Source organism: Rana temporaria, chromosome 8 (genome assembly GCF_905171775.1).
Source record: "Rana temporaria chromosome 8, aRanTem1.1, whole genome shotgun sequence".
Classification (NCBI taxonomy): domain Eukaryota; kingdom Metazoa; phylum Chordata; class Amphibia; order Anura; family Ranidae; genus Rana; species Rana temporaria.
In genome coordinates, this window is record NC_053496.1 from 162,968,158 (window position 1) to 163,112,336 (window position 144,179).

General features: G+C 44.0%; 1 protein-coding gene across 1 annotated transcript; it reads right to left on the reverse strand.

The window, feature by feature from the left end:
- Positions 1-389: 389 nt before the first annotated feature.
- On the reverse strand, positions 390-43,120 carry LOC120909306 (membrane-spanning 4-domains subfamily A member 8-like). Its single transcript, XM_040321054.1, has 7 exons — positions 43,022-43,120; positions 27,305-27,585; positions 22,938-23,048; positions 16,047-16,103; positions 14,048-14,248; positions 8,894-9,013; positions 390-796 (listed from the first exon to the last, which is right to left on the reverse strand). Exons 2-7 carry the CDS (start codon positions 27,578-27,580, stop codon positions 674-676), a joined length of 888 nt encoding a protein of 295 aa, XP_040176988.1. The 5' UTR covers positions 27,581-27,585; positions 43,022-43,120; the 3' UTR covers positions 390-673.
- Between the last annotated feature and the right edge of the window lie 101,059 nt (positions 43,121-144,179).

Here is a 144,179-nt window from a genome sequence, read left to right on the forward strand (position 1 = left end):
CATCAGGGTTGCCAGGCTCAGTAAAACTAGGGACAGTATGTATAAATCTGTGTTTTTTTTTTACATCTGTCCCTGATATGTCCGAAACTGACATGCTTTTGATGTGAAAATCCAGAGATTTTAGCTGCCCCGCCTCTGCACTGCTTCCTGGCGTGGTGGCCATCTGTAAGCCCGGGGGCCCCATAATCTTCTATTGCCCGGGGGCCCATAATCTTCTATTGCCCGGGGGCCCCATGAGTTGTCAGTCCGCCCCTGCACTTGGTTCTGTATTCTCTAAAAGGGGCAGTACTGGGAGGGGGGTAAGGGTGTAAGGGTGGAATTAAGGGATGTTGCTCAGAGGTTGGTAGGGGGCGAAGTGACTCAAAAGGAGGGAGCTCCTGCACTTATTCTCTGAGAAAAAAAGTCCTGTGAAGGACTAACCATAGAGAGCTGATAAATGGTACTGACAGAGGTGAAAAAGATAATCCCCTTTCTCAAGTCAAGTGCTACCTCCCGGTCAGTCCAACACATTAAGAAACCTTCTTTTCCAATAGAAATCACTTTCAGAAACACAATCTAAGAATTTTCTAATATTGCTAAGTTACTGATTCATAATAATTAGGAAGCAATCCAATAGAAAGCTGATCCATCCATAAAATATGTAGGTGACTGGTTCTCTTTATTATTGGATTGGTCAAGGTTTAACTACATTAACTGAATATGCCGGTATTGGTGGTTGTTGAGCATAATTGGTAGTTTGAGGAATGGGAACACCAGGATTCATAGCAAGGACGACATCATTCTGCATCACGAACACCTGCAGAAGAGAAAATTATAATAAAATAAAGGATATTATTTTTGAGGAAGAAGTGAAAATGTTCTGACCAAGGTTTAATGCTAGAGGGTATAAGGACAGACAGGGCCGCCATCAGGGGGGTACAGGCAGTAGACCTGTAAGGGGCCCGGAGGTCACCAGGGGCCCAGATGGCAACCCCTCTTTTTTTTAATCTTTTTTTTATATTTTTTTATTTCTTTATTTTCTTTTATATATATATATATATATATATATATATATATATATATATATATATATATATATATATATATATATATATATATATATATATATATATATATATATATATATATATATATATATATTATATTATATTATTATTATTATTAATAATAAAGGGCCCAGAGGTCCCCACCAGGGCCCCGGATGGCTACCCCCCTTTTTTTATATATATTTTTCTTTATTTCTTCTTTTTTTTTTGTAAAGGCCCCCCTTAAGGCCTGAAGCTGTGTAAGGGGCCTCATAATTCCTGATGGCCTGAGGACAGATTTCTGAGAAATACAAATTATATAAGGAAAGCTCTTAAACATGAACATAACCTACAATACAGAATAACAAACAAGATGAAGCTTCTGTTTGTTTTATTACTAGGTTTTTAGAACAATCCTCTAAGGCAGGGGTCTCCAAACTGCAGCCCGAGGGCCAAGGGTCCTTTGCTAGACTTTATCTGGCCCTATTCCTTCCTATTATCAGATTGGGAACAGCGGCTATTCCTGTACAGTTGTTGCATCCCAATAGACATAAATGGGACTGCCTGTGTGGGGATGCATGGAACACCTGTGCAGGTAAATATGGCCCTCCAAGGGCATACGCTACAGTATGCTACATGCGAACGATGATTTAGTAGCAATTTAGCAGGGATTTTGTAAGTTATGTTGTATTTGTGTGCACTAATAATGATTTTAGTGTATATTTTGTGATAATAGTGATTTGATAAACATTTGCGCAATTATTGCAGGGCCTAAAAAATCAGCATTTTTTTTTATTCTATAGGTCATGTGCTTTCAGAAAATCGATGGTTTGAAGGGTATTTTACAAATTCTGAAAGCCGTAAGGGAAAAATGGTAACCTCCAGTTTTTTAAAGTAAAAAGGGGCAGATCCACAAAGAACTCCCCCCCGGCGCATCGTATCTGAGATACGCTACGCCGCCGTACCTTACCTGGCTTTGGTTCGAATCCATAAAGATTTCGCGCCACAAGTTACGGCGGCGTAGTGTATCTCAAGCGGCGTAACGGCGCGGAATTCCAATTGGGCGGGTAGGGTGCGTGTTTCATTTAGGGGGCGCATGCGCCGTCCCTTAATTTCCCGCTGTGCATTGCGCTAAATAACGTCGCAAGGACGTCATTGGTTTTGACCTGGACGTAAATTACGTCCATCCCGATTCACGAACGACTTACAGTACACAAAAAAAAAAAAAAAAACGAAATTATACGTGGGAACGACGGCCATACTTAACATTGAGTACGCCGCCAAACAGCAGCTTTAACTATACGCCGAAAAAAGCCGACTAGAGACGACGTAAAGGAATGCGCCTGCTGCTCGTACGTTCATGGATCGTCGGAAATAGCTAATTTGCATACTAGACGCGGAAAACGAAGGGAACGCCACCCAGCGGACGCCGAAGAATTGCATCTTAGATCCGAAAGCGTACGAAGACGTACGCCTGTCGGATCTAACCCAGATGCCGTCGTATCTTGTTTTGAGGATTCAAACCAAAGATACGACGCAGGAAATTTGAAAGTACGCCGGCGTATCAGTAGATACGCCGGCGTACTCTCTCTGTGGATCTGCCCCATAGTTTTTATTTACTGTTTTGCGCACCTTCAGTTTTCACCATTTCACAAAAGTGTGCAATTGAAAATGTACAAATATTTGTTATTGATTAACTCAATACAGTTTAAAAATTTATATTTAGCAGGAGTTTTGTCAATTCTGCCATGTATGAATCCACTAATAATGATTTTAGCATATTTTTTGCGTCAATATTGTTTTGATAAACATTTGCGCAAATATGGAGGGGGACCTTGCAGATCAGTAGCACCTTCTTTTTTTTATTCTACCCGCCATGTGCTTTTAAAAAAATATATGGTTTGGGGGGAGGGGGTCTTTTACAGACTCTAAAGCTGTAAGTGAAAGTTAAAACCTAGAGATTTTTAGATACATTTTTGCGTAGGTCTGATTTTCACCATTCTGCAAAAATGCGTAATTTAAAATTTACAAATAATATTTATTAACTCAATACAGGTTTAGCTTTTATATTTAGAAGTAATTTAGCAGGGATTTTGTAAAATTTGATGTGTCTGTATCTGCTAATAATAATTTTAGATGTATATGAAAACATATTGGTTTGGTAAACCTTTGCGCAAATATCTTCGGGACTAAAATCAGTAGCATCTTCTTTTTATTCTACTGATCCTATGCTTTCAGAAAATATGGGTTCCTTTCCCTGTCTCAAAAGGTAGATGTCAAGGGTCTGTTATCGCACCAAAGCCCCCAACAGGGCTGTAAAAAAAAAAAAAAATTAATAAATATTTAAAAGGTTAAATTGTAAAAATATTAGAAAACATGAAAGAAAATGTAAACAATAATATTTTTTTTATAAAAATAAAAAACACAGTCCACGCTAGGGGTGTTGAAAATGATCGCCGCATCGATGTATCACGATTATGCCCTTTCCGATTCGGCATCGATGCGGTAGCCAGTGTTAATCGATTATGCATGACGTCATCCCGGCTCCTCCCCCCTCCCCCACACAGCTGTGTCTTTGACCGATCGGCTGGCTGAGCCCGGTGCCATTTCCCCGTCAATGATGTAGCCTCAGCATGCTGCCCCCACCCAGTCTCACCCCCTCTTTAGGACATGTACCCAAGGACAGTGACCCCTCTCATCTCCCCGATTGATGGGCGCAGAGCCGCACGGAACTGCGAGACAGATCCCCTGCTGTCATCACATCCTTGGGAGTGACTGAACAATCAGTATTGCCGAAGTCTCTGGATATCCTGCACTGTGGGGGGTAATGTAGTGTTTCCAGCCTCTCATTATCGCTGTGACAATTTGAGAAAACAGACTGATTTCTCCCGTCCGTAGGACAGGAGAATCAGTCTGTACATTCAGAGGCCGGAGGCAGCAGCTGAGTTGAGTGTCTCTGACACTAATTTCACACACAGCCCGGCAAAGTTCACTCCCCCTCCTAAATGGACGGAACGATGCATTGCATACACCTGCCCCTCCTCCTCCTCTCTCCCACTGTGTCTGCCTGGCCTGCCCACTCCTATCCCGACATCCAGCTGTAAAGGAGAGAGAGGAGAGAGGCAGTGTTGCCGACCGTCCATATTTTTACGGACAGTTCGTAAAAACGTGCACTTTTTCCCCCCGTTCGTAAATGTCCGTGGTTGCTGGAATGTGCCAATAAAAATAGACGAGATCGGTTCCGCTTGGAACTGCGCATGGAGATTAGAGGCAGGGGGCAATTGGAGGCAGGGGGTGATGATGGCTGTGGTGGCACCGCAGAGGGGGATGGAAGCAGGGGACGATGGAGGCAGGGGGTGATTAAAGGCAGGGGGCCTGGGGGAGATTGGAGGCAGAGGGAGATTGTGGCTAAATAATTTGCCCTTTTTATTATATCGAAAATAACAAAAATATGTTTTTTTACCTTAAATCACATTGCTATTTGCCTAGCGTACTTGTTTGTAGCCTAAATACTGAAATTTGCACCTAAAAATGTAATTTAGTAACTTTTGTGAAATGCCAATAAAAACGCGCCAGTAAATTTCGGGTGTCGTGCCAGTAAATTTCAATCTAATAGGTTGGCAACACTGGAGAGAGTAGAGAGAGGAGAGATGAGAGAGGGGAGAGGGGGGGAATGTGCCCGGGAGATATGAAGAACAGCCAGCAGCTACAGATTCCAAGCTGTGTGAACTTCCAGCCTCGTCCCTGAATGAGTGAGCACTGCATTTTTCATTACACATTCATCACTGAACTGTCCCTTTCTCTCCCCTATCTGTCTCCCTCCCCCACTCTGTTCTTCCAAGATCAAGTTAGCACCAAGCCACTTATGCAGCCCACATATTGATCGCTTTTTTTTTTTTTTTCGTTTGGTCGTTACACTGGAAAAAAAAGAAGATCCAATTCCCCCATCTACACATTCCAGGTGGATGGGGGAATCCTCCAACAGTGGACCAGTGGGTGAACAACCAGGGTTGCTGTCCTTGCACCGCTCTTGACAGCGCTGGTCTCTGTCTCCATGGCAGCAGCAGCGCATTAGAGCCCAGTGCTGGCTACTTGACGCATCATGTCTGCAGTCTCTGATCATCTCTTGTATCATGTCCTTGCCGAATCCGGGTCTACTTGTTTCCACCCTTGTAGAGCTACTATTTCCTTTAGCAGCCCTCAAGAACAAAATCCAATAAACTCAAAATGAAGTGATTGTACGCAGAAGGAACATCCGTGCCTTCAGAGATGAAGCTCTCCACAACTTTCACCCCTAGGGAATGGGGGATAGAATTGTAGAGAGCCTCTACGTCCAAAGAGACCAACCATGACCCTTCGGGGACATTTAGGCCATCAAGAGTTTTCAAAAGATCACTGGTGTCCTGAAGGTATGACACCAGGTTTTGTACGTGCGGCCTAAAGTAGTCGTCCACTAATTGGCTGGCACGTTCCGTTAGCGAGCCATTGCCTGACACAATTGGCCTACCCGGAGGGTTAAAGGCATTCTTGTGTACCTTAGGTAAGGCATATAAAGTTGGTGTGCGTGGGCACACGGTGTTTAAAAATTCCCAAGTGGATTTTGAGATTGTGCCATCATGATAGGCACCCGCTATCAAATGTTGGTACCGTGTGACAGTCAAAACCAAACGTCCCTTTTTCCACAGAATAAGGGACCATGTAAATCTGATTGCCAAAAAAAGGATGGAAAGTCCCATTAGTCTTCATATGGGCATTCATCATAACTTTGACAGTTACAAAATGAAATTCTTTGCCTTGGAGCATATTCCTCCGGGGGAAAGAGGCGGTGATTTTGACAGAATAATATACAGCGTGAGGCAAAGTGGATTCATTTATTATCTGCTTTACAGTATCCAGGTTTAAATGAGGCTTTCAGCTTCAAACCTTTTTTATGATTGATTTTCTTATTATTGTTATTTTAATGTTGCTTTTTTAAAAAAAAAAATTCACTTTATTTTCTTTTCTCTTCTTTCTCACTTCAAAATTTAAAGGTAATGCTGCTGTGTATTTATTTATTTTTACCTAAATATTGTGTATTTTCCCCTTCAATATTGACATTATGCACAATTTACAAACCAATAATATCATTAGTATATGGAGTTAACAATTTCCTTTATTTGGCAGCAGGGGGTGCAATTTCTACTTTCAACATGTCTTGTTACAACAACCATAAGAAGTATTGAGTTCATTAATTCAATATAATCCCTTTTTCTGTTTTTTACAGTATAATTCTATTGTTTTATATATTTTTTTTTTCTGATTCGGTAAAGAGCCTATTTTTTCACAAACAGATGTGTTTAGATAAGTTTTGCTCTGTCCCCTAATTAAACCATAAGGACAAAAAGGACCGCGTGCCTGGGATGGATATGGCTGGGTCCTTTCCATGTGAGTGGTCCTATCATATACTCCATAACGTTTGTCCTTGCCGAATCCGGGTCTACTTGTTTCTGCCCTTGTAGAGCTACTATTTCTTTTAGCAGCCCTCAAGTACTTGCCACAAGTGTGGGATTACTTCCCACATCCAACATGGCGGCTCACGCCATCTGACGCACAGCATGGAATCAGCTGGCGATGCAATAGCATTGCGCATGCGCCGCCGGTCTTAAACCTGATTGGCGGTCATTTGTGACAGGAGGAGGAGTGCGAGGATCACGTGGGAGGTCACGTGTCCCCGCTGCGGCGGACGTATTGGCTGACGTCCGCCCCAGTGCGATATATAAAGCGTGGCTGTGCAAGCCGCTGTGTTGGGCACTATCGGTCCAAACTGGAGCAAGCAGCATTTCGCTGCCAGTGTTGAACCCATCCACCTTGCAGTATTCCTAAAGGTATGTTTTGTTTCCCTATTCCCAGGAGTTAACCGCTCCCATTGAATGGATTATTTTCAGTTTTAAAGACAGAGAAAAGGAAATAATATTTTCTGTCTCTTTGTTTTTCTTTTTCATCAGATTGCATTTTTGCCAATTTGCTAGGATTCCTGGACCTCTCTCTCTTGAGGGATATATTTCTTTTCAGAAAGGGATTCCAGTGGCTGCCTTTTTCATTGAAGTATTTTTGCAACAAATCAGGACTTCATTTCTTTTGCTACATGACCTGGCCATTTCGGTTAACCCCATAAGGTACCATTACCATCAATTCCCAGGTTTTTCGAGATTTGTTTTACTAAATAAAATCTCTGAACCTTTAACTGCTTTATAACATATACTATTATTGGCTTTTTATTGATTATGGTTTAGGGACAGAGTGTCGCATCGATTGTGAAATTATCCATCAGGCTCGTTTCAAATTAGGATTTTCCTATTTCTTGATTAATCCATGGGAGATAAAATCGATTTTAAAATTGTACATGTTGGGGTAAGTTGTTTGCGCTATTCCCTCTGCCATAATACTTCTAAGTTTGGAATTGTTATATTGTTGTTTATTATATTAATTTTTAATCATGATAACATTTTGAAGCAAGGTAATATGCTGTGTCATATCTATCTGTATCTGATCAACATATCTGTAATTATTACATTGTTCTGTTGACAATCTGTTTTACACTGACTTTTCTTGATACTTTAGAACTAACTGCAAACTCTCGAGGAGGCTCAAATGCGAGCGAAACATGTCGAGTGAACTATAACTGCAACGAGTCGTTTTCACTTTGTTGAAGTTCGTTTATCTTTGAAACTTCAGTTTGTTCTTTTCTAAATATCCTATTCACATTTGTATGTATAAATAAATTTAAAAAAAATTCTATTTTTCAAAAAATTGTGTCTTGTTGCACTTTATCAGCACCGTCTTATAGTCCCAGGGTTCCCAGGTACCCATTTCCCTCCTTCTTCTTTTTTTGCATCATGTTTGCAGTCTCTGAACATCTCATGTATCATGTCCGCAGTCTCTGATCATCTCTTGTATCATGTCCGCAGTCTCTGATCATCTCTTGTATCATGTCTGCAGTCTCTGATCATCTCTTGTATCATGTCTGCAGTCTCTGAACATCTCTTTTATCATGTCTACAGTCTCTCACTGTCTCCTGTATCATGTCTGCAGTCTCTCACTGCCTCCTGTATCATGTCTGCAGTCTCTCACTGTCTCCTGTATCATGTCTGCAGTCTCTCACTGTCTCCTGTATCATGTCTGCAGTCTCTCACCATCTCCTCTAGTATTTATTTATTTAATTTTTTTTGGGGGGGGGAGCCTGGAACTCCTCTAAGTTGTTGTCTGCTGTGTTTAGACTTTGCTGCATGCAGGGAGTGTTGTTTTTTTTTTTTTTTTTAAGAACAGATAAAATAAAATACAAAATCGTTCTCCTGACTGCTGGAATTTTTTTTTATGAAAACCGTGCGCAGTAATCTTGATGCATCGCGGAATCGAATTGAATTGAATCGTTGACATGATAATCGTAATCAAATCGTGAGGCCAGTGAAGATGCGCACCTCTAGTCCACGCATCATGAGTGCTGCATATTAGTGCCACTGTCACATGACATAAAAAAAAAGTATCGGTAATTGGTATCTGTACTTTTACTCGGTCTTAAAAAAGTGGTATCGGTGCAACCCTAGTATTAAGTATCCTCATTGGAAGATTTACAACCTAACCTCTCCGATATGACTATATCTATATTTGTTACAAAAAAAGTAATCTATTTAAAGAGGTGGAGATTGTGGTGTTACCATACATACGTTCCTAGAGCAGGATGACGTCTATACACAATCCTAGTTAAGGCCACAGAGGAGAGCTGGGACAAGGATCTCAAAGCAAAGGGGTTTTCTAAACCTGGTGAATGATAGACTTTGCTGGTCCCCTGACTTGACATTCTTTTAATAGTAATCTCATACGTCTCCTACCTGGTTGACATTTTGTACTTTTGAGAGAGACCGGCATCCAAAAACAGAGGTGGAAACGGTGACGCAGAAGAGCAGCAAATGTATCACAAGTAGTAGAGAAACAACAGCATAACTACCATTCTGTAAAGAAAAAAAATGTTAGTAAGTCAGCAGTTATTTCTTATGGAGATATACTGTGTGTGTGTGTGTGTGTGTGTATATATATATATATTTATATATATATATATATATATATATATATATATATATATATATATATATATATATACAGTCCTGATCAAGTTTAAGACCACTTGAAAAATGGCAACAAATCATATTTTACATTGTTGGATCTTAACAAGGTTCCAAGTAGAGCTTCAACATGCAACAAGAAGAAATGAGAGTGACACAAAACATTTTTTGAGCATTCAATCAATTGAAAATAACGAATAAACTGAAACAGGCTGTTTTTCAGCTGATCAAAAGTTTAGGACCACATGCCTTTAAAAGACTAAATCTGTGCAAAGATGTGGATTCATTGTCATCTTCTGTCAGGTAGTCACACGTTGTGATGGCAAAGGCAAAAAAACTCCCTTTTTGAACGTGGTCGGGTTGCTGAACTGCATAAGCAGGGTCTCTCACAGCGCGCCATCGCTGCTGAGGTGGGACGCAGTAAGACAGTGATTTGGAATTTCTTAAATGATCCTGAGGGTTATGGAACAAAAAAGTCAAGTGGAAGACCCAAAAAAATTTCACCAGCACTGAGCCGCAGGATCCAATTGGCTGTCCATCAAGACACTGGACGATCCTCGACCCAAATTAAGGCCCTTACTGGTGCTGACTGCAGCCCCATAACCATCAGGCGGCATCTGAGACTGAAGGGCTTCAAAAACAAAAAACGTATTCAAAAACCTTGTCTTCTTGAACGCCACAGAACTGCTCGTTTGGACTTTGCAAGAGAGCACCAAACATGGGACATTCAAAGGTGGAAGAAAGTTTTATTCTCTGATGAGAAAAAATGTAACCTTGATGGTCCTGATGGTTTCCAACGTTACTGGCATGACAAGCAGATCCCACCTGAGATGTTTTATACGCGCCACAGTGGAGCATAATGGTCTGGGGTGCTTTTTCCTACAATGGAGCTTCAGGAAGTGCAGGGGCGTCAAACGGCCGCTGGCTATGTCCGGATGTTGCAGAGAGCATTCCTCATGACTGAGGGCCCTCGTCTGTGTGGTAACGACTGGGTTTTTCAACAGGACAACGCTACAGTACACAATGCCCGCAGGACAAGGGACTTCTTCCAGGAGAATAACATCACTCTTTTGGCCCATCCTGCGTGTTCCCCTGATCTAAATCCAATTGAGAACCTTTGGGGATGGATGGCAAGGAAGTTTACAAAAATGGACAACAGTTCCAGACAGTAGATGGCCTTCGTGCGGCTGTCTTCACCACTTGTTCCCACTCACCTCATGGAAACGCGAGGCATCAAGCATGCCGAAACACATTTTTGAAGTGATCAACAATAACGGCGGAGCTACTCATTACTGAGTTCATGTTTGGAAGTTGGATTTCTGTTTTGGGGGGGTTTAGGGTTTTTTTTGGAGGTGTGGTCCTAAACTTTTGATCAGCTGAAAAACAGCCTGTTTCAGTTTATTCGTTGTTTTCATTAAATTGAATGCTCAAAAAATGTGTTGTGTCACTCTCATTTCTTCTTGTTGCATGTTGAAGCTCTACTTGGAACCTTGTTAAGATCCAACAATGGAAAATATGATTTTTTTGCCATTTTTCAAGTGGTCTTAAACTTTTGATCAGGACTGTAATATATATATATATATATATAGTATAGATTCTTGAAGCACTAAAAGCAGACACTCTAGAGAATAAAATAGTGGTAATATTAGTGCAGCGGTTTAGGATATGCAAATTTACAATACAAATACACTGAAGTAATTTGTAGAGCACACAAACTCAAATTACTCACATTTTTGTAAAATATTAAAGACGAGGTTGCACAGAGTAAATAGATACCCAACATGTTAAACCTTAAAATTGCATGCACCTCGTAAAATGGTGACAAAAAATCGTTCTCATGAGTGATACCTTTTAACTATGAGAGCCCCCTGATGCTTTGGAAGCTCTCTGCAGACCATGGCTTTTGCTGTAGGATGTGACTAAGAAAAAGTCAGGAAAGACCTACTAGAACAGCTGAACTTTATTTGGGGTTAATCAGAGGCACTCTAAATGATGGCAGGTGTGTACTGACTCCTGTTTAACATTAGTTTGAATGTGATTGCTTAATTCTGAACACAGCTACATCCCCAGTTATAAGAGGGTGCACTTATGCAACCACATTATTTTATTTTTTAATTTTAAAATCACATTAAAGATGAAAGTTCCGAAATGATTTATCTTTGTCTCATTTTTTTACATCACAGAAACCTGCCATTTTAACAGGGGTGTGTATCCACTGTTATATCCTTTTTTATAAGTGATCACATCCACTGTGTTCTCAGTGGCATAAGAGCTGGGGGAGGAGATACAGCAGTACACTGAGCTTCCTAGTAAATGGCTGTGCAGCAGGGGTGGGTCAGGACAAGTCCGATCATTGGAGGAGAGCAGGCTGAGTTCCCAGCACAGCTAGAGAACTGACCACAGTGTGTTCTTCTGCTTAGTGTTGTCAGTTTTTAATAGGAAAACAGAGAGACTAACAGGAACACCAGGGATCTCACATAAAGAAAGCAATACAAAGAGAACAGGATACAATCAGAAACAGACTTCACGAGGGTGGCCTAAGGGCTGACGTCCCCTAGTGGGCCCTGTGCTCACTGCCTGTGACCGTGGAGCTTTTTTGGGATTTGCCATTGCACACCAGAATTGGCAGGTCCGGCACTGGCACCAGACGTGAAAGGGTCTGGAGAAGCCGTGGAGAACGTTATGCTGCCTGGAACATCGTTCAGCATGACTGGTGGGTCAGTGATGGTCTGGGGAGGCATAGCCATGAAGGCATGGGCGGACTGACAACTCATGGGGCCCCCAGGCAAAAGGAGATTATGGGCCCCCCGGGCAATAGGAGATTATGGGGCCACACAGTATACACACACACATACAGTATACATACACAGTATACACACAGTGGCATGGGGCCCCATGAGTTGTCAGTCTCATGCCTAGTGGCATGGGGCCCCTGCATGAAGGGACGCACAGACCTCTACAGACTAGACAATGGCACCCTGACTGCCATTAGGTATCTGGATGAATTTCTTGGACCCATTGTCAGACCCTACGCTGGTGCAGTAGGGTTCTTCCTGGTGCATGACAATGCCTGACCTCATGTGGCAAGAGTATACAGCCAGTTCCTGGACTAGGAGAATAAAGGTATTGATACTATTGAATGGCCCCCACTCTTGCCTGACCTAAATCCAACAGAGCACACTTGGACATAATATTTCCGTCCATCCCACGCCACCAGGTTGCACCTCAGTCTGTTCAGGAGCTCAATGATGCTCTGGTCCAGATCTGGGAGAAAATACCCCAGGACATCATCCATCATCTCATTAGGAGCATGCCCCAATGTTGTTAGACATGCATACAAGCACTTGCTGGCCATACAATCTACTGAGGACTATTTTGAGTTGCTGCAATGAAATTTTTTAGCAAAATGGACAAGCCTGCTGCATAATTTTTTCACTTTGATTTTCGGGTGTCTTTGAATTCAGCCCTCTGTAGGTTGATAGTTTTAATTTGTCATCAAACAATGTGGCATCCTTTCCTTCCTAGCAGAGTACCAAGTCCATATCAGTATAGCTATACAGCATAATATTTTTTTCCCATTGAGATCTGATGTGTTTTCAAAGTGTTCCTTTAATTTTTTTTGAGCAGTGTGTGTGTATGTATATGTGTATTTATATATATATATATATATATATATATATATATATATATATATATATATATATATATAAAACAAAATCTAGTCTCGCCACCCTTCTTTTCCCTTCCTCCAGAGTCTGGTCTGCCGGTCTCTTCTATGCCCCTGACACTCCTGCAAGATCCAGTCTCACTGCCTATTCTCACCCCATCACCCCCTCTCCATCTACCACACCCCCACTCACTGCGACCACCTCCTTCGCCATCCACTACATCCATACTCATAGCCACCATTCCACCACCTCCCTGCCCATCCTTCACACCCCACTCACAGCCACCTTTTCACTATCCCCCTCTCCATCCACCACTCCCCCACTTACAGACACCAAAAAAATGGTTTTATATTATTTTTAATATACCCAACCCTGCCCATTCTTGAACAGGCACATTTTTGCAACAATATATAATGGCCCGGATTCAGAAAGGACTTACGACGACGTATCTCCAGATACGCCGTCGTAAGTCCAAATGTGCGCCGTCGTATCTATTCGCTTATTCAGGAAAGCAGATACGCCTGAATTTTGGCAAGATACAACCGACGTTAGTCTCCTATGCCGACGTATCTTGGGTGCATATTTACGCTGGCCGCTAGGGGCGCGTCCGTTGATTTACGCATCTAATATGTAAATGAGCTAGATACGCCGATTCACAAACGTACTTGCGCCCGTCGCAGTAAGCTACGCCGTTTACGTAAGGCGTACGTCCGGCATAAGTTTACCCCTCATAAACCAGGGGTAAGTCATGTTAAGGTATGGATGTCGGAAACGTTGAAACAGCCGTTGTATTTTACGTCGTTTGCGGAAGTCGTACGTGAATGGGGCTGGGCGTAGGTTACGTTCACGTCGAAAGCATTGAGCCGACGTATCTTAGGGAGTATTTGCGACGTGATTCTGAGAATGCGAGCGCATGCGCCGTTCGTTCGGCCATGCATTTACATGGGGTCACGCTTCATTATAATACAACGCACCCACTGCCTTGCTACTTTGAATTACGCGGGCTTACGCTGGCCCATTTACGTTACGCCGGCCTACATATGGGAGCAAGTGCTTTGTGAATACTGTACTTGCCTCTCAATGTTACGACGGCGTAGCGCATATGAGATGCGCTACGCCTATCTAAAGATCTCTCTGAATCTGGCCCAATATGTTTACTGATTTAGATGTAATCTTTAGTGATTTATATATTTTAAATATTTAATACATTAAACACTTTATATTCCATTTATATAATCACCAAAATAATACTTACACGTTTCTGTTGGCATAGATAGTAAGCATTATAATTATAATTTCCATAGTCATAATAACTATAGTATCCATCATAGTAACTGTTATAGTATGAGTAATTGGAAAAGTAGCACTGAATGATTAGAAAATCGACAATGTTTAGGATCACAGCTATCATATTGAAAATGGAGCTAACGATGTTCAGTCCCAGAGAGCCTCTGATCTGTAAAGAGAAAACAGGAAGAATATACCAATGATACAACAATACCAAACACAGCCTTATTCAAGTAATGTTTGCAAACTGTTATGTAGCCCGGAACTCAGCTGACTTTTGGAGGAGCGGGTTGTGTGCATCTGTGCCCTCTCCCCTCTTTTTGGTGGACGTGGACAATCACATTTGTAGTGATCTACACCTCCACAATTGTAGCAAGTCACCGAATCTGCCAACCATCCCCTCAAGTTCTCAACTCAATCATGATAGGGTCTAAGGGCTGAGCTCCCCTTAAAACCTGTCTCATCTGGACTTCATCCACTGTGCTGGCATTTATACCTTTCTTAAGCATCAGCTGATGCATTATCTTGGCAAGGCACTAGGGTGACCACATTTCCAAACTACCATTCAGGGATACCCCCCCTTCCCAAAAATCAGCTTGTGCTGTAACGAATCACAGCACAGTGATTGGACGCAAGAGGCGGGATTTATGATTTGTCCAATCACAAGCAGGGGGCGGAATTGTGCTCCTACAGGCATTCCCGGCCAGGACAAGTACTGTCAGTGAGTAAAGCGGTGAAGTGGCAGCCTTTTTTGGGGCCATTAGATTGGCCCGGGGGGGGGGGGGGGGGTGGCTGTGTCAGTTTCATTCCAGGACACTGTATTGTCTTGGAATGAATGTGCCCGGGACAGACCTGCAAAATGCGGGACTGACCCGAGCAATCCGGGACATGTGGTCACCCTACAAGGCACCTCCATGTATGTGGGCAGCTTCTCCCCCTCATTCTGGTAGGTATGTTCAAACTGGTACATGTGTTTGGGAGAACAGAAAAAACCTTGAAGGATACTTAAGTAGTCATAGGTGGTACAGTCTGGTTTGCTGGGCTTTAGGTTTCTGAATAGCTATTGAGGCAGGTCTCCTTAAAGGAGTTGTAAAGGAAAAAACATTTTTGCCTAAAATTAATGTCTGCAAGGTAGACAGACAGAATAGTGTAATGATTCTGTTAAAAAACAAGTAAATACCTATTAAATTCCTTCATCTATATCATCTCCGGCATTCTAGTTTCTTTTCTCTCATTCACTTCCTGGTTTGCATCGCTCGTTCATGTAAGAACTACATTTCCCAGTACGAATTGCAGCACGCCCAGTAATTCACACCTCCTTGAAGTCTCTAAGGCCGCGTACACACGGTGATGTACCGAGAAACTCCCCATCGAGTTCCTTGTTCGGCTGTCCAAAAACTCATCGAGCCAAATTTTCCCATTGCCCGTCGAGGAAATAGAGAACATGCTCTCTTTTTGGCTTGACAAGTTTCCCGACGGGTTTCTCAGCGAAAAGTGTACACACAACAGGTTTTCTCAGCAGAATACGTCTCCCGTCGAGTTTCTTGCTGGATTCTGCCGAGAAAACCGGTCGTGTGTACGGGGCCTAACACTTGGAGAGCGTCCTGCCGAATAGATGTAGTTCCCAGGAGGGGGTGAGCACATCACTGACCGCCGCAGTAAAGCCTCCATTCACGGTGGTCAGTAAAATCAGACAAGCAGGAAGTGAACAGAACAGAGAACAAATAGAGAAACTTCTGAGCAAAAACGAACAATGAGGAAGTGAAAAGAGGAATATCTGCAGGTAAAGAATGCTTATTATGAAAAAAAAAATTTCCTTTACAACCCCTTTAATAGCAAGCGGGATGGTGAGTACTCATGGTCGGGCAGACACAAAACAAGGTGGGACATCTTATCTACACTGGTCATGTATAATAGCAATGTCACCTTCCAGTTATGTATTAAATGAAAAAAAAATAAAAACTTACCAAACAGGTATTGGGTTTTGTCTGAGCTGCAATTGTCAGAGATCCAGCAATGATGTACTGTGATAAAACAACAAAGACAAAATAAGAACACAACTGCACAATTTTCTAAAACAATAGCGGCAAGAAAGTCAGAAGTATTTGTGCAAACTGAACAAAATGTGTCCATATCGTTTTCCTGAGAGGTTAAAGTAAAAACAAGCATGAATCCAATATACTGCTATAATCGCATCAGCTATTGTAATGAAAAGGTAATGGTTACTGTTTCGTCATTGTATTAGACGGGATACTTCCAGAGCAATAGAAAAACATGAATGAAAAAAGAGAGAGGGTTGGGCCTAGTAATGCCCCCTGAAAAGCCCTTTTGGAGAATCAACCATGGTCTGCCATAATAAATTGTAAACTTTATTGTTATTGGAAAAGATATGTTAAAATTCCACACAATGTTATATGATACATATGAGGAATATTACCCTATCAAACCCATCAAAAAAAAACATAATGACAAAATAGTGAAAATGACAATGTTGTCGCACTTAAGGCGCGTGACCTAAGGGCCCCACACATACACTTTTACATATACGTCTAGCTAAAGAAGACTAAGGCCTTTTACACACAACCGTTTTCCTCAACAGAACCCATCAAGAAACTTGGTGGCAGAGCTTTTTTGCCGAGGAAAACGGTTGTGTGTATGTTTTTCATCGAGAAAACTGTCGAGGAACTCGATGAGAAAAAAAAGAGAACAAGTTTTTTTCTTTTTCCTCGTCGGGAGTCTCAATTTCCTCATTGTGTTCCTCATCGGGCTGGTTTTCGACGAGAAACACGTTCGTGTGTATGCTTAGAAACCTGCATATGCTCAGAAGGGTGGCGCCAGTGGAATCAAACTTCCCCTTTTATAGTGCCGTTGTACGTGTTTTACGTCACCGCGTTTGAGAACGACAAGATTTTGTCTTTACAGTGTGTACGCAAAGAAAGCTTGTCAAGATTCTTGACAAGCCTATAAGGAACTCGTAGAGGAAAACAATTTTTCATTTACGACGAGTTCCTCAGTCGTGTGTACGAGGCCTGAGTGGTGCTCCTATGTATCAATTGTGTTGCTATTTGCCTGGAAATTGAATACTAGAAATTGGGCTTGGTCTCATAAGAGATATTGGTAAAATGTCTATTGTCTAAGGACTATAAATGTAATGGTAGTAGGTCCATAAGTATACTCCATGATGATGTATTGATTCATAGTTATAAACCTTTTCCGAAGTGCAGTTGATACAGGTGTTCAAACAGAGTTGCTATAAAAGTCTATAGAAATTCTCATGGAGGGTGCATGCTAGGTTGACCTTGTTTCAGCGCAAGACCTATTTAACGACTTCCATACAGGGCTTTTATACCCACCTCAATACCGGGTCTATTCTGGCACTTCTTTCCTACATGTACAAATCATCATTCTTTTGCTAGAAAATTACTCAGAATCCCCAAATATTATATATGTTTTTTTAGCAGACACCCTAGGGAATAAAATGACGGTCTTGCACGGTATTTGCATGTAGCGCTACCCCCTCAGGAGCCGTTGGTTAGATTGGGACAGCATGATTATGTTACCTCTGTGATGTGTCTAGGGATGATGATGATGATGAGATGCAATAACGGAATGTCCAAACAGCAGGGTGTCGTTTTCTGTGCTTTATTTCTTGCCCAACATGGCAAACGGTTAACTCGAGGTAGATAGAAAATAGGTTGGTGAAAGGAGAATTTGCAGATTCAGGCCTATAGATAAATGGAAGCAGTCCTGCCTCCAATGGGACTTTAACTCACGTCGGCACTCCAGCCGGTGTGGGTAAAGTGTACCTGGACAGGCCTCTCACACAGACCTGGCAGCCAGAGTATCACTTAGAACTTCTGGGAAGGAACAATTTTTTGCCACCGACTTGGCTCTAGTAGAATTAGAATTTGTAGTGGGACCTCTGCCACAGGCCCTTTACTCAGGAACATGAATAGTAGAGCGATTCCTCCCAGTAAATATAATTTGCCTGAATCTCCCTCAGGTAGACTTTTTAGTTTAGGGGTCACCAACTGACAAGTTGCAGCATACAACTTCCCAGTGTCCGGCCACCCAGATCCCCGATGGATTGTCTAAGCCCTGTTGGATCACCTGCCTCCAGGCTCACCTCAGACCGACTCCCCACCGAACAGCATAACTCGCTTGGGATCTTCCTCATGAAGTGTGGGGACCCAGTAAGTCACTGGGGCCCCTTTGCAGCTTTAGTTGCTCCGGGTCATGAGAGCCCAGAGTCAGGAACTCCCCGTAGCACGTTTCCCCCCCGGCCTGGTAGGCCATCTCGCCGGGGCCCGTTATTGTGCACACCCCCTAAAGGTGGGTGCCGCACCTGGAACCAGGAACGGGCGAAGACCCCACAAAATGGCATCTGCCACAGAAATACCCTCCCTCAGCATGCCCACAAGGGAAACACTCCTCTGGCTGCTGGAGAAAGGCGCCTCCGCCTGGACCCCTCTGGCGCCACCTGCTATCCAAAGATGGAACGGTATCTTTGGAACAACAGGATGAAACAACAGGAAGCCCAGTACGGCAGAAGCCCAATTTAAACAAAACAACATGAATGAGAGCAAAACAACTCTCTCATCCCCCTACAAATTTAACATAGCACCTGTACTAAAAGTACACAGGCGCTACATGCACAATAATTTTTCATAAATGAAAAAATAACAAAGCAGGAAAGTTAGCCCAATTTATTTGTAAAATATGAAAGATTATGTTACGCCGAGTAAATAGATACCTAACATGTCACGCTTTAAAATTGCGCACACTCATGGAATGGCGCCAAACTTTGGTACTTAAAAATCTCCATAGGCGACACTTTGACATTTTTTACAGGTTACCAGTTTAGAGTTACAGAGGAGGTCTAGTGCTAGAATTGTTGCTGGCACTCTAACGCATGTGGCGATACCTCACATATGTGGTTTGAATGGCGTTTACATATGTGGGTGGGACTTACGTGTGCGTTCGCTTCTAAGCACGAGCTACTGGGGACAGGGGTGTTTTAAAAAACTTTTTTTATTTTTTTACTTATTTCTTTTTTATTTTTACACTTTTTTTTTACTTTTTTTTAATCACTTTTATTGCTATTACAAGGAATGTAAACATCCCTTGAAATAGGAATAGTGTGTGACAGGTCCTCTTTATGGAGAGATGCGGGGTCACTAAGACTGGAAAGCATGAGATTGTGAAAACAAATTCACCGATCTCATGCTTACTAGCCGCAATCGCTGCTTTGTTTACTTCCGGGTACCCGGGCGTGACGTCATCACATCGCGCCCGGGCCTCCTACGGTCATAGAGATGACTGGTGACCATCTGGTTACCAGTCATCTCTATGCTTCCCATCCATCGCCGGACGATTCTTTCTCCGGGCCCCCGATGGCACGGGAGAGCCCGGGGGAAGCACTGGATGGCGGCGGGAGGGGGATCTCCCCTCCCGCCGCCTATAAGAACAATCAAGCGCAAAAGAAATTCAACTTGCCTCGCCAGGTGTTCTATGGGTATCTGCAGATAAGACACTATGCGCAATCATTTGCCCCAAAGCTCCAATTTTCAGCGCCAACGCCTTTCGAAAAACTGGTACTGGAGGGATCTGCTCGCCGCGGATTGATATCAGATATATATAGGCTGTTAAACTCTCGCTCCTTCCCCTCCATTGGTAAGCATGCATACATGCTTCGTTGGGAAAAGGCGCTGGGGGAGGAGATCCCGGAGGCGACATGGCAGACGATCTGGTCTCAGGCAGCTAAAAGCTCTCTCTGTACGCTGTACAAGGAGAACGCCTATAAAGTACTGTATTTTTGGTATATGACACCAGATGTTCTCCATGCTATATATCCATCCAGCTCAGATAGGTGCTGGCGTTGCCAGGGAGCCAAGGGTACTTTGTACCACATATACTGGACCTGCCCCAAGATAGTACCGTTTTGGACGGAAACTCAGCAGTTGCTGTCTCGCTTCCTGGGAGTACCGGTCCCCAAAACTATTTTTACTAGGGGTGTCACCCCTGCTGATCCCCAGGGAGGCTGTTGAGCCCTGACCACCGTGGTCAGCATCGTTTAAAAAACATATAATTTAAAATGATCGTGTGTGGGCTTCACATAATTTTTCGGGTTCTGAAAAACGACAAAAAAAAATTCGAACATGCTGCATTTTTTAACAACGTTTTAAACTATGTCGTTTTACAGGTTGTAAAAAATTATCGTGTGTGGGCTAAAACGACGTTAAAAACCCACGCATGCTCAGAAGCAAGTTCTGAGACAGGAGCGCACGTTCTGGTAAAACTACCATTCGTAATGGAGTAAGCACATTCATCACGCTGCAACAGACAGAAAAGCGCAAATCGTCTTTTACTAACACAGAATCAGCTAAAGCAGCTCCAAGGGTGGCGCCATCCGCATGGAACTTCCCCATGGCACCCCCGCTCAATATCCGGTGTGATGGGAGACATGCACAGGTAAGAGACAACGTCCGATCCACCTCCCCAAACCCCCCCTCAACAACTCAAATCCGATCCGACCCACGGCAACCTCCCCCACCCCACCGCCCCCCGTCAACAACTCGAATCCGATCCGACCCGCGGCAACCTCCCCTCCCCCACCCCACCCCCCGTCAACAACATCACTGACAAATGTAAAGAATGTCCCGCAGTGAATTTTTTAAATGTTGGGAGGTATGCATGTGTGTGGACTTGGCGCCATATTGTGACAACGTTGTTTTTATTGCAGAGTTTCTTGGGGGGTCTATATCTGCAAATAAATAAAGCTATTTTCTAATTAGATAATCCGTGATTGATCCTCCATTTGTTGCTCCTTTGGGACATCTGGGGTCCCCCTTGTAGACCCCGACAACCACCGGGCAAGGGTTGTGTGGAACAGCCCCTTGTCCCCATCAACGTGGGGACAAGGGGCCCACTAATTTTTTCCATAATTTTTATGTATATTGCCAGGATCCGGCAATGCATTACAGCCGCGAGCAGTTTCAAAATGACATTTTGTCCTTTAGGCTGGATTCACACCTATGCATTTTTAGTGCTTTTTGTATTTTCCAGATGCGCACTACAATCCATTTAACATGGTTTTCTATGGAACATGTTCTGTAGTGCAAATCTGCAAAATGCAAAAAGCACTAAAACTGCCTAGGTGTGAATCCAGCCTAATGCCGCGTACAGACGGTCATTTTATGCGATGTTAAAAAACAACGTTTTTAAAAACGTCAATTTCATTGACCGTGTGTGGGGGAAAACGTCGCTTTATGTCTTGTAAAAAACGACAAAAAAAAATTGAAGCATGCTTCAATTTTATGTGTCGTTTTTCAAAACGTCGTTTTTTGTGTCACAGAATTTGACCGTGTGTAGCAAAAAATGACGTTTAAAACAACGTTTTTGAACCCGCGCATGCCCAGAAGCTAGTTATGAAGCGAGCTTCAATGGAAAAAATGTGGTGAACGTAACCTCGCTTTGCTAGAGCATTGTGAAAAAACGGTGGTGTGTAGGCAACGTCGTTTTTGAAAATTGAAGTTTCAAAAACGTAGTTTTTTACTTCACAGAAAACGTTGTTTTTTTACATCGCATAAAACGACCGTCTGTACTCGGCATTAGAAATGTCATTTTGCTGTTATCCTTAATTACTCTATGTACGCCTGCCAGGGCCGGTGCTACCACTAGACAAACTAGGCAGCCGCCTAGGGTGCCCGGCCACTGGTGTTCCTACTCTCTTCTCTCTGCAGCAGGGTTGGAGGACTGTGTCTGTGTCCCAACTCCCAAATGAATGGAAGCAAACAAACATTCATTGATGGGTACTGGTGAGGTTGTATTGATGGGCACTGGTGGGCTGAATTTGATGGGCGCTTCATTAAAAAGGTGGGGTATACATGGGCAGGGCAAAGGGGGTGGGGACATGAGTGGAGCCAAGGGAGGGTGGCAAAATTTGGTTTTGCCTAAGGTGTCAAAAATCCTTGCACCAGCCCTGACGCCTGCCGTGTAAGCAGCCTTACATAGCGTGGGGCATGGACTTAGCCCCCTGAGCCATGATTGGCCAAGGACACCCTGTAGCACTCAAATTTCCCACGAACGCACATAATGTTCTAAATACGGCGAACGGGCAAACACACAATTTTCGAGTCAAACTTACATTTGATTCAAACATCAGGCTCATCCCTACATGTGGAGAGAGACACTGGGAGAGTGTCCACAATTAAGGATGAGCTCCAGCGTGTTCGCGTAGCACACGTGCAGAGCCCGCCAGGAAGTCTGCACGGTGCTGCGCTAATCACAGCCAGGGAGACAATGTCCCGATGCTCGGCTGCAGAGATCGGGAAATGTCTCCCTGGCTGTGATTAGCGCAGCGACGTGCACACTTCCTGGCAGGCTCTGCACGTGTACCATGCGAACACGCTGGAGCTCATCATTATCCACAATGACCTCGAGGAGAGGGGATTGGATCTGACCAGGCTGGGGCCTTATAGCTAAACTAAGACACTGGGGGTTATTTACTAAAATTGCATGGTGTAAAATCTGGTGCAGCTCTGCATAGAAGCCAATCAGCCTCCAGGTTTTATTTTCAAAGCCTTTGAGTTTTTTTTTTTTTTAGCTTTGTTTCACAGGTCCACTGTCAAAGAACGCCTAAAATATTGTTTTTGAGGCATGCCTGTGACTGCTCTTGGTGTAACCAGAGTAGCACCTTCTCTGTTCATATCTTATAGAGTTCATTAAATCATAGAAAAGTATTCCCGCTTTGTGCACACTTGACTGCTAAGCACATTTTCATAGGACCCGACTAGGACCTCCGAACAGATCTGTGATTGGCCCATAGGTGTTACTGCAGACTTTTTAATGGTACTTACAAACACAGGGCCCCAAAAAGGAATGCCACTTGGGAGCGTGATAGTAAAGAGGGTGAAGCCCAATGCAATGCCGAGGCCAATCTCCAAGATGGCTGCCACAATGACCAGAATCTGAAGAGGGAAAGAATGAGGTTTAATTAGTTTCATGCAGCTTTGCACAATGCTCTACAATGTACCATCGATATCTAATTGATCCACTAGAGATGAGTGAATCAGGTTGCCTGTTGATAATTCAGCCTAGACTAAGGTGACCAGATTTTTAAAATGAAATCCGGGGACAAATTTTTTGGTTACTAGTAATGGCAACAATCAGCGACTCTCTGCCCGTCGCCTCCCGCCTCACAGCCTTTCAAGTCTTACTCTCCGGGCACCGGCTACTACTGGATGGGGAGCGGAGGAAGATCACTCCGCCAGGGAAGGCAAGGAGACAGGCAGGTGGCTGGCCAGGATTTGAGCCAAGGCAGAAGAACATGCGAGCGAAGCTGAATGGGCATGCGCCCGAAACTGAAGAAATATTCCCTCCGCTCCGACTAGCACATGATCATCAGAAAGGGGCACAGATAATGGGAAAAATACAACCCCCCTATGCTAGTAGGCATGGTGGAGCTGGGGTGTGTAATTCAATTTTTTTTATTTTAATTCTGCACTGACTGTCTTTGAAATTGCCCCTGCCACCTATTAAATCCAATCTGGGGACAAAACCAGGAACAGACTTGGTCCGGGGACAGTCCACTGAAACTGGGGGTGTCTGGTCACCCTAGCCTATTGTTTATTGTTTATTGCTTATTGCTTGTATAGCGTAGAATCACCCGAAGGTATCGAAATGCTTCCAGACCTTAACAATTCACAACAGGACCGAGTGTTACAGGCATAAATTAACATAGTAACAATATAAAATATGTACCACAATTAAAATCAAATAATAAAACAACAATATAACACCATAAAACCAATACAGTACAAAAACCATAGAAATCACATAAGACCAAAAGAGAGACAACACACAATTCCCAACAGACCAGGGGTGGGCAAACTTTTTGACTCAAGGGCCGCAATGGGTTCATATATTGGATCCGGGGGCCAGACCAAGAGTAGATGGACGGTGTGTATGTGTGAATTAATATAAATTAAATTTAAATTTGTAACATTAAATGTTTAGATTAATTTAAGGTAGAAAAGCATAAAAATAATTATTTTACAAAACTTTTATGCAATGTATTTCTTTCATAAAATAGTACCTTAAATTTTAGTGGGAACAGTGTTGTTGGTCTCCCTTTTTTGTTAAGGCATCAAAGTCAAGAGTTAGCTTTGTTGCTGCAATTTGCAGAATAGATCTGAGGCCGCGTACACACGACCGATTTTCCCTGTCGTTTTCCCTGTCGAGTTCCTTGTTCGGCTGTCAAAAAACTCGTCGAGCCAAATTTTCCCATTGCCCGTCGAGGAAATAGAGAACATGCTCTCTTTTTGGCTCGACGAGTTTCCCGACGGGTTTCTCGGCGAAAAGTGTACACACGACCGGTTTTCTTGGCAGAATACGTCTCCCATCGAGTTTCTTGCTGGATTCTGCCGAGAAAACCGGTCGTGTGTACGCGGCCTGAGGTGTTGGTCAGTTAACTGGGATCTGTGACGGGATTTATTGATGTTCATGATGCTGGCACAGTGGCTGCGTTTGGCATGGCACAGTGGTGACAATTGATGGGCATGGTGGCTGCATTTGATGGGCACAGTGAGGCTGCATTTTTTTTTCCGTTGGCGCCAACCAAAATTTGAGCACCAGTCGTCACTGCCCCCTAAGTGCATTTGAAAAACGATATAATGGGCACATATATAAAAGTGCATATAAGAGTGGATAGCTCCGCGGGCCGGATTAAAAGGTCCGCCGGGCCGTAGTTTGCCCATTCCTGGCCTAGACCAAGGGATTTGGGAACTTTCTCAGTTATTTTGGGGTCATACGAAAATTCAGAGAACAAGTTGAACCCAATGTGGCATTTGGTGGGATCCCTGTACAGCCTTATAGCCTTACTGCTCAGCATTAACCTATGCCCTTTCACCTTGTTCATAAATCAATCCCTAGCACATCTGCAGTGTATTACAGAATTATCCTGTCAGTTAACACAACCTTTTAGAATTCTTTCAGATAACCTTGACAGTTTTGTGAGTATCTTTTATTAAAGTTGAACGCAAGCCTTCACCTGACCAGGGCTTATGTACAAAAAGGAAGAGCAGGGAGTTCTAAGTTAGGGTGACCAGACATCCCCGGTTTCAGGGGACAATCCCATTTCTTCCGTTTTGGGCGCATGCCCATTCAGCTTCGCTCGCATGTTCTTCTGCCTTGGCTCAAGTCCCGGCCAGCCACCTGCCTATCTCCTTGCCTTCCCTGGCGGAGTGTTCTTCCTCCGCTCCCCACCCAGTAATTCCGGCCATACACGGTTCGAATTTCGAAAGAATTTTCTTTCGAAAATCGTATCTAAGAATTAGTGGGCTGCAGCAACGGCCGATTTTCGTGCGGCAATCAAATTTGAGAAATTCGGACATGTTGGAAATTTTTGGAAAAACAAATGATTTTCTAATCGGTGATGAGGAAATCGTGTGAGAAATGTAAAAGAAAAAAATGCGCATGTGCAAGAAAAGAAAATTCACGGAGAGAAAAGAAGATTCCTGGCCACGAAAATTATTTTCTGTAGCAACATGAAGGCTTGGTTGGCCGAATTTTTTAAATCAATGATGGCATCATCGGATCACAAAAAAAAAAAACTTTCTGATTTCGAAAATTATTTTGAAATTCCACTGTGTATGGCCTGTTTTAGACTTGACAGGCTGTGAGGCGGGCGGTAGAAAAAAAAAAAAAATATGTCCCCAGATTTTATTCTAAAAATCTGGTCACCTTTTTCTAAGTGTAGTACAGTATGTAAAAAAATACCTTTTATTAGGACAGAAAAATGGCAACTCACTTATACGAAAGGTAATACAAACGCCATCTCTCCACAATGCCGTCCTTATGTTGGAAATCCTTGTGGTGTGCTGTAATGTGACTTTGGACCATGCAGCCGCCACCAGCTAGGTGGATGGATGACAAGAAATAAAAAACGTGCGTTCTGTATCAATAAACGCTTATTGCGATTTTTACGAAAAATATGTAGAAGAATACGTATCGGGGCTACTCACCACACTCACGTGTAAACATAGAAGTCCAGTTTCTGTGTTTACAAGTTCCAGTTTCTGTGTTTACAAGTGGCAGGTCTGCACTCTGGCCCAAATTCACAAAGAAATTATGCCAACGTATCTATTGATACGCCGCGTAATTTCTAAGATGCCCCGTCGTATCTTTGTTTTGTATCCACAAAACAAGATACGCCTGAATGTGGGCTAGATCCGCCTGATGTACGTCTTAGTATGCCATTGGATCTTAGGTGCATATTTACGCTGGCCGCTAGGTGGCGCTTCCGTCGATTTCCGCGTCGAGTATGCAAATTAGCTAGATACGCCAATCCACAAACGTGCGTCCGCCCGGCGCCTTTTTTTTACGTCGTTTACGTAAGGCTTTTTTCCGCGTAACGTTACCCCTGCTCTATGAGGCGTACGCAATGTTAAGTATGGACGTCGGGCCAGCGTAGAATTTTCCATCGTTTGCGTAAAACGTTCGCGAATAGGGCTTTGCGTAAATTACGTTCACGTTGTCTAGGCATTGAGCGGGCGTAATTTAATTTGAAAATCCGACGTGATACTGAGCATGCGCGCGCATGCGCCGTACGAAAAATGCGTAATTTACGTGGGGTCAAGCTTGTTTTACATAAAACATGCCCCCCTGTTCATCATTTGAATTCCGCGCCCTTACGCCGGGAGATTTACGCTACGCCGCCGTAACTTTAGAGGCAAGTGCTTTGTGAATACAGCACTTGCCTCTCAAAGTAGCGGCAGCGTAGCGTAACTACGATACACTACGCCTGCCTAAAAATACGCCGCCCTACGTGGATCTGGCCCTCTGTGTGTAACCCTCCTGAACTCTGTACTCTGTATGTAATGCAATCTTGGTATTTATTTGCCCCTTTAAGACTCTCCTACTGTTCATGACATTTGACTGACCACACCCACTATTTGATGTGATTTGGAGGGCGTGTGTAGGGGGAGGGATTTTGCAGGGGTCGTGATTGAGTTCCAGCACCTATTGTTTGAGAAAAAAAAGCCCTGGTGTAAAATAATGCAAAATTATCTTCTGAAATCAACTTTAAAAATGTTTTTCATCTTTGCTCTTCCCTATATACATATCATATTGACTATTGCAAAAGGACACTTTTAGTGGTTCTCACAATTCCCTGGGCTCTCTGTATGACTAAACTGTTTGGCATATGGTCACCTTGAATACTTACTCCCAAAGCCTTTGGTTTACCCATCAAAAATGTTTGGAAAAATGGTAAAGATGGGTTTATATTTTGCGGGATGATGGTGGAGGGATACCATTGTGGTGCCACAGTGGGGACACTTCTTGTGTGAGTTGAAGGAGGGACGTAGTAGGGGGGCGGAGGATTGACGCTCTGAAAGAAAGACGCCACGTGCACATTTGACGCTGGGACTGCAAATGGATTGCTGTTTGTTGCATTGTCATATAGAGGAGATGCACCTTCATTTACAGGATTTGACATCATGAAATCTAAAATAGAAAAAAGATGTTTAAAAGTTAAAACCAGGATTTTTTTTATGCCTTCCCAAATATATCGTCACAGCAGGGTGGAAGTATAATCCTAATCATTTTTTATATATATATATATATATATATATATATATATATATATATATATATATATATATATATATACACTATTAGGTAGATTCAGTAAGAGTTAGGCCGGCTTATCAGTAGAAAAGCCGACCTAACTCAGAATCTACGCCGACGTATGTTTAAGTGTATTCTCAATCAGAGATACACTTAAACATATCTAAGATACGACGGCTTGCGCCGTCCTATCTTAGGTTGCAATATTTTGGATGGCCGCTAGGTGGCGCTTCCATTGCGGTCGGCGTAGAATATGCAAATTAGTAGATACGCCAATTCACAAACGTACGCCCGGCCGACACAGTACTTTTACGCCGTTTACGTTACAGATAGGCCGCCTAAAGTTAGAGCTAGGCCCTAGTTGGAATAGTAATGTTAAGTATGGCCGCCGTTCCCGCGTCGAAATTCGAAATTTTTACTTCGTTTGCGCAAGTCGTCCGTTTGCGCAGTAAGAAAACAACGTAAAAAATGTAAGGTTAAGCCCCATTAACATAAAACACGCCCCCTTACACAGATTTGAATTAGGCGCCCTTACGCCCGCCCGCTTTAGGCTACGCCGCCGTAACTTAGCAGGCAAGTACATTGTGAATCATGTACTTGCCTCGCTAACTTACGGCGGCGTAGCTTAAATGACTTAAGCTACGCCGCCGCAAAGTTGCGGCAGCGTACCTGAATCTAGGCATATATTACCAAAAGTATTGGGATGCCTGGCTTTACACGCACCTGGACCTGGATTCACAAAGGAGTTACGACGCCGTATCTCCAGATACGCCATCGTAACTCCGAGTGCAGGCCGTCACAACTCGGCGCCTGATTCATAGAATCAGATACGCCTCACAGTTGCTCAGATACAAGCGGCGTAAGTCTCCTACGCCGTCGTATCTTAGGGTGCATATTTATGCTGGCCGCTAGGTGGCGCTTCCGTATATTTCTACGTCGAATATGCTAATTAGCTAGATACGCCGATTAACGAATGTACGTGCGCCCGGCGTATCAAGATACGTTGTTTACGTAAGACATACGCCGGCGTAAAGTTACCCCTCATAAAGCAGGGGTAAGTCATGTTTGGTATGGACGTCGGAAACGTACGAACAGCGTCGTATTTTACGTAGTTTGCGTAAGTCGTCCATGAATGGGGCTGGACGTAAGTTACATTCACGTCGAAAGCATTGACTATTTGCGGCGTAATTTTAAGCATGCCCACTGGGATGCTTTCACGGACGGCGCATACGCCGTTAGTTAAAAGCGTCAATTACGTCAGGTCACGATGCATTAGCATACAACACGCCCACACCAGCCTACTTTGAATTGCGCCGGCTTACGCCGGCACAGTTACACTACGCCGCCGTAACTTAGGGCGCAAGTTCTTTGTGAATACGGGACCTGCCTCACTAAGTTACGGCGGCATAGTGTATCTGAGATACGCTACACCAGCCTAAAGATAGGAGCGTCTAAGTGAATCTGGGCCCTGAACTTTAACGGCAACCCATTCTTAGTCTGTAGGATTCAATATTGAGTTGCAGCTATAACAGCTTCAACTCTTCTGGGAAGGCTGTCCACAAGGTTTAGGAAAGTGCCTATGGGAATGTTTGATCATTATTCCAGAAGCGTATTAGTAAGGTCAGGCACTGATGGGGATGAGAAGGCCTGGCTCGCAGTCCCTGCTCTTATTCATCCCAAAGGTGTTCTATTGGGTTGAGGATAGGACTCTGTGCAGGCCAGTCAAGTTCCTCCACCCCAAACTCGCTCATTCAAGTCTTTATGGACCTTGCTTTGTGCCCTGGTGCCCAGTCATGTTGGAACAGGAAGGGGCTATCCCCAAACTGTTCCTACAAAGTTGGGAACATGAAATTGGTTCTCTCGAAACCTGCTCTAAAGAGCTGACTCAGGGATGTAAGCTCTTGTCTCTGCTCTGTCTGATCAGCACAGGTCGAGATTCGTAGGGTGCACCTGCAGATAGCCCCCCATCCACAAGGAACGGTAGTATAATCCGGGTATGCGTTGTTCTCTGGAACAACGCAGAATAAGGATTCCTATCAGCGGTAATACGGGAGCTTTTGGGTTGTTATGATCAGAGACGGAGTCCATGTTTGTTCAGCCATGCGGCTTCCTTTGTTCCAGGAAAGGCAATATACCCTGTCTCTTCTCAGACACACCAATAGGACTCCTTTAGCCATTATTCATTGGTTGTTTGTATTAACTCATCCTGTTGGAAGGATTTCTTGTTTGTCATTTTGTATTGAGGAAGCGATTGGCTATTGTGCCGATCACTTCCTTTTAGTCACAGATTTTGTGATGTTGGAATAAAAAGCCAAGGAGACTGGTCTCTCTGGTCATGCTGATGGAGCTGAGACATAAGCTGTGGGGATGTCTGTTTTACTTGGGGATATACGGGAAATAGAGTTGTAGGTGTAGCACCCACCCCAATTCTAGGGGACGCTATTTTAAATTTAGGGGAAGTCTGGGCCAGTACTTAGGCCCAGACCTGTTTGATTAACCAAAATTTGCATCTGTTCTGGCTGTGGTACTACTTGGTAGTTTTCCTTGTTTCCTGAAGATGGTGTTGCCACCCTGGCCTTATGTTGGAACACAGGTGTACCATGGTGTGTTGGGTGTCCCTTCTCGGCAGAGGTGCAGTGGGAGTGGTGACCCCGCTGTGCATGCGGGGAGGGGTACTTAAGGGACGGATGCCATTGATTGGGGTTCTTCCTCACCTCGCGGCCCTCCTTGTGCGAGGGGTGCGTGTGTGTGAGCCCGACTTCGGGGCCACATGGGCCCGGAGTGATTCTACTATGGAGTAGGCCTAGTTACGCTGGCTAGGGCCTACAATCCTAAAGGAGGATCTCTAGCTGTCTGTCCACAAGGGAAAATGCTATCTTGATGAAGGAAATCGGGGGAGGACCTGCCCTGGAGGAAACTGGCAAGGTGCTATTGTCTCGGGTGAGGCCTGGTGACCCAATCAAGGAGAGATCCACTACATTAAAAGCCCTGCAGTCTGCTGGTTCCGGCTTGAAGGCTCTCTTACTGCTTGGCTGGAGGTTTGGGACTTTGAATGTATGTGGATGCGTCCAGGAATCCTCTGCCACAGGATTTCAAAGGTCTGTGGCAGGGACCAAATACATTCATAGGTCTGTGACAGAGACCAAGTTCATTCCAAGAGGTCTGTGGCAGAGACCATCTGGACATTAGTTTGTGCGTCATCCCGTCTGCTAGGCCAAGTGAGAGGGGACTATCCAGGTGAGCAATACCCACTCAATAGCTGAGAGTGGAGACTGATTTATTCTGTACCGTGTGCCTGAACCTTTCCCTGCTCTTCTCCTCCCTTCTGCTTTCTCTATTTCAAGTTATGTTGCAGTAAAAAGAAATAAAACCTAACTGTTGGAGGTTTTACATCTGTCTGGACATTGCATTTATTATGGACTTTCCCACCCTGACAACAAAGCTACAAAGGTAACGTGCAAACCCAAAATTTAACCAGCAGCTCTTACGGGGGTAGTGCTACATAGGTAAGATGCATTAGATGATTAGGCTAAATGTGTGCTTATTAGCACAGGAGATATGGTGTGCGTTAAGTGTACAGCCAAATTTCCCTGACAGTACACCAATTAAATTGTTTGCTCTTGGACTCCGCCCAGACCCATTGTGTGCGAGATGCAAGGGATCTAATGGGGACACAATGCATCTCCTTTGGCAGTGCCCAAAGTTGCACCACTTTTGGACTGGCATAGTAAACACCATCAACAATACTTTTCAAGTAACTGTCTCTGTTGACCCTAACCCCTGCTTATTGGGTATACTGGATGAGGTTATAACAGACAAATATGTCAGAGAGGCGGTATCCAGAGCACTGTTCCAAGCTCGAAAGTTGTTCTTGCAACATTGGCTCTCTCAAACCTCTCCAACTTTAGAGATGTGGTTAGCCAATGTGGGATTAACTTTAGGATATGAGAGATTGATAAATCAGCATAGAGGCCGTCCGACCCGATTCAATAAGATCTGGGGATGCTGGCTAGCTACCACTGGCTTGACTCCATTAGACCTAATTCTTGATAGGCTTTTGACTTAACATGGGAACTCAACAGCTCAGTGTGTCCTCACCCTTGGAGTGAGTTTAATTTAAAGTACTGGGGAAGAGATATGATAAGAATGTCTTCCTAGACCATAACTAGGGATGCATACACTGTGAGTCTGAACCTGAGATGTCATTAGTCATTATATCCAGGGCTTTTTTTCGGCAAGAACTTGGGTCAAAGCAGTCCTGGCACCTCCAGCACTGAATATATGTTATGGCAAGGGGTGCTTGGATGTGTTGGAGGGTCTACTGATGCTGGCTGCTGCAGGGTCTATTTTTGTGTGGTGGCCTATGCCAGGGTTTGAAAAATTTTCATGGAATCTAGGAGCCAGCTAAAAAAGTTAGGAGCCAGAAAACGTGCCCGTCCCACCAAGCTTGCGCGCAGAAGCGAACACATTCCATGAGTAGCGCCTGCATATGTAAACTGTATTCAAACCACACATGTGAGGTATCGCCGCAATCGTTAGAGCGAGAGCAATAATTCTAGCCCTAGACCTCCTCTGTAACTGAAAACATGCAACCTGTAGAATTTTTTAAACGTCGCCTATGGAGATTTTAAAGGGTAAAAGTTTGTCGGCATTCCACGAGCGGAAGCAATTTTGAAGCGTGACATGTTGGGTATCAATTTACTCGGCGTAACTTTATCTTTCACAATATGAAAAAAAATTGGGATAACTTTACTGTTGTCTTATTTTTTTATTAAAAAAATTGTATTTTTTTCCAAAAAAAGTGCGCTTGTAAGACCGCTGCGCAAATACGATGTGACAGAAAGTATTGCAATGATCGCTATTTTATTCTCTAGGATGTTAGAATAAAAAAAAGATATAATGTTTGGGGGTTCTAATTAGAGGGAAGGAGATGGCAGTGAAAACACACTTTAAGAACTGCTGTTTTACTTGTAATGCCTACAGCCACCACCAGATGGCGTCAGGTCACAGAAGGAAGCTTGGGCCTTCACAAGGCTGCAAAGCCGCAGCCTCAATTACCGGACGTCGTGGGCCCCCCGCGATCGTGCGGCGGGGGAGGTGGGGGCAAACGGAGACACAGGATCCTGTGCCTCCGTGCGCCACCACCTCCCCCCTTGCGATCACGGCGGGCCCGTGACGGCCGGTAATTGAGGCCGCGGCCTTGTAGGGTCGCAATTGCGACCGGGCGCCCAGATTTTGTCGAGCCCTGGCCTATGCCATACTGCATTTCTTGTTATCATTACCAAATTCTATACAAATTACTTAGCACAACAAAATGATACTTGGCTCTGTATTCTCAAAATGAGGAGGTGCCGGGAGCTGAGTAGGGGGTAATATCAATGGATGGTGCTTCGGAGGTGCGTAGGGAACAGGGACAAGAAGTGACTCACAAGCTCACAATGGGGGAGTTCCAGAACCTATTCTCTGAGACCAGTGGTCTGAATAAGAATTGATACATGCACATTATTGTGTATTTTTGTAAGTACATTAACATTTATTTCATTTTATTTAATACAAGTCTGGTGTGCCTTCTTCTTATGCTTTTTTTTCAGTACAGGTTTTCCCCAAATTGATGTGGGAAGGAAGGCTGTGTAGTGTGTGATGTGAAAGTGGTGGCTACTTATCCTTATTAACAAGATTGAAAAGGAGCCTGCTCTGAGCCTACACATGGATTTACTGATCCTGATTAGGGATGAGCTTCGTGTTCGAGTCGAACTCATGTTCGACTCGAACATCGTATGTTCGACCGTTCGTAGAATTACGAACGTTATGGGCCATTCGCGGCAAATTCGAGTGGCGTGTCACGGCCCATAATTCACTGCGACATCGCAGTGCATTGCTAGCTGATGCTTGGCCAATCACAGCGTGCAAAAAACAGAGAGCCATAATTGGCCAAAGCCAAGGTGACTTTGGCCAATTATGGCTCAGGGGGTTTAGTACATGCCCCGCACTATAAAAGACCGCCTGCAAGTCGGCCTTGTGTAGTGTGTTGCGGTGGTTAAGACAGAGAGAGAGTGTCATTTATTGCAGGTAGATAGAGCAGGCAGGCTAGTCAGTTAGAGTTACAGTGTGTAGAGGATATATATGCATCCCTGTTGTATATATATTTATACACTGTATTGAGTTTAGCTAGATCCGCTCTTCCTAATTTACTGACAGGCAGGCAGGTGATTGTGCTAGCTGCAGTATTCTCACGTGGTGCACTGTCTGTGTCCTCTGCAGTGTGCACCTAAAGCTATGTGGTGTGTGTACTGTGTGTGTCCTCTGCATATTGTGCACCTAACGTAAAGCTGGTGTTTCTCATATTTTATCCTAGAGTCAGGGATCTGCTCATATTAATACTACAGGCAGAGGATATTGCTGCAAGTACTTTCACGTGGTGTACTGTCTGTGTTCTCTGCAGTGTGCACCTAAAGCTACATGGTGTGTGTACTGTCCGTGTCCTCTGCGCATTGTGCACCTAACGTAAAGCTGATGTTTCTCATATTTACTCCTATAGTCAGGGATCTGCTCATATTAATACTACAGGCAGGGGATATTGCTGCAAGTACTTTCACGTGATGTACTGTCTGTGTCCTGCAGGCCATTAGTATGTCTGGAAGGACAACAAGGAGAGGCAGAGAGTCACGAGCCGATAAAAGAGGGCAAGCAGGCTCTGCATCTAGAGGCAACAGTGCTGGTCGTGGACACGGTGTATCCTCATCAGCACGTGCCCGTGGGACATGCTCATTCTTTTTTTTCGGCAGCTGGCCGTGTTGAGCCGCAACATGCCGAAGACTTGGTAGAGTGGATGCTGAGGCTTTGGTCAGTCACAAAAGGAGCGGTGGAGAAGGTGGCCATCTGACTGATGCGTTCAGACACATTTTTAGTCCACAGCCCCAAGGTATGACCGGTTCCAGCAACCATCGCCAGCGTCTGTTTTACATGGTGCGGGAATACCTAGGGGCAAGATCAGACTTGGACACCTTTACCACCGAAAATCCTCTGGCTTACTGGGTCTTGAGGAAGGATCACTGTTCAGAGCTTGCACAGTACGCAATTGAGCTACTGGCTTGTCCTGCATCCAGCGTTCTTTCTGAACGCACATTCAGTGCTGCTGGAGGCTTTGTAACCGATCACAGGGTGCGCCTCTCCACCAACTCGGACGATCGACTGACCTTCATAAAAATTAATCAGGCTTGGATCACCACCAGCTACCAAGCACCTGATGCTGATGTAACTGAATAATGTTTTTTGAAATGTCAGATCTCTTAAAGACTGCCTATGCTGATGCTGAGTGACTATCCTGTTATGCTGAGTGACTATTCTTTTCCTTTTCAATGATCATGCTGATAGGTTGTAAGAACATTTTTGGTTCTGGGCACCGCCACCAGTGGCTAAGGCCCAATTTTTCTGCCCCTGTTTAACAGGGGCGTGTAATTACAATTTTTGATGCAATGCTTTGCAGCAGGCTCATTCCTGCACTCCAACTAGAGTATCTGTGAGGGGTTGCAGTGTTGTGGCACCACCACTAGTGGCTAAGGCCTTATTTTTTTGCACCTGTTTAACAGGGGCGTGTAATTACAATTTGTGATGCAATACTTTGCAGCGGGCTCATTCCTGCGCTCCAACTAGAGTATCTGTGAGGGGTTGCAGTGTTGTGGCATGGCCACCAGTGCCTAAGGCCCAATTTTTTTGCACCTGTTTAACAGGGGCGTGTAATTACAATTTTTGATGCAATACTTTGCAGTAGGTTCATTCCTGCGCTCCACCTAGAGTATCTGTGATGGGTTGCAGTGTTGTGGCACAAGCACCAGTGCCTAAGGCCCAATTTTTCTGCCCCTGTTCAACAGGGACATGTAATTACAATTTTTGATCTAATATTTCACAGCAAGGCCCATTCCTGCGCCCACCAAGAGTAACTGTGAGGACTTACAGTGTTGTGGCACCAGCGCCAGCACCAAAGGCCCAATTTTTCTACCACTGTTCAACAATGGCATGTAATTACAATTCTTGATATAATAGTTCACACAGCAGGGCGTTCCAGTGCCCACCAAGACTAACTGTGAAGGCTTACAGTGTTGTGGCAACACCAACACCTAGGGCCCAAATTTCTGCAGAGTATATACGGCAGGCCCCTACTTTCAAACATCCAACTTACAAACGACTCCTTCTTGCAAACGGAAGGAGACAACAGGAAGTGAGAGGAGATCTACCCCTAGGAAGTGAAATTCTCTTCTGTAAGAGGTGTCTCCTGTCCATTGATGCTTTATCACCAATCCTGGTTTCACTAAAAAACCCACATTTTCTAAAAATCATTTGTCATTGGGACAGAAAGTGATTTGCAATCTTCTGAACAGATGCACACAAGACAGAAAATCAAATGTTACAGGGGTGATAACACTTCTCTGTTTTCAGTAAAGCTTAAAAATAGATGTTATGGCTGGAGCTACACTTTAAAAATGTACCAGTTCAAAATTACAAACAGATTCTACTTAACAACAAACCTACAGTCCCTGTCTTGTTTGCACCGCCTGTATACTGCTGTTCAAAGTATATAGGGCCAAAGGGGCTGGTAATGACCTGGGGGATGGGGGCGGGGAAACCCATGCTATTTTTCTCAATGATTTTCATCCATATTGCAGGGACCAGACATTACATTAAAGCCGCAAGCAGTTTTAAATGACTTTTTTTCTTCTAGTAATCTCATTTTGTGCAGGGACAGTGCCACTTCACAGGCATAGTATAGACACCCAGCAGGTACGATATTTAAAGGAATTTTTCAAAAAAAAAAATTCACTTTAAGCATCATTAAAATCACTGCTCCAGAAAAAACTAGAGTTTTTAAAACTTTTTTTTACATTGATACATGTTCCCTGGGGTAAGACCCGAGTTCTCAAACCCGTTTTATGACAATAACTTGCATATTAGGCTTTAAAATGAGCACTTTTGAATTTGAATGTTCGAGTCCCATTGACTTCAATGGGGTTCTAAATGTTCGCGCAAACGTTCGGTCCGTTTAAACTTCAAAGGTTCTGGTGCGAACCTAACGGGGGGGTGTTCGGCCCTAATCCTGATGCCCTATTTTACCTGTAGCACTGACAAGATTTTTGTTTATGGAAAATGTTATGCTTTAAGTCACTGCTGCTTTCCTGAACTTTTTATGAGTTCTTTGCGCAGATGACTTTGGAACTACTAGAGAAGATGGCAAGGGTGGTAAGAGCAACCATAAACTTGGGGGGGCATGGTTTCGTGCTGGCTGTACCCCCCCCCCCCCCCCCCACCCCCACAGGAACACCCATAATTTGGGCTTCAAAATTGGGTGGAGCCACAGCCAGCATATATAGGTTTGTTTTGAGGACAATGGGGGCCCCTGATCAGAATGTGACAAATGGGAAATATGCAGTTTGTCTGCCAAGGAGGCAAATCAAATTTGAAATGTTTTAAAAAAAGTTTTAATTATATTAACATTACTGGTTTGATTATGAGACCCATCTTTTTCATCTGTAGAAGCAGAAGAGAAAATACTGTCCTTACCCTTTAACTAATGATATATTTAAAGAATTTTTTGGGGTTCCTTTTACTTCCTGTAGCAATATGTTTTTCTTAATTTATTTAGCTGCTCTGATTGCATTCCTTGTAGTTTTGTATAGCTGATGATGACCTATTTGCTCTACATTTTTTATATCCATTTTTTTTAATTTGTATTACATTATAACTGTAGCACTATCCCCGTAGGGGCTGCTGGTTCCCCTATTCCTGTACAGCCAGACAACATGCATTCTCTGCTTGCATCCAAACACAAGAAGTCAGTCTCTTGGCTTTGTTTTGATGTTTTACTAGGGGTAACCACTTGGATGGGGTAATAGGATTCATGGGATGCCCAACTTGAAGCAAAGAACAACAAGAACAGGGTACAACTTCCTTATTCTGTACAAAAAGATCATTAAATGCTTCCTTTCCTTTCCTCACACTATCCTTAGTGGATTTAGAAGAATAAGTCCATTACAGACTAGAAGCTCCCAGCCCCTGTGGAAATAGCACAAAAAAAAAAATTATAGTAAAAGGGGTGTAATGGCGCTTACTAATCAATCAACTGCTAAATTAAAAAGCAAAAATAATTCTAATACCACATAAGGTGGGAACAGATGCACCAATTTCAATTTAGGGACTGAGATTAACAAACCCTAGAGGAAAGCAAGTGCTTCAACCAGAATGTGTAAGCCCACCAGAGATCGAAGGACAATAAAAGGGATCCGGGGCACTTAAAAAAAAAATAGGCAAACTGCATGCAGGAGTGTATTATCTCTTAGTGTAGCTGGAATCAGTTATAGACACAGTTTGCAGGCACTACCAGGCCTCCAGCTGCTATGTCAAACCGCTCTGCTGAATAGATCCTCCTAAACCATCCCAAGCCCAGTCCTAGGCCACTGACATTCTCCTCGGCACTTCATCTTCTACTCTCCTACTGGCATTACTCATACATATTTAAGGGCTGACTCAGCCACCCTACCAGGCCCTCTACCTGGGGATTGGCAAAATTCCCCTGAATATGCAGATCAGCCCTCCTGGCCTCTGTCCATTAACTTCTAGAAGTTTCTTCGAACTACTAGAACCAGGGGAGTCATCCAACCTGATCTGCAGTAAACCCTGACCCAGATTCCAGACTAACACTTACCATAAGTCAATAAATGTACCCGCACTAAACTAAAAGCACACAAGAGGGTGCTACATTACCTTGGGATTTATCCACTCCTGTTTCATTGTTGTTCTTTTATATTTGTTACACAGTGGAATGAACTTTGTCTATTATGGGGTTTATTTACTAAAACTAGAGGGTGCAAAATCTGGTGCAGCTGTGAATGGCAGCCAATCAGCTTTTAACTTCAGCTTTTTCAAATATGCTTTGACAAAAAAATCTGGAAGCCGGTTTCTATGCAGAGCTGCTCCAGATTTTGCACTCTCCAGTTTTAGTAATTAAAACCCTATGTCCTTAATACATTCCCACATGTCCTCAGTGTTCTTTGTTTGGTCTTTTTAAAAGCTCAGCTTATTAAAATTTGCTTTTAGAAAGTAAGTGAACTTGTCATACCAATATGTATGTTTTTCCTGTGATTGATAGAATATTCTATGATAACTGTTGCCCCATGTTGTCCCTAATTTACACATCTACAATCAGCTACATGTTATTTAAAATTAGACCCAATAAGTTCAAGAAGTTCAAGAAGTTCTGAGCCTTAGTCAAGTGTGGAGTCCCATTTTCCTAATCAATATCAGGGTAGTTGAAATATCCTATAATATTCACATTGCCACCTTCCCCTGCCATTTCTGTCTCTAACAACGGTCAAATCTTCTCCCCATCCCTTATGCTGCCTATATCAATCATCCGCCAATAATTAACTTTTTTTTTTCATTCACTTGAAGCTCCAGCCACAAGAACTCCTTAGGCCGCGTACACACGGTCGATCCAAACCAATGAGAATGGTCCGACGGACCATTTTCATCGGTTCACCGCTGAAGTGGCCTGATGTACGTACACACCATCAGTTCAAAAACCGATCGGGTCAGAACGCGGTGACGTAAAACACACGACGTGCTGAAAAAAAAACGAAGTTCAATGCTTCCAAGCATGCGTCGACTTGATTCTGAGCATACGCGGGTTTTGAACCGATGCTTTTGTGTACTAACCATCGGTTTGGACCTATCGGGCAGCGGTCCATCGGTTCGATTTTAAAGCAAGTTCTAAAATTTTTGACCGAAGGACAACGGACCGATGGGCCGTACACACGGTCGGTTTGGACCGATGAAACTGAACTTCAGTGCGTTTTCATCGGTTTGGACCGACCGTGTGTACGCAGCCTAAGTGTTATAGATCACATTTACTTTCAGATTGTTCTTGACATAACCGCATACCCCTCCTCTCTTTTCTATTTTTTCCCAACAGGGCTGCACCCATCCCATTTAGGTGCCGACTGTCCCTACTGTAGAGACAGTAATTGACCAAAAATGCAGCCCACCTTTCAGTGAGCCCAAAACCCACCTTCTTATACCAGTTCCTCAGCCACTTGTTCAATTCTCTTAGTTCTAGCTGTCTCTCTGGTGTAGCTCATGGTACAGGGAGTAGCTTAGTACATAAGTCCCTGAAATTGTGCCAATGTGAACCATACAAGCTGGCCACCACCCAACAATCTGTCCTACAGATCCACAATGTGTCAAACCCTCTACCGAGTAAACAGCATAATGTTTGTCAATCTCGGAATTTGTGACAGATTACTTTGGAATCTCCTACTACCAGTATTTGTTTATCATTGACTAAACGCCATACTAGAAAAATTACTCCTCTGGCAGCTAGGGAACCTATTTTACATTAGTAATGGTACCCCAGAGCTGATATCTTGATATCAGGCAACTGGCCATATTTATCAACTCAGGACTAGCCTCAGCTACTTACCCTGGGCTTCTGTACCTCCAGTTCTCTACCATCCTCAACACTGGCTTCAAACAGCAGCTTATGGATAAGGTTTAGACTCTCAAAGTTGGTAATGGTCCACAATTGGTGTGGTATGAATCTATGCGCCACGGCTGGAATGACCGATTGGTGAAACCAGGAAATTACAATAAGAAAAATAGATGAACCATAAAACGTGTGGATTAAATATAGCAGCTCCCCAAATTCAGGTGACTGAAGATACAATGGAAAAAAGTGAGGGAAGGGGGCACTTAGATAAGTATTATTAAACAATGTGTATTAAATATTAAAGGTAAATAAAGTCCATTTGTAATAAGATGAATTATTTCAATCATGTGCAGAAGAATTATAAGTGATCAGAAAGTCCTCAGTAAAAGTATTCTGTATCTTGATTGGACAGTGAAGCCTCCACCAATTATGTGCAATTCACTCGACGTGAATAAATAAATTGGCTCCTTACCAAAAACAGTGGACCCTTTAATTAAAAAGTGGTCAAATGCGCCTGAGTTACACAAGGTAACAAATGGTATGTGTAGATTCATGATAGATTGTTGGTTAATTTTCCATAACATAATTTTTTTCTTTTTTGATGACCAATGCTTCAGACCCTAGACCGGCCCTCTCACAGCGCCAAGCAGTTCTCACCATGTCCTGCTGCTCTCACAGTAAACAGTGCTTCTGTCAGTGCCCATTAGTTGTAACTGATGGGGACTGGTGTAGCTGTTGGGCACAGTTATAACTGCTGGGCACTGTAATAACAACTGGGCACTGTGAAAACTGTTGGGCACTGTTGGAACTGATGGGGACTGTTGTAGCTGTTGGGCACAGTTTTACAGTGCCCAACAGTTTTCACAGTGCCCGGTTGTTATTACAGTGCCCATCAGTTGATATTACAGTGACTAGTATTGTTATCACAGTGCCCGGTAGCTTAATACCCAGTAGCTGATAGCAATTGTTAATCCTGTGTCCAGCAGAGTTTTCATGATGCCCAGCTGTTCTTTTACTATGCCCAACACTAATGCTGCTCAGTAGTTAACTTTATAGAGCCTAGTAGCTCAATACCCAGTAGCTGATAAAGTTGTATTAAACCCCAAAATGTGCTACATTGCAGCTTACAATTCTTAGATGTGGTGGCTGCATTCGTTTTTTTTGTAAGCTTTTGTACTTTATTTTCACCTGGTGATCAGGCCAGTAAATCAGTTATTTTTCAATGTCCTTTAACAGACCAAGCTGTCCAACAAAAGTGTCAGTTAGTGATTTGAGACAAACCATTTACTGCTTTCAAATTTCAAGAGGAAGAACAAAACTGTTGCTTAAAGAGGGGGTTCACCCTAAAAAAAAATTCTAACATTACATTGAGCTGACTTCTGACACTGACAATATGCTGATCTTTTTTTTTTTTCGTACATACCGTTTTATCGCTATTTTTCACCCTGGCTTCCGGGTAATGAATCCCGCGGGAGAGGGCGTTCCTATTCACAGGCTAAGTGATTGACGTGATGAGAAAAGCTTCCCACAGGCACATACGGCCGCGTCATGAGTTGCCGAAAGAAGCCGAACGTCGGTGCGCAGGCACTGTATAGCGCCGACTCATAGTCCAGCTTCTTTCGGCAACTCGTGAGGCGGCCGTATGCGCCGGTGGGAAGCTTTTCTCATCACGTCAATCACTTAGCCTGTGAATAGGAACGCCCACTCCCGCGGGATTCACTACCCGGAAGCCGGGGTGAAAAATAGCGATAAAACGGTATATACGGAAAAAAAAGATAAGCATACTGTCAGTGTCAGAAGTCAGCTCAATGTAATGTTAGATTTTTTTTTTTTAGGGTGAACCCCCGCTTTAACTAATTAAAAGGTGTTAACAGGAGTTTAGTTTTTAATTTAGTGCCCAGCAGTGTTATCATAGTGCCTAGTAGTTGTCATTACAATGTCCAGCAGTGCTATCACAATGCCCAGTCACACAGCACCTGATAGTAGTTAATCCAGTGGGGCGGGCACCATTTAAATTAGGCGCGTTCCCGCGCCGAACGTTCTGCGCATGCTCCGTGTTCAAATTTCCCGACGTGCTTTGCGCGAAATTATGGCGCCCCGACGTTTTTTTTGAACTGCGATGTGCGTAACGGCGTTTCGTATTCCCAGACGTCTTACGCAAAAAAAAAATTCGAAATTCGACGCAGGAACGACGGCCATACTTTAACATGGCTGATCTAAAGATAAGCCATGTTAAAGCAGGTGTAACTTTGCGACGGGAAAAACCGACGACGTACGAGATTGCGACGAACGCGTGGATCTTCGTGGATCGCCGTAACTAGTCATTTGCATATTCTACGCCGACCACTATGGAATCGCCACCTAGCGGCCGGCCTAGAATTGCATCCTAAGATCCGACAGTGTAACTCAATTACACCTGTCGGATCTTAGGGCTATCTATGCGGAACTGATTCTATGAATCAGCCGCATAGTTAGGACGGGCGGATCACAGAAATACGACGGCGTATCAGGAGATACGCCGTCGTATCTCTTTTGTGAATCTGGCCCAAAGTGCCAAGTAGTTGTTTCTACATTTCCCAGCAGTGTTTTGCAGTGTCCAGTTGCTCACACATTCCCCGTCAGCTCTAAACTCACACAGTGGTTCTCTTACACCTCTCTCAATGCAACTATAAACATTTTGGTACTCGGTGACATCACAACGACGCTCAGTTTTGTGTTTATGTGCATTGGAGGTATAGGATTGTATTGAAGTGTACAAACTCCAGCAAAAGCTGGCTATAGACAACATGGTATATGCCAGTTTTGCATTAATAATAAACACATTACATGTATACTCACGCTTCCGTTCGTGTTCTAAGTGTAGGTCCAAATGTAAGTATCAGGAAGTGCGAGTCCTACAACTATAACAGTTACCTTTAGATCTCTTACCTTAGAGACAAGGATGGCAGGTTGTATGTAGATCCAAGGTGGTAAAATATGCAAAGCAGCTAACGTGCATAAAAATCTTACAACAACACTTAACACTAATAAAAATGTTACCTGTGTTGGCAGTTTTTTACAGGCTGCCATTTGCTCTTTGCTTCAAGTCATTGTCTTGTTAAAGTCTTTTGGATAAACATTTGAAAGTGATCACGTAGCACAAATAATCTTACTGATGTGTTGAAAATGTTGTGAAAATGTTGATGCCTCCGATAGAGCCGTTGGATAATTGGGTTCCCTGGTTCCTATATAGTGACCCTTCACATAAACATGTAGGCCCGGATTCAGAAACGAGATACGACGGCTTATCTATGCGCCTGATTCAGAGAATCAGTTACGCATAGATTTCCCTAAGATCCGACTGGTGTAAGTGTCTTACACCGTCGTATCTTAGGCTGCATATTTACGCTGGCCGCTAGGTGGCGCTTCCGTATAGTTACGCGATGAATATGCTAATTAGGTAGATACGCCGATTCAGAAACCAACGTCCGCCCGGCGCATTTATTTTATGTCGTTTGCGTTAGGCTTTTTCTGGCGTAAAGTTACCCCTGCTATATGAGGGGTATATGCGGCGTATCCTATGTTAAGTATGGCTGTCGTTCCCGCGTCGAATTTTGAAAATTTTACGTCGTTTGCGTAAGTCGTTCGTGAATAGGGCTTTGCGTAAGTTACGTTCACGTCGAAACCAATAAGGCTTTGCGGCGTAATTTCGAGCATGCGCACTGGGATTTTTTCACGAACGGCACATGCGCCGTTCAAAAAATACGTCAAATACGTGGGGTCATGATTAATTTTAATAAAACACGCCCACATCATCCCCATTTAAATTAGGCGGGCTTACGCCGGACGAGATACGTTACGCCGCCGTAACTAAGGGTGCAAGTCCTTTCTGAATACGGAACTTGCGCCGTAACTAAGGGCGCAAGTCCTTTCTGAATACGGAACTTGCGCCCAAAATTACGGCGGCGTAACGTATCGGAGATACGTTACGCCCGCACAAAGATAGAGAAATCTATCTGAATCCGGGCCATACTCTCTGACACACTAAAGCCAGAGCAGAAAGTGTATTGGGGTAGCATTCAGATGACAGTGACAATAACTGTACACAATAGCAAATAGCATTTGCAATATAAACATTTCCCAAACAAGATATTCTGAAACCTATTTTTACAGGGTAGCCAAAATCCAGCTCAAGGGGCAAAGTCTGCACCTCCTCAGCCCTGCCTAACAGGGAAGCCCTAAATATGAAAAACTCTGGGCGGATCATGAGTCACAGTTCCTCATTATACCCTTCAATTGGCCAGTGGTAAACCTGTCAGTGGCTGGAGTTGGGGCCCAAAACTGCATTGGAGTGTACTCTAACAATTTTTGAAATTCCAACAGAAGGGTAATAACCATCAAACACATCTCTAGGGCTCCCAAATTGGGCTGGTGCTGTCTCTCAGGACCGATACCGAGCATTTGTGCGAGTACTTGTACTCGCACACAAGCTCTCAATGACTGACCCGATACTTGGTCAGCGGGCGGAGTCAGTGGGCGGAGAGGGTGAGCGGACTCAGTGGGCGGAGGGGGCAGGTGGCGTCAGTAGGTGGATCGGGCGGAGTCAGTAGGTGGAGTGGGCGGGTAGCCTCAGTGGACGGAGCGAGCAAAGTCAGCGGACCGGAAAGTGAGTCATCACCTGCAGTAGAACTAGCTAGGTAAGCTGTCAGGGTGCAGCCGCATCATGATCTTGTTACACCCAGCCATGTATGCTGATACTTACTGATGCCAATTGCAGGGTGTACCAAGATGGGTGCTGCAGCATAGCATTTGAAAATATGTCATTTATTGCTGCATTTCAGTGCCTGTCCATAAGTGCCTGCCCATAAGTGCCACCTGTCAGTGCCATCCGTGCCCATAAGTGCCGCCTACCAGTGCCAGCTACCTGCCAGTGCCTATAGGTGCCACCTATCAGTGCCCATCAGTCAGTGCCATCTATCAGTCAGTGCCACCTATCAGTGCCCATCAGTCAAACTGTGACATGGCATTAAAAAAAAAGTATCGGCGAGTACATGAAAAAAAGTATCGGTACTTGTACTCGGTCCTAAAAAAAAGTGGTATCGGGACAACCCTACTCTTGACCCCAGAAATTTCTGCGGTGGTTTATAAAACATGGACAGGACGATCTTATCCCAGAGGGGTAGTCATGTGTAATGGACAGTAATCAGTGATCCTAGCAAAGGTCAACATTACTGGGCTTGATGGTGCCAACAAAATATTAGCTGGTGAACTAGGTACTATATATGGGAAAGGCACATAGCATAACTTAAATTCAGCTGTTAAGCTTCTCAACAAGTATTTCAGTGTCTATCTAAAAATATGCTTGTCCCTCATCCTTACTCTTGAACATTGGGCTTCTTTTAGCATTGTACGGGCCATATGTTGTGTGGGCCGCATAATAAAGGGCTACCAGTCCCATGTGACAAAATATTCTGGCTGTCCATTAACTAGTTTTTGGCAATTCAAAGACTGACTATTAGGCAGCATATATTGTTTAAGCCTTTCCTTATATATTTAATGGCCCCACTGTCTTCATCATCACAGGTAAAAACCCAGCCATCTCATAAAAGTTTATTTATACATTGTAACAACATTGTAACCCAGGCTAGAAGCAGGAAAGATAGAAAAATGTTTTCTATAAAAATCATGATCCTCCCACAAGTGTCAAAGGTCAAGTAGAAGATATTCCAGTGCTTTAATCTAAATAGCATATATATATATATATATATATATATATATATATATATATATATATATATATTGACATTATGAAAGGCGAGGTGATAGATGGATGTTTATGTTTCATCTGCGGTGGAATCCAGTCCGGGTTTTACCAGCCAACTTGTCAGGGTTGGTTCCAAACCAGATTTTGCAGTCCACTTATGTCCACCAACAGCTGGTATAAATAAAGCAGGACTGGAGCAAAGAATTGCTCTTGGCCCGAGACTCAGTAAGCCATACCTGAGAGAGAGAGATACTGATGTGATGTCTGCTTTGTGAGAGACAGAAAAAAGGTTTGCATGATCTTTGTTTTGTGGGTGACTGGGAGAAACCCTTCATCTGTGAGGTTAGGATCCTGATCTGTTTAGTTAGTGCCTGCATGGTGAGGATTTATTTTCTGTTTTGTTTATGTCTTGCAACCTTTAAAAAATAAAACTGGCTATAAGTCAGATTTTAAGAAAACCTGCTGTTTGGATTACCATGTGTTCCCAGGGAAGGTGATCCCCATTGAGCTATACCCCCACATATGGTGGAGAATGCGGGCATCTTTCTGAACAAGTGGCCAGGTCGCAGAGGCCACTGCAGCACAGCAGGAGGCGAATCACCAGTTTGCAGAGGCCCTGGTGGAATTAAAGAAGGGGTTCACAGGTCCTTTGCCAGTGGAACAGAAAATGATGCATGACCAGCTAATACCTACAGATGATGTTGAAGCTTATCTAGTGACTTTTGAAAGTCGCTGTTCCAGAAGGTTGGCAAAAAGAGAAATGGGCAGGACTGCTAGCGCCCTTTCTGATAGGAGAACCCTAAAAGGCCTATTTTGACCTGGAACCAGATGCTGCCCAGGACTTAGACACTGAAAGCTTACACACCTGGGCATCACCATTGTGGTCCAGGCTCAATGGGTGCATCAGTGGTCATACAGTATTGACAAATGTCCCTCCGTCCCTCATTCCTCCTTTTTTGTCCCTTATTTTGGTCTGATCTATATAGTTGTATATAAAATGCACTTTTTATCTTTCAAAAAGTGTTTCCCAGTACTAAACCTTTCATCTGATTTCTAAATTGCTGCATTTGTCAATTTTAACCACTTCCTTACTGGGCACATATACCCCCCTCCTGCCCAGGTGAAATTTCAGCTTCCGGCACTGCGTCGCTTTAACTGACAATTGCACGGTCGTGCGACGTGGCTCCCAAACCCTGAATAGTGTTCTAACTGTGGGGGAATGGGGGTGACTGGGGGAGGTGACCGATCTGTGTCCCTATGTACAAGAGACACAGATCGGTCTCCTCTCTCCCTGACAGCACGCTGTCTCTGTGAGAGCCGGCAATGAGAAATTAACTCATATGTTTACATATGAGATCATCTCTCATTGGCAGCACAGATCGCCTACCAAACGGCCACTCTGATTGGCCGTTCACGGCGATCTGTGATTGGCTGTGTCCAAGGGACACGGCCAGCACAGAGTTTCCCCGCTGCGCGCTCAGGAGCGCGCGGGGAACGAGGAAAGGGGCGGACGTCAATTGACGTCCAGTTGGATTTTCAGGTCCGCGCTGTAGCCGTCATTCGTCTATAGCGCGGGCCTATATAAAAAAGCCAATATAAACAATAGTAGAGGTAAAATGAAGCCCTTGTAAATTTACTTTTTTACTTTTTTTTGTTCTCCTTTAAGGGGGTGTGGCAGGAGGTGTGTCCTATACCTACATACGTTTACTAGTAGGTGTCCCACATTCCCATTTTAAAATGTTGGGAGGTATGCCTTTATTGCATATTTACACGGTTGATCCAGCAGCAGGGATCCATTCAGAATTTACCTAAAACCAACTAATTAGTCTCATGGTAATTTTTAGAAAGGCAATATATTACTTTCAGGTGTACTTAGTTCACATTTCACTGGGCAGACCAGTAAACCTTGTTGGGATTTCTTCAAAGAATATGTTTACTGGTCTGCCCAAAGAATAAATTGTGTATTATTATTATTATTATTATTATTATTATTATTATTATTATTATTATAATAATAATAATAATAATAATAATAATAATAATAATATAATATGTCAAATGATGTCTGCTCTAAAATCATCTATAGCAAACAAAGTAACAAGTAAAGGCTGGGTGCTGTAACTAGTGCCCCCCCCCCACCCAAAAAATTCTCATAGAACGGTCAGTAAAACCATAAATAAAGCCGCACAAAAAAAACTGGATGTTAGATGAATATATTGTAGTATACAGAAATAGCATCAATGTAGTGCATGCAAATATACAGTACATACAGTATACCGTATATGTACATATATATGTGCTTATTGGCTTAGCAAAGCTATATAAAAAGTTCTACCTATAAGCAAACAATAGTCATATAGGGCCAGATTCTCGTACCTGCGGCGCAGCGTAACGTAACCCGTTTACGTTACACCGCCGCAAGTTTTCAGTCTAAGTGCCCGATCCACAAAGCACTTACCTGTAAACTTGCGGCGGTGTATCGTAAACACGTCCGGCGCAAGGCGGCCCAATTCAAATGGGGCGGGTACCATTTAAATTAGGCGCGCTCCCGCGCCGGACGTACTGCGCATGCTCCGTTCGCAAATTTCCCGACGTGCTTTGCACGAAATTACGACGCGCCGACGTGTTGAGAATCGCGACGTGCGTAACGTACTTACGCCGGGAAAACAAAAAAATTCAAAAGCGACGCGGGAAAGACGGGCATACTTTAACATGGTGGAGTAATTTTACACCATGTTAAAGTACCCCTAACTTTGCGACGGGAAACTAAGACTTGCGCCGACGTAACGACAGGAAAAACCTTCGTGGATCGCCGTAACTGCTAATTTGCATACCCGACGCTGGTTTACGACGCAAACTCCCCCCAGCGGCGGCCGAAGTATTGCATCCTAGAATCCGACAGTGTAATTCAATTACACCTGTCGGATCTTAGGGCTAGCTATGCGTAACTGATTCTATAAATCAGTCGCATAGTTAGAACGGCCCTAAAACAGAGATACGACGGCGTATCAGGAGATACGCCGTCGTATCTCTTTTGTGAATCTGGCCCATACTGTATAAGGCAATGGGGAAGCACTCAGTACAAAGAAAAAAAACATCATGATATGAAGAACTAACCATAGATAGCACAAAAATGGTACTGGTAGAAGTGAAAAAGACAATTCTCTTTCTGAAGGTGAGTCCCAGTCCAACTTTTTTTTGGCAATAGTAATCACTTTTAGAAAAACAACCTAAGAATTGACCAATATTTCCAAGTTACTAAATCGAAATAATTAGGAAACAATCCAATAGAAAGCTGATCCATCCCATAAAATACGCAAGTGACAGGTGCTCTTTATAAATTGATTTGTCAAGGTTTATATAAATTGGCTGGATATGCTGGTGGTTGCGCCGGTGGTGGTTGAGCATAAGTGGTAGTTACAGGAACGGGAAGGGCACCAGGATACATGGCATGGACGGCATCATTCTGTATCACGAACACCTTCAGAAGGGAAAAAGAACAATAAAATAAATGTTGTTATTTTTGAGGAGAAAGACAAAATATTATGACCAAGGATTAAGACTCCATTCACACAGGGGCAACACGACTTCCAGCGCGACTTTGGGAGGCAACTTGGACATGACTTCAAGTTGCCTCCAGGACAGAAGGCTTTTCAGTGGCCAATCAAACAACAGTCAGCTCTGTGGGAGGGAGGGGTTTGCCTGAGAAATGTATGTTTTCTTCCTGTATTGTTGCTTCTGTTAAGACAGTGATCCGACTTCTGAGGTGACTCCCATTAAAATCAATGGGTACAATTTGCCTAGAAGTCAGATTGAAGTAGTACAGGAACCTTTTCTGAAGTCGGAGCGACTGCAGTAGTGTGTATTAAGACGGCTCCCATTCACTTACATTGATTTTCTCAGGCAGCGCGACTTGAGGCGACTAGGGGTGTCTAGGGGCGACTAGGGGTGTCTTGAAGTCGGGTCCAAAGTCGTCCCTGTGTGAATGGGCTCTAAGGCTAGAGGGTATGAAGACAAATTTCTGAGAAATGTGAATCATAGAAGGAAATCTCTTAGACATTAACATAATCCACAATAAAGATTAACAAGATGAAGCTTCTATTTGTGTTATTCCCAAGTTTTTAAAACAATCCTAAGGTAAAATAAAGATGTCAATAGTTCCAGAAAGGTCCATTTATATCTAAACTTGTTCAAGGTAGTAGAATGTTTGGTGCTGGAACCTTAGGTGGATGTTACTTGGTACATATAATTGGTTTTATCACAACTTTACTGATACTGTCTTAATGGGAGATATGTGGGCTGATTTTGTACACTGAAGACCTCCCTGGGAACCTTGGGATGTACAGTAAATGTAGTAGTTGGATCATGAGCTGCAACGGGTATCAGCTACTGAAGAGGACAGAGGTTCTTTAATATACAATTTTTCAAATTTTATCCATAACTTAAAGTGGCATTCCACCCACAAATGGAACTTCCACTTTTTGGAATCCTCCGGTGACACAATTGGCACCTTTCAGATGGGAGGAAGGAGCAGATGCCTGTGTAATACAGGTATTCGCTCCCTCTTCCGGGCATAGATCACAATGGTGATCGCAGTGACCTACGCCACCCACTTCGTCCCCCCGGCTGTCTTGTGGGAGACACACAGGTCCCAGAAAACAGCAGGGACCAGTGGTATCACGCAGTGCAACTCGCGCATGCACAGTAGGGAACCAGGAAGTGAAGCCGCAAGGCTTCACTTCCTAAATCCCTCCTGAAGATGGCAGCGGCAGCACATGAGAGCCGAGGAAAAGATCGGCTTTGGGTGCCGACATTGCAAGCGCCCAGGACTTGTTAAAGGGGGCTTCCAGATTCCAATGAGCCCCCCGCCCGCAGACCCCCACAACCACCGGGATGAAGCCCTTGTCCCCATCAACATGGGGACAAGGTGCTTTGGGGGGACCCCAAAGCACCCTTCACATGTTGAGGGCATGTGGCCTGGTATGGGTCAGGAGGGGGGAGCCTCTCTCCTGCCCCCCCCTTTTCTGCAGCCTGCCAGGTTGCGTGCTCGGACAACAGTCTGGTATGGATTTTGGGGGGTCCCCACGCCATTTTTTTTTAAATTTAGCATAAGATTCCTCTTAAAATCCACACCATAACTGAAAGGCAAAATAATGTTTTGTGCGGAGTTCCCCTTAATATTTCTACCCGATCCAAAGGGCCTGGTAATGGACTGCGGGGGAAACCCATGCCATTTTTTTCAATGATTTATATCTATATTGCCGGGATCCGACAATACATTACAGCCGCGAGCAGTTTTAAATTACTTTTTTTTTCCTTTAGAAATTTAATTTTGCTGTGGTACTGTTCTAAACACGGGAACGGGCATACTAAGGACACCCCCAGGCACGTTTTTTAAAGTGTCAGAATATTTGGGGTTAAAAGAATACATATAAAGTTGCACAAGTATATTTTTCGTAGTGTTCCTATCCATATATATATATGATGAACAATACTAAAGCCATTTTTGGATCTTTTTCTCTCTCTAGAGGTTAATACCCAGTCAAAGATCTATACAGCGGTTTTCTGCCTTACAAGAAGACATTGTTCTTCTGTATATGTATCCCAGACCATAAATTAGAAGGATTGGCATCTGTAGATAAGGGTCTGATGAGCACAAGCTACACAGGGTGGTCTTTGTACTATGAGAGAAAAGGGGCTTATTCACAATCCCGGTGGAATAATATACTGTATCTTAAATAGTATTGTGTCTTTATAATGCCATAATAATATATGTGTATTAATAGTTTATATATTATAACCTGTTAAGCACATAGACATTACTGGGGTCCTAGGTATAAGATCCTATAATAACTTCAAAGTATTAGACTGCTTTGATCACATTCCGGTATTAGTTTAAAGGAACTTTCCAAGGCATGTGTGCTGATCATAAAACCTTATCTCAATCATAAATTTAGGGGTTGCCGAAATGTCAAGGTTTGTTGTCATATTGTTTGACATATAAAATAATTTATGGTGTTATACCAGGCCAGAAGTCAAGGGGGTCGTAAGTCATGATCAACTCTGATTGACCCGAAAATTAGGAATTATTCCTTAGACACCACTGCCCCCTACAGGTTAATATCGACATGGTTCAAGATAGTCACTCATCAAAACATATTGTCATGTGATATCGCCAGTCATGTGATAGGGAAATACACACCCACTTCTTTGGGGAGATAAAAAGTGATTACACAAGACAGGATGGTAGTCTGATGGGAAAAAGCTTGGTGGGAGAGAGATGGCTGGAGCTGCTCTGATCTCTGAAGGAAGCTGGAAGACAGACAGTGACCACAAAGATGTAGGGGAATAGAAGTCCTTCATTAGAACTTTCTCACTTCTCAAGCAGAAAAATCTTTTACATACTGGTAATGTATAATCTTGATTATTTACCTTTTTGGTAATTTGGAGATTTTCACATACACACAACTAAAACTATGTAAATATACTTGGCAAATATAATTTGGGAGTTGGTTATGTCTAACTGCTGCATGAGATAATTGTATCCCAAATATTAGACATACGCATTACGTTTGACTTTGAAAAGCTAAGTGCCAATGATGGTAAATCGGTTTTAGAGTGAGGGCGTATGTGAAGATATATCCTCGCCAAATTTAACGAAAGCTTGTGTACAATATAACATTTGTTATGTACACATATATAATAAGTAGTAGCAAGAGATCTGTTTGTTATTGAGAAGAGATAATACAAGGTCAAGGTTATGTCACTAGAATCTAAAAGGTTTTAAATACGCCAAGATGATTTAAATATGAGAGCTATGAATTCACCTTGTCATATGATGTAAATATTATATAAACATTCAACCATCGCTTATTTCTGATTATAGAAGCATATCATTTATTTGTTTTAACACGAATTGTACCTGATTTTAATTTTGCACTCTTTAGTTATTAAATATATATATATTAAATATTCATTTGTATTGCTTGTCCTCAAAATAGCACGGATAAAAGAATTTTGATATCTTGTATGGTAGGAAAATTCTATATCTCCCAAAGCACAGATTTACATATTTTCATAAATACAATAATATTTTACAGTTCAGAATAAATATTCTGACGGTATATGTAGGCTCTATGCCGAGATACGTCAATGGTTCTGACAAAAGGAATATTTAATTTGTATTGTTTCACTTAATAATTATTAAAAATCGTGAAACCCTGAAAAATGCTAATTTTTTAAAACTTTTTTACATTGATACATGTCCCCTGGGGAAGGACCCAGATCCTCAAACACTTTTTATGACAATGACTTGCATATAAGCCTTTAAAATGAGCACTTTTGATCTTTCATGTTCGTGTCCCATAGACCTTAACAGTGTTCGCATTTTCGTACAAATTTTTTTTTCCTGTTCGCATGTTCAGCTCATCCCTAATTGATTTATTGAATTGAAAAACGTTGACTTCTAGACATTTTGCTAACATATGTCCTTTCTTTTGAGGAACATTGGGAACTTCACGTTATTAACCCTTTGAATTAAAATAAATGTGGTCAGTAGGTTTCATAAAGACAGATTCTCAGAAGAGATACGACAGCGTATCTCCAGATACGCCGCCGTATCTCTGCGTTGCGCGGTCGTATCTATGCGTCTGATTCTTAGGCCCCGTACACACCATAGAATCCATCCGCAGATAAATCCCAGCAAATGGGTTTCAGCGGATAGATCCTATGGTGTGTACACGCCAGCGGATCTTTTTCCGCGGATATATCTCCCCTGGGATGGATTCCAGCAGATCGAATATTTGCTGACATGCAGAACATATCCATCTGCTGGAGTCCATCCCAACGGATGGATCCGCTGGTCTGTACAGACTCACCGGATCCATCCGTCCGAAGGGATCCCCCGCATGCGTCGTAATGATTCGACGCATGCGTGGAATTCCTTATATGACAGCGTCGCGCACGTCGCCGCGTCATAATCGCAGCGACGGCGCGACACGTCATCGCCAGAGGATTTCGGCGCGGATTTCAATGCGATGGTGAGTACACTCCCTCGCATTAAAATCTGCTGAAATCCTCGAGAGGATTTATCCGCGGAAACGGAAACTGGCGTAACTGTGTTACACCGTCGGATAGTAACTGCATATTTACGCTGACCGCTAGGTGGCGCTTCCGTCAAGTTCCACGTCGAGTATGCAAATTAGCTAGATACGCGAATTCCCGAACGTACGCGCGGCCGACGCAGTAAAGTTACAACGTTTACGTTAGGCTTTTCCCGGCGTATAGTTGCCCCTGCTATATGAGGCATAAGTGCGGCGTACCAATGTTAAGTATGGCCGTCGTTCCCGCGTCGAAATTTTAAAAAGTTACGTCGTTTGCGTAAGTCGTCCGTGAATGGGGCTGAACGTCATTTACGTTCACGTCGAAACCAATGACGTCCTTGCGGCGTACTTTGGAGCAATGCACACTGGGAAATTCCACGGACGGCGCATGCGCCGTTCCGCAAAAACGTCAATCACGTCGGGTCACAGTAGTTTTACATAAAACACGCCACCCTGAATCAAATTTAAATTAGGCGGGCTTACGCCGGCCGATTTACGCTACGCCGCCGCAACTTACGGAGCAAGTGCTTTGAGAATACAGCACTTGCCCGTCTAAGTTGCGGAGGCGTAACGTAAATCGGATATGTTACGCCCGGGCAAAGATACGCGGCTGACTGAGAATCTGGCCCTTAAAGCCTAACATATAACATTTACTTTGGAGTGGGGCAGAGGTAGGTCCTACCAGGATCTAATTTCCATCTGTGACCACATTGGGGGGGGGGGGGGGTTTGTTTCCTCTGCCTGTGATACTCATAGAAAGGTAAGGGAGCTTTCATCAGATCAGAAATTCATGGACCTCATCCTGCTAAAAAAAGTTTGTGTTTTGTCTGTGATGAAGGTGGAGTACAGCGTGGTGTGTCAATAATAATTTAACACTGTCAGGTGCAGTAAAGAACTTAAAGGGGTTGTAAAGGTAAAAGTTTTTTCACCTTTACTTACCTGAGCCATCAAAAGTCCTGCGCTTGCCCTCGTCATCCTCCTCGTTTCTGAGCCTGGCCGTTGATTGGCTACACTGGATGGATTGAAAACAGCGCAGCCATAGGCTCGCACTGCTGTCAATCACATTCAATGACGTGGCGCGCCGGGGGCGGGGCCGAGGGATACAGGGAGCGGCAATAGCCGCTGGCTGTTTAATGGGAGCGCACCCGCAGGAACTTAACACCATGCAAGCTTGCTTGCATGAAGGTGTTGAGTTCTTGCGGGGAAGAGCCGAGACAGCCGCCGAGTGACCCCAGAAGACCAGGTTCGGGGACACTCTGTGCAAAACAAGCTGCACAGTGGAGGTAAGTATGACATGTTTGTTATTTAGAAAAAATAATACTCTGTACAACCCCTTTAAAATATTAAAGCAGAAATTCAAGAAGCCCTGTGGGAAGGCTGCCCAACTGGGTGCACGGTTTACAGTAATGTGAAGAGTTATCAGTCAGATTGTCTGTTCAGAGAGCAGAATGTGACCTGGCTGTCTTGTTCCTCCTCGTCGGGAACCTTTCAATTATGGCTAGTCCTCTCTCTAACAGGCAGGGTTGCCAGGAATAAATGTTTGTAATTTTTTGATATTGTTACCATTAAAGATCTAAACTTTTAATTCCATTGTTTGCTTCTACTAAATCACGGAAAATTTTCTAATCTATCTCAGCTGGTCTCTTGAGTTTGGGAGCTGCGGTCGACGTACATTACTAGTCAATTATGGGCAACTTTGATTACATTCATGCGCCTGGCCCCTGTGTTGTTTATCACTCATTATACCTAGTACACGCGATTTTCCTGACAGAATTCCTCTCAGGCTGCCTTGCATACACACTTTCAGACAAAAGTCCGCCCATCCAAAGCGCGGTGACATACAACACGTATGACGCACTATAAAAGGGGAAGTTCCATTCCAACGGCCCCACCCTTTGGGCTGCTTTTGCTGATCCCTGTGTTAGTAAAATTCGCGCTTTTCAGTCTTTGTGCTTTTCTGTCCGTTACAGCGTGACGAATGTGCTATCGCCATTACGAACGCTAGTTTTACCAGAAAGAGCGCTCCTGTCTAATACTTGATTCTGAGCATGTGTGGTTTTCTGCCCGTCGGAAAACCATACAGACGAACGGTTTTCCCGCTCGGATTTTTGGCCTGTTGGGAAAAAAGAGATCCTGATCTCTTTTTCTTGCCTGGCAGTTTTCCCGTCGTAAAAACTGCGATGGAGCATACACACGGTCAGAATTCCCAACAAAAACCTCTCATAGCAGTTTTCCCGTCGGAAAAAACTGTCGTGTGTACGAGGCTTAAGTACCTAGAGCAGGGTGATGGCTAAACACAATACTAGCTAAGGCTACAGAGGAGAGCTGGGACGAGGATCTCAAAGCAAATGTTTTTTTTTCCAAAGATGGTGGATGTTAGACCTTTCTGGTGCCTTGACTTGACACTTTTTTACAGTAATCTTGTACGTCTCTTACCTGGGTGACTGGTTGACCTGACTGTACATTTGAAAGAGACCGACAATCAAAAACAGAGGTGGAAACTGTGACACAGAAGATCAGCAAATTCATCAGGAGCAGTAGAGAAAGAACAGCAAAACCACCATCCTGTTAAAAAAAGAAAAAAAAATGTTAGTAAATTAGTGGTTTATTCTTTTAGGGAATTTTTAGTTTGTAGTTTATTTATATATTTTACAGGATGCCAGAAATCTTCTCACTGTGTCTCTATCTCCCTACGCGTGTCGGTGAACATGCGATGTGTGATGTGCTGGAACGCATGGCGGTCGCAAAGGAAGTGCCAGGGAAGCCGCCTGGCGGCAAATCTCTCCCTGGCAGGCTTTATGGGAGAGCCGATCATGCTCCCATCCACCCTGGACACAAACAGAGAAGGCCATTTTGGGCCCATCCACCCTGCATTAGAACTACCTCATATCGGTAACCCCCCCCCCCTCTCCTCTTTGGCCCCAATCTGTTTGTACCCTGTTTTTGTGAGTAATAGAGACTTATTTGAGCGCAATTTTTATATGTCTTGACCATACTTTTATGTACATCTGTTGTGGCACTTTTATTTATGCCTTAACAGGCTTTTCTGCTATGTCTTAGTATTAGGCACCTGACAGGATATGCAGCCTCTTTATATGTAATAGTTGCATGTCTTATATTGATTTTAGTTCCAATCTATATAACTTTTGCCTTTTACAACACATAAGTATTGTGCTCCTATACGGTTACAACATGTGTATTTATTAGTTTATTGAGCATGAGTTTTTATACTCAGACATTGTTGATTCCCCTCATATTTTCACTCCCCCTTTTCTTCACCAGACTCCTTGTGGTCCTATGGTGGCCATGCATGATGTGACCTCATTTGGTCCTTACTTTGAGTTTCCCTCTGTGTATTTGGGTTTATCTGTCTTCCTGCTGCTGTGATGAATGCTGTTGTTGGGTTTAAATCTGTTTGCATGTTGTATAGATGCCTTTCGCCTTACACGGACATGTAAAGGTATAGTATTATACATACTGTATATATAGGAAGAAAGTTCTCTGCTACTGTATGTATTTGCAGTTTTCATGGATATATTTTTGTATGTATTTGTCTGTACTTATATATTCTTTTTTTTTTTTATAGAACAGATACTTACCTTACTGCTACTAACCCCCTGAAGAAGGAATCATTATTCTAAAACACGTCAGCCATTGTGTGTGTAGCCAGAGGATAGCTACTGAAATCGTTATGTATTGTTTATTTGGTAAAGGGTTGTCTCCCTCTCGTGACCACTTAACGTTATTACAGTGTTTTCTTTCTAGGTTTACAATTGAACTGAGGTGCATTGTGGGATGGTTAGTTTTATGAGGAAGGGACTCTTTGCCATAAGTTAATTTGAAGACTACAAACCCACAATGCCACTGTGTTACCAGGATGCAACATGCCATTGCACAGCCTGTTGGGCAACCAGATAAAAGGACAAGCCAGGCAGCAGTTAGGCTTTTCTGCACACCCTTTCAACTTCCAGCAGGAGGTCTGCGTGAATGACTGAGGCCGGGTACACACGGACAAACATGTATGGTGAAAGCGGTCCATCGGACCGTTTTCACCATACATGTCTGCCAGAGGGCTTCTGTACGATGGTTGTACACACCATCGTACAGAAGTCCGCGCGTAAACAATACGCGGGGCGTGTCCGCGGTGTCGCCGCGTCGATGACGCGGTGTCGCCGCGACAATGACGCGGCGACGTGGGCGGCCCGCCTTTAAAATGCTTCCACGCATGCGTCGAAGTCATTCGACGCATGCGAGGGACGGCGGGCGCCTGGACATGTACAGTAGGTCTGTACTGACGACCGTACATGTCCGAGCGGGCTGAATTCCAGCGGGCTGTTTTAAAACAAGTCCAGGAATATTTGTCTGCTGGGAAAAGGCCCGGCGGGCAAATGTTTGCTGGAATTCGGCCCGCTCGCGCCCACACACGACCAAACATGTCTGCTGAAACTGGCCTGCGGGCCAGTTTCAGCAGACATGTTTGGTCGTGAGTATGGGGCCTGAGAGTTAAGGCCTGCGGCCTACAGCAGAGAGCCGGAGCAATCGCCACAGAGGGATCGCTGAAGGACGGCCCTGTCCCGCTGGACAGGCAGATCGGCCCGCGCTTCATAGCATTTGAAGCTACCTGCCCGTCAACACCCGGGAAGCGGGTGCGCTGTGTGCTGGCGCCATCTTTCTTCCAGAGACATCCTCAAGGGAGTTCCGGACGGAGCATACCAGTGGGCTGAGGATCCATAGCGGTGAGCAGGCACTTGCCTACCAAGTAGTTGATTGGAAAGAGAGAAGTGTTTTCCTGTTATCCAGACTATGTTTACTGACACCTGTAGTGCTACGGATAGAAGTCTATTACATCTGAGTGTCTGTGCAGCCGGATTGACAGAGTTTGCGGTTCTTTTACAAGCACATATATTCTCACAGTTATCATTCTTTTTCACCTGTGGATTACAATTAAGTGCACCAACAGAGCTAGCTGAAGAGAGACTGAGACCAATTGGAACAGCCATTACTTTGGTTATTCATCAAGTTCAACACATATGGTTACAGTAATACTGAACTGCCCTTTAGAGGGAGACATTTGATAACATAAGCTTCTAGCACTTAATGTGATTGTTTTGCACTGTTCTTGCTGCTTTGTTTGTTTTTGGTGTGTGTGTGTGTGGGCCTAGGTGGAGAGGGATCCCAATACAGGTATTGGGGATTTTCTCCACTGCAGACCTACTCACATTTACCTTCGCTATATGGTAATTGATTATAGTGAGTAAACAGCATTTAATTGAAGGTGTTGCTTTGCCTTTTCTAGAAATCTGTGATCTGTCATTTATGTTTGCATAATAACTGTTTTATTCTTGTCTAGTAAACATTCTTTAAGTGGTTAAGCACATCTGCCTAAGAGTATTACGGTTTATTATGAGTCCATCAAAAATGGAACCCAAGGTGTCAGAGGTAAGAGATAACCTGCAGAGTCGGGATAGCCTATGGGGTATAGAGTCAATCAGCAGCCCCAATGAGGGTACCGCTACATGTATGTAGCAGTCGTGTCTCTACTATGATACCAACAACATATGTGGAATTTTCTGTATCTGTGTTTCTTGCCTTCTTGATGTTTCAGCCGTTACACCAGCCATTCTTTGCTTCTTCTTTTAAATTTGTTGCAACAATAACATTTTAAATACCGCTTTTTACATATATGTCTTGCTACTTTCTTTGTACACTTTGGGCCCACATAATGCCATCAATCTAAGGGGCTTCTTCCTTGTCTAGTTTCTAAAAGCAGACACCCTAGAGAGTAAAATAGTGGTAGTTCCAATATTTTGTCATATGATATTAGTGCAACTGTTTAGGAAGGTAATATTAGGGTACAAAAACACTATAAATTATCCAATATTTGATCAGATATAAAATATGAGGTTGTGCCCAGTAAATAGATACCCAATAAACTGCACGCAACCCATGAAACACCAACAAACTTTACTACCTTATATTTTCCACAAACCAAAGGGAGAGTGGGCTGCCCTAAGTGTAGTATTATTTATGAAATAAAAAGATAAATGGTAAAAATGTACTTACATGTGGTAAGTAAAGCAACAGGCAATACAACATGCCAAAAACTTCCAGGAGTTGGCATCATTTCATGGGTCCCAATGAATAGTCAACCCTGAATGATCATAGGTGGATAATTGTCAGAACCTGGGACCTCTTCTGTGTCTGGCATTGTCTCTTCCCACTGAGCTATCTGGGATGCTGGACAGTTCCCTGCCTGATCTGCTGGACAAACCTATCTGATCCGTTGGACAACCCGCCTTGTGTCTTAATTGCTGTTGAACTTTGAACCCCTTGCTCCTCCCATGAACTTCCTATAAAAGCCGTGTCTCAGCACTTCCTCTTTGCCAGGTTATTGTGCCTTCCCTGCCAGTGCCTTGCTGTTGTCTTTCCTGCTGCCATCTGAACCTGCAACCACCCGTGTTTGACCCTCGGCCTGTTCCTGGACTACTCTACTGCCTGATCCCAATCTGCAACCACCTGTGTTTGACCCTCGGCCTGTTCTTTGACTACTCTACTGCTTGATCCCAACCTGCAGCCACTCTGGTTTGATCCCTTGGCTTGTTTACTGACCACGCTGCTGTTTCATGTCTGTTTGTCCGCTATTGGACCCTGGCTTGCTCACACCCTGGTGGGGAAAACTTGAGGACCGCGACCTGGTACTATACTATCTTGCAGCTAAATCCATCTCCATCATCAGGAGCTCTGGGGAATACCAGCTAGTACTTAAACTCTGCACCTCAGGGGAGACTGTGTCATCTGCCAGAAGTGACTGCCTGTATGCTTGTCCTGCCACTGCTATAGCAATTGGTCTTCAAGCCCGACGCCTGATTGTGACAATAATAATGCCAAGAAACACTTCTTGGTTTTTAGACTATGAGAGACAAATCGTAGTGTTGTTGGCATATGACTCCTGAAAGTGTGCCCCAGTGTGCGCCTAACGCATCCCCAATGTGTTTTTGGGGCTGTAGGGAGCGGGGTGCCTTACTTCACATTTTCTAGACTTGCCCTAAAGGAATCTGTTTCTAGTCTCATGTATGTCTTGATTAGAACTGTCCTGGCTGTGTCCCTGGCGCATAACCTGTGGGAAGCTTAATAACATAAACCTATAGTAACTCTGACCAAACACCAGCGGAGATGGGAGGGCTTTGTTTTCTCCTGAATGCCATTTTCCTGGTGGCAACAGTTCCTCAACATAGTGGAGGTTAAGCATCCACTCATGGTGCAAAAGAAGCTCACCTCATATTGGTTGCATGCATTCCCAATTTTTGAACGTGTGGGAGCTATGGCTCACACACAATTTTGATTTGCACCTAGAACGTTCTGTGCTTTCAACCTGGGGACGCTGATAAAACTCTTGTTGTGGCTATGTGGTGGTCTCCCATGGGACCTTCCCGCCTTTCTCTTCTTCCCCCTCCTCTTCTTTCTCCTCATCTGCTGTGTTTTTTTTAAATATTATTTTGGGATCTTGTGGGCCAGTTCATTGAAAGGGTTAATACGATCTCCTCCTTAAGGTTGCTGTGGCCCCGATCAATCACGAGATGGAGACCCCGCAAGTTTAAATACTCCTGCAGAGCTGTATATTTAAAGCCTGGTTTTGTGGTCTTTTCGGCCCTTATTGTACCAATAGCTGTTTTGTGTTGCACTGCTCTCGCCATTATTGACTGCTTGGCCCATATTGAATTGTATTATATATTATTTCGTTTTTTTTTTTTTTTTGCTACTCCTTTAAATATTACCTTTTGTATTGAGATCTTGTGTTGTAAGTTATTTTTGAAAATCTCCATAAATATTTTGTAAAAGAGAGACTATAGTGTTTCTTGGCATACCTATACATCTATGACAGGGGTGTCAAACTCAATTTCATTGTGGGCCGCATCAGCATTATGATTGCCCTCAAAAGGGCCGGTTGTATCTGTAAGATTAGATGTCCAACGCATTCCCTCCCCTTTACATTAATGTCGAGAGCCACCCCACCATCAGAAGTTGAGTCGCCCACTCTCTTACATCACAGTGCACCTCCCTTTCCTTATGCTGCTGCTGGGAAGAAGCCGGATGCATTGCTTGAAAGCAGGAGTAGGACCGGTGGGGAGCTGGAGCTCTCCTACAGCTGCAGGAGAGGTGCGAGGGCCACATGAAATGTGAAATGGCTTGGAGGGCCGGATTCGGCCCGCAGGCCTTGTGTTTGACACTTGTGATCTATGATCATTCAGAACTGACTATCCATTGGACCCAATGATACAATGCCAATTGCTGGAAGTTTTTGAGTGCATTTTTTATCATGTATCATTTTATTTAAAAAATACTACACTAGCCCAATCTCCCCTTGGTTTATGTTTTTTTGCCACCATATTTTTACATCTACTGAGAAGACAGTTCACTGGGAGCAGCTACTTTACCCACCCTCCATATATCTCCATTGAGTACCATCAGAAGGATGCCACCTGTTGGATACCTTGAGTAATGCCCGTGCTACACAATCTTCTATCAGAAGGATGCCACCTGTTGGATAACTTGAGTAATGCCTGTATTTTGTGTGTTTTATATTATAGTGTGTCTGCTTCAGGGTACAGGAATAGCCACAGGAGTTCAGCAGACAGGAACCTTGGCTCAGTCGTGGGATTGGTATACCGGCGATGAGCCGTAATCTTATTTGCAATATACCAGAATAGGGACTGTTAGTATTTGCTTTTCTGAAGAAAGCTGTTTGCCTGATTTTGAAGGAACAATAAAGACTGCTTTCACAATCCAGTCTCATTACACCATCTTTTCCCTTCTTCCAGAGTCTGATCTACTTGCCTCTTCTCTCTCCCTCCTCCAACACCTGGTTCCACTGCCTCTTCTCTCCCCTCCCCATCCTCCAAGGTCCTGTCTGATTTCTTTTTGCAAAACAAATCCCCTCACCACCCCCTCCCTATCCACCATGCCCCCACTTACAGCCACCACCATATGACCCTCCACCCCAAGCAGGAATAACATCAAAGGACCTAAAAAATACAAAAACATACACTCGCCAGGAACTTTTATTAGGTGCACCTGTTCAATTGCTTTGGTAACACAAATTGCTAAACAACCAATCACATGGCAGCAGCACAATGTATTTAGGCATCTTGACGTGGTGAAAACGACTTTTTGAAGTTCAATCCGAGCATCAGAATGGGGAAGAAAGGAGATTTAACTGACTTAGACCAGCACGCCTGGCACCAACAACCATGCCATGTTCAGAGTATTTCAAAAACTGATGATCTACTGGGATTTTCACGCACAGCCATCTCTAGGGTTTACAGAGAATTGTTCAAAAATTAGAAAATATCCAGGGAGTGGCAGTTGTGTTGACGAAAATGCCATGTTGATGTCAGAGGAGAATGGACAGACTGGTTTGAGATGATAGAAAGGCAACAGTAACTCAAATAACCATGCATTACAACCAAGGTATGCAGAATACCATCTCTAAACACACAACACATTGAAGAACAGGACACTGAGACAACAATTTGCACAGGCTCACCAAAATTAGACAATAGAAGATTGTAAAATTGTTGCCTGGTCTGATAAGTCTCGATTTCAGCTGTGACATTTAGATGGTAGGGTCAGAATTTGGCGTAAAGAACATCAAAGCATGGATCCATCCTGCCTTGTATCAGCGGTTCAGGCTGGTGGTGTGGGGGATATTTATTGCCACACTTTGGGCCCCTTTGTACCAATTGAGCATCAACTAAAAGCTAGGGCCTACCTGAGTATTGTTGCTCACCATGTCCATCCCTTTATGATTACAGCGTACAGTAAAACCTTGGTTTTAAGCCGTTCTGAAGACAAAAGGGGGTCAAACTCAGTATTTCACTTAAAGGGAAGAAATTCTGCTATTGTTAGGCCCAGTGTCGCATAAATCTGTGGAGTTGAAGTTGGACTTTGGCAAATTGGTGCTCCATTAGCAAATGGTCATTAATAATTTGGATAATATCCTAGAGGTATAGTGGGTTTGTAGATTTCCATCTCCTTGCAAGGGTTGAGGCATGTCGGTTATTCCCACTCAAAAGTAGGGCTAGGCATGAGAAAATAAGAAAAGGGATGTGGATGACAGAGCCATTGAACTTATTAGCATCACTCCAGAATGTAATGAGAACCAGGCAAGTCCACCAGGTGTGGTACAGGGGTGCCACATTGACCACAGTCGCGCCAACAGTTTGGCAAATGATTTGGGAAAATGGAGGTGAGTCTGGAAGGATTGTAATACCACCTGTGGAATTTTTTGGGAGCAATTCCCAATGTGAGAGGCATTTAGAAAATTGTCAAAGTTTTGCAAATGTTGAGTACCGTTGGGTGGTAGGAATCGAGAAATGGAAGAGGTCTTCCCAATAGGTCATCAACGGTAATTTATTTTGGGAAGCCTGTTTGAGGAGTAGACAATAGAAAAAGAAAATGCCTTTGCAGAGAGAGTCTTCATAATACTTTATCAAATCCCAGCACAGTGCAATGTCATTCCAGAATAGTTTGGAGTTGGAGATATTTTTCTGTGCTGTCGATAGAGTACCGTATATACTTGAGTATAAGCCAACATTTTCAGCACATTTTTTGTGCTAAAAATGCCCCCAGTGTAGCAGCAGATGGTGCACATTCCACATGTGCATCCATGGATAGTGGATGCAGCAAAACCTGGTTGTGACTCTCCTTGTTCAAAAATTACCCTCCAGCGGTAATAATCAAATATATGTCATCCCATGCAGACAAAAGTAGATAAACCTTATTGCGCAGTACATCAAAACAGTATTTAATCTCCTTTTGTCTGCATGGGATGACATATATTTGATGATTACCACTGGAGGGTAATTTTTGAACAAGGTGAGTCACATCCAGGTTTGCTGCATACACTATCCAGTCTGCTGCCACTAAAGCCTCGTACACATGGCCAGGATTTTCCTGACGAGATTCTTTTGAATGGCGAGAACACGGTGACGTCATTGACTACGACGAGCATGCGCTTGTCCCATTCGATGCAGTCGCCGCCATCTTGCTACACCCTACACTGCCCTTGGAAGCTACCGCGCATGCATCAAAGTCATTTCAAGCATGCACAGGTTTCCATGGAGGCAGGTAAGTATACACACGCTCGGGTTTCTCGGCAGAAAAACACTGCAGAGAATCCTGACGAGGAAAATAGAGAGCAGGATCTCTATTTTTCTCGTCGAGATTCTGGGCAGTTTTCCCAACGAGAAACCTCAAAGCCTCTTACACAAGCATGGTTTTCTCGACAAGAAAGCTCTCCCAGCAGAGTACAGCACGGACATCTTTCACCGAAGTTACTTCCGGGTTCGCAGCTCCGTTCCTTTGATTCGCCGGAGCCACGATGACGCCGCCTGTCACAGCACGACTCCTGAAGAAACAGCACCAGTGGCTCGTTTTTTCAGTGTGCATGCGCGATGATGTATACTGAATATCAAGGTAAGCCTATAGAAAGGCTTACCTGTAGGTAAAAGTGGTGTAACAGGGTTTACAACCACTTTAATTAGCTAGTTCACCTGTAACCTAATGATGACACATTCTAGCGGTATGTAGGTGATTGTGATGATGACTAGTTCCAATCTATAATGACCAAGCGCTAACATCAGTGCGAAACGCAACTACCGCTTTGTCTCCTGCTCCATCCATTAACCACCTTTCACTTGAAGCTTCAACAGAGAGAATATTTGAAAGTGCAGCCGTCTTTGGGGATTAACTGGAGATTCACTCACCTGGAGTGGCTTGCTTTGTTTCATTCAGTATTTCACCAGAGTTTATTCTCCTAGGCACTAATTTTGAGAAGCAGACCTCTAATAAAAGCTTTATGTGTGTTCCACAATGTTGCAGGTTGCAGCATCTGATACAGAACTAACATTGATTCAAAAGAATACAATTATCTCAGACTTGATCTTTTCCCAGTAAGAAAGATGGGTAAGCAGGGATGTAGTTACCTCCAAATAAACTGGGGTTTATACGCTGAAGATACTAAAAGTTTGATAGAAGCTGGATTGCGAGCATCATTTTTTTCCGGAAGCATGCTTGTAATCCAAAGCACTTGTATATCAAAGCAAAGAAAAAATGGAAACTCAAATCATTTGTTCCGCAACCATTTATTCATAAGTCCTTCGGTTTATAGTCCATATAAAAAGATTATAGCAATGTGATTGGGTTGTGTAACCATAAAAAGTCCATCCACAAATGGAAGCCTCCACAAGCGGATTAGAAGTAAAATCCAGCAGTAGCTACAGAGTATAAAGAGAAGAGCAGCGCTTCTAAGTGTAGCAATATGGTTACATTCAGGGCTTTTTTTCTCAGACAATAGGTGCAGGAACTCCCCCTTTCCGAGTCTCCCCCTTTCTCCGCCCCCTACCCACCTCCCAGTACCGCCCCTTTTAGACAATATAGAACCAAGTATCATTTTGTGGTGCTAAGTAATTTTATATGGAATTTGGTAATGATATCAAGAAAAGCAGTAAAATAGATCCCCTGCAGCCAGCAACAATAGACCCCCCTAACAACAATGGACCACACACAACAAAATTTCCCCACCAGCAACAATAGACTCACGGCAGTATCAAGAGATCTCCATACAGCCAGCATTAATAGACTCTCTGGCTGCCATCAACAATAGACCCCCTCCCCCAACAGTAGATCTCTTTCAGCAACAACTGACCCCCCCCCAGCAACATAAGACCCCGCTAGAAACAATAGGTCCCCCACCAGCAACAATAGAACCCCCCTGCAAAAATAGATCCTCAGCAGTGAGTATGAATACCCTGCAGCACACCCCAACATCCCTTGCTATTACGTAGAGTCAGTTCAAAAGGTGCCGGAAATGCGTTCCCCCGCGGTCCCGCTGAAAAAAAGCCCTGGTTACATTTAATGAAGGTACAACATTTAGCAACTCACATGGTTGGTGATTGAAAGAGGCACATCTAAGTATGCAGGCATCCAGGGTAAAGCTGTCCACATCAGGGGCAGACGCCCCCCCCCCCCCGAGAAAATAGTGAGCAGGCTGTCAGGTGACTTAGCAGGCCGGCGGGTGAGGGAGAAGGCAGGCAGGCTGCTGAGCTCTGGGACAACAGGGACACTGTCACTGGCCACTGGCAAGTGACAATCCGCATCTGATGACAGGCGTTATTTGGCAAATGACAAGCTGCTTCTGATGACAGGCGTTGTGGCAAGTGACAATCTGCATCTGATGACAGGTGACGTAGCAAGTGTCAATCTGCACCTGGTGGCAGGTCATGTGCCAAGTCACGATCCGCATCTGGTGGCAGGTGACAATCCGCATCTGGTAGCAGGCAACAGTGGCAAGTGACACGCTGCATCTGGTGGCAGGCAATGGTGGCAAGTGACAAGATGTATCTGGTGGCAAGTGACAGTGGCAAGCTGCATCTGGTGGCAGGCGATGGTGGCAAGTGACAAGCTGCATCTGATGACAGTCGACGTGCCAAGTGACAATCCACATCTGATGACAGGCGACAGTGGCAAGTGACAATCTGCATCTGGCGGCAGGCGATGGTGGCAAGTGACAATCCACATCTGGTGGTAGGCGACGGTGGCAAGTGACAATCCACATCTGGTGGTAGGCGACAGTGGCAAGTGTCACACATTTAGGGCTCCCACTGATTCTGCATTGTGGTGAGTTGAACAATTTCCTTTTATATTACAATGTACTAATATAAATATTGCACTTCAATTACCCTGACATTAGAGATTAGACTCTGGATGCACCCCTGGCTGGGAAATGGTCAGACAATGTGATAGATCCAATGTGGGTATCACTGATAAATGGTAGAAGATATTTGTTGACCAGAAAAAGATACATTTTGAAGTATGGGATTAGAAGGTATAGTCCTTTTCTGTATCATCTAGGCACTGCCAAGGAGAAGGAAGAAATTTATTTTTCTGTGTGTATTAAAGGAGTCAAATGTGAGACCAATAACTTCATTGAAATGTCTGCATAAGATTAGCCTTTCTCTGGGGTAAGGTTGGTGTTTGTCACAGATTCCATAAGTCCCTTATGAATAGACTCAACTTTGGGAACTGGAGGACCCATATACATATTTGAAGCAGCCATTGCTGGTTTGGATCTAGAGACTCCACACTGTAAGATATATAGCAGATGTTAATATCATCAGCTCAACACAACCTGTCTGGGGTCCCCTGCTGTAATGAGTTTATTGTAAGTAGGTCTCTCCCATAGTGTGCCTTTTAGGTGTTTCTCACATTGTTAATTAAGTCACCTATTGTTTTTGTCCGTCTGATCATCTCTTGCAGATGTGATTGATATTGTGACCACTGTACCTGGTTATTGAACCATTATGGGATGGTTATTGGGTTATACTTATGATAACGTGTAATGTACTTCTGGCGGATCGAATCAGCTAGAAACAGACAGGCGGATCCGTTTTCATCTGATCCCCCATAGAGGAGAACAGGGTCTGACAGGTCCGTCTCTCCACAGTGAGCAGAGATGGACCTGTTATCCACCGGCTCAGTGTGGATCAATAGATGGATCCCTTCTGAGCAAGCGAAAACTGTGGCAATGGACATTACTGTGTGAAAGAGCCCATATATCCAACCTTGTCCATTTTGGTAGTATAGTATATCGAATTATTTCAATCAGTATACCGTATATACTCGAGTATAACCTGACCCGAATATAAGCCGAGGCACCTAATTTTACTACGAAAAAATGGGAAAACGTATTGACTCGAGTATAAGCCTAGGGTGGCAAATGCAGCAGCTACTGTAAGTGGAAAAGAGGGTCAACAATGCCCATCTGCAGCCTCAACTGTGCCCACCTGCAGCCTCAACTGTGCCCATCTGCAGCCTCATGTACCTTTTGATCTCCCGATGTGTCATGCAACTGCAGTCGGCGGTCTTCCACTGTAACAGACCCCCCGCCTCCTCCTCGTCCGTGATAGAAGAAACACTGATTCAGTTTCCCAGCATTGTATCAGTGGTCAGTGTTCCGTCTATCATGGACGAGGAGGAGGCGGGGCTTTGTTAGAGTGGATGGCCACCGACTGCAGTTAAGACTGACACAGCGGGAGACCGTCACTCTAATAGAAGGGGGGCTTTTTCAGCATAAATGTGCTAAAAAGGTCAGCTTATACTCGAGTATATACGGTACTTATTTTTTAGTAATTAACCACTTGCCGCCCGCCAATGACATATTGACGTCGGCAAAGTGGTTGTAGAATCCTGACCGGACGTCATATGACGTCCTCAGGATTCTGAGCCCCAGGGGCGCGCATCGCGGCGATCGTTGTTGCGGGGTGTCAGTCTGACACCCTGCAACACCGATCAAGGTAAAGAGTCTCTCACAGAGACTCTTTACCACGTGATCAGCCGTGTCCAATCACGGCTGTTCACGATGTAAATAGGGAATGCCGGTAATCGGCTTTTCCTCACTCGCGTCTGTCAGACGCGAGTAGAGGAGAGCCGATCGGCTGCTCCTGTGACAAGGGGGGGTTTGTGCTGATCGATCATCAGCACAGCCCCCCAGAGGATGCCCACTGGACCACCAGGGATGCCCACTGGACCATATAGACCACAGAAATAAAAAATAAATAATAAAAAAAGGATGCCACCCTAGACCACCAGGGATGAGGAGGACACAAAAAATGGATGCCAATCAGTGCCGCAATGGATGCCAATCAGTGCCCACAATGGGCATCACTGATTGGCAGGCATTGTTTGGCACTGATTGGCATCCATTAGTACAACACATACAATAGTGCCCATCTATGCCCATCCGTGCCACCTATCAGTGCCCATCCATGCCGCCTATCAGTGCCCGTCCGTGCCGCCTATCCGTGCCCGTCCATGCCGCCTATCCGTGCCCGTCCGTGCCGCCTATCCGTGCCCAGCCATGCCGCCTATCCGTGCCCATCTGTGCCACCTATCCGTGCCCATGCGTGCCGCCTATCCAAGCCCATCCATGCCGCCTATCAGTGCCCATCCGTGCCGCCCATCAGTGCCGCATATTAGTGCCCATCAATGCCAACACATCAGTGCCACCTCATTGGTGCCCATCAGTGCCGCCTTATCAGTGCCCGTCAGTGCAGTACCATCAGTGAAGGAGAAAACGTACTTATTTACAATGTTTTATAACAGAAACAAAAAAAAACATATTTTTTTCTAAATTTTCGGTCATTTTTTTATTTTTATTGCAGAAAATAAATATCCCAGAGGTGATCAAATACCACCAAAAGAAAGCTCTATTTGTGGGTACAAAATGATAAAAATTTTGTTTGGGTACAGTGTAGCATGACCGCGCAATTGTCATTCAAAATGCAACAGCGCTGAAAGCTAAAAATTGGTCTGGGTGGGAAGGTGTATAAGTGCCCGATATGGAAGTGGTTAATGTATTAAAGAAATTAAACATATAGGCCCAGATTCACAAAGCACTTACGTCGACGTATAACACGTTACGCCGACGTAAGTGCTAATGTGCGCCGGCGTATGTGTGCGCCAGACCCACAAACCAACATGCGCCTAAAAACAGGTTACACCCCGCCGACGTAGCTTGCACACGCCGGCGTAGGGTGGGCGCACATATGGGCTGGGCGCATGGTGCTGCTCTCATTGATTAGCCATTCAAACATGCAAATTAGGGAAATACACTGATTCACGAACGTGCGAGTGCCCGGCGCATACTACGCAAGATGCGCGTAAGTTGTACGTCCGGCGTAAAGTTATTCCAAATAAATGAGGTGCAACCCGGCAACAGACACGCACAGGTCTGCACCAGGGAACACAAGCCGGCGTATTGTGCATTGGACGTGTGTCTGGCTGGGCGTACGTTATGTTCACGGCGTACGCAGTGATCCGGCGTAGCTTAGGCAGTTGTGCCGGCGTGGTTGTGAGCAGGCGCAGGGGGGTGCTGTGCATGCGTCCATGTCACGGCGCATGCGCAGTTCGTGATACGTACCTGTCTGGTGCTCGGCCCATCATTTGCATGGGGTCACGTCTCATTTCCATGGGTTCACGCCCACTTCCACCTATGCCGGCATGCGCCTTCGAAACCCACGCCACGCTGGTGCAGCGTTGGGAGCACTGGCTTGCTGAATGCAATGCTTGCCTCTCCGCGCTACGTTGGCGTAGCGTACAGTGTTTGCTCTACGGCGGCGTAATGTGCGCCTTGCTCTCTGTGAATCTGGGCCATACTGTTCTGCCCATATTATTCATAGCAAATATGTGCAATGTTAGTTTGACGTTGCTGCCATCTAGTGGTCAGAGTTAATTATTTTGCTTACAGGAAGCTGTATTTTCCTCAGAAAGGCAGTAACCTTTAACCTGGAACTGTATTTCCTCCATTTCATGCCTGCTCCTGGATATAAGCAGGCTCATGCATGAGAAGCTCTCAATACATTCCTGGACTAGTGATGGAATTGTCTGTAAGTACTCTTACTGATGGACTGAGGCTGCTGTGTAATGTTTAATGTACTGACACATATGTTTTGTTTAAGCTTATGTTGAAGTTTTACAAAGTTATTCAGAAAAAAGAATACATACAGATCTGATGTCTCACGTTTCTTGACTTCTGAATTATTGTTAAGCTGTCTGACTAGTGTTATACAACAGTTCAATAACGCGAACCAGAACATATACAGTATACAAAACTTTATATTCTATTTATATAATGACCAGAATAACACTTACAAGTGCCTGTTGGCATTGCTTCAGAGCTTCATTGTAACTATAATAGCTATAGTAACTGTAACTGTAAATGTAGCACCGCAGGGTTGCCAAATCGGCAATATTTAAGATCACAGCTATCATGCTGAAAATGGAGCTAATGATGTTCAGAGTCAGAGAGCCTTTGATCTGTAAAGTAAAAACAGGTAGAATACATCAATGATATAAAAAGACTGTTGATGTTATTGTTGTAACATTTGAAAGTGCTAAAGCGGTATTAAACCCAAAAATATAATATATTGCAGCTTATCAATCAGTAGATGTGGTGGCTGCATTTCTTTTTGTTATGTTTTCTGTTTAGAGTGCCCCACTCTGGGTAAAGGAGCACAGGGGGCACCTTTGGAAAGCAAAAGCAACATTGTCAGTCTGGGGGGTGGTTAGTGTAAGGCCCCATACACACGATAGAATCCATCCGCTGAAAAATCCCAGCGAATGGGTTTCAGCGGATAGATCCTATGGTGTGTACACTCCAGCGGATATTTTTCATAATCGTCATAATCGTCATAATCGCAGCGACGGCGCGACACGTCATTGCCAGAGGATTTCGGCGAGGATTTCAATGCGATGGTGAGTACACTCCATCGCATTGAAATCCGCACAAATCCTCGAGAGGATTTATCCGCGGAAACGGTCCGCTGGACCGTATTCGCGGATAAAGCCTCTTGTGTGTATGGGGCCCTAGTGTATTTAAATCTGCTAGTGCATCTAACAAATTGAAGCCAAACACCAGCTTACACTTTATCACAAAAGGAACAAAACCTGTGAAAAATTTTAACTTATAAAGATTTTATATAAATTAATAAAAGCTGATCACAACCTGAGGCCCTCCAGCTACTTCTGAACTATGTTCCATTATGCCTCTGCCTCTGGAAGTCATGCTTGTAATTGTCAGTCTTGCAATGCCTCATGGAACATGTAGTTCCACAACAGCTGGAAGGCTGCAGTTTGCACCACCCCTTTAACTGCTACATCTGTGTGCTTGTTCTGTTGAACAAAAAAAATAACAGACCTTACGGCTAGATAACCAGGGGCAAATAATAGAAAGAAAGCTTTAAAAACATCACTAATGACATCACGCCTAAGAAGTGAAAAGCTCCAATATAATAGATGTTTGCTTTTGGGTTTAATATCACTTTAAATCAAATAAATCATATAAAACTAATATCAAATATAAAATTACAATATATAAAGTCCATAAATAAATGATTAAAGTTCATGTGAATCCAGGGAGGTTTTTCCAGTGCAACTTCAACTTAATCGGATGTGCAGTATAAAGTCCCAAGACAAACATCAGTGCAAAATTTGTGCTCCCCTCTGTGTGCCCTCTGACTCACCAGAGATCCTGGACTCCCATAACAGAAGTCGGATGCGCTTTGAGAGGGTGGCTGGGCTTAGTAGTCCCACTGGCTGTATCACTGCGGATTGCGTTGTCCTCACTGAGCCAGCAGAAATCCCAGAATCCCATAGAGAAATGTGCAAACATTATGGGGACTGCAGGGCTCTGTGGTCCCACAGCCTGTGACTCCAGCTACAAAAGGTGTTGTCCTCAACGAACCTCCGGGGATGGGTACAAATGGCAAAAGAAGCCATATAGCGTAATTCCGTATATTTATTGTATAAAATCCCAAATTCCAGGTAATCCACTCATATACTAAAACATTAAAAACAATGTGAAACTGAAAGTAGCCAGCAGGAAATATCACCACCTGAGGTCACCTGAAAGGGGTTTTTTTCCCGCCCATGGGTCGTTTTCAAAGGATCGTTTTCGGTTTTACATTGCTACAATACCGAAGGGCCAGCGTGTGACGGTATTAGAATGATATCCCCGTCAAATATTCCCTTCTTCCATAAAGAGCATCACCCAATATTCCACGAGGAGGAACATTCCTGGAATCGCCCCAATAAGCCACACATGGGTCAGCGCTTACTGCTGGAACAAGACAGATTTTAATGGTTTCTTCTCAGCTTTATATACAGTACCAGGCATTAAAGCAACAATGAGATCTCCACCCCCCCTAATCACACACTAAGGTTAAATACTACAACATTCTAGATAGGTCGGCACCGGCCTATAATTATCATGTCTAATCACTGCACATTCCTTAATTAATGGCATCAAACAAACCACCTTCACACACTGAGTTTCCTAGGCAGAAGTTTCGTCTCTGCATGCCGCTTGACACCTATTCACACCTCTGAGCATCAATAGGTTTTAGACAGTGTTATCACACAATTAAAGGCCTTTCAAAAGCTAGCCTTATTTAACATATTAACAGTCTTCACAGAGAGATGAGTCACACATGAAATCACCTTTTCATCTAACCCACAGCATTAAACTAGCAGGGAGAGAATTAGACTGAAGCATATTTGATGTTTGCATAAAAGTCTGTCACAATGGCCCCCCTTTTTCTCCCTGCTCCGGCAACTCGGTTGGACCTTTCCTGGTCCAGTAGGGTTGACGGGTTCAGAGCTTTTAGTCCGAGGTTAACTCCGTTTGGCGTGACAATCCATCGGCATTCCCGTTTTGCTTGCCTGGGCGATAATGAATCGTAAAGTCATAGGGCTGTAAGGCCAAGCTCCAGCGTAGCAACCGGGCGTTGTCCCCTGAAACCCGGTTAAGCCACACCAAGGGGTTGTGATCGGTGATGAGAGTGAAAGCCCGGCCATAAAGGTAAGGTGTGAGGTTTTTTTTTGAGTGCCCATACCAAGGCCAAACACTCTTTTTCAATGGTGGCGTAACTGACCTCCCTTGGCAACTGCTTCAGACTCAGGTATGACACCGAGTCGTCAGATCACACACCGGTTAGTCCCCAAGTCTTTGTGCGATCTGCAGAGTCACCAGCAGTCAGTGTGAAGACGGCGAATGGGTCTGTGCGCCGCCGTCTAGGTGTCCCGCTATGGGAGGGGGCAGGTTATGGCTCTGAAGTGACAATCCCAGGAGATTCATAAAAAAAGTAAAAGTTATATTTGTTGAAATGCTGTAGCACTGGTGCTCAGAGTTCGGGGGGAGGGGATCAGTGCCCCATAGGGTCAGCCACCCTCTGCTCCCTCCGCAGCCGCCGGTTCTCCTCTTTGAGCTTCTCCAGCTCCATCTCCAGTTCATGGAGCCTGGGGGGGTCAGCCTGCTGTGACCTCAGGTGGTTGTTCTCCTCCTCCATGCAGCTTATGCACTCCTCCAGATCCATGTACTCACAGATCAGCTCCTGCTTGCTCATGTCCTGCAGGCTCTCCACGTGGTCCTTCATCATCAGGAACTGGGTGGTGGTGTAAGGGGCCCCTGGTGGGCCCTTGGCGAACCTCTTGGCCCGCATCTGGGACGCCCTCTGCGACTCCCTCTCCTCCAGTCGCTTCTTCTCCTCCCAGGTCAGCTTGTTATACGGCTTCCAGGACCTCTTCTTCTTGGAGGGTGGCCGGCGGTGCCTCATTCTGCCCAGCTCCCTCCAGGGCCCCTCCGGCTCATGGCTGTCGCCCATGACCAGCTGACAATGGTGTTCCCTGTTGTCCGTAATAACAGATTGTACCATGAGGGCTTCGTAAGGGGTGCCCAATGGTTCTTCCCGACCCAGCTCCTGGGGATCCCAAGCCGAGTCTACACAATGGGCTGCTGCTGGTGGGCGGTACCCAGGTTGAGACCAATTTGACCTGGTGTTGTCATTCAGGGGGCAATTCTGCTTGAAGTGACCCAGCTGTTTGTACCGGAAGCAGCGTTGTTCGTTGTACTCCTGGCGTGGATAGCGAGGGCTAGATGTCACCGGTCTGTTAGGAGGTTGGTATCTAGCGGCTGGTGGGTGTGAGGGCACCGTTGGTCGTGGAGGTTGTACCTGTGGTGTGACCTGGTTCGTCTTGCGAGTATCCGCATATTCATCCGCCAGCTTAGCGGCCTCTGGTAGAGTCATGGGCCTGCGATCTCTCACCCAGTCTTTGACGTCCGTCTGGATGTGATTGTAAAATTGCTCCAGGAGCATTAGTTGCAAAATGTCCTCTGCGGTGGTGGCCTGGCTGCTGTTAACCCAGTTAGAGGCCGACAGGGATAACTGGCATGCCCATTCCGCGTAAGAGTCTTTTGTGGTTTTGCGTGAATCCCTGAACTTCTGTCGGTGGGACTCTGGGTTTACTGCATAACGAGCCAGGAGCACTTCTTTAACCCTGGCGTAGCTATGGATATCTTGATCTGGCACGGTCCGGAAAGCATCAGAAGCTTTGCCTGACAGTTTGCCTGACAATATTGCAACCCACTCTCCTCTAGCTATTCGGTGCAGGTTACATTGTCGCTCAAAATCTGCCAGGTAGTTATGAATTTCACAGTCCTTTTCATCAAAAGCTTTAAAAGCGCTAAACGGAATCTTCCTTGTGTCTGCTGTGCTGTACTCACTGTTTGGAGAATGTGCGGCTGCTTGTTGGACTGCTGCCAGTTTTAACTGTAGTTCTGCGTCTCTTATTTGTTTATCCTTCTGTAGTTCTGCGTCTCTTATTTGTTTAGCCTCCTTTGCTAACAGGTCCATCACTTTCAGCACCACATCCGCCGTTGGGTTCGGACCGAACCATGCTAGCTTCTCTCTCATTACTTTGTTGGCTGGCGATTCCTCCTCCTGAATCACTGGTGTCTCCATCTCTTGTACTGCTGGCGTTGCTGCAATCCCGTCCTCCTGGTCTATCTCCATTAATTCTGCTATGATGACCCGCTTGGTTTTGTTGCTAGCAATCCTTCCACGAACTTCCAGTAGTTCTTCCAGTGTCTGCTTGGAATCCGGGTGTAAAGGGGAATAGAAGGGAAAATCCCACCGCTGCCAACCAATTGTGACGGTATTAGAATGATATCCCCGTCAAATATTCCCTTCTTCCATAAAGAGCATCACCCAATATTCCACGAGGAGGAACATTCCTGGAATCGCCCCAATAAGCCACACATGGGTCAGCGCTTACTGCTGGAACAAGACAGATTTTAATGGTTTCTTATAAGCTTTATATACAGTACCAGGCATTAAAGCAACAATGAGATCTCCACCCCCCCTAATCACACACTAAGGCTAATTACTACAACATTCTAGACAGGTCGGCACCGGCCTATAATTATCATGTCTAATCACTGCACATTCCTTAATTAATGGCATCAAACAAACCACCTTCACACACTGAGTTTCCTAGGCAGACGTTTCGTCTCCGCATGCCGCTTGACACCTATTCACACCTCTGAGCATCAATAGGTTTTAGACAGTGTTATCACACAATTAAAGGCCTTTCAAAAGCTAGCCTTATTTAACATATTAACAGTCTTCACAGAGAGATGACTCACATATGAAATCACCTTTTCATCTAACCCACAGCATTAAACTAGCAGGGAGAGAATTAGACTGAAGCATATTTGATGTTTGCATAAAAGTCTGTCACACAGCGGTTCCTGCCTGTAAAAGGGTTTTTGCTTTGACGTGGCTTGTAATGCAATGTCCAGTGTCCAGCTTACATTCTTGTGGCTACTGATCCCAGCATCACCTCTTCAGCCACCTGGCTCCAGCTGATTCTCTCTATAGCCCTCCTGGCTACTTCTCCACAGTCCTCCCAGACTGCACACTCACCAGCCCACCCAGCTGACTTCCCCATGAGAACTTCTGGACATTAGGGATGAGCTTTGTATTCGAGTCGAACTCATGTTCGACTCGAACATCGTATGTTCGATCGTTCGTCGAATTACGAACGTTTTGGGCCGTTCGTGCCAAATTTTAGATACGTTTCACAGCCCATAATTCACTGCGGCATCGCAGTGCATTGCTGGCTGATGATTGGCCAAGCATGCACTATGACCCGCATGCTTGGCCAATCACAGCTTGCAATAAATGGAAAGCCATAATTGGTTTTGGCCAATTATGGCTCAGGGGGTTTAGTACACGCCCCACACTATAAAAGGCCGCCTGCAGGTCAGCCTTGTGTAGTGTGTTGCAGTGGTTAAAAGAGAGAGAGACAGAGAGAGTGTCATTTTTAGTAGGTAGAGCAGGCAGGCAGGCTAGTTAGTTAAAGTTACAGTGTGTAGAGGATATATATGCATCCTAGGTGTTGTATATATATTGTGCTAGCTGCAGTATTCTCACGTGGTGTATTGCCTGTGTCCTCTGCAGTGTGCACCATAAAGCTACTTGGTGTGTACTGCCTGGGTCCTCTGCAGTTTGCGCCTAAAGCTATGTGGTGTGTACTGCCCGTGTCCTCTGTAGTTTGCACCTAAAGCTACGTAGTGTGTGTACTGCCCGTGTCCTCTGCAGATTGCACCTAAAGCTACGTGGTGTGTGTACTGCCTGTGTCTGTGCTATTTTTCTCAATGATTTTCATCCATATTGCAGGGACCACCAGACATTACATTAAAGCCGCAAGCAGTTTTAAATTACTTTTTTCTTATAGTAATCTCATTTTGTGCAGGGACAGTTCTAAACATGTGCCACTTCACAGGCATACTATAGACACCCAGCAGATACAATATTTAAAGGAATTTCTCATTTTTTATTTTTTTTATTTAAGCATCATTAAAATCACTGCTCCAGAAAAAACGACCGTTTTTAAAACCTTTTTTTCCATTGATACATGTTCCCTGGGGCAAGACCCGGGTTCTCAAAGACGTTTTACGACAATAACTTGCATATTAGGCTTTAAAATGAGCACTTTTGAATTCGAACGTTCGAGTCCCATAGACGTCAATGGGGTTGATTGATTTGATTGATTTAATAAATTTATAATGCGCCAAATACTGACCCGTCAGGGCAGTGTCTAAGCGCAGAAGACATAACTGTAAATAGATAAATCAAGTCAAGGAGGGAAAGAAATAGAAGGAAAAGAAAAAAGGAGAGCAAAAAAATAAAAAACAGATCACCAGGGAACAGAAGGGAGAACTAACATGACTCTGCCTGCTTTTCCTGAAAAAAACAAGTTTTTAGCCTTTTACGAAAGGACATAATAGAGGGGAGAGACCGAATGGAAACAGGGAGACTATTCCATAGAGCCGCTGCCCTCACAGAATAGCGTCTGCCCCCAAAGGTAAGCAAACGGGCAGATGGGCAAGTGACAAGACCGGCTGTTAGTGATCTAAGTGCTCGTGCAGGAGCATATCGCGTTATCAAGGAATTCAGATATTGCGGGCCCGTCCCATGATAAGCGCGATAGGCAAGACAAAGAGCCTTAAACTCAACGCGATCTACCACAGTGAGCCAGTGCAGTGATCGCAGGGTAGGGGTAATATGCTCCCGCCTATTTAGGCCGGAGATTAGTCTAGCGGCCTGGTTCTGGACGAGCTAGATTTTCCTCAGCCACTTTAGAGGCATACCCAAATACACAATGCTGTTAAAGTCAATTCGGGAGTTGACGAGAGATTGAACCAAGACTTTCCGGTGGTACTGAGAAAACAGATTCTTGACCTTTCTCAGACACCTGATGTAATACAGTGCGTTGCAGATACATTGATTGACTTGGGGTATCCAATTCAGATTACAGTCAAAGATTGTCCCCAGGACGCGGACTTGATTCACTGGAACAGGACACGGCCCAAGGCTCGTAGGCCATTTTCCCAGAAAGACAGCTGGATCAATATGTCCAGAGATGAGAATTTCTGTCTTTTTAGCATTTAGACTAAGGGAATTGTGATCCATCCACTGTTTGATGTCTAATAGACAGGAAGCAAGCTGCAGACCAGGAGCAGGGTTGGATAGGCTGTCGACGACCAACTAAACTTTCGTGCGAATGGTCGGTCCGTTCAAAGGTTCTGGTGCGAACCGAATGGGGGGGTGTTCGGCTCTTCCCTACTGGACATGCTGACCTGCTCCTGCTGTCCTCACACTTGCTTCCGTGTCCCCAGGAAGCATTTCCTGTGTTGTAGAGGATTCCTCCAGCACCCAAGCCCCAGGCCAGAGGTCACCCCCTCCAGGAAAGGGGGTACCCTCAAGGGCCACAACAGCCTCCTTCTACCTCTTCTACCCATCTCCAACTGGCTAGCACGTCCCAGGAGTATTTAAGAGGTGCCCGCCCCCTGCCAGCCCTCTTGGCCAGGGATTGGCTGGGGCCCTCATCATTACTCCATGCAGCTCCTCCTAGACTTCCTCCTCCACTTCTGGAAGCTTCTGCAAGGTTTCAGAGAGCAGGGGGAGTTACTAGAGGTGCTGCTTGATGAGTCATCCAGCCTCCCTTAGTCACTCAGCCCTGGCCCAGATTCAACCCAGCCTGGCTCTCAGCCAGGCCAGTTTACCTACACTAACAACCATGTACACTAATCTAGCACACTGGATATAGGGTGCTACACTGGTGACTATAAGGCTCTATATGAATGTAGCACCCTCCTAGTTAGGCTGCTAGGTAAATTTAGCCTTGGCTTCCACTTCACAGGATCAATGATTGTTTGGTATGGTCTGCTCAGAGTTTTAAAGACTTAAAGTCTCATCGAGCATGCACAGGTTTCCATGGAGGCAGGTAAGTATACAGACGCCCGGGTTTCTCGGCAGGAAAACACTGCAGAGAATCACGATAAGAAAATAGAGAGCAAGTTCTCAGATTTTCTCGTTGAGATTCCAGGCAGTTTTCTCGACGAGAAACCATACACACACACGGTTTTCTCGTTTTTTTGCTGGGAAAACCATGCGTGTGTATGAGGCTTGAGAGTTTGATTATTTCCCCCTGCATCTAGGACAATGGTTCTCAACCTTCCTAGTTTTATTTCTCTCAATCCTAATTTATTTTCTTTTTTTTTTCCCCACCCCTCTTTCTATCCATATTTATTGTTCTTTCTCTTTGTTCCTTTTCCTCTCCCTTCCATGTATTCTCTATTTTTATTCCTTCTGCTACTCCTTGGTTGGGGTGGGGGGGGGGGATGAGTGGCAGTGCTGGGGGTAGTTCTGATCAGCCAACTTAGGTGCTCTTGATCCAGGTCATCTGCTGATCTGAGAACTGTAGTGAGGACTTTTAATGGCAAATATAATCACAGGCAGTGTTACTCACTGTGTCTCTGGCTTCGTGATGTCTCGCAGCAGTGACCCCTATGCTGAAATCAGGAGATAGGGTCTCTTTCAGCCCCTCCCACTTCACATTCCTCACCAGTCAGCTGACCTTTAGTGTCTGCCCCCAGCCATGCTGTCAACCGAATGGGCGGCTGCAAAGAGGTTCAGTGGGCGGCCACGGGCTCTAGGGTCAGACCTGCTGGGCTGCTGCAAAAAAGGCTGAGAGAGTGGTGCGGGATTCAGGAACAGCCCAGGATTCGGTGACCCCTGGCAAATGGTCATTCGACCCCCAGGTTGAGAACCACTGATCTAGGAGATGTTTCTAGAGCTTAGGGTTGGAGGATTCAAACGCCCAGTCTGAATATTCAGCAGGGCCTAGCAAATCCCCAGGGAGGTGTGCCCAGATGGAGCTAGGTTGCTGGTAGTCTGGAGCCCTGAGGAGACCCCGTGGGTATGGATTTCTGAGAGGAAAGGGGCTACATGCCCCTGGAGCCCTATGGACTGAATACTGGACCACTTTGTAAGAGGCTGCATCTATGGACTGTAAAGCCTTTACCTGTGCTCATGCTACTTCATGACCTCAGCTGTAAACTGTGGACTGTTTCAGTGTGCCTTTACTTGTGCTCATACTACTTCATGGTCCCCAACCGTGAACTGTGGACTGTTTTTCTGCCTTTGCCTGTACTCATACTACTTCATGGTCCCCAGCCATGAACCGTGGACTGTTCCAGTGTGCCTTTACCTGTGCTCATACTACTTCATGGTCCCCAGCTGTGAACCATACACTGTTTCAGTCTGCCTATACAGTATAGTGCTACAGCTTCTAAGCAAGAAGTGTCCCCTGCTAGCAATACTCTAATGCCCTGTACACACGATCGGAAATTCCGACAAGAAAACCGTGGATTTTTTTCAGACGAAATTTTAGCTCACACTTGTGTTGCATACACACGGTCACACAAATCTTGTCGGAAATTCCAACCGTCAAGAACACAGTGACATACTAGAAGTACGACAAGCCGAGATCAATGAAGTTCAATAGGCAGTTCGACTCTTCTGCTTAATCCCGAGCATGCGTTGTTTTTTGCGCATCAGAATTGCATACAGACGAGCACATTTTTTGATAGGAACTTTTTCCATCGGAAAAATAGAGAACCTGCTCTTAATCTTTTGTTGGCGGAAATTCCGACAGCAAAAGTCCGACAGCAAGAGCCTACACACAGTCGGAATTTTCGACCAAAAGCTCAAATCGGACTTTTCTTGTCGGAATTTCCGATCGTGTGTACGCGGCATTAGACTGATATATGAGCCGGAGTAAATGGACTGTTGTGTGCCTGGCTGCCTCTGCAGTGTTGGGTAAAGAACCTAAAAAACAAAATACAAAATAATACGGCGCTAATAAACCTGTGAAAAATATATGTGAAATATATCTCAAAAAATTGAATAAACACAATAAAAATGAATGTGAAATATATACCCAAAAAAATATATATGACCAAAAAATTAAGATTGGTGAATTGACAATATGATAATCAATGTAACAAATCCGTCCAAATGAATAAATAAAGTGAAATAAAGATAGTCCATAAAAAATCAGTGCAATTGAGTCCAATTAAGGTGAGCAGCTGTAATTAATCAAGAAAGGATCCTCCACCAGAAAGGTCACCCAATATGTGGGAAATGAAATCTCCTTACCAGAGAAAAAGACCGGGCTTTCAACGGTCTAATTCAGCATAAGGATGTTTAAAGTCTTCCTTGAAAAAGACTATTCCGGACACTGCTATGAATCACCAGTATGGATAACTCCAAAAGATAGGGTCCTATTCAAATCCGCTCCAGTTTAACATTGGTGTTCATAAAAATAAAGAATAGTAGGAAACCACATAGTGCATTACTGTGTAAACATTAGGTTTTTAATAGAAACAGATGCGCACTTACAGCAAAGCCTTGAAAAACTTGCATATGGGATATGGTGTGGAGAGAATGGCGTTCCCTCAATCCTCCGTTTGCTTCGTGTCTCCGTCCGTCACGTGTATCTGTTTGTCCTGTCAGTCCTTGTCACTTCCAGTGGATGGAACTGCACTGTGTATTGGTATTTCACAGAGCGGCCCAAACCTCTTCTTCTGGGATTTCACCGCTGTCGTTCTTGGCTCCACTTCTGCTGTCAGTCTATCAAAATAATCTGTGCCATGGGTATCTAGACAGACTGTGCGGAACATCTCCTTCCTCCAGTCTTCCACTGGAGGAAGGAGATGTTCCGCACAGTCTGTCTAGATACCCATGGCACAGATTATTTTGATAGACTGACAGCAGAAGTGGAGCCAAGAACGACAGCGGTGAAATCCCAGAAGAAGAGGTTTGGGCCGCTCTGTGAAATACCAATACACAGTGCAGTTCCATCCACTGGAAGTGACAAGGACTGACAGGACAAACAGATACACGTGACGGACGGAGACACGAAGCAAACGGAGGATTGAGGGAACGCCATCCTCTCCACACCATATCCCATATGCAAGTTTTTCAAGGCTTTGCTGTAAGTGCGCATCTGTTTCTATTAAAAACCTAATGTTTACACAGTAATGCACTATGTGGTTTCCTACTATTCTTTATTTTTATGAACACCAATGTTAAACTGGAGCGGATTTGAATAGGACCCTATCTTTTGGAGTTATCCATACTGGTGATTCATAGCAGTGTCCGGAATAGTCTTTTTCAAGGAAGACTTTAAACATCCTTATGCTGAATTAGACCGTTGAAAGCCCGGTCTTTTTCTCTGGTAAGGAGATTTCATTTCCCACATATTGGGTGACCTTTCTGGTGGAGGATCCTTTCTTGATTAATTACAGCTGCTCACCTTAATTGGACTCAATTGCACTGATTTTTTATGGACTATCTTTATTTCACTTTATTTATTCATTTGGACGGATTTGTTACATTGATTATCATATTGTCAATTCACCAATCTTAATTTTTTGGTCATATATATTTTTTTGGGTATATATTTCACATTCATTTTTATTGTGTTTATTCAATTTTTTGAGATATATTTCACATATATTTTTCACAGGTTTATTAGCGCCGTATTATTTTGTTTTTTGTTTCTTTGCTTACTATGGTATTTTAGTAATTAATACTGGCAGCTTTTCACATTTATTTTATTTATTCAATTTTTCACTGTTATTTAATTTACACGTTAGCGCAGTGTTTTTTTCTGTTTATACAGAGAAATCCCTTTCCATATTTTGGGTAAAGAACCTGTCTAATCTAAAGCGGCTCCTTCGGGGTTAGCGCTACATGAACACTCAGGAGCTGCTTTTTTTTTTTTTTGCAGTTGCTGATGGACATTCACTGTGAATTACTACTATTCAATCAGTCTAGCTCAGCTATACAATAATTTTTTAATCTTTGGAAAACATTTATATACACCTAGCAATGTTACTTTCCAGCTACGTAGACAATGAAAACAAAAACTCACCAAGCAGATATTGGGTTTTGTCTGAGCTGCAAGTGTCAGCGATCCGGCAATTATGTACTGCAATAAACAAAAAAAAAAAACATAATAGGTAAGAATACAACCGCACATTATTCTCAAACATTACACATTTCAGAAGCATTTATGCAAACTGAACAAGATGTCATTGTTTTTTAGAGAAATTCTTGTATTGTCAGCGCCTTCTAGTGGCCAACTATGCTGCATTTTTGGCCACTAGATGGAGCTCATGATACAGGAATTCATCTCTTTAACCATTTCAGCCCCAGAAGATTTGGCTGCTCAATGACCAGGCCATTTTTTGCGAAATACGGCACTTTGTCTCTTTAACTGACAATTGCGCGGTCATTCGACTCTGTACCCAAAATTGACATCCTTTTTTTTCCCCCCACAACTAGAGCTTTCTTTTTGTGGTATTTGATCACCTCTTCGGTTTTTATTTTTTGCGCTATAAACAAAAGAAGAGCGACAATTTTTTTTCAAAACACATTGCTATAATAAATATCCCAAATTAAAAAAATATATATATTTTTTTCCTCAGTTTAGGCCGATATATATTCTACATATTTTTGGGAAAAAATCGCAATAAGCATATATTGATTGGTTTGCTCAAAAGTTATACCGCCTACAAAATAGGGGATAGATTTATGGCATTTTTATTATTATTTTTTACTAGTAATGGCGGTGATTAGCGATTTTTATCAGGACTTTTTAACGGGATATTGCGACAGACAAATCAGACACTTTTGACACATTTTTGGGACCAGTGCCAATTATACAGTGATCGGTGCTATAAAAATGCACGTATAACTGTATAAATGTCACTGGCAGGGAAGGGGGTTAACACTAGGGAGGGATCAAGGGGTTCCGTAGGTGTGTTCTAACTTTGGGGGGGAGGGGGTAGGACTGACTAGATTATTAGAGAGATCGGTGTTCAGTGTTTAGTATGAACACACGATCTGTCTCCTCTCCCCTGAGAGAACCGGGATCTGTGTGTTTACACACACAGATCCCGGTTCGCGCTCTGTCACCAACGATCACGACTACCCGGCGGTCACCGGGCACTCGCATCGGCTCCAGCGTTGCGCGCCCCCTAGTGATCAAAAGGGAAACCAACGTACAGTTACATCGGTTCGCCCAGGGGAGCCAACCTGCCGCAGAGTACAACTGCGGCGGCTGGTCGGGAAGGGGTTTCCACGAATGTCTCTGATATTCATGCAACTAACAGAAGGTAGAACACCAACACTGAGGACCTGTAAGTGAAGCCTTAAAGGTACAGTTTTGTTCAAAATTATTCAACCCCCCAATGCTGTAAAGGGTTTTAGGGAATTTAGTGTACATTTGTAAATGTATTCAGAATGAAATCCTACAAGGACTTCTTAAAGAACCATATGCAACTAAAATGACATCAATTGGTATTGTAATACAGTAGTCAATGTTTCTTTTGTGAATTCTTCATTTACACAATTATTCAACCCCTTAAAGACTACCACTCTGAACTACAGAGGTTCATTGAAGTGTTTTCAATCAGGTATTGAAAACACCTGTGGATGTCAGGGAGCAGCAATAAAGCCTAATAAGCACCAATTAGGCAGCTTTAAATGACTGTGATACTCAGCTCCTTCTAGACATTTACTGGTGTGGTTACAAACATGGTGAAGTCAAGAGAATGGTACAGGAAGACAAGAGAAGAGGTGATTACTCTTCACAGGAAGGGCAATGGCTATAAGAAGATTGCAAAGATGTTAAACATACCAAGAGACACCATAGGAAGCATCATTCGCAAATTCAAGGCAAAGGGCACTGTTGAAACGCTACCTGGTCGTGGCAGAAAGAAGATGCTGACTTCGACTGCTGTGCGCTACCTGAAGCGTAGAGTGGAGAAAAGTCCCCTTGTGACTGCTGAGGAACTGAGAAAAGATTTGTCAGATGTGGATACTGAAGTTTCTGCTCAGACAATACGGCGCACACTGCGTAATGAAGGCCTCCATGCCAGAACTCCGAGGCGCACCCCCTTGCTGTCTCCAAAGAATAAGAAGAGTCAACTGCAGTATGCCAAAAGTCATGTGGACAAACCACACAAGTTTTGGGATTGTGCTCTGTGGACTGATGAAACAAAATTAGAACTGTTTGGGCCCATGGATCAACGCTATGTTTGGAGGAGGAAGAACAAGGCCTATGATGAAAAGAACACCTTGCCTACTGTGAAGCATGGCGGGGGGTCAATCATGCTTTGGGGCTGTTTTGCTTCTGCAGGTACAGGAAAGCTTCAGCGTGTGCAAGGTACCATGAATTCTCTTCAGTACCAGGAGATATTGGATGACAATGTGATGCTGTCTGTCACAAACCTGAGGCTTGGGAGACATTGGACCTTTCAACAGGACAATGATCCCAAGCATACCTCCAACTCCACTAGAGCATGGTTGCAGATTAAAGGCTGGAACATTTTGGAGTGGCCATCGCAGTCACTAGACTTAAATCCGATTGAGAACCACTGGTGGGACTTAAAGAGGAGTTCCACCCAAATTTGGAACTTCCTCTTAACCCACTCCTCTCCCCCTTACATGCCACATTTGGCATGTAATTTTTTTGGGGGGGGAGTGGGGGCTTCAGCACGAGTGGGACTTCCTGTCCCACTTCCTCCTTCCTGTAGGCGACTAAGCTTAATCGCCTTCAGGAAGTGGCTGCTGTAGGCGATCGCCTAGGACACGTCACAGGTCCTAGGCGATCTCCTGGCCAATTACACGGCGCGGCGCCGGGCCGCGCCGCTCGCACATGCGCAGTGCCGCGCCGCTCGCGCTCACGCATGCGCAGTGGGTGCCCGGCCGTGAAGCCGAAAGCTGTCACGGCCGGGTGCCCACACTGAAAATGAAGACGCCGGCCGGGGAGGGGGGGAGAGGAGCGGAGCCCCGGCCAGCATGTCGCTGGAGCGCTGGAGCAGGTAAGTGCCTGTTTATTAAAAGCCAGCAGCTAAACTTTTTGTTGCTGCTGACTTTTAATAAACATACAAATGGCTGGAACTCCCCTTTAAAGAAAGCAGTGCGCAAGCCTAAGAATGTGACTGAACTGGAGGCTTTTGCCCATGACGAATGGGCGAAGATACCCGTAGATCGCTGAAAGACACTTGTGTCAAGCTATGCTTCACGTTTAAAAGCTGTTATAACTGTAAAAGGATGTTGTACTAAGATTGAATGTCACTTGGGGGTTGAATAAAACTGATAATGATGTGAGCACAGAAAAGACATTTGTGGTTATTTCATTATAAATGTTCTGTTATATTTGTCTGACCTACATGCGCCTCTTTGATTTAATTGTAAGCAGGATGACTGAATGATCAAAATCAATGTCAAACTGGCCAAAAAAATCCATTTCAGTGGGGGTTGAATAATTTTGAATACAACTGTAAATGTCAAAACTGATAGTACTTGGCACTTACTCCCAACCGGGGGTCCCAGAGTAAAGTTTACAAGATCTGTGCTCAGAGCGTCTGTTTGCTGTGGCCAGCAGCAGAGCTAGATGAGCCAGCGGGAATCTGCCGACAGCTGAATGTAAAAAAAAAAAACAATTAACAGCGCTGAATGAAACCAAAAATCATCAGAGCTATACGTTCTATACGGTTCCAAAAATTCATAAACACCCGACATTACCGCCAGCCAGACCAATAGTCGATGGCATAGACTCTGTTACATCGAGAACAGGGCAATATTTGGACCACTTTAAGCAGAGCAGCGTTATCTCTACAAAAGCCTGCCTAAAAGACGCTACCATTTTTTTACAAAAACTGAAGGAAGTGATTATTCCTCCCAACACTGAAATGCTCCTGGTGACAGCAGATATCTCATCGCTGTACACCAACATACAGCATGATGACACATTACTAGCTCTTAATTGGGCTATGAGCAAAAGGGATGGTCTGCCCTATATTCAGAAAAAAATCTTAAAAATGTCGCTGGAGTACTGTCTAACGCATAACTATTTTTGGTATGCGGGGCAGTTCTACAGCCAAAAGACAGTAGTTGCGATGGGTGCAAAGTTTGCACCCAGTCTCGCCAACTTATTTATGAGTGAATGGGAGGATAGGTGGATGTACAATAACAGAAGGAAGGAACTAGTGTTCTACCAGCGGTACATAGATGACCTGTTCATCATTTGGCAGGGCTCTGAAGAATCTCTCAAGGAGTATTCCAATTGGTTGAACACCAATAAAAACAACATAAAAATTGGAATTCAATTGGGATCAACAACAGATACATTATCTTGACGTGATGGTAATTAAGGGAATAGAAAACTATTACACTAAGGCACATTTCAAGGCCACAGATCGTAATAGTTACATTCCCATACAAAGTGGACACCATCCACGTTGGCTCCGAAAAGGCCAATTTATGCGCATTAGACGCAACTGTACCCAGGATGATGATTATCTAACCCAAGCTACACTCATCAAGGAGCGTTTTGTTGAGAAGGGTTATAATGCACCACAATTGGATCAATTGATAGAACAAGTAGGTACTACCTCACAGGAACAAATGTTGGAACCTCGGACACGACCCCCCAATCCGCAACATGAGTGGGGGTTCATATCTGAATATCATGAACAGTATCAGGAGATAGAGGCTATCTTCAGGAAACATTGGGGCATTTTGGCAATGGATAAAGTGCTTAAACCTCAGTTACCTGCAGTCCCCCCGTTTATTTACAGGAAAACATCAACTTTTGGGGACCAGATAGTAAAAAAAAGTATTGGATCCACCAAAGAAAATTTAGATGTTTTGGGACAGACCAGGTTTTACAGCCTGTAGACGTTGTAAAGCATGTCGACAAGTGTCAACACACCTAAGAAGTCTAACTATCTTTACATCTACAGCTAACAGCAAACAGTTTGAAATAAAGGAATGCATTACGTGCCTAACAACGCACATGGTGTACGCCTTGGAATGTCCTTGCGGGCTAATGTACATCGGCCGCAGGAAAATAACTATCTATCTCTATCTAAAAGGGTATAAGAACATATTTACAACATAACCATCGGGTATAGGGAACATAGTGTTTCACTGCATTTCAGAGAAAAACATAGTAGAAACCTGATAGGTTTGAAATTTTGGGGAGTTGATAGGATTAACCCCAACTGGAGAGGATCCAATATGGTCTGGGAAATATCTAAACGGGAAACCCAATGGCTATTTCTCACTAATACTCTTAGCCCCAATGGGCTCAATATAGACCTAGATTTAAATTGCTTTATAAGCAATTATTGATAAAGTGGACAAGGGTCCCCTACTAGTGCTGTTTTTACTTTCTTTCAGCCCTCAAGACAGTTACTGTGCTGTTCGTAATCGTAATATGTATCCAGTGATACATTTTTATCAAATGCAGTTACTGTAAGAAGCCCATATGTAGTTATTGTATGAAGCTCATAAATGTATATACCAGGGATATGCAATTAGCGGACCTCCAGCTGTTGCCAAACTACAAGTCCCATGAGGCATAGCGAGACTCTGACAGCATCAAGCATGACACCCAGAGGCAGAGGTATGATGGGACTTGTAGTTTGGCAACAGCTGGAGGTCCGCTAATTGCATATCCCTGGTATATACATTTTTTATCTATGGAAATAAGTGAGAAGTGCTCAGTGTTAGAACCATTTGACTCGATTTAATATCATGCATATATAGGCCCGGATTCACATAGCACTTGCACCGACGTATCTCGAGATACGCCGGCGCAAGTGAACATATGCACCGTCGTATCTATGCGCCGGACTCAGAAACTAAGATACGCCTGAAAATAGGCTTCATCCGACGTAACTTGCCTATGCCGGCGTAGAGTGGGCGCATATTTACGCTGGACGTATTTGGCCCTCCCATTGATTTTCTATTCACATATGCAAATGAGGGAGATATGCCGATTCATGAACGTCCGTCCGCAGTGCGCGTAAAGTCAAACGTCCGGCGTAAAGTTATGCCCCATAAAGGAGGTGTAACTCAGCAGCATCCATGTAAAGGGCTGCACCAGGGAACACAAGCCGAAGTATTTTACATAGTTTACGTAGGACGTGAATATGACTAGGCGTAGGTTATGTTCACACCGTAGGCAGTGATCCGATGTATCTTAGGCAGTTGTTCTGACGTGATTGTGAGCATGCGCACTGAGATGCGCCCACAGGACGGCGCATGCGCAGTTGGCAATACGTATCAGGCGCTCGGCCCATCATTTGCATGGGGTCACGCCTCATTAGCATGGCTCATGCCCACTTCCACTTACGCCGACTTACGCCTGAGAAACCCAGCGCAGATTTGGGAGGAAGTGCTATGTGAATTCAGTGCTTGCCTCTCTGCGCTGCGTTGGCGTAGCGTAAAGGAGATACGCTATGGCGGCATAAATATGCGCCGGTGTCTGTGAATCCGGGCCATATTCTATATATTTTATATGTATTTTTTTTATTTTTAATATATATATATATATATATAATTAATTTTTTAATTCATATGTATAATGTACCCATTTTGTTATATTTAGTCAAAGCCTCTTTTGTCTAAAGACATTACATTGTCTCATATTGTTAATGTGTCTATGCGAGATAATAATGCATAATTAGTATGGAGTTGATGTATTTATATTATCTATTTTAGACAGAGCTTATAATTCAAGAATACGCACATCCAACCTGTACCATAGTGCCGTTTAATGATGTAATGACAGGTTGGAGTGGATGTGATTATATATGCTAGAAATAAGCACTAAGGATTATAATAGGCGGAACAGCAATCTGGAATGCCGAACCAGATAGCAGTACATCGCGTCTTGCTTAGTGGCAGACGTGATGCATTGCAAGTGTCAGCAATGAGGGGCCACCTGATGCTGTGAAGCAAAGGAGGCTAGATTAGGCAGACATTCACGGAAGAAGCACGTCTTGTTGACGAGTGGGCGGAGACATCCGCATCCACTGTCCTATATAAACGATCTGTCGCTTCGTGTAGCAACGCCCTCTGAAGACGTGGACCAATCACGAAATGCGTCAGGGCGTGGCTACGTGACGTATCGTACACACAGGAGAGAGCTTCAACCCGGGACTCACCAGCTGCTAGTCTGTTCGGAGTAACACCTATCTGAGATGCCTCTCCATGTGATGCGCTTTCATTTTATCCATTTCTTGTAAGCATATGTGTTATGTGGGGCTGTGTATTTCGTAATAAAAGGGTTTTACACTATAGAGCTTCTCTGTTCACTTCCATGATCGCACTGATGCATGCACGCACCCACTGATTGGAACCAGCACACACCGGAAAGAAGAGTGGCTGATGATCTTTGGATAAAAGAAGCGTTTAATGCTACACTGTGCTGGGGCTTGGAGGAGAGTGGCTGATGATCTGAGGATAACAGGAGCTTTGCAACGCTTTAAAGAGCTGGGGTCTGGTGAGTAGTGTAACGGTCAGGGGTTAACACCATTTACGATATTCCATTCCACCAACTCAAGACAGCTTATCCGACACTCCACAATCCAGCAGACAGGACCCATTGGATTCCCCAGAATAACGAGACACAAGCTCTGTTCTCTGGTTCCAAACGAATGAATACTTTAATGGTAAACTCAGCTCTTCTTCTACAGTTAGCAACCAAATATGGACAATGACTCAACTCCACCCACAACATGACACAAGGAACTTCAATACACATTCCTTTAGATGTAAGTCAGACTTTCTGGCACCGAATCTACATGAGTCAATTACTATAGCTGACATGGCAGACATCATGACTTTTAGAGTGTGTTAACTCACAACACATATTAGCATCAATAGAACTTTCACACAATACAGGGTAAGTTAGCTTAGCACCATGAAATATCTTAGGAGCCAGGCTTAATTAACACAATAGACAATAGAATGCAATCACAGCAAGCTTTCATCATTACAGCCAGGTAGCTGGAGGCGATTAACATCAATTAACATCTCAACAGTCTATGTTCCACATTGAAGGAGACACTCTATTGACCTGTTGTGTTCAGAAGGAACAACTTGTAATATTTCAAGATATCCTGCAATACATGAATTATCATTACTGTCCCATCTCATGTAATCCATGATATCAGTTCTCAGTTATCCTATGCCTCTAGTGGACATAGGATGACCCTAGACCCAAGAGTCATTGGTGAAGCTGACACAGAAGTACCCCACATCCTTCAAGAGCCTCTGGGTCCCACGGGCCATACCGTTACAAGTAGAATTACCTAAGGGGCACATAGGTGGCGGAATTATCTGCTTTCTCCGGGGATGGATTTTATCACTGTCCAGTAGTGCCACCAGTGAAGTGAAGTCTAAAAGTTTCCACACATATTTGCTGCATTACTTATAAGACTGTTCGGGATAACCCCTTAGAGGAGTCATATGAATGGCGTTCTGACTAACACTCCTGACTATTGATCACTGCAGATTATGAACTTTCAGTTCAGATGATTTTTTGGTTCATTCAGCGCTGTTAATGTTTTATTGTTTACAATGATACATATATGATTTTTCTACACATTCTACTTTATAATAGCTGCTAAACTGCTCAAAATTATTAACACCATAGAGCGCTAGGATCAGAACTATCTTTGGATTCTTTTCTGATATTTTTACATAAAAAAAAACAATTGCTTACAGTTCCTAAATAGCTAATGGGTGTGGCCACCTGGTGACATCACCAAATAGGCCCCACCTCTTGTGGCGTCATTGACCCAGCAATGCACCAGTTGGCGACGTCACAAGGGGCAGGATTACCCAGGTAACATCATTGGGTGGCCCCGCCCCTTAGCTTTTTAAGAACAGTCAGACGGGAGCCAATGATGGGTGCGGAGACCCCCTACCCCAAAGCACCCCCCATGTTGAGGGCATGTGGCTTGGTATGGTTCAGGGGGGGATGCTGCTTTCCTGCCCTGCCAGGCTGCATGCTCAATAAGGATCTTGTATGGTTTTTGGGGGAACCCCCCAAAAAAAAGGACGTGGAGGTTCCCCTCAAAATCCATACCAGACTTTTTGTATTTTGTAATTGTTTTTTTTAATATATTCACATTGGTGTTTTATTTATACTTTAACTCATTGGGGCACTAGCTAAGGTAATTTAGCCAATTTATTTAATAGCAATGTAGAAATAGCGATGGTTTTGCCAATACGCATAAGTTATTTCAGGTGAGGGGGTCAAGTCACCATTTGTTGTTGGGTTGGAGGACTAAACCCACGCATTCCATGTTAACATTAAGGGCCAGGTTCTCAAAGGCGTTACGACGGCGCAAATGTCCTCCCTTCAAGGAGGACACAGAGGGCTTGCTGGTGAAGTCACCTGCTTTGCGGCCGCAGAGCGGTGACACTCGATTGTACACACGCTGTTTAACACAGCAATGTTTGTGAGTGTATTCGTTTTTCTTTATTAAACTGATATCCTGTGGTTTAATGCTATGGAGGCATTCCTGTGTTTCTTTTTGAGAGCCTGAATGGGGAGGAGTGTGAGCCGTTTTTGGATCCTGGATTTTATCTATGTGACTGCAGAGCAGCTCCTGTTACAGGCTTGGTAAAAGCCTCAGGAAGGTAAGAGGCTGGTAAAAATAATCCCCACACTGAGGAAAATCGGGCTGGTTTGATTCACAGACATATGAGCACAATGTAACAAGTCTTCACTGAATGAGCACAATGTAACAAGTCTTCACTGAATTAACCACTGATCATCTGAATTGTTGAATGGAGCACAGATGCACTTTGGACTTTATTTTTAATATTATCATTATCACTTGATTGTGCACTGGATATAATTTTATTCACTATCACTAATCCTGCAGTGATATTGTACTATCTGTTTTTGGACTATTATTTATGATTTTTTTATTTTTTTTTATTTTTTATTTATTATTATATTATTATATTTTTTTCATCGCACAGAAAAACAACAGTTTTATGATTGAACCGTTTAGGTTTTTAGGACACTTGCATTTTTGGACTTCTTTTCAGTTGTTGCTTTTTCCTGCATGGGTTTGCTAATTAGTAATTAACCACTTTCCAGGAGAGCTGGAGCTTTCATTCACTGCTATTATTGTTTTATTTATTAGCACTTTGCACTTGTTTTTATCAAGCACTTTAAGGATTTATGACACATATTTTTTAAAAAAGGATTATTATCCCATGTACACTGTGCGGCCAGTTAGGCACTTTTATCCATTGGATTTCATTATTTATTCACTCGCAGTTCCTTCCACATCTAATTATTGATGTTGGATGGTATTCTTTGGGCATAGACCTCGAGTGGAACACAATTTTACCCCACTCTCATACTTTAGAAATCATTGTTTAGAATATTTTATTGTTTTAAATTATTGTCGGTTTTTAGTATTTGCAAGCGCCACTACATCCCCCTGTCTATCCTATACTACATTGTTGTCGATGTGGAGTCCCCAGAAGAGTGCTTTTGGATACCTTTTTCGACAGTTGTAGTACTTTGCAGTCCTCCCTTGCACTGTGGGTAAAGTATATTGATTGATATTTTTTTGGCATGGTTATGCAGGCAGGACTTCCTTCTGACCCAAAAGGAAAGCTGGTCTTCTGTTGTAAGCTTTAGTTAAACTAACCTCCTCTAGACCACTGTATAAAAACTTGTAAAACTGTTGGATTCCTCTATGAACTATACTCATCAAACATCACACTTTGGACAATGGTCATTTAGGCCCCATGCACACGGGACGCCGGTGCAAACTCTGCTAAACACATGTTTTTAAAGGCTAAAATCGGCGTTTAAAAATGCGTTTTACCACGTTTGCGTTTATAAGCTTTTAGTTAAAGCGGAGGTTCACCCAAATAACATCTATATCAGACCAACTTCTTTATACTTCTAACATGTACAGTCCGCTTTTTTTTTCTTTTTTTTTTAGGCTGTACATACTTTTATAATCTATATTTGCAATCCGGCTTCCGGGTACTTCTCCCCTCGGGAGTAGGCGTTTCTATGCTGAGGAGGAATGTCATCTGGGAGGTCGCCCAAATGATTGACGTCCTTTCAGAAAAAGTTCCCCCTGGCGGATAAGGCCCCGCCCCCCCGTATTGCGTCACAAGTCACGGCGTTTCCGAAAGAAGCCAAACATGCAGAGCTGCGAGTCGGCTCTATACGGCACCTGCGCAGTCAGCTCTACACGGCTCCTAGTCGGTGCTCAGGTGCCGTATAGAGCCGACTCGCAGCTCTGCATGTTCGTGTTCTTTCGGAAACGCAGTGACCAGGCCTGGATTTACTCCCAAGGCCGGGTCCTTCAATGGCGCCCCCGCCGCACACTATCCGCCGGACACTGGGAAGCGGGGGGTGCTGCTGCCGAATATGACACTGAGAGGTGGGGGTGCTGCTGCCAAAAATTGCATTGAGAACCATCTCCCTCTGTTTTCTCTCCTCTCACCATCCGTGACATGACAAGGGGGAACTCCCGAAATGAAAGTGAAAGTGTCCTCTCCTCTCAGCTGCAGTGCCGCCCCTGCACCCAATGCCGCCCCGAGGCCTGGCCTTGTCTGGAATCCGGCCCTGTGTGCGGTCCATGCATTCCAGGGTGGCTCCAGGATTATTGGTTTTGTTTCTGGTGTCCTAGTTTCTGAAGAGACACTAATGCCTCGTACACACGAGCGGGATTCCCAACCGGAAAAGATCTGTCGGAAATCCTGAGGGGGAAACCGAGAGCCTGCTCTCTACTTTTTCCCGTACAGATGATCGTTTTTCCCGTTGGGAAAACTCAGAGGAGAGCTTTTCCTCGGGAATCCCAACCGTGTGTATGCTCCATCTGAGTTTTTCTTACGGAAAAACTGACGGTTTTCTTGTACACACGCCCGGCTTTTCCAAAGGGAAAAAGTCCATCGGTAATCTCAGCAGGTTCTCTTTTTTTGTCCACCGTTTTTTGGCAGTTTTCCCATCGGAAAAACTGTGAGGGAGTATACACACGGCCAGGATTACCGGCCAAAAGCTCTCCTCGCAGTTTTCAGAAAACGCGCTCGTGTGTACGGGGCATATGGCTCAACAGCTAACCACACTGGGTGGATGACATGCTTATCCTTATGCACCATGTGAGCTTACATTATTTTTAATAAAATCTTTTCCTATATACTGCACTTAGTTGGCACACTGTGGTACACCACCCCCATATTGCTTTTATTATTGAACTGTGATCACTTTTAATGTTTGTCGGTTTTTATTCATTAAAACCCACGTTTTTGACCTGCACTATTGGAGCACCGTTTCTTTTCTTTTCATGTATAGTGGATACATTTTTTTTTTAGAGTTTCTCCATTGTACCCTTCATCACCCCCACATAGTTTGGTTACCTGAACCTGCCTAATGCTGCTTGAAAGTGTCGTGGATTTCCTGGGTTGCTTGTCCCCTCTGCACGTTTGAAACCCCAGCATCAGAGCGACCTTTAGCCGTGGACTGTCGGGTCCATGGGCTACAGTCCTGGCTAATATCAAGATTCTCCAGACAGCTGAGTCTACTTGCCGATTGGGAATATCCATGCATGACTATACCGGTAAGCGTATTTAGTCATACCATACTTGAAAGGGATTTCCATATGATGGTCTACACGGCTATATGACACCTCTTCCGTGATACTCCTCATCCTATTGTGATGGACATTTTCACTTGACGGACATTTTCACTTGTATTGTTTTTGTTTTTCACGTGGACTTATTATTATAATATTTCACTGCTGTAACCAGTTGGGTATATATATATATATATATATATATATATATATATATATATATATATATATATATATATATATATTGCAGAGATCATGTCAGTCTCATTGAGGAGCTGCCACTGATATTTTTGAACCTATGGACTTTCTAGTTTAATCCTATAACCCCCACTGCACATTCATTTATTTATTTATTTTTAGCTCAGCTGTATCCCTACCTGCGCCATTTTCATTTATTCCTTCTGTGACTTATATACTGCACTTAGTTGGTGCCCTCTGTTGTTTTCATTTGTCGAAACGCTTAGTCATAAGTGAAAATTTGCTATTGAAATATGCACATCTTAAGTGGAATTCCAACCAAGTTTCTTTTTGGATAGCATAGGAAAGGGTTGGAACTTTTTCATGCTATTCTTTTTGTCTTTGTTCTTATTGAGCAAGATTTAAATCCCATTTCCTGTCCCAGTTATTGAATGGAAGTGGTCAACAACATCTCACATTAATTTGCTTTTTTTTGCACCCAGTTATTACAGATCGCAAACAGCAAATTGTAAAGGTACTTACAAACACCGGGCCCCAAAAAGGAATGCCACTTATCAGCGTGAAACCAAAAACGGTGAAGACCAATGCAATGCCGAGGCCAATCTCCAAGATGGCTGCCACAATGACCAGACTCTGAAAGGGGGGAAAGAACGAGGTTTAATTAGTTTGATGTAGCTTTACACAATACTCTGCTAAGTGCCATAGATATCTAATGGTCTACGAGTGATAAATGAAAAGATTTGCCTAGTTGATGATTCAACCCAGATGGGGATTTTTTAGGGTAAGTTCAAGTTCCTCAAAGAACATTTTTTCATTTTTGGGGGTCTTACCAAAAGTCAAACAGCAATTTGAACCTGACGTGGCATTTGTTAGGATCCCTGTACAGACTTATATCTAACCGATCATCAGCCTATACCTAATCAATCTCTAGTACATGGGTCTTCAAACTACGGCCCTCCAGTTGTTCAGGAACTACAATTCCCATCATGCCTAGTCATGTCTGTGAATGTCAGTGTGTTACAATGCCTCATGGGATGTGTAGTTCTACAACAGCTGGATGGCCGTAGTTTGAGGATTCCTGCTCTACCACATCTGCAGCATATTACGGCATTGTGCTGTCAAGACAACCTTTAGACTTCTTTCAAGTCATCTTGACAGTTTTTTGAGTGTCTTTTATCAGAGCTAATTGTTCTGTTTAAAATACTGCTTTATGCATTGACATACATATTTAGACCCATTTTGCCCAAACAGTATGTTCACCTTCTGACTTGGCACCATCCACAAGCAGCTTAACTCTTCAATAAAACACAGAAGTTGAATACAACTCAATTTTACTTCAGCTAATTGTGGTACAGAGGATGCTTTTCCAAAGTGCAAGAAGACAATGGGCCAGATCCACGTGGATCGGCGCATCTTTGAGCGGGCGTAACGTATCCTATTTACGTTACGCCTCCGCAACTTAGATGGGCAAGTGCAGTATTCTCAAAGCACTTGCTCCGTAAGTTGCGGCGGCTGAGCTTAAATAGGCCCGGTGTAAGCCCGCCTAATTCAAATGTGGAACAGGGGGGCATGTTTTATGTAAATGTTATGTGACCCGACGTGATTGATGTTTTTTTTGAGCGGCGCATGCGCCGTCCGTGGGGGTATCCCAGTGCGCGTGCTCGAAATTAACCCCGCAACAAGCCAATGTTTACGACGTGAACGTCATTCTACGCAAAGCCCTATTCGCAAACGACGTAACATTTTCAAGATTCGCCGCGGGAACGACGTCCATACTTAACATAGGATACGCCTCATATAGCAGGGGTAACTATACGCCAAAAAAAGCCTTACGGAAACGATGTAAAAAATTTGCCAGCTGGACATAGGTTCGTGGATCACCGTATCTAGCTAATTTGCATACTCGACGCGGAAATCAACGGAAACGCCACCTAGCGGCCAGCGTAAATATGCACCTAAGATCCGACGGCGTACTAAGACGTACGCCAGTCGGATCTAGCCCAGCTTCAGGCGTATCCTGTTTTGTGGATACAAAACAAAGATACCCCGGAGCAACCTAGCAGTCAATAGATACGCCAGCGTAACTGCTTCGTGGATCTGGCCCAATGACTCTCCTAAGCCATCTGCAAAGTATGAATACTGACTGAAGGAACATACAAGAAGTGGGGAGGGTCTATCTAGAACTAAACCAACCAGCACTAAACGGGAGGGGAGGTCAGAAAATCTACCTAAATCTCAAGGGATCTCTGTATCTAATCCGACACAGGCTCCTGCAAGGTGGCCCCCACAATCCATGGCAAAGAACACACTGGTGTTAGGCCTGACCTCCCCTTTAGAAGACATTCACTTCCTTTTTGTTCTATGATTTTAGCAAAGTAACTAAGGACACATGGGGACCTTTCTTCTACTCAATTTCTCTGAATCTGACTTTTCGGCTTAAGAGTCAAGAGTCAGATGTGTCCTGTTAGTTGAAAGTTTTGGAGCAAAAAGGAAGCGGCACCGTTTTTTTTCACTCTTTCAGTTATATTATTATTATTATTATTATACAGGATTTATATAGCGCCAACAGTTTACGCAGCACTTTACAATAAAAAGGGAGACAAAACAGTTACAATACAATAAAATACAAGAGGATTAAGAGGGCCCTGCTCAGAAGAGCTTACAATCTAATAGGATGGGGCAGGTGGTACAAAAGGTTGTAACTGTGGGGAATGAGCTGATGGAAGTGGTAAAAGATTAGTTGGAGACGTGATAGGCTTCCCTGAAGAGCTGAGTTTTCAGGGATCGCCTGAAGGTAGCAAGAGTAGGGGATAGCCGGACAGGTTGAGGTAGTGAGTTCCAGAGGATGGGAGAGGCTCTGGAGAAATCCTGGAGACGAGCATGGGAGGAAGAGACAAGAGAGCTTGACAGTAGAAGGTCTTGAGAAGAGCGGAGAGGACGGTTTGGGATATGTTTAGAGACAAGATTGGTGATGTAGCTTGGGGCAGAGTTGTGGATAGCTTTGTAGGTTGTGGTTAGTATTTTGAATTTAATTCGCTGGGTGATAGGAAGCCAGTGTAGGGATTGGAGGAGAGGTTTGGCAGATACTGAGCGGTTTGTAAGGTGGATAAGTCTGGCAGCAGCATTCATAATAGACTGAAGAGGGGAAAGCCTATAGAGAGGCAGGCCAATAAGAAGTGAGTTGCAATAGTCAAGGCGAGAGATAACAAGGGAGTGAATGAGGATTTTGGTGGTTTCATTTGTTAGAAAGGGGCGAATTTTAGAGATGTTGCGAAGGTGAATTCTACAAACTTTTGACAACGATTGGACTTGAGGCTGAAATGACAAGTCGGAGTCTAGGATTACACCGAGTACCCTGGCCTGAGGGGAGGGACTGATGGTTGCATTGTGGATTTTTATGGAAAAGTCATGGAGGGGGGCACGGGCAGGGGGGAATATTAGTAACTCAGTTTTAGAGAGATTTAGTTTAAGGAAGTGGTGTGACATCCATGCTGAGATGTCAGTTAGTAATGCGAGAGGAGACTGAAGGAGTGAGGTGAGTAGACATAGATTTGGGTGTCATCGGCGTATAGGTGGTATTGAAAGCCGTGGGCAGTTATCAAGTGACCAAGGGAGGAGGTGTAAATAGAGAAGAGAAACGGTCCAAGAACAGAGCCTTGAGGGACCCCCACAGAAAGGGGCAATGGAGAGGAGGAGACAGAGTTGTAGGTAACACTGAAGGATCGCTGTGATAGATAGGCAGAGAACCAGGATAGAGCAGAATCTTGGAGGCCAAGGGAATGGAGTTTATTGAGAAGGAGTGGGTGGTCAACGGCATCAAAGGCTGCAGAGAGGTCGAGTAGAAGGAGTATGGAGTACTGGCTGTTGCATTTAGCAGTTAGTAAATCGTTAGTGATTTTTAGTAAGGCAGTTTCCGTGGAGTGCTGCGAGCGAAAGCCAGACTGTAAGGGGTCAAGAAGGTTATTTTCACTGAGGTAGGAGCCAAGACGGTTGTAGACTAGGCGTTCTAGAAGTTTAGAGGTAAATGGGAGCAATGAGATGGGCCTTAAGTTGTTCAGGTTGGTGGGGTCCAGTGAGGGCTTTTTAAGTATTGGAGTGATCTGTGCATATTTTAGAGAGGAGGGGAAGATACCACTAGAGAGGGAGAGATTGAAGATGTGAGTGAGGGAGCATAGGATAGAAGAAGAGGGTGACCGTAGTAGATGTGAGGGAACAGGGTCCAAGGGACAATTGGTTAGGTGGGCATCTGAGAAAAGTTTTGTAACCTTCAATAGAAGCCAATTCAAAAGAGGAGAGTGTTGAAAGTGCCGTTAGGCAAGTTATGTTGGGTGGTAAAGATGTACGGACGGTGGAGGTGTCCTCACGAATTGCATCAATCTTGTCTTTGAAGTGATTGGCAATCTCTTTGGCAGTGAGTTAGTGGGTAGAGGGGGTGGGGGACGAAGCAGAGAGTTAAAGTTTGAGAAGAGAAGTAATAAGAGACACCAAATAGTCTTGTTTGGCAGCATGGAGGCAGGAATTGTATTTTAGAAGGGCAGATTTATATAGGGTGAAGTCCTGCAGGCATTTGGTTTTACGCCACAGTCGTTCAAGAGCACGGCAATGTCTCTTGAGATTTTTAGTGTTGTCAGTTTGCCAGGGTTGTAACGGTCGGGGCCTGATTCTGCGTGTGGTTAGAGGAGCAAGTGTATCTAGTGATGATGAGAGTGAACTGTTGTAGACAGAGGTGGCCAGGTCAGGACAGGACAGGGGAGAGATTATGTCATATAGGTGGTCAGTAGCAGAATAGAGAAGAGAAGGGTTAAAGTTGCGAAGGTTCCTACAAGTAATTGTTTGCTGCTTGGAGGGATAGTTGGTTGGAGGCAAGGATACAGTGAAACTGATGAGGTTGTGATCAGAGAGAGGAAAGGGGGTGTTGGTGATGTTGGCAGGATTGGAGAGATGGGAGAATACAAGGTCAAGGGTATTACCATTGGAGTAAGTGGAAGTATGTGTCCATTGGGTTAGGTCAAAAGAAGAGGTTAAGTTGAGAAGTTTAGCTGTAGTTGGGCTGTTAACATTGACAGGAATGTTGAAGTCACCAACAATGATAGTGGGTATTTCAGAGGAGAGAAAGTAGGGTAGCCAGGCAGCGAAGTCATCAAGAAAGCGCGATACTGGTCCGGGAGGCCGATAAATTGCTGCAATCCTCAAAGAAATAGGAGAAAACAGACGGATACAGTGCATCTCGAAAGAAGAGAGGGATAGAGAGGGAGGGATAGGAAGGACTTGGAAGGTGCTTGGTGGGGATAGGAGAAATCCAACTCCACCTCCCTTTCTGTCCGTTAGGTCTGGGGGAGTGAGTCCAATGGAGGCCTCCATGGGATAGGGCAGCAGGAGAAGCGGAGTCCAAATTTTGAAGCCAAGTTTCGGTTATGGCAAGTATGTTAAAGCCATGAGAGATGAAGAGGTCATGTACCGATGTTAGCTTGTTACAGATGGAACGCATGAGATTGGTGGGCTGCTTTGAGGAAGCAGGGGGATAGAAATTAAACTGAGTGGATTGCGGTGGTTGCCAGATGAGGGGTATTGGACATGTGGCTTACGGTTTGAAAATGGTGGACCAGGATTAGGAGAAATGTCACCTGAGACTAGGAGAAGGAGGAGGGTGATGTAGGCACGATGGGAGTGGGATGTGCATAAGCGCACGTGTCTAATGGACCTGGCGTTTATGTCAGTATGTGGGTGCAGCAAATGCAGGAGATGATGGGTGCTGTAGTAGGGGGAGGCTAGGAGTGAGGGTGATATGTGCATGCTGCAGGGTTGAGAGGAGGGGTAGAGTAAAGATAATTTCAGGATAGAAGACACCAATGTGAGAAGGAGGAGAAGGAGCATGATATTTGATAGAAAGTGGGAATCTGACTTCATATAAAATGTCAAATGCTAGCTTGCTTGTAGTCTCAGAATGGAGCAGAGTTCTTGTTGTATTCCTCATCCAGCATTAGTTATCCTGCATTTGGTAAACTGCGGCGGTGAAACTGCGCATCACTCGTGACAGAGCCACAGTATCTGCGCCTTGCCCCCGTCTGCGCCACCCCATAGAATGCTTTAAATTTATAGGGAGACTGAGCAGGCATACACTTCTCTATTGGTCATTATGGGGTCAGATTTGAGACACCTGAATATGGAAGAGGAGATAGGCAATCCCAGACCAAACACAGGCTAGGGTCATAAAGCTAATTACCCCTCTTGATCACTAAAGCCATATGGGGTTGAGAATCAATCACCAGTAATGTTGCTATTGGGAGAGTGTTTAGCATTAAATATAGAAGTTTAAAAATATGGCAGCAAAAGGCATTTACCAAAAGTTATGCAGAAATGTCACAATGATCAGCAGACAAGCATGTACAGATGGATAGAAGGCAATATATACCACATCTTCAGAAAAACTGCTCTTCCAATTGGTGCAAAAAGGTGGCAACACTGAGCGGTAGTTCTCATGTTCCTCAACAGATGGCGCTGCCTGTTTAGAATGTTTGGACAGAAGAACGAGGCTGCCCCAAAATTTTGAAATGTGCCCTGTGCTCCCTCGAAAGTTATATGGCCAATGTAATTGCATGTACTGTATATGCTTGAGTATAAGCCGACCGGAATATAAGCCAAGGCACCTAATTTTACCACAAAAAAATGGGAAAATGTATTGACATCTGCATGCCTCACTGTGCCCATGCCTCACTGTGCCCATGCCTCGACTGACGTTTAACATGGGAGTCTATGGAAGGGGTGCCCGGATTTGAAAAATCGGTGCTACCCGGCCGTTGGTCTCCCAGACAACAAACTTTGCACACTTGTAAATGAGAAATGGGGCTACGTGTGTGCCAAGTTCCGGGTCTAGGGGACCTACGACCAGCTGTTATTGGGTCCCCAAATTCACCTGAGAAATTACAGTTTAACATGGGAGATTATGGAAGGGGTGACCAGCTTTGAAAAATCGGTGCTCCCCGGCCGTAGGTCCCCTGGACAACAAACTTTGCACACTTGTAGAGGAATAGTGGGGCTATATGTGTGCCAAGTTTGGCCAGTATCGGGTCCCCAAAGTCCGGGCCATTCACAGCATAGAAAACACAGCTTAACAGCTTTGTTGACACTGTGATCATGTCATCACAGGGCCATGAGTACCAGGATCCACAGTCTGCTGCGTCCAGTGCGCTGCACGCCCCTAACCCAGAGCAAGCTGGAAGACATACATGTATGTGATCCGGGCTGCCTGTGCCGCTTACATGCAGTAATAGTACTGTGGGCAGTCGGCAAGGGGTTAAACCTTCTATGCCATTCCAATATATTTGTTTTCTTCATGGAATGTTCACTCGCACTTTTGCCAATTTTCACGCATTTGATGTTAATTCTCTTCTCCATGCTTCTGTAGCTCTTTTTTTCAGCACCCATTTTATTTCTTCTGTTCCTCTATAAGTCTGAGTCAACTGGCCTGCCACCAAAGCGAGTGCAAGTAAGAAGATGTCAGAACTCGAGTGAGAATGGCTGTGTGGCCACCATAGTGCTATGCTACGAGCATTCTGAGTATTACATTGTCACACCTCCTATATTTCTGTGTGCTAACAGTGCTGAATTGTCCGGGACTCTCCCTTTTGATTGGCTGAGACACAGCAGCAGTGCCATTGACTCCCGCTGCTGTCAATCAAAGTCAGTTAGCCAATGAGGAGAGAGAGGGGGCAGGGCTGAACCAGGGCTCTGTGTCTGAATGGACACAAAGAGCAGCAGCTTGGCCCGGGTGCCCCCATAGCAAGCTGCTTGCTGTGGGGGCACTCAACAGGAGGGAGGGGCCAGGAGTGCCAATGAGAGACCCCAGAAGAAGAGAATCTGGGCTGCTCTGTGCAAAACCACTGCACAGAGCTGGTAAGTATGAAAAAAAAAAAAAAAATCTTCTTTAAAAATAAAAAACATAAGACTTGAAGTATTTGTGAACATGGTGGGGTTGATTTACTAAAACCAGAGAGTGCAAAATCTGGTGAAGCTGTGCATTGTAGCCAATCGGCTTCTAACTTCAGCTTTTTCAAATAAGCTTTGACAAAAAACTGGAAGCTGATTGGTTACTCTGCACCAGATTGCACTGTCCAGTCTTAGTAAATCAACCCCAATGCTACACAAGAAAATACAATTAAAAGAAATAGGATTTTACAGTAATGGCCCGTACACGCGATCCGAAAATCAGACAACAGTTCGTCCGACTTTTTTCGCTTAATAGTCGCAAGTATAAATTTAATAGGTTAAAATTTTCGTAGGACAGGGAAAAAAAAAATTGGAAGTGATGTATTTGTATTGTATTTTCGGACAACTATACTGACTAAGCGAAAATCGTACGATCTGGTATGGTACGAGGAAAATTGCTTGTCCGATCGAATAATATCAGATGAATTGTCGTGATCGGTCTTTGAAAGCTCTGTTCTAATTATCGTACGATTCTTCCTCGGACGACAGTTTTCATACGATATTCGGATCGTGTGTTACGGCCATTAATGTACCCACTATTATTTTTGTAACAAACATTTCTATTTACTTTTTTTTTTATGTTCACCCCCTCTCCTACTTCCTCATAGTAAGTGGGCTGACCTCACATACAGATGGGAAGTACTTTCCCCATCTGTGTATTGGCTATGGGCAACTACAGACTGACAGCAAGGCGCCTGTTGGTGGCCGCTGTCAGTCAACTTAGGAGAACTTGGCAGGGAGCGTGGTTATTAAATGTATTATTGAGATACAGGTATACTTGTGTATCAAGACCGTGTCCTGTATCTACAAAGATCTACCTGTATCTCCATTTTTACTCTCCCTCTATACATCACATTGTATATTGCAAAAGGACAGGTACACGTTTAGATGAGGTTCCCATTATTTCCTGGCCCCCCTGTATGACTAAATTGTCTGCCGTATGGTCACCTTTAATACTTACTCCCAGAAATTTTGGTTTACCCTTAAGAAATTTTTGAAAAAATGGTGAAGATGGGTCCCTATTTTGGGGTATGATGGTGGGGACACTCCAGATCTGGGGTGTAGGATGCATGGGGGGTTGAGGATTGACGTTCTGAAAGTAGGATGGTGCAGGCACATTTGATGCTGGGGCTGCAGATGGATTGCCGCTCAATAGAGACTCATACGTATGAGGTGCGCCTTCACTCGCAGGATCTGACATCATGAAATCTAAAATAGAAGAAAGAGGTTTAAAAAGTTAAAACCAGGGTTTTGCATGCCTTCCCAAATTAATCAACAAAACAGTGCTACAATATTTTGCTGAACCACTGTATTAGGAGACAGATCCTAATATAAATGTAGCAAGATCCCGAGTACCCTTTGGTCTAATGAGAACCTTCAGTTAGGGACAAATGACATCCTCCTGTGTAGAGTGGGTTACAAGGCATGGTGGGTGTAATGTAAGATAGATTTATGGGCTCCAGACACTTCTTGAATGCAAAGAGGAGAACTGTGGGAGAGAGGGTTTAGGGCCAGGACACCATTTAGTGGTTGCAATGTTAATTAGCAGACTCTGATGCTGCGTACACGCGACCGTTTTTCATGACGAGAAAAATGCAATTTTTTTAAAATGGGCATTAAAAATTTAGAAGCTGCTCTATTTTTTCTCGTCGTTTTTCACGTCGCCGGTTTTCTCGTCGTGAAAAACGGCCGTGTGTAGGCTTTAACGACGGGGGGGGGGGACATATGCTCAGAAGCAAGTTAAAGCAGGAGTTCACCCAATGATGTTTTCTTTTATCTTTTCCCCTTAGATGGATGCTCGTTTTGTCTAGGGGAATCGGCTAGTTGTTTTAAAATATGAGCTGTACTTACCGTTTTCGAGATTCATCTTCTCCGCCGCTTCCGGGTATGGGTCTTCGGGACTGGGCGTTCCTTCTTGATTGACAGTCTTCCGAGAGGCTTCCGACGGTCGCATCCATCGCGTCACGAGTAGCCGAAAGAAGCCGAACGTCGGTGCGGCTCTATGCTGTGCCTGCGCACCGACGTTCGGCTTCTTTCGGAAAATCGTGACGCGATGGATGCGACCGTCGGAAGCCTCTCGGAAGACTGTCAATCAAAATAGGAACGCCCAGTCGCGCAGCCCATACCCGGAAGCGGCGGAGAAGATGCATCTCGTAAACGGTAAGTACAGCTCATATTTTAAAACAACTAGCCGATTCCCCTAGACAAAACGAGCATCTATCTAAAGGGAAAAAGTCTTATGTACGGGTGAACCCCCGCTTTAAGAGAAGGGAAAAACTTTATGAAGCAAAAAAAAAAAAAAAGAGAATGGAAATTTGCATAATCAGCCCAAAGGGTGGCGCCATTCGAGCATTTTTTATCACGATCGTGTGTATGCAAGGCAGGCTTGAGAGGAATCACGTCGAGAAAACTATTGTTTTTTTCCATGACATGAAAAACAGTTGTGTGTACGCGGCATGAGACTTCTGGAGGTAGACAGCCATACAGGGAAAGGCATGGCCATGCAGCTTGTCTGCATATGTAGACACGCTGGCCCGGATTCAGAAAGGACTTACGACGGCGTATCTCCAGCTACGCTGTCGTAAGTCCGAGTGTGTGCCGTCGTATCTCTGCGCCTGATTCAAAGAATCAGATACTCTCTTACGCCGTCGTATCTTGGGTGCATATTTACGCAGGCCGCATATTTACGAGTAGAATATGCAAATAAGCTAGATACGCAGATTCACGAACATACTTGCGCCCGCCGCCTTGATATACGTCGTTTGCGTAAGGTGTTTTGTAGGCGTAAAGTTACCCCTGCTATATGAGGCGCAGCCAATGTTAAGTATGGACGTCGGAACAGCGTCGAATTTTAAGTGGTTTACAACGTCTGCGTAAGTCGTACGTGAATGGGGCTGGGCGTAGGTTACGTTCACGTCGAAAGCATTGAGTATTTGCGACGTGATTCTGAGCATGCACACTGGGATACGTTCACGGACGGGGCATGCGCCGTTCGTTCGGCCTCTCATTTGCATGGGGTCACGACTCATTTCAATACAACACGCCCTCTGCCTTGTTCATTTTAATTACGCGGGCTTACACCGGCCCATTTACGCTACGCCGCCGTAACTTAGGGCGCAAGTTCTTTCTTAATACGGTACTCGCCTCTCAACTATATAAATCCAGTATATACACACCTCTCCTCCTTCTTCTACCTCCAGAACAGACTTGCTTGTAGAACTACAACTCCCAGGACCAGCTAGCACTGATAGTTTGATCCAACACAAACTCAGTTAGATCTTTGTAAATGCTAGCACTGATAGTTTGATCCAACACAAACTCAGATCTTTGTAAATGCCCTTTACAGGCAGGGACTGCGGGTCCCTTTAGTAGTAACATGGCAAAATGGATTGTATGCAGAGCACACTATAATAAGCACAGATTTAATCCTAATGTAATAATGCATCTTAAGCTAAAAGTTCACTCACCATTCATTCGATTTGCCATTCATTCAAGTCAAGGTACATCACCACACTGTTCTCATCATCTCAGCATCCCAGAAAACACTGCCTGCCGAGCCCCTCAAGGCTCCTTTTATTATATTCCCAGCAGGAAGTGACGTCACAGCTTGTGACCTTCTCCATAGGAAGTGAGCTCACAGGGTGTGAGCTCCTACCAGCAGATGATCATATAAGGATATGTTGTATTCATGTATTGTCTTGTATAAGCTGTATTTAACACAATACAATGATGGCTAAAGTCTTATGGGCGTGTCTGGGCAGGGAAAGCGTGTATGCTCCTAGCAAGCGAAGCAGTATTGCTTTAAAACAGGCATGTCCAAAGTCCGGCCCGCGGCTCGGTTTCGGACGGCCCGCCTGGTGATTTTGACATGTATATATTTTGTGGCCCCCAACGAATCCCCGAGCGCCGGGGGCCACAAAAGATATAAGTGCTTGCTGCCTTGGTAGAGAGGGATGAGTGGCGTACAGGATACAGGAGTATTTCCTGTTTACACGGCATCCTGTGTAAAAGGAAGTCCCGTCTCCTGCGCTGCCTTTGGACAACTGTTCTGTCCATCACAGGAGGCGGGACTTTCAATTAAAGAGGCAGCCAAGGAAAACAGGAGTTTCTCCTGTATGTCGGTGCTCGTCCCGCCCCTTCCCTGTTTCCTCTGCAGGCTGCAGATGGACATGAATCAGGCTGCACTGACAGCAATGGGGAGTCTGCATTCTTGTCAATGTGGGTGGTGCATTAATGGTAATGTGGGTGCTGCACTCATGGCAATACGGTGGATGCTGCATTCATGGCAATACGGTGGGTGCTGCATTCATGGCACTTGTGAGGCTGCAGATGGGCACTGATCCTTATTTTGCTTCAGAGTTCTTTATTCAAAATGTACGATTTCTTCCTGAAATGTCCTTTTTTAAAGTGAAGGTGCGTGTTTTAAGCTGATAAATACGGTATACCCAAATAACATGCCCAAGCTCATCTCTTCACCACAAACAGCCACAAAGGCAAGAGCATTCTTGTTGGGCAGTGTATTAGTGTTAGAACGAACACAATTAGACTGAATTTTACTGGTTTAACGAATGTCAGGCAAAATGGTCGGCCCTCGAGCATGTTCACTTCATCAAATCTGGCCCTCTTTGAAAAAAGTTTGGACACCCCTGCTTTAAAACATGTAAGCCTTCCCTGACTCGCTCATAAAACGCTCATAAACTCTCATATTACCGCTAATAGGAATCCTTATTTTTTGCTATTCCATAGAATAACGCATATTCAGATTATTATTGCTTGTGGAAGGGAGGCCATCTGCGCTACGAATCCCGACCATGCTGATCAGACACAGCAGAGACACAAGAGCACACATCCGCCTATAACCACTAATGTTCTTGCAGAGCGAGCATATCCCCTCTTCAACAATCGTCCGCGCTAATGCACAGAGGGCCCCTCGCCGGCGGACATACCCCCACGCTGCAAACATCACACCCCAACTTCAAGACTTTTTCCACTACCAGACGAGATTCAACCAGCCTCAGACTGCCCCAGTCAGCTCTTTAGAGCGGGTTGCAGAAGTACTAACACTGGGTGACACTATGACAATACATATTAAAAACATCTTCATAAAATTTCTACAACAGTAGTGCAGCAAGCAATGAGATTTTTGGTGCTATCTGTCCTATTCCTGTGGCTACTGCTCCAAGTACCACCTCTTCAGGCACTTCCAACCTGCCTGGCTGCAGCTACCCCTTTTCCTGGCCACTTCTCCACGATCCTCTCAGACTGACTCTGCATCCATTCTAGACTGCTTACATCCAGTCCCTTCAGGCATGCCTCTCAGTCTTCTGACTGCAACACTTACCAGCTATCTTGGCTGTCTTCCTTCCTGGAGATTTGCCCGGCAGTGTTCTCCTGCTGTCCTCTCCTTGCCCTCGAGCCTCCTGGTCAGGATCCCTCATGGGAAGGGGTCCCTCCCACACCCAAGCAAAGGCCTCATTTCACCCCCCCCCCCAGACTGGGGAGCTACTCTCAAAGGCCCCGACAGCCTAACACTCTATCTTCCACTCAAACTTCACACTGCCCCAGCTGGGCTGACCCTAAGTATTTGAGGGAGCTGCCCCTGCGAACCCTTCTGTTGGGAATGGGTCAGGGCCCTCAGAATACCACAGTTAGGTCCTCCTAGACCCCTCCCAACTGCTTCTGGAATCTTCTCCAAGTTTACATCTAGCAGGGAGAGTCAACAGAGAATTTGCTGAGTCATCCAGCCTACCTGAGTCAATCAAACCCTGACCCAGAAAAGTACTGCCACTTGGCTGCCAGCCAAGCTTGACAATTTTTCTAACTGTGACAGCAGGCAGGTAAAATCACCTGGTTGCGTCCAGGATGGCAGGTATGTGTATCCTAGATTTAGGCTCTATGCAGATTCGTACCATTAGGGGGAAGTGCCAGGAGTCCTGCAGGGGAAGAGTTTATGTGCCCAGCTGAAGTAAGTGGGCTAATTAAGACCTGTATAAAAAAACAGAATGAGGGAGGTGCTCTATCCTGGAACACGTTATGTGTCTCTGTAGACTGGGGAGTGTGATAATTGTCTTGTGCGGTGGGACAATGCCTGTGTGGCAAACCTCTAAAACAGGGAGATAGCTGCTGGGGGAAGCACAAGGCTGCACCTAGTTGATAGATAGGGAACCTGCGTTTGTAGTAAGTGGTCAAGTTGACAAAGATTTATTTTAATGTTTTGCTGATATTTTTCCATTGTATATAGTGTAAAGAAACCACACCTTTGTGTTTCCACCTGCAATGCTGTTTGCTGTGCCTAATGTTGTGTAGTGAACTCATCCAGGGGGTCACACACACCCGCTGCCGAGCTAACCCCCTCACACTAACCTAACAAAAATCCTCTCACTTAGCACGCTAGGGGGTGCTATATAACAAAGGACTACCATACCGGGTTCTACCCTAATAAAGAAATACAGCACTTTCTAATTGGAGCGCTGACATTAGCCTTACCCCAGAATTGCCTGTGCTGATATAAGTGGGATCTCTATTGGATCCTTCTAATACTGGTGATCAAAGATCACTGGTAAGGAGCAGGTAACCTGCAGTCAATAAAATACAGTCTGTCAGGAACATACCAAGCACTCCTTCAGTTTCATGGTTTTGTGGAACTAGTCTTGGCAAACCGCAGGTTGGCCAGTTCACCCAAACCTATTTTCTATATGAAGGGTCAAAGTTTATGTTCAGTCCTGATTCCCAGGATTACCAGGTAGGTACTGGTGTATGGTATAAAGACAACTGTTTTCTAAACAGTTCACAGAAGCGACCCGACATCATGCACAAGGTGGAGGACAGACAGCTTCAACAAGGTTCCACACAATGCCATGCCATAGACTTGTATGCCTCGTACACACGACCATTTTTCTCGCCAGGAAAAAAAAAGTTTTTCACAACGTGATTCCTCTCCAGCCTGTCTTTCATACACACGTTCATGCAAAAAAACGTCCGACCAAAGCACGGTGACGTACAACAGGTACGACGGGACTATAAAGGGGAAGTTCTTTTCAAATGACGCCACCCTTTGGGCTGCTTTTGCTGATCCTCATGTTAGTAAAAGATTGGTGAGAGACGATTTGCGCTTTTCAGTCTTCGTGCTTTTCAGTCCGTTACAGCGTGACGAGTTTGCCATCTCCATTCTGAGCGCTAATTTTACCAGAACGAGCGATCCCGTCTCATACTTGATTCTGAGCATGCGTGTTTTTTTCCCCTCGGAAAAGCATACACATGACCATTTTTCGTGACGAAAAAAAAAACTGACGGGAAACACGGCGAGAAAAAAAGAGAGCAGGTTTCAATTTTTTTGCAGGCAGTTTTTTCGTTGAGAAAACTGCTAGGGAGCATACGCAAGACCAGTGAAAACAGGTTGTGTGTACGAGGCAGTAGGCTACATTTTTTCTCCAAGCTCCAATCAGAAACGCGAACGAGAAGGTTTTTTTTCTGCCTCTAAGGCCCCGTACTCACGACCAAACATGTCTGCTGAAACTGGTCCGCAGGCCAGTTTCAGCAGACATGTTTGGTCGTGTGTGGGCGCGAGCGGGCCGAATTCCAGCAAACATTTGCCCGCCGGGCCTTTTCCCAGCAGACAAATATTCCTGGACTTGTTTTAAAACAGCCCGCTGGAATTCAGCCCGCTCGGACATGTACGGTCGTCAGTACAGACCTACTGTACATGTCCAGGCGCCCGCCGTCCCTCGCATGCGTCGAATGACTTTGACGCATGCGTGGAAGCATTTTAAAGGCGGGCCGCCCACGTCGCTGCGTCATTGTCGCGGCGACACCGCGTCATCGACGCGGCGACACCGCGGACACGCCCCGCGTATTGTTTACGCGCGGACTTCTGTACGATGGTGTGTACAACCATCGTACAGAAGCCCTCTGGCAGACATGTATGGTGAAAACGGTCCGACGGACCGCTTTCACCATACATGTTTGGTCGTGAGTACCCGGCCTAAACATTAAACCTAAAATATGCCTTTTAACGTCCTAATGTGCATGGACACATAGGATAACATTGAAGCTGTAGAAGCAACGTTTTTTAAGCCAGTGTGCATGGAGCCTAAAAGACAGAACGTGCACATTTTGGATGGTTCTTATGAATTAAATGTCCTCCTTTACACCTATTAGAACAACCTTCTCTAATCAACTTATTTTAATATCTTTCTCATTCTATTAATAAGCATAAAAAAGGATTTGGAAGGAATGGACTTTTGGCCCTCCAACGAGAATCACTGGTACCATATTCCTTTAAATGTAATATTGAAATATTTATTAAAACAACATTATTTTACGCAAGAAAATCTATTTCATTATATTGGAAGAAACCTCATCCTCCTATGCTTATATATTGGAAACAATTGATAAATAATAATCTTCAACTGTATAGAGATACTTATAGGAATAGCGGTTGCCCTAATAAGTATGATAAAGTTTGGGCAAAGTTGTTGGATAAGCCATATACAGCATCTAAGGCCTCGTACACACCATCGAACATGTCCGATGAAAACGGTCCACGGACCGTTTTCATCGGACATGTCCGCTCGGAGATTTCGGTCTGATGGCTGTACACACCATCAAACCGAAATCCCCGCAGACAGACGTGGTGGTGACGTTGACGCCGCCACGTCACCAAACCAGGAAGTAAAATACTTCCACGCATGCGTCAAATCCATTCGACGCATGCGGGAGATATCTGTCCGCTGGTTAGGTGTACTAACCAGCGGACATGTCGGACGGATGGGTTTCCAGCCGACAAGTTTTAAAGCTTGCTTTAACCACTTAAGGACCGGACCAATATGCTGCTAAATGACCCAAGGGGTTTTTACAATTCGGCACTGCGTCGCTTTAACAGACAATTGCGCGGTCGTGCGACGTAGCTCCCAAACAAAATTGGCGTCCTTTTTTCCCCACAAATAGACCTTTCTTTTGGTGGTATTTGATCACCTCTGTGTTTTTTTTTTTTTTTTGCGCTATAAACAAAAATAGAGCGACAATTTTGAAAAAAATGCAATATTTTTTACTTTTTGCTATAATAAATATCCCCCAAAAACATATATAAAAATTCTTTTTTTACCTCAGTTTAGGCCGATACGTATTCTTCTACCTATTTTTGGTAAAAAAAAATCGCAATAAGCGTTTATCGTTTGGTTTGCGCAAAATTTATAGCGTTTACAAAATAGGGGATAGTTTTATTATTTTTTATTTTTTACTACTAATGGCGGCGATCAGTGATTTTTTTCGTGACTGCGACATTATGGCGGACACTTCGGACAATTTTGACACATTTTTGGGACCATTGTCATTTTCACAGCAAAAAATGCATTTAAATTGCATTGTTTATTGTGAAAATGACAGTTGCAGTTTGGGAGCTAACCACAGGGGGCGCTGTAGTAGTTGGGGTTCACCTAGTGTGTGTTTACAACTGTAGGGGGGTGTGGCTGTAGGACTGACGTCATCAATCGAGTCTCCCCTATAAAAGGGATCACTCGATCGATGCAGCCACCACAGTGAAGCACGGGGAAGCCGTGTTTACATACGGCTCTCCCCGTTCTTCAGCTCCGGGGACCGATCGCGATGGAGCGGCTGTAAACGAATAGCCGTGCCGTCGTCCCGGATCGCTCCCCGTGGGAATCCGACCGCCGCATGTAGCGGGGGGGTCCCGATCGGACCCCCGACTAGGCAGGGACGTACAGGTACGCCCATGTGCCTGTATGTGCCATTCTGCCGACGTATATCTACATGCGACGGTCGGGAAGTGGTTAAAACTTGTCTGCTGGAAAAACCTGTCTGCTAGGCTGTACACACGGTCGGATCAGTCCGCTGAAACTGGTCTGCGGACCAGTTTCAGCAGACATGTTCGATCGTGTGTACAGGGCCTCACATAGAGGGAGGTAATGATTCATAGAAAGGATGTTCCCAATATGGGATATTTGTGCTTAGAAATGATGGCAATAATAGTGATAATCATTATAATTCTTCTTTATTTCTTGTTTTTTTCTATGCAGGGTGATGGGACCGTGGTATTTTACTAATATATTTAAGATTTATGATGTATGATGTGTTGTTATGTTTTGTTTGTTTAAGAAATTAAATAAAAAGATTTATAAAAAAAAAAAAAATATTGAAAAACAGAAAACAATAACAAGAGAAAACTGTTGGAAGGCAACATGGTGTAATATCATAGTTCTGGAATTTTGCTTCCTGGTTCATACAGGCAGATGGCTCCAAGTTGGAATATAACCAGTTAACATCAAAGCTTTGTAGCATCAGGGCCAGATTAAGAACATCATGGGCCTGGTTCTGAGGATTTTGGTGGGGCCTTTTAGGCTGCATTCACACCTCCGCGACAAGTAACGCCGCGTACGCGGCGTATTTTGCCGCGAATAGTGTAACATTTTTTTTACAAATCCTTCCTATTGCTTTGTATGGCCGAACGCCAATGCTGCCTGAAAAAAAGGGTCCGGGACTTTTTTTCATGCCGCAGGTGTACGGCGTCTATGAGATGTGAACCATCTCATAGACAGCAATGGGAATTCTCCCCTCCAGCGGCACGAGCGGCCGGCGTTGGGCGTTTTGTCGCGGAGGTGTGAATGGGGTGTAATAAATAATAAATGAATGCGTGGGAATGACATGAACGCAGCCCAGCCAAGGCAAGTGACCAAAGGCACAGAACCCAGATGGAAGACCGGGTGAAGATGGAAGCGCCCGGGCCCCGCCTGATTCATCGCAGCACTGGAGGGCTGTCTGAAAATGTAAGTGAACACTAATGTGCTAATATGCTGTGCATACTTGTACATTGTGGCATAACCTACCCCAGGGCCTCTAAAAAGTAGTAATGTCAGGAAAGTTTACTACCGCTTTATTATCACAGGATCCCAGGAGCCTCTCATGGGGCCCCCTACTGACCCGGTGGACGGTGGCCCTTGGGCAGTGCCTAAGTGCACAGTTGCCAACATTTAAAAAATATTTTCAGGGCCACTTTTTTATATAAGTGCTATATTTAGAGTAGCTGAGATCCCCGATGTTCCTCTATACATCATAGTAGTAATCACAAAATTAAATGAGTACTAATAATGGGGCAGAACAAATATGAGAACTGATATTTCCTTTAGTTGAACTAACAAAAGTGTGTCCATTCTAGAGCTGGTAATATTGAGGATATTCAGTATAATTTTAAAGAACTGTTTTTGTGGGTAAGCGACATAGGGGAGGAGTATGGACGGTATATAAGTGGGAAGTATGTGCAGGTGAGGGAGAGGAATGTGGAGGGTCTAACAGTGGGCACTATGTACAGGAGAGGAGTACAAAGGGTACGGAAAAAAGCACTATGTACAGGAGAGGAGTGTGAAGGGTATGACAATAGGCAGTATGTACAGGAAGAGTGAGGGGGTATGACAGAGGGTAGTACGTACCAGAGAGAAGTGTGGAGGGTATGATGGGGCAGTATGTACAGGAGAGGAGTGTGGAGGGTATGACAGTGGGCAGTATGTACAGGAGAGGAATGTAGACGGTATGATAGTGGGCTCTATGTATAGGAGAGGAGTGTGGAGGGTATGACAGTGAACACTATGTATAGGAGAGGAGTGTGGAGAGTATGACAGTGGGCACTATGTATAGGAGAGGAGTGTGGAGGGTATGACAGTGAGCAGTATGTACAGGAGAGGAGTGTGGAGGGTGCAACAGTGGGCACTAAGTACAGGAGAGAAGTGTATGACAGCAGGCACTATGTACAGGAGAGGAGTGTGAAGGGTATGACAGAGGGCGCTATGTATAGGAGAGGAGTGTGGAGGGTATGACAGTGGGCACTATGTACAGGAGAGGAGTGTGTAGGGTATGACAGTGGGTACTATGTATAGGAGAGAAGTGTGGAGAGTATGACAGTGTGCACTATGTACAGGAGTGGAAGGATATTTAGGGACTGAGTAGTGGTTAAGCGGGTCATACATGGATTGAAATTACGCCAATTATTCAGAGACCAGCCATAGTCAATCTATGTATGGGCTAGCTGGTTTTACACAAGTCAATCTATTAATCAACTTGAGTACAACCAGCCTGTTTTTTTTTTCTTAAAACAATCAGTGCTGCCAGCTAAAGTTAGCAACACTGATCATTGTACTCACTGGCAGAACACAATAACACTGCAGGAGTGATTCCCCCACCCACAGGTCAGCAGGTGAGAGGGTGTGTGGGGACAGGCTGGGGAGAGATACTAGTCAGTGGCTGGGTAGGCACTGGTAGTATCAGAGCCAGATACACACAGGTTACATACGCCATGATCGTTAGAGCGAGAACAATAATTCTAGTACTAGACCTCCTCTGTAACTCTAAACATGTAACCTAAAAAACTGTAAAGCATCGCTTAGGATACCAAAAACAATTGTGCTAACTTAACTAACTAACTGTTTTTTTAATGAATGAAACATTTTTTTCCAAAAAAACATTTTTTTAAAATTGCTGCGCAAATACCGTGCTAGAGCTGCACAATTAATCGTTAAAAAAATCGAGATCTCGATTCAACCCCCCTGATGATCTTCAATGCAGAGTTTGCTGATTCTTTCATATAACAAGTGGAGAGACTTTCAGCTGTCAAAAGAAAATATCCGGGCAGTCTGCCAAGTTTTTAACAGGAAACATTGTAACTGACACTTCCTTCTAAGATTAAAGGGATGCACTTCTGTGTGTAAAGAACAAATCTGGGCAGTCTGCGAAGTTTGTAAACAAAATGAAACATTGTAACTAACTAACATTGTAACTAAATTTAACCACTTAAAGTCCAACACTTGTTTCTTAAGTTAAAAAGCAATATTATTTGCTAGAAAATTACTTGGAACTGCCAAACATTATATATATTTTAGCAGAGACTCCAGGGAATACAATGGCAATTGCTGCAATATGTTATGTCACACTGCATTTGCCCACTTCAATGAATAATAAAAAACATAAAAACAAAACAGTGAATTTAGCCCATTTTTTTTGTTTGTTGTTGTTAATGTGAAAGATGATGTTACGCCGCAACAATCGTGAGAGATTCGTGATCTATCTTCTAAGCAAAAAAATTGCAATTCTCATTTTAGCCAGAATCGTGCAGCTCTGTACCCTGCAACATAAAAAGTGCAAAGACCACCATAGAGTAATTTTCTAGCAAAAAACAAATGATGATTTTTACATGTAGTAGAGAAGTGTCAGAATTGGCCTGGGTGGCAAGGGGTTAATTACTATAAGTAATATACAAATAATTATTATAAGCACTGTGATCCTATCAGTCTGCTGTAGTGTGTCAGCTTGTATTTATATTGGCCGCTCTGAATGTAGCTTCTGACAGGCTGTGCAAGCAGGCCCGTATCTCCGGAACCATAAATGATAGCCGTCCCATATTTTAACCAGTTGTGGGGTAGCTCTTCACCTGCCTACCCCCCCCCCAAATGTGGGGTTTCTGTGACCTCTGGTCATCGAGCTACAACCCCCCAAATTCGATCTTTAAAAAAAAAAATTCTTAAAAAAAAAAAAAGATTTTTTTTTTTTTTTTGGGCAAATGGGCCTATCTTGAGAAAGGGGCCTGGAGCTGCAGCTCCATCAGCCCCATTGTTAATCCGGCCCTGTGTAGCATATCAGAATCTGCATCTGGAAGTTTAGCAAGGGTGTGGCTCAAGCCTACCTGGTGTGATACAAGCTTCAAAGAGAATAAGGGCTAGCTGAGCCTAGGGCTCATAGAGATGATACATGGACAATGCTGCCCCTAGAGGCCAATATAATATATTACAAGGGCTACCTCTTGGCAATATCTATTGGACAGGAGGCAAGTGGGGGTGGTTTTGAGTGGGTGTGAATGCTTGAGTAAAAAGGGCACACAAAAAGAGAAATAGTCCCTTTTTCCTTGCTCTGGATCCTGGATTGGGCCTAAGCCTCATGGCTATGGCCCTCTTTTGTCATCCAGAGCCCAGCCGATGAGACTGTCTAGCGCACAGGTGTCAAACACAAGGCCCGTGGGCTGAATCCGGCTCTCCAGACCATTTCATGTGGCCCTCACACTCTCACACGCTCCAGACCCTTACTTTCTGCTTTCAAGCAATGCATCCAGCTTCTTCCCAGCAGCAGCATAAGAAAAGGGGGGTGCACTGTGATGTTAGGGAGAGTGGGGGGACTCGAGTTCTGATGGTGGGGTGGCTCTTGACATCTAATGAAAAGGGGAGGGGAGGCGCTGGACATCTAATCTTACAGATACAACCGGCCCTTTTGAGGGCAATCATAATGCTGATGCGGCCCACGATGAAATTGAGTTTGACACGCCTGGTCTAGAGAATTGTGATAAGTATTTTTGATATTCTGCTGTTGTTATATGCTCTATATATATTTTGTTAATGTTTTTATACTAGCAGTTTCCTATTTTCTTGGGAAATAAATGAAAGATATTGTTTTAACAGCAGTGGGCTAGATACGAGATACGACGGCGTATCTTCAGATACGCCGTTGTATCTCTGAGTTGCGGCGTCGTAACTATGTGCCTGATTCATAGAATCAGTTACGCATAGATTTGACTAAGATCCGACCGGCGTAAGTCTCTTACGCCGTCGTATCTTAGTTGCAATTTTACGCTGGCTGCTAGGTGGCGCTTCCGTATATTTACGCGTCATATATGCAAATTAGGTAGATGCGTCGATTCAGAAACGTACGTTTGCCCGGCGCATTTTTTTACGTCGTTTACGTTAGGCTTTTTCCGGTGTATAGTTACCCCTGCTATATGAGGCGTATCCTATGTTAAGTATGGACGTCGTTCCCGCGTCGAGTTTTGAAAATTTTACATTGTTTGTGTAAGTCGTTCGCGAATAGGGCTGGACGTAATTTACGTTCACGTCGAAAGCAATGACGATTTGCGGGGGAATTTCGAGCATGCGCACTGGGATTTTTTCACTAACGTTCGTAAAAAACGTGAAATACGCGGGGTCACCATTCATTTAAATAAAACACGCCCACATCATCCCCATTTGAATTAGGCGGGCTTACGCCGGCCCACATACGTTACGCCGCCGTAACTTAGGGCGCAAATTCTTTCTGAATACGGAACTAGCGCCCTAATTTACGGCGGCATAACGTATCTGAGATTCGTTACGCCTGCAGAAAGATACACTTATCTTTCTGAATCTAGCCCAGTGTGTTTACTTTCATAAATAACCTTATATCATTGTGCTTATCAGAGGTTTTATAGACTCGCTAATTAAAGGCTTAGACAAGTTAATACATATATGCAATAGTTATATAGTTTATATTTGTTTGATTATTGCATATTTACTTAAAAAAATTATTTGGGGATTTTTTTCATGGTACCACACCCAATTTTTGAAAAAGTAGTTAACTCTAAAAATAGTCATACAAACATTAAAATGCCCTGAATACATGGCATATACTGTAGATATTGCAAATATTACATGGTGCAGCCATCAAGGAGAAATATAATCCAGGGTGTAATCTCCAATTATGATATGTACAAGGAGTGTTAATTGCCTATAACTTCAACGTGTTTCGCGAGACAAGCACCCGTTTCTTAAGGAAGAAAGCAATAAATACACCTCTGTTACAGATTGCCTACCAATGTACTTAAAAACATAAAGAAATGGCTTGCACGAGGTGACACCAGTGAAAGAAACAGATACCAATATCTCAAGAAATTCCCACAGCGCAAGTTGTCCTTCAAATGTCCAGCTGTGAGAACTATTGTCATTTGAAGGGTAATACCCTGCACACACGATCTGAGTTTTCGTCAGAATAAACTCAGACGGGTGTTTCCGACGGAATTCCGTTCAAGCTGTCTTGCATACACACGAACACTCAAAATTCCGAACTTTGAAAACGCAATGACGTACAACAAAGACACATGGATGGTTACTATTAGGTAGATTCAGAAAGAGTTAGGCCGGCTTATCAGTAGATAAGCCGACCTAACTCCGAATCTACGCCGCCGTATGTTTAAGCGTATGCTCAAACAGAGATACGCTTAAAAATTGCAATTTTTCGCATGGCCGCTAGGTGGCGCTTCCATTGCGGCCTGCGTAGATTATGTAAATGAGCTTGTACGCCGATTCACGAACGTACGCCCCGGCGGCCGCAGTCGAATTACGTTGTTTCCGTAAGGCCTTAGGCGGCCTAAAGTTATTCCACCTATGAGGTGCGTGAGCACTGCTTTGGTAGTGGCTGCTGCTTTCTTATTCATATTTTAGTATCATTTTAATTGTGCTATTATTTTAATTGTACCACTATTTAGTTGCCTATGGTTAGGTTGGTTTTGCGCATTAGTTCCCCCCTGTATACAATGTTAAAGTATGGCCGCCGTTCCCGCCGCGAGGTTCGAATTTTTTTTACGTCGTTTGCGCAAGTCGTCTGCGAATCGGGAGTTACGTCGTTTATGTCCACGTCAAAATCAATAGGCCCGTACGGCGTACTTAGCCGCAATGCGCACTGGGAAATGTAGGCGCCCGGCGCATGCGCAGTAGCAAAAAATTTAAAAAACGTGAGGTCAAGCCTCATTGCCATACAACACGTGCTAGAGTGGTGTGAACGTAGGTTAACATTTTAAATTCTCAGCCACCCATATTGGCATTGTATGTCTAATTAAAGCATGTCACGGATCAAAGGGTTACTAGGGGAATACATGTACAAGGGAGCCACATGGTCCATAAGGTGTCACTGCCCTCTAATCATGTTTGGAAGTCAACCAGCATGGATAATTATCACAAGGATCCCAAGCTTCCCCAATGTGGACAATGATGGTAGCTATAAACAATACAACAAGCACATACTAATATTTAATCTGCCACCATCTAGAGATTACAGGCTTGTGGGAAACCTTATGCCTGACACCTCTGATCAGTACACTTGGCTCTCAAGTAGACTGGTACACAGGATTTGGAGACTACATACACTGCTCTCACTATCAGTTACAGGTTATCGAAACAAGGCAATATTCCTTCTATGGTTATTACAAACACCCACTTATGATATCTTACCAAAAGAGGAGACTCACCAAAATCTAGCTGGCTGGAAACACGCAGGCAAATGTAAATGTTGCATCCAGTCTGATGTACTCCGATGGTTGTGTCATAGCCTGGGTAATTTCCTCATTCCTCTGATGGTTGTTTAGTAGGTGATAATTTCCTCATTCCTCGAAGATGCCCAGAGCTATTGTGTGAGCTAGATTTACACACTAATAATGAGATCTGTCAATGCCTGCAATAACTTCCACACACTGGTATTAATCTGCATGCAATCAGATTGGCCATCTTGTTCTGTGTCAGTCAACTGCTCCAATACAGAGAACATGGAAGCACATTGACACAATGCAGTCTAATACAAATGAACCACTTGCCAACAGCCCTATATCAGTTTTACTGGCTACAGTGCAGGCCACGCTTCGCAGGATCACACACACACACATATATATATATATATATATATATATATATATATACACGTGATCCTGCACTTCCGGTATTGGGCATGAGTGCGTACCACTGGTAGCTCACTTACGCTGTGATTCTACACAGCAGGAGCTGATCAACATGTCTGTAACGTCACCTCAAGTATAAAAAGAGTTAAAGTCGTTTATTCCATTCCCGAACACCAAGGCAGCTACCAGACACTCAAACCAGCCGAATAAGACCCCATATGAGTAATTCTCCTCCAAATACGAGACAACGATCTGTAAGAGGTTCAAGCATGAATCACAATCTTTATTGAAAGACTACAGGCTTATATATCGTAAAAGAGGAGGTGCATACATATCCTGCTCATATTACTCTGAAAATACACCTGTGACCAGACAAAATTGAGCTCATTAACTAATCCCTTAGATGGCTCATAGACATGACCTTTAGGCTAGACTTTCTGGGCCAGATTCACAAAGAGTTACGTCGGCGTAAGTCAGAATCTGCGCCGTCGTATCTTTAAGCGTATTCTGGAAATCAGATACGCTTAAATTAGGCTAAGATACGAGCGGCGTAAGTCTCCTACGCCGTCGTATCTTAGGGTGCATATTTACGCTGGCCGCTAGGTGGCGCTTCTGTTGTTTTCCATGTCGAATATGTAAATGAGCAAGATATGCCGATTCACGAACGTACGTACGCCCGTCGCAATTAGTTACGCCATTTACGTAAGACATACGCCGGCGTAAAGATAAAGCTGGTCTCTAGGTGGCGCAGCCCATGCAAGGTATGGACGTCGGAACAGGTGTATCTTTTTACATTGTTTACGTAAGTCGTACGCGAATAGGGCTGTGCATAAGTTACATTCACGTCATAGGCAGTGTTCGACGTATCTTAGGCATTATATCCGACGCATGCGCACTGGGATACGTCCACGGACGGCGCATGCGCCGTTCGTTCAAAACATCAATCACGTCGGGTCACGAAACATTAGCATAAAACACGCCCACCTCTTCACAATTTGAATTACACGCGCTTACGCCGGCACATTTACGCTACGCCGCCGTAACTTAGGAGGCAAGTGCTTTGTGAATACAGCACTTGCCTCTCTAACTTGCGGCGGCGTAGGGTAAATACGATACGCTACGCCCGCACAACGTAAAGCCGCCCTACGTGAATCCGGGCCGCTGTCTCCTAGACTACAATACACATTATCATACATATCAACACAGAACCCCTTCACACAATTACAGTGTCAATTAGCACAAGCCGCCATAAAAGAGCCTTAGAAGTTATCCTAGATTAATTTATATCACAACAGACAGACAGGTGGCTGGAGTTGAACACGTTGGCCTCTTTCAATTAACATGTTGAGTTCAGAATCAAACAAACCAAGAATAGTCTTTACATATCCTGGGAGATATTGTGGATAAATATTACTGTTCCATTTTAAGTAGTCCAAGATATATTTTCTCAGTCACCTTATGCCCCTAATGGACATAGGGTTATTTAGACATAAGAGGTGAATGTGGAGCTGAAGCAAGGGTATCTCATACTTTCTAAGGGATTCTGGGTTCCACGGGCCCTCCCGTTACAATGTCCTACAGACCCGATGTCCGCCAGCACCCACTGATCATTCAGTACACAGGCAGAACAGCAATCTGTCTATGTAAACAAGGCAGACCGCTGTTCTATCAGTAAGGAAGGCATGGAGCCTGTGTTCCTGCAAAGTAGGGACACTCATCTATGCCTTGCCCTAGTAAAAGCACCTCCCACACTGCAGTAAAACACCAGCTAGGCACACAGTTAACCCTTTGATTGCCCCTGATGTTAACCCCTTCCCCTTTGTCATTAGTACAGCGATGGTGCATATTTTTAAATAAATAACAATTCCATAAATATATCCCATAGTTTGTAGACACAATGGGCCGGATTCAGAAAGATGAGCGCATCTTTTTTCCGGCGTAACGTATCTCCGGCGTATTGGCGATACGTATCTCCGATACGTTACGCAGCTGTAACTTTGGGCGCAAGTTCTGTATTCAGAAAGAACTTGCGCCCTTAGTTACGGCGGCGTAACGTATGTGTGGCAGCGTAAGCCCGCCTAATTCAAATGGGGCTGTTGGGGGCGTGTTTTATTTAAATTTTACTTGGCCCCCGCATTTTTGACGTTTTTTTTGAACGGCGCATGTGCCGTCCGTAAAATATCCCAGTGTGCATTGCTCCAAATTACGCCGCAAGGACGTATTGGATTTGATGTGAACGTAAATGACGTACAGCCGTATTCGCGAATGACTTACGCAAACGACGTAAAAATTTCAAAACTCGGCGCGGGAATGACGGCCATACTTAACATTAGCTACGCCTCATATAGCAGGGGTAACTATACGCCGAAAAAAGCCTAACGTAAACGACATAAAAAATGCGCCGGCAGGACGTACGTTTCTGAATTGCCGTATCTAGCTCATTTGCATATTCCTCGCGTAACTATACGGAAGCGCCACCTAGCGGCCAGTGTGATTATGCAGCCTAAGATATGACGGTGTTACACCAGTCGGATCTTAGGGATATCTATGCGTAACTGAATCAGGCGCATAGATACGACCGACCACACTCGGAGATATGATGGCGTATCAGGAGATACGCCGTCGTATCTCTTTTCTGAATCCGGCCCTATAACTTTTGCGCAAACCAATCAATATACGCTTATTGCGATTTTTTTTTTTACCAAAAATGGGGTAGATTCAGGAAGCTTTTACGGCGGCGTATCTCCAAATACGCCGCCGTAATTTCAAATCTGCGCCGGCATATCGTTACGCCGATTCTCAAAGGCAGATACGCTAAAAAAATAGGCTTCCTCTGCCGACGTAACTTGAATGCGGCGGCATAGAATTGTGTGCAATATCACGTTGGCCCGCTAGGGGCGCTTCCGTTGTTTTCGGCGTAGAATATGCAAATTACCTAGATACGCCGATTCACAAACGTACGTACGGCCGGCGCAATTTATTTACGTCGTTTACGTTAGGCTTTTTCGACGTAAGGTTGCTCCTGCTATTAGGTGGCGCAGCCAATGTTAAGTATGGACGTCGTTCCCGCTTCGAAATTTGAATTTATTACGTCGTTTGCGTGAGTCGTTCGCGAATAGGGCTGGACGTAATTTACGTTCACGTCGAAAGCAATGACGATTTGCGTCGGAATTTCGAGCATGCACACTGGGATTTTTTCACGAACGGCGCATGCCGTAAAATACGCGGGGTCAACCTAATTTAAATAAAACATGCCCCCTCAACATTATTTGAATGACGCGCGCTTACGCCGGCCCCATTTACGCTACGCCGTCGTAAGTTAGGAGGCAAGTGCTTTGTGAATACAGCACTTGCCTCTCAAACTTACGGCAGCGCAGCGTAAATACGATACGCTGCGCCACCGTAAGAAGGGGCGCAGCTACCTGAATCCAGACCAATATGTAACAGAATACATATTGGCCTAAATTGATGAAGAAATTAGATTTTTTTTACTTTTTGTTATTGAATGTGTTTTTATAGCAGAAGGTATATTTTTCAGAATTTACCCCCTTTTTTGCTTATAGCACAAAAAAAAACGCAGAGGTGATCAAATACCACCAAAAGAAGGCTTTGTTTGTGAATAAAAAAAAGTCAGATTTTTTAATTTGGATACAGTGTCGCATGGCCACGCAGTTACAGTAACGCAGTGCCGTATGGAAAAAAATGGCCTGGTCAGGAAGGGGGGGGGGGGGGTTGTTAATCTTCTGGAGCTGAAGTGGTTAACAGCAATTAACAACTGAGCTGATGGTACAGCACAACAATCACACAATAGTCCTTTTTAACATGGAGAAACCCTTAAAATTACTTTCTGGCCTCAGGGAACCCCTGCTAATAATTATCGTATGAACAGCTCATGGTACATTAATGGGATGATCACAGGGAAGTGATCAAGAGGCTTGCTATTAAGGGCACTCTGCAAGGGGGGGGCAGGACCACTGGCGAGGGACCCAAAAAGATGATGATCGGGGCTGCTCTGTGCAAAACCATTTTACGGAGCATCAGTGGTGGCTGGTGCTTAAAGATTGGGGGGGCATCACAAGCTAACAACACCCCGCCCCCCAGCGTGGGTCACTGATGCCGGAGATCACAAGCCCACACTTTTTTTAATCCTATTAGAGCCCTTGCGCCCTATTTGTTATTAAAATACAACCTTTAGAATCACTTTAAGCTGACCCCCCCCCCCCCCTTTGATATATAGTTGAACATTTTTGAGAATGATTTGTATATACCAGCATTCAATTTTTTAATTTTGTAATATATGCACCGGTAATGGTAATTTCAGTGGCCATGTATAAATATCACTGACATCCATATACGGAAAATGCAATGTGGCATAACTAAAGATTTATGTTTAAGAGTCTGTCTTACGGTATGTGACATTCTAAGGAAAGGAAAATGCAAATATTTGGTGTGTCATCAGCCAAACTGGATTTTCATGTTTCTGAACCTTAGACCTCTCTTCTGTGTTTCTCTGAATACATAGTCACGGGTTGAAAAAATACATAACAATAGAGTTCAATCAATATAAAAAGCAAAAAAAATAAAAAATAGAAAACCTCTATATACACTATTCTTTACCCATAGTTGATCAAGAAGAATTCAAAAGAAAATACCAATAAAACATGGTCCGATTTGCTCCAGTGGGGGAAAAAACCCATCCTGATCCCCCAGGAAGCAATCCACAAGCACTAGGGGATTTTCACCTACCTCAAGTAGATGGGACTTCAGTCTCCACTTGTATACTCCAGGGATGCTGGGCAGTTGGCCCAGATCCCCAACAGCGTGATGGACTGAGCCCAGTCACCCTATCTTCTCTCCAGCGGCTGAAAGGACTCCAGGGAGAAGGGCCAGTCTAGGCCTCTCCCCAGCGGCGGGTATGTTCTCTGAGAGAGGCAGAGGTTGGCTGGGTGAGTAATGCTCTGTTTGTAGCAATTTGTTTGGGGTACTGTATGGATACCGGCATTGGGGGAATGGAACTATAGACTAACTTCGGAGTCAACCCATCTGGGGTCTCCTCCTGTGTTAGTCTCCTGCCAAAAGGGGAGAGATGTAACGGGAGGGCCCGTGGAACCCAGAATCCCTTAGAAAGTATAGGATACCCTTGCTTCAGCTCCACATACACCTCTAAGGCCTCGTACACACGGACGGACTGTCCGCTGAAATCGGTCCGCCGGACCGTTTTCAGCGGACATGTCCGCCCGGAGATTTCTGTCTGATGGTTGTACACACCATCAGACAGAAATCCGCGCAAACACGATACGCGGTGACGTGGCCGCGCCAGAATTAGCATGCTAAGAAACATTTTTCCGCTGGAAAACGGTCAGCTGGACAAATGTCCGCTGGAAACCTGTCCGGTCGGCCGTACACACGACCGAACGTAACTGGTCCGCGGACCAGTTTCAGCAGACATGTTCGGTCGTGTGTACGGGGCCTTATGTCTAAATCACCTGTGTCACCTGGACATTAAGAATATGTCTTGGATTACCTTAAATGGGTCAGTAATATTTATCCACAATATCTCCCAGGATATACTAGAAAGAGTGACTCATTCATATTGTTGGGAAATATACTGTAAGGAAATGCTAATGTCATCACCTCCAGCCACCTGTCTGTCTGTTGTCTGTTATAATGTAAATGAGCCTAGTGTGGCTTCTCTTTCAGCCATTGTCGTCTGTGCTAATTGACCCTGCAAGTGTATGAAGGAGTTCTGTGTTGATATGTATGATAATGTGTATTGTAGTGAGGGAGTCACTTCGGCTCCTGTAAGGGATTAGTTAATTAGCTCATGTTAATTTTATGTTTCTGTGTATTGCTAGAGTAATATGAGCAGGTTGTAGGAACCACCTCTTTTACTGTATATAAGACTGTATTCCTCAATAAAGATATATTCCTGCTTGACCCTCAACACGGAGCTTCGTCTCATATTTGGGGGTAGAATTATTCGTATGGGTTTCTTGTTCGGCTGGTTGGAGTGTCCGGTAGCTGTCTTTGTGTTCGGGAATGGAATATCTTAAACGACTTTAACTCCTTTCATACTTGGGGTGTCGTTACAGGGTTGTTATATAGTGAGCCTGTCCCAACCTGTTTACGAATTCGTCAACGCGAGGTATCGGGTAAGCATTGAACTTGGACACACTGTTGAGTTTCCTAAAGTCATTACAAAACCTGATAGTGCCATCAGGTTTTGGGACCAGCACTATGGGGCGCAAGCACTCAATGTGGGACTCTTCTATCATGTCCAACTCCAACTTTCGCGACTGCCTCTTGCCTGGCCTCTGGGATTCTATACGGCTTTACATTTACCCGAACCCCTGGTTCCGTCACTATTTCAAGCTGGATCACGTTGGTCAGTCCGGGTAAGGGGGAGAAAACGTCTCTATTTTTGTGCACAAATGCTCTAACGTCATTTTGTTGTGCCACGCATAGAGAATGCGCTATGGGGACGTCCGGTGTCACCGGTACCCAGTCGGTTGGAGGCAGGGATGCGGTCAGTAAGGTCTCTCTGTCCTTCCAGGGCTTTAGGAGATTCACATGATAAATTTGGTGTGGTTTCCTTTTCCCTGGTTGGTAGACTTTGTAGTTTACCTCCCCCACCCTTTTGACAAACTCAAAGGGACCCTGCCACTTGGCCAGGAACTTGCTTTCCACAGTGGGAACTAGTACCAACACTGTCCCCGGGGCTGAAAGTACAGACCTTGGCACCCCGATCCTAAACCCTCCTCTGGGCCTCCTGGGCTCGCCCCATATGTTCCCGTACCAGGGGCAGGACAGCTGCGATTCGATCCTGCATCAAGAAGACATGCTCTATGATGCTTCTATATGAGGTGGTCTCTCCTTCCCACGTTTCTTTGGCGACATCTAACAGCCCCCTAGATGCCTACCATACAAAAGCTCAAAGGGAGAATAGCCTGTGGATGCCTGCGGAACCTCACGTATGGCAAACATGAGATAGGGTAGCAAAAAGTCCCAGTTTCTCCCATCTTTGCCGATCACCTTTTTCAGCATACTTTTCAAAGTTTTATTACATTTTTCGACCAGACCATCAGTTTGGGGGTGGTAGACAGAGGTACGAAGATGGGAGATTTTGTATAACTTACAAAGTTCCTTGGTAACCCTGGACATAAATGGGGTGCCTTGATCAGTTAATATTTCTTTTGGGATCCCCACTAGACTAAACACCTGGACCAACTCCTTGGCGATAGTCTTAGCGGAAGTGTTGCACAAGGGTATGGCCTCAGGATAGCGCGTCACGCAGAATATGCTGGTGACCTGGGCTGATTTCACATCCGGCCCCACCAGGCTCATGCCAATCCTCCCAAAGGGGACCTTGATTATTGATAGAGGAACAAAGGGGGCTGCGAAAATGGGGCGACGGTGCCGACATTTGGCACTCGGGGAACGACTCCTTGACATCTGCATGCAACCCAGGCCAGAAAAATCTCTGAGCAATTCTGTCCCTGTTTTTTTTTTTTTTTACACAGAGATGTCCCCCCATCACATGACCATGGGCCAGGTCTAGCACCACCCTGCGGAAGGGTTTGGGAACTAGTAGCTGTTCTACCTCGTCCTCTCCATGTTTTATCACTCAATACAATAAATTGTTTTTTATGACCATGTAGGGGAAAGACACCACTCAGTTAGAATCCTCCGGTTCCCCATCCAACATCTTAACGTTTTCCCTGGCTCTCATGAGGGTGGTCTCTTGCAGTTGCTCAGTACAGAAATCCTCCCTCCTGACCTCCAAGTCGGGTACCACATTTTGGCTACTCTCAATGTCAGGCTGAGAGGGGGGTCTTCTGTTCGTTACCCTCAGGCTGGGAGCTACTGTAGCTTCCAGGTCCTCCGGCTCCCCAGCCATGACAGGGAAGGAAGTGGATCTCTGGCTTCCTCAATCCCACCAAAAGCATCCCCTTCCCTTTGGCGAAAAGGGTCTGTGAGAGTTCCCATGCTTCTCCAGCAGGGGGAGCTCTATCTACCAGCCTCCCTTTTTTCTCCCATAAATTCCAAAAATGTGTCAGTGGTTTTCCATCCACTGAAATAACACACATCTGTTTTTCAATGCGATTCTGACATGAAGCAGTACATGCGACCTGTGCAAACAGAGAAATGCATCTTTTCAAATAAGCATAATCGTATTTCATAGATTCATCATTTTATAGGACAGGTCGCAGCAATATGCCCTAATGCATAACAATGAAAACATTGTAAATGTTCTACCCCCAGTCCTCTTAAGTCCTGACTTCTTTGGCTAGTCTTCAGGTCTAGGACCCACAGTCTCATCAGCTGTAACAGTCTTATCAAATTTCCCCAAGCTCTTGAACCCCGGAACCACTGGGAGATCTTGCACCCCTAGACACACCGAAGTGGGGCGTAGATGGATTCACCAAGTCCTCAGTAGCACTGTACCTCTCCACTAGGTCGACCAGTTGGGCTGCAGTTTTGGGGTCGCCCTGTCCGACCCACTTCCTCAGAGCAGCAGGGAGCACACGCAGATACCGGTCCATTACCACACGCTTCACGATCTGGGGGCCTTTCAAGGTCTCTGGCTGCAACCACTTCTTGGTGAGGTGGACCAGGTCAAACATTTGTGAACGGGGTGGCTTGTTGCTGGAGTAGGACCACTGATGCACCCACTGGGCCCGGATTGCTATGGTGCGAGTATCTCTTGTAAAAATAACCAAAATAGGTAAAAAAGTTGCCAGCACAAAAAAGTTTGAAATACAAGACTCAAATATAGAATATAAAATGGTGTGCAGCGCTAGAAAGTGATATATATATATAGAATGATAAATAAAACTAAATGTGAATATTAGTAAAAAAATTAATTGCATACATAAAACACTAAAACCATGAGTAAACAACAAAGTGCAAATAATAATGAAAAAATCTGCAATAATCATGGATCAAGCAATGGGTCATATGGAAGAAAAAAAATGTATATTCCAAAAAAAAAAAAAAAAAGGAAAATAATAAAAGTAGTGGTGAAAAGAAGTCCAAAATGGGAAAACTAAGGGCCAGATTCACAGAAGAGATACGACGGCGTATCTCCTGATACGCCATCATATCTCGGTGATCCGCCTATCCTAACGATGCGGCTGATTCATAGAATCAGTTACGCATAGATAGCCCTAAGATCCGGCAGGTGTAATTGACTTACACCGTCGGATCTTAGGATGCAATTCTAGGCCGGCCGCTAGGTGGCGATTCCATTGCGGTTGGCGTAGCCGTAGAATATGCAAAAGACTAGTTACGGCGATCCACGAAGATCCGTGCGTTCGTCGCAATCTCGTACGTCGTCGCTCGTCGGTTTTTCCTGTCGCAAAGTTACACCTGCTTTAACATGGCTTATCTTTAGATCAGCCATGTTAAAGTATGGCCGTCGTTCCCGGTTTGAATTTCGATTTTTTTTTTTTTGCGTAAGATGTCCGGGAATACAAAACGCCGTAACGCACGTCGCCGTTCAAAAAAAACATCAGGGCGCCGTAATTTTGCGCAAAGCAGGTTGGGAAATTTTAACACGGAGCATGCGCAGAACGTTCGGCGTGGGAGCGCGCCTAATTTAATGGTGCCCGCCCCATTTGAATTAGGCGGGCTTGCGCCGAGCGGATTTACGTTACACCGCCGCAAGTTTACAGGTAAGAGCTTTGTGAATCAGGCACTTATGCTGTAAACCTGCGGCGGTGTAATGTAAATCAGATACGTTACGCCGCGGGGGAGCAACGTATTTGTCTGTGAATCTGGCCCACAGTCCAGGAAGTGAATCAAGACTGTAAACACAGAGGGCCAGATTCAGATAGGAGATAAGGCCGGCCGGTCGTATCTATGCAACTGATTCATAGAATCAGTTACGCATAGATATGCCTAAGATCCGACAGGTGTAGGTGACTTACACCGTCGGATCTTAGGCTGCAATTCCAGGCCGGCCGCTAGGTGGCGCTTCCGTGTCTTTTACGCGTCTAATATGCTAATGAGCATTTACGCCGATTCAGAAACGAACGACCGCCTGGTGCTTTTTTTTTTACGTTGTTTGCGTTCGGCTTTTTCCGGCGGAAAGTTACCCCTGCTATAGCAGGGGTAAGTGCACCTTATCCTATGTTAAGTATGGCCGTCGTTCCCGCGCCGAGTTTTGCGTAAGTCGTTCGCGAATACGGCCGGACGTAATTTACGTTAACGTCGAAACCAATGACGTCCTTGCGACGTCATTTGGAGCAATGCACGCTGGGAAAATTTGCGGACGGCGCATGCGCTGTTCGATCGGCACGGGGACGCGCCTGATTTAAATAGTACACTCCCCCTAGCCGCGGAATTTGAATTCCACCGGGGGATTTACGATACGCCGCCGCAAGTTTTGAGGTAAGTGCTTTCTGAATTAAGCACTTGCCTCAAAAACTTGTGGCGGATCGTAAATCAGATAGGTTACGCGGATCTGAATCCGGCCCACTGTCCCAGAGTTGAACGTAAATGACAGTGGTAAATTAGTGTCCTTTCAGATTAAAACAAAGGCAAGATGATGAAAAGGTTTTCGTGAAAGGTGAAATCCTCCATCCAGAATAGTAAACACCTAAAGTGAGCAAATAATCTGCTTACCAAAAGAAAAGACCACTATGGCGGTCTAACCAGGCACAGGGAAATGCAGGTCTCCCAAAAACCTATGCAGTGTCTCAAACAAAAGGATTCTCTATCACTCAAAGACAAAAGAAAAGATCTCTCTTCGGTTTAATGAATGTAAAAAAGTTGCACTTACAAGAATGCATTAAACAATGCGCAGTGTTGCAACAGGACGTTGTCTGGGGATTGGCTGATGTATCTGCGTCATCACGTGTGTTGTTTAAATACTCCTGCGGCGCCGTATTAAGTATGGGCAAAACCAGAGCTAGGTGATAGAAAGTGTGGATGTCTTCATTTGAACTGAGGGCATCCATTCATTATGCAAAAAATAGTAGAAGAAGCCTGAAAGAGGGTAAATAAAATAGCATTCCGCCATCTAGTGGCTGAAAAGCAATAAGGTACTAAATGAGGAAACAAAAAGTCAGAGCATAGAAACAAGGTTAGATTCCGAGCAGGCGCCGCTAAAAATAGGAAAAAGATAGAACTACAGTGCTACTACAAATCTATGATCACACCACAAAATTAATAACCAAATGTGTATAAGCAGCAATATGTTATATGGTGACCTAACCAAATGAATACAGTAACAATTAATGTGCAAATTGCGCTAAAAACAACTAATAATGTGATACCAGATACATATAATCAGATTGATTCAATCAAAATAATGATGCACCCAAATTCAAGTGAAATAATGACTAGCGTAACTAATAAATATAATTATACTAATTAACGTGATTAAATACTTCAATCCACATAAGAGAAACAACTAATGTCCATTCAAATATCCACTGGACTAATAGATGCCGACATCAATGGGTTAAACGGTCAGTGTTTGCACAGCAGAATTGACTTCATAGTCCTAGTGATCAGAGACCACACAGCCTGATAATGTATGCACTGAGGACAGCTCCAAACTCCGCTCCACACCAACCACGGCAGGATGTGATAAACAATGGAGGAAAAAAAGAGAGAAAAGAAACACACAATAGTGTAACTCTGTATCCACCAGGCAAACAACAATACTGCGCTCTGATGCACTCACGATAACCCCGCTTTGTGATAGCCGCTCAGTAACACTGGTTGAGATCCTCACTCGGGAACTCCGAAAGGTCTCGTCACGGCAGGCCCCTCCCCCACGCGTTGCCTCACTTGCCACGTGACTTAATCACTTAATCATGATTAAGTCACGTGGCAAGTGACGCAACGCGTGGGGGAGGAGCCTGCCATGACAAGACCTTTCGGTGTTCCCGAGTGAGGATCTCAACCAGTGTTACTGAGCGGCTATCACAAAGCGGGGTTATCGTGAGTGCATCAGAGCGCAGTATTGTTGTTTGCCTGGTGGATACAGAGTTACACTATTGTGTGTTTCTTTTCTTTATATTTATTAGTTACGCTAGTCATTATTTCACTTGAATTTGGGTGCATCATTATTTTGATTGAATCAATCTGATTATATGTATCTGGTATCACATTATTAGTTGTTTTTAGCGCAATTTGCACATTAATTTTTGCTAAAAATAGGAAAACCCCATATGTCAAGCACACAATTTAAAGGTTGACATAAATAGCTGCAAGAAAATGTGATGATGATGGGTGGATCTGCATACAGATGTGCATAGTTCAAAGTTAATCATTGGAGTTTGTTATAGACCACCCAATGTTAATGAGGAGGTGGAGACTCAGCTCCTTGCACAGATGGAAAGGGCTGGGACGGTGATAATAATGGGGGATTTTAACTACCCAGAAATTGACTGGAGGAATGGCACTGCTGGGACAGTTAATGAACAAAAATGTATAGGTACGCCTCAATGAACACATAAACAACATCAGGAGGGGATAGAAAAACAAAATAAAGCTGCGCCAAAAAGTTATTTGATCATAAGGGATAACCCCTATAATAATGAAAAACAGTCCGTATGGGTAAATAAATAGTCCACAGTAGATGTTATCACAGAAAAAATTGTGGTTAAACCGAATCTCAATTGAGAACTGACGCTCTCAATTGAGAACGTCAGTTGATGACGAAACGCGTCTGGGAAGGACAGGCAGTATCGTCACCACGTTTTGAGGAGGAAGGGCTCCGTTTAAACTTGCCGGCCGGCTTGTTCTGATTTTAAACTGCATGCTGCTAAGCTGTTTTTACTGTGATGTTGTGTAAGTACCTTCCAACCGTACTTCATTAAATTTTTATGACCGAATTACGCTATGGTGCATCCCTCTTTTGTCTTCTAACTTTGCATACGGGAGAGTGTCATCTGGCGGGTTCCTGAGTGCTGCTTCCTCCATTGTGATCTGTCATCTGGTGGATTAAAGGCCGCGGCTGGGTAATAGCCAAATGCACAATTGGCTTACCCTCTGGTAAGCAGCCCCTTTTACTGGTGAAGAGATCACTTCAGACAATGCTTTTCCTCACGTAGTGGTGGTCTGCTAAGGTTTAATTACATGAGTGTGTCTGCTGGAGGATTCGGTTTAACCACAATTTTTTCTGTGATAACATCTACTGTGGACTATTTATTTACCCATACGGACTGTTTTTCATTATTATAGGGGTTATCCCTTATGATCAAATAACTTTTTGGCGCAGCTTTATTTTGTTTTTCTTGCTGTGTTGTGTATCACACGTCTGTCTGCAGCCTCTGTATTTTTGATTAGCGCAGTTTTTTGTTTCCATCAGGAGGGGATACACTAAACACTGCTCATAAGAGGGACCCAACCAATACCATTTTTCTTGGAATTGACAAGTTCACCTCCCATTGGATGGGTAGCGATCTTGTCAGGAGCATATCTCAACTGGAGATGTCTTGGGTCCATAATCTCAAATGTTACACCCCTTTTAGCCTAAATATTGATGTAGACATTAAGGGCCAGATTCTGAAAGGACTTACGACGGCGCAGTGCCATGTACGCCGTCGTAAGTCCGAATCCGACCCGGCGTATCTATGCTCCAGATTCTTAGAATCAGTTACGCATAGATATCCATTAGATCCGACAGGCGTAAGTCTCTTACGCCGTAGGATCTTAACTGCATTTTTTTTTTGACTGCTAGGTAGCGCTTCCGTCGAATTCCGCGTCGAGTATGCAAATTAGCTAGATACGCGAATTCCCGAACGTGCGCGTGGCCGACACAGTAAAGTTACGACGTTTACGTTAGGCTTTTCCCGGCGTAAACTTGCCCCTGCTATATGAGGCGCAGCCAATGTTAAGTATGGCCGTCGTTCCTGCGTCGAAATTTGAAAAAGTTACGTTGTTTGCGTAAGTCGTCCGTGAATGGGGCTGGACGTCATTTATGTTCGCGTCTAAACCAATGACGTCCTTGCGGCGTACTTTGGAGAAATGCACACTGGGAAATTCCACGGACGGCGCATGCGCCGTTCCGCAAAAACGTCAATCACGTCGGGTCACAGTAGTTTTACATAAAACACGCCCCCCTGATCCAAATTTGAATTAGGCGGGCTTACGCCGGCCGATTTACGCTACGCCGCCGCAACTTACGGAGCAAGTGCTTTGAGAATACATCACTTGCCCGTGTAAGTTGCGGAGGCGTAACGTAAATCAGATAAGTTACGCCCGCACAATTTTACGCGGCTGTACAAGAATCTGGCCCCAACTGTTTTATTGATAACTCGTAGGCTGATCTATTAGACTATGAGAGTGCAAATACCTAAATACGGTTGTCTAGTGCCCATCAGATGGTCTGTCTTACTTTGTATCTGGGTTTTATGTGTTTCCACAGTATTCATAGAGTGTACTGTACATATTTATTGATGGGTCTAATTATGTGAACTCGATGTGAGTCCCAGGCGATTGGTTATTATTTTTTACCACTTTTAAATTTTGCTTAAAGTATCCGTGACTGTTCTAGTATAGGCATATATTCGAAATGTGTTTGGAAGATATTTGTGTTTGTATGTTTGGTACTACTGAGAGGACTCCTTTATTATGGCCATTGGCCTATTTTGGATAATTAGATTGGGCAACTCTCTGAAAAAACTCAATAGTCCCTTTTTAATCTACCCCTTTTAAATATTGAGGTATGTACCTATACAACATCTTATTATTCATTATAAAATGTTTTTTTTTTTTTCAATTAGCTGTTTAGACATTTTGGTATATATTGTACCATTGGTTTAAACAATTTTTGTTTATCATATATAATTATTGGTTATTAATATACTGCTTATTCCACATTGTATATGCAGTGTTGCTTGAACATTTTTATAGCGCTGTGTGAGTTGAGTATACTAGCTGGGACGATTACTATATTCCCCTGGTGTTCTAGCTTCTTTTCCCTTACATGATCCCTGACTAAAAATGGCGTCCACACGGTCTCCTTGGGACTCACAGCGAGGTTATGAGATCAGTTAGTCTATTTAAGCGGTGGTCAGAGCGCCGCCCGTTATCCCGTGACCACGTCCTCTTTGTGCCAAAACGTTGGGCAGGCGACGTTCTGACGTCACTGCGTTACCAGCTGAAGACGGGCAGGCATATCGAGGAGCCAGCCGGCTCGGTTTATTACATGCTTCATACTTTCATCTGCATTGTAAGTGCATTTTTTATATTATATTAAACACACCTTGGATTTTACACTATGCGAGTTCTCTTTTCATGACATATCAGTATATGTACTGGATGTGACTATCTGCATGGAGGATTCCCCTGGTGGAAAGCTGTATGGATTATCAACCTCTAAAGCGTGTGTGATCTCCTAACTAGATATCAATATCAGTTGGTAAGAGGCAGCTATTACCTATGGTGGAGGTTTTCTTTTCTTCACAATTTTTGGATGTTGGCAGTTTGTGCACTGGAAAATCATCATTTCAACACACTTTGGGCTAGATTCAGATAGGATTTAGATCCGTTCACCTATCTGATTTACGTTACGCCGCCGCAAGTTTTTGAGGCAAGTGCTTTATTCATAAAACACTTGCCTGTAAACTTTCGGCGGCGTAGCGTAAATCCTCCGGTGGAATTCAAATTCCGAGGCTAGGGGGCGTGTAAAATTTAAATCAGGCGCGCCGAATGAACTGCGCATGCGCCGTCCGTAAAATTTCCCAGCGTGCATTGCTATAAATGACGTCGCTAGGACGTCATTGGTTTTGATGTGAACGTAAATTACATCCATCCGTATTCGCGAACCACTTACGCAAACAACGTAAAAAATTAAAAACTCGACGCGGGAACGACGGCCATACTTAACATAGGATACGCCGCATATAGCAGGGGTAACTATACGCCGTAAAAAGCCGAACGCAAACGACGTAAAAAAAAGCGCCGGGCGCTCGTTCGTTTCTGAATCGGCGTAACTCCTCATTTGCATATTCCTTGCGTATACAAACGCCAGCGTGAGATTGCAGCCTAAGATCCGACGGTGTAAGTCACTTACACCTGTCGGATCTTAGGGAGATCTATGCGTAACCTGATTCTATGAATCAGGCGCATAGATACGACGGCCGGACTCAGAGATACGACGGCGTATCAGGAGATACGCCGTCGTATCTTCTTTCTGAATCCGGGCCTTTGTTTCTGTGATTTTAACCACTTAAGACCCGGACCTTTAGGCAGCTAAAGGACCTGGCCAGTTTTTGCAATTCGGCACTGCGTCGTTTTAACTGACAATTGCGCGGTCGTGCGACGTGGCTCCCAAACAAAATTGGCGTCCTTTTTTTCCCACAAATAGAGCTTTCTGTTGGTGGTATTTGATCACCTTCTGCGGTTTTTATTTTTTGCGCTATAAACAAAAACAAATAATTTTGCTATAATAAATATCCCCCAAAAATATCTAAAAAAAAAAAAAATTCCCTCAGTTACTCTTCTACCTCTACGCAATAAGCGTTTATCCATTGGTTTGCGCAAAATTTATAGCGTTTACAAAACAGGGGATAGTTTTATTGCATTTTTATTAAAAAAAAATTTTTACTACTAATGACGGCGATCAGCAAATTTTTTTCGTGACTGCGACATTATGGCAGACACTTCGGACAATTTTGACACATTTTTGGGACCATTGTCATTTTCACAGCAAAAAATGCATTAAAAATGCATTGTTTACTGTGAAAATGACAATTGCAGTTTGGGAGTTAACCACAAGGGGGCGCTGAAGGGGTTAAGTGTGACCGCGCCCGCGACCCATGGCTGGGCACTTAAAGAGGACGTACCTGTACGTGCTTGTGCCCAGCCGTGCCATTCTGCCGACGTATATGTGCAGGAGGCGGTCCTTAAGTGGTTAACACCACTATTTGGGGATCACAACTTCATGAATTGTTGATCACAACTTATGGACTGTTCATCAATTGGACTGTGTATGATTACACTTGTCACTGGTTTTTATAATTTATTCACTTGGGGACATATTTATTTACATTTAGATAGTTTGATTCAAATCTTATTATCTATTTATCCACTTCATTTTTTATATAGAGGCTTCTCTATATTGATTTTTTTATTATAGTGCAGCTGTTTTGCTTCTATATCTGGTTTTGGTGTAATATAACACTGTTTAGTTGCTGCTGGCTACCTTTTTGAATGAGCGCAATATTTTTTCCATTACAAAAATGTATAAACCTATTTCTGGACAATTTTATGGTGCAGTTTATTGAGGCCCCAACTAGGAATGATGCTCTGTTGGACCTGGTAATCTCAAACCATGCAGAGCTTATTACTAATGTTCAGATAAAGGAACACCTGGGTAGCAGTGACCATAACATGATTTCATTTGATGTTAGCTGTAAGCAAAAACCACATACAGGAAAGATAAAAACGCTTAATTTCAAGAGAGCAAATTTTCCAAGGATGAGGGCTGCTCTCCAGGACTTAGACTGGGAGAGAATATTGGCATCAATGGGCACAGAACAGAAATAGGAATTCCTCAAAAAGACTATTTGTGAACTCACTGCAAAGTATATTCCCATGGGCAATATGTTTAAAAGGCTAAAAATAAAACCTTTATGGCTCACAGCCAAAGTTAAAAAAAGCTATAAACTATAAGAAAAGAGCTTTTAAAAAATATAAAAATGAAGGAACACTAGTGTCGTTTAAATGTTACAAAGAATATAACAGGATATGTAAAAAGGAAATCAAGGATGCAAAAAATCAAAATGAACGACAGATTGCAAAAGATAGTAGGGCAAGCCCCAAGAAATGTTTCAAATATATTAATAGTAAAAAGGTCAGGTCTGAGCATGTAGGCCCCTTACAAAATAACCTAGAGTGGGTGACTGGGGACAAAGAGAAGGCTAATTTATTAAATACTTTCTTCAGCTCTGTGTATACAAAGGACCATGGGGGAGCTCGGGTCCATAATGGGGGTGGTAGTGACAAAGCCCCAAATCCACAATGGCTCAAAAGTGATATGGTCCAGAAATATTTAGACAGAATAAAGGTGGATAAAGCACCGGGACCAGATGGCATACACCCACGGATCCTAAAAGAATTGAGCTCTGTCATTTCAAAGCCACTGTATCTAATATTTAGGGACTCATTCATGACGGGAATAGTACCACTGGATTGGCGCAGGGCCAATGTGGTGCCCATATTTAAAAAGAGAACTAAGTCTTTACCAAGTAACTATAGACCTGTTAGTTTAACTTTTATAGCTGGGAAGATACTGGAGAGATTAATAAAAGACCACATGGATGAGTTCTTGCTGGAAAAAAAACTATTTAAGCAGCAGACAACATGGATTCATGAAAGACAGAAGTTGTCAGACAAACCTGATTTCCTTTTATGAAGAGGTAAGTAAAACCTTGGACAGAGGGGTGGCAGTGGATGTGGTATACCTGGATTTTACAAAAGCGTTCGATACAGTTCCCCACACACGGCTCATGTGTAAGGTAAAGTCTACAGGATTGGGGAACTGGAGAAAGTGTAGAGAAGGGCAACCTGATAAGAGGCATGGAGGAGCTCAGCTATGAGGAAAGAAACTAAATGTATTCACTCTTGAGAAGAGGAGATTAAGGGGAGATATAATCAACATGTACAAATAAATAAGGGGTCCATATAGTGATCTTGGTGTTGAGTTATTCACTTTTACGGTCAACACTGAGGACAAGGGGGCATTCTTTACGTCTAGAGGAAAAGAGATTTAATCTCCAAATACGGAAAGGTTATTTCACAGTAAGAGCTGTGAAAATGTGGAATAGACTCCCTCCAGACGTGGTTCTGGCCAGCTCAGTAGATTGCTTTAAGAAAGGCCTGGATTCTTTCCTAAATGTACATAATATAACTGGGTACTAAGATTTATAGGTAAAGTTGATCGGGGGAATATCCGATTGCCTCTCGGGGGATCAGGAAGGAATTTTTTCCCCTGCTGTAGCAAACTGGATCATGTTTTGCTGGGGGTTTTTGCCTTCCTCTGGATCAACTGTGGGTATAGAATTGGGTATATGTGATTGTACAATATTATTATTATTTTATTTCTTATGGTTGAACTTGATGGACTTGTGTCTTTTTTCAACCTGACTAACTATGTAACTATGATACATATAACCTAAAATTATCTAAAATCATGATAATATAAGAATAATTAGGTAAATAATACCACGATTGGAAGTGTAAATAAGTAAAACTGGGTAAGAATAAAAATGAGAACGTAATTTATATTAAATTGAAAAATAAAATGCAGTCATGCATTATTAATAAAACAATTAATGTCCCAGTCAACATTTAAGCCAAAGGGAACTTAAGACTTCATGTCGAATATCCATTTAGTTTCAAGTCTGGAGATGGTTCTGACTTTATCAGTAACCCTCCAGTGAGGACAGATTTTGTCAATGAGTAAAAAAAATGTCACTTGAATTTTCTTGTCATGGTACTTGGCATTGTTGCTTAGACAAGTATGTTTAGGGAAACCACACTTGACATTTCCAACATGCTCATCTAGACGCACATGTACTGTAGTGCTCTTTTGGTGCACCCAATATATTGTTTAGAGCACGGACATTGGATTACACACTCTGTTGAGCAGGTGATAAAGGACTCAAATATTATAGGACTTATTCGTCTGAGTGGAACCAAAGAATTTGCATTTCCTCCCCCTAAAGAAGTTGATTTGACAAATTTTGCATTTCTTGCAGGGGAAAAAAACTTTCATTGACTGAAAGAATGAGATTTTGGTGGGTCGACCACATTGGGGCGATACTATGCCTTAGGGAGGGGGCTCCTCTGTAGATTACTACAGGTCGATCAGGTATAGTAGGGCGAAAAGAAAAAAGATGAGTTGCGCTAGGAGTCGCAACTTAATGCGAAAATAATATAAATAAATAAATGCATAAATGAATAAATGAATAAAGTGCTAGTGCAAAAAATAGCAAAAAAAAAAAAAAAAAAGGGATGATGCCCAAACAGTCATGGGAAAAACCTTTCGGGGTAATTACAACAATCTGCTATTTGGGACCAAACGCTTAAAAAACTTTGTTAGTCCATTAGAATTGCATACTAATCAATTGTTAGGCAGTCCAAAATGAGAGGGGAAATCAACAGCAGAACCCCAAAACATATGAATGTCCAAATAGATGGGCAAAAAACAGTTGCAGAGTAATAAAATGATCCAAATATTGAACAGCCTCTGGTCTCTGGTCAGAAGAAACATATATTCCCACCGAGAGGTAAGTAAGGGTGTGCTCTTACCAGATCCACGATCATAAAAAGCGTGTCGATCCACTCAGGTCATGGAGAAAACTCGGTCACAGCTGACAGGCAGAATATCCTCTCCAATGTGTTTAACGGCTCCACGTCCATCCGGCGAACCAGGGGAAGAAATAGGCTCAGAATGTGAAGTACCGTCAAATATTTATTAAAAATTGTGCAACATATACACAGCGGTACATATAATTTAAAATTGCCGGCTAAAACAAGCAAACAGATACAAATAAAAAACGTGCGCCCGTGCATCCGGGGTCACGTAAAACGCAATGACGTTCAGTGCGTGGCTCCGCCCTGATCGATTTCACCACAGATGGCGTTGTCAAAGGGCACGGGCGACGCACTGAACGTCAGCCTTATATGCCTACAGAGCAGGCAACCAAGCCTCTCTCTCAGCTAGCAGCCTCCAATCAGGAACGGCCGCAGGATCAATGAACCCGAAAGGGGAGGATCTGAATGACCCGGAACTTCCTACCAGTAAGACCGCCCTTGACATAGATAGGACTATCCTATGTCAGCAGGGTAAGGTCCTACCTCATGAGGATATTCTCAATGGTCAGCAGACATCCCACCATTCATTTCATATAAATGTTTTAGTTAAAGAGTCACTGTCTGTCACATCGTATGTTCTTACTATACATAAACAGATAACGCCATATTAACCTAAAAACGGGTAAATTCATGTCACCACTTTATAGCATCTATTAAAAACGCCAGAAAGATAGCAGCATGAACATTATACCCAAATTAATATCATATCAGCCAAAACAGGGATTTTAATATCTGAAAGAGAAATCGCAGTTGGCTGACATCTGTATTCTCCCTATACATTAAAATCATAAAGGTCAAAACATAAAAAATCTAAAAATTAATAAATCTAATATATCACAAATATCAAAAATGTGCGGTATGTAAAATCAATGCCATTAAAGAACGCAAGACCTTGAATTTCATTTCAAATAGCACCTCACAAGTGTTTAACATCAAATCTTTTATTACATGCTCTATGACCCATGTAGTTTATTTACTTATCTGCCCATGTGGGTTACAGTACATTGGACGTACTGTAAGAAAGTTTCAGGTAAGGGTCAATGAACACATTGGGAACATAAGGAGAGGATTTAGAGAACATTCTGTTTCTCGGCATTATAGGGAGGTGCATGCCAGGGATCCTAGTGGCACTTCCTTTATTGCCATTGACATCCTCAAACCCCACTGGAGAGGTGGATCGAAAAGGATAGCGATATCAAAACTCGAGATGAGTTGGATATATCGCATGAAATGTCTTAAACCGCAGGGTTTGAATGTGGACATAGAGGTCAATGCCTTTTTAGACAATTCTTAGTGATCTCTTGCTGAACTATTCATTTTCTTCCCCCCTTTCTTGCCACTCCAATTTTCTGGGTCCATCTGAGGATTGTATACTATTGAAATTTGATACTAAAGATGAGGATAGTATACGATTATCGGTTTAATTTTTT

Bases quoted from the DNA above. Each gene is read 5' to 3' on its own strand.
- LOC120909306 (XM_040321054.1), bottom strand. From the start codon at position 27,580: ATGATGTCAAATCCTGTAAATGAAGGTGCATCTCCTCTATATGACAAT. The intron at 16,104-22,937 runs GTAAGTACCATT...GTTTTATCACAG, and splicing joins CTTTTTGGGGCCCTGTGTTT to TACATCATTGCTGGATCTCT. The intron at 9,014-14,047 runs GTAAGTATTATT...TTTTCTTTACAG, and splicing joins ATCTATGCCAACAGAAACGT to AATGGTAGTTATGCTGTTGT.